The sequence below is a fragment of the Oncorhynchus mykiss genome, chromosome 25 (assembly GCF_013265735.2).
Source record: "Oncorhynchus mykiss isolate Arlee chromosome 25, USDA_OmykA_1.1, whole genome shotgun sequence".
Classification (NCBI taxonomy): Eukaryota; Metazoa; Chordata; class Actinopteri; order Salmoniformes; family Salmonidae; genus Oncorhynchus; species Oncorhynchus mykiss.
Genome location: NC_048589.1, coordinates 17,850,916 through 17,995,094, shown reverse-complemented (window position 1 = coordinate 17,995,094; position 144,179 = coordinate 17,850,916). Strand labels below are relative to the sequence as shown.

The 144,179-nt window shown below is 43.1% G+C and overlaps 6 protein-coding genes across 14 annotated transcripts; 5 read left to right on the top strand and 1 right to left on the bottom strand.

Moving 5' to 3' along the window:
- Positions 1-3,323: 3,323 nt before the first annotated feature.
- cyp1c3 (cytochrome P450 family 1 subfamily C polypeptide 3) lies at positions 3,324-12,356 on the top strand (the record flags this gene model as incomplete). The annotated part of the gene is given in 3 exon segments (NM_001185033.1): positions 3,324-4,973; positions 9,946-10,197; positions 12,164-12,356. A coding segment is annotated over 1 exon segment (1,581 nt).
- A 29,195-nt stretch (positions 12,357-41,551) lies between these two features.
- LOC110505495 (GTP cyclohydrolase 1 feedback regulatory protein) lies at positions 41,552-46,453 on the top strand. The gene is made up of 3 exons (XM_021584749.2): positions 41,552-41,730; positions 45,088-45,182; positions 45,620-46,453. The coding sequence occupies exons 1-3, from the start codon at positions 41,695-41,697 to the stop codon at positions 45,756-45,758; spliced, it is 270 nt and encodes an 89-aa protein (XP_021440424.1). The 5' UTR covers positions 41,552-41,694; the 3' UTR covers positions 45,759-46,453.
- Positions 46,454-48,740: 2,287 nt separating this feature from the next.
- Positions 48,741-94,565, bottom strand: LOC110505492 (dnaJ homolog subfamily C member 17). The gene is made up of 11 exons (XM_021584747.2): positions 94,340-94,565; positions 85,433-85,502; positions 83,757-83,815; positions 83,554-83,641; positions 83,367-83,443; positions 81,994-82,120; positions 79,278-79,327; positions 76,035-76,112; positions 73,783-73,863; positions 73,078-73,215; positions 48,741-49,174 (listed from the first exon to the last, which is right to left on the bottom strand). Exons 1-11 carry the CDS (start codon positions 94,541-94,543, stop codon positions 49,055-49,057), a joined length of 1,092 nt encoding a protein of 363 aa, XP_021440422.1. The 5' UTR covers positions 94,544-94,565; the 3' UTR covers positions 48,741-49,054.
- Positions 63,326-67,833, top strand: LOC110505493 (cdc42 effector protein 2). Its single transcript, XM_021584748.2, has 2 exons — positions 63,326-63,784; positions 65,836-67,833. The coding sequence occupies exon 2, from the start codon at positions 65,884-65,886 to the stop codon at positions 66,499-66,501; it is 618 nt and encodes a 205-aa protein (XP_021440423.1). The 5' UTR covers positions 63,326-63,784; positions 65,836-65,883; the 3' UTR covers positions 66,502-67,833.
- Positions 94,566-96,271: 1,706 nt separating the features above from the next.
- On the top strand, positions 96,272-123,064 carry LOC110505489 (inverted formin-2). Of its 9 annotated transcripts, XM_036962437.1 has the most exons (23): positions 96,302-96,556; positions 106,337-106,748; positions 107,912-108,027; positions 108,449-108,608; positions 112,909-112,942; positions 113,190-113,331; positions 113,464-113,596; positions 113,764-114,255; positions 114,430-114,572; positions 114,694-114,755; positions 114,847-114,949; positions 115,087-115,172; positions 115,373-115,473; positions 115,750-115,820; positions 115,922-116,029; positions 116,182-116,252; positions 116,363-116,483; positions 116,639-116,803; positions 116,934-117,036; positions 118,654-118,806; positions 119,135-119,875; positions 120,159-120,212; positions 121,053-123,064. In XM_036962437.1, the coding sequence occupies exons 2-22, from the start codon at positions 106,352-106,354 to the stop codon at positions 120,209-120,211; spliced, it is 3,555 nt and encodes a 1,184-aa protein (XP_036818332.1). In that variant the 5' UTR covers positions 96,302-96,556; positions 106,337-106,351; the 3' UTR covers position 120,212; positions 121,053-123,064. The 9 variants fall into 9 exon arrangements, 6 of the variants coding, with proteins under 6 accessions (XP_021440421.2, XP_036818334.1, XP_036818332.1 ...); XR_005039503.1 differs by having other exon boundaries at positions 119,135-120,212; XM_036962438.1 differs by lacking the exon at positions 120,159-120,212.
- Positions 123,065-123,175: 111 nt separating this feature from the next.
- Positions 123,176-132,133, top strand: LOC110505490 (adenylosuccinate synthetase isozyme 1 C). Its single transcript, XM_021584745.2, has 13 exons — positions 123,176-123,463; positions 125,242-125,344; positions 125,445-125,507; positions 125,603-125,653; positions 125,797-125,863; positions 126,275-126,382; positions 126,550-126,631; positions 126,719-126,845; positions 126,969-127,123; positions 128,534-128,658; positions 128,818-128,915; positions 129,075-129,224; positions 129,636-132,133. Exons 1-13 carry the CDS (start codon positions 123,266-123,268, stop codon positions 129,686-129,688), a joined length of 1,380 nt encoding a protein of 459 aa, XP_021440420.1. The 5' UTR covers positions 123,176-123,265; the 3' UTR covers positions 129,689-132,133.
- The last annotated feature ends 12,046 nt before the right edge of the window (positions 132,134-144,179 follow it).

Sequence of the window (144,179 nt, the reverse complement as noted above, 5' to 3'; positions counted from 1 at the left end):
GACATTGCTGTCTCTGGTTAACCTAGGAATCATGCTGGATGTTTTTGTGTTTTTAGGAACACCACATTTCTCCAGACAAAACAGGGAGAGGGAAGTGAACAGCTTTTAGACAGAGTAGGAAGTTGTGTAACTCTTTTAACAGAAAATACCAATTTCATTTTTAAGTATAAAGGGTCAGACAAAACTTGACTCATTGAAGGTACAATCTGCAGAATTAAAGATTGTGGCTTTAATTGTGGCCAAACTGTGGAATAGAGATACCATTTCACATTTGCTCTAAGAGCTGTGGGTATACTTCCTAGATGTATTTCACTTAACCAATTAGAAGAAACAACCAATTAAACCTAGTAGTAAAACATACAAAGCATGTTTAATGTACTATTTGACATTTAAGCTATGCTCCACATTGTGTGATTTTACCTGAATTCCATTTCAAGTCTCAGAGGAACAAGAAACTACAAAAATAAACATGATGTTTTTTTTCTCACCATTACAGAGTTTAAAATATTCCTGTAGACCTTTTCCCATCCTTTCTTCACATCTTCAACATTACTGTACCTCAGCATTGCTAATTATCCCTCAGTATGTGACGGGCTCCCGAGTGGCGCAGCTGTCTAAGGCACTGCATCTCAGTGCAAGAGGCGTCACCACAGTCCCTGGTTTGAATCCAGGCTGTCCAATAGGGCGGCACACAATTGGCCCAGTGTCGTCAGGGTTTGGCCGGGGTAGGCCGTCAATGTAAATGAGAATTTGTTCTTAACTGACTTGCCTAGTTAAATAAATGATAAATAAAATAAATACATAAATATAATGTGGACTCTACAGGGACCACAGGGCCTGCTAGACTTGCTACTACCTTCTCTTTGCAAGTCTCATGTTTAATAAAATCTCAGCTGAAATCATACTTTAATCAACTTAAGAAAGGCTTAGTCACATCAGATTGATCCCTTAAATACACATATAACCTCAGCTGTGAAAATATGGTATGCAATGATATAGGTTTTAAATAAGCTAGACCAAAACATAGAAAAAGTGTCTCACTTTAACACTCTTTCTTCAACACCCATAGTGAGAATTCCCACTCCCCCCTTTCCCATTTCCTCATGCACCAATAATGAGTGACTGTGCTGGAGCATTACTGAAGTCTCTGTCCCTCTAACTTACGGCCTCACTTCTGAAATGTTTTAGTGCCTTCAATTAGCGTCATTACCTCCCTGCAAAAATAAACTTTGCAGTTGGTGGGGAAACTAGAAACGCAAATGTATTCTTTGGCACTGAGTCGAAAAAAGTTTTGCCTCAGGAACTAAAATTAGTCTTTGAGCTGAAAGGTTAATAGAATCAATGGACCAGTGATTTCCATAAGGAATAAACTGCACTTTGTAATGAATGCCAAGGACAGGACTCCGGGTGACCATGATGTGTGTGTGCTACCAGGCATGAAAGCACGATACATTTCAGGTACCAAAACCTACATCTTGAGAGTGTCATCATTCCTCCTGCACCTTTTGAGGGGCCAGAACATCATTATAGCCTTCTGATCTCCTGAAAAGTTTCCTCCTAACTCTTTTGAGCTCAACAGTCTTGTTTTGGGGAAAGAAAACCATGTCAAAATGCACCTGAGGTGTATGGCGATAAAAGTAAGCTGCCATTGGATAGCACACAATTGAAACATGGCTCTCGTGTGCAAACCTACTGGCACTTTTATGCTTTGTACTGCAAATGCTTGAAGATATGCTGTAGTATGAGACCTGCTGAAGATGTGAATAAGAATTTTTCATGGATTTTTCTATGCTAAGATAATGTAAGTGTGTTGTATAAGCATATTTATGAAAGGCAAGTCAGTCTATACCTGCATTGCAAAATGCAACATTGGATTTAAACAAACATGTAAATCTTGAGGCCTTTACATGAGTGGTAGAATGGTAGTTCTTCATATTGGAAAAATAAACCTTCTATAAATAGTCTATAAACTATATTTCAATCCACACAGATAATTATTTGAGTTGTAGCCATGTACAGTCATTCACAGTGAGTCATTTTCAAACTACAGCGATATTCATACAGATACAAAGATCTAACAATATTATTATTACAAATATTATTTGTTTCATCTTTTGCTCAATATTATGGAAAGCAGTCAGACTCGGCTCCTGCACAACTTTTGCTGAACTTCAGAGTACCACATGGGGATTCGATTAGAAGCGCGACATAGTTGAGTGATTTAGTCAATTATATATGTACTGTTGACTGCCTTGAACGGATTACATGTAACATTATGTTTAAAATTATAAATTAAGAATAATACTATCACAATGGTATTACAACAGTCAATATGTAGCGTGCGCACAAAACTAATGGAAGACTAATGCAGGTACTGGCTTTGCACAGTACCTGAAAAGTTGCAAAACTCACTGTAAACCCATCATTTTTAAACACACATTTATTAGGCTACATGTCATCATGATTACATTCACTTTGTTATTTTATTGAGACACTAAACAGAGTTTACATTAGGCTATTTATGCAAAGTATAGAATTTCCATGCAGACGTGCACAAGAGCAACCCATACCTTATCGACTATTGCAACTAAATAGGATATTCCATGACTTATTAATACACGTAAAATTAAAAGTTATTGTAAACAGTTCTTACATTTTACGCAATTAGAAGGTAAAAAAATAAAAGAGAAACCAACCATATGCTTGCTATAAGATTTTCTTGAATCTTCAAATTATAACAACCAACGTAAGAAAGTATAACCATTTAACATGGGATACCGCTGTTACTATTCGAGTTAGTAAAATAATTGTTACTTTCCTCCTAAACGTATTTGCTGGAGTTCACCTCTGCAGAGAGAGGTCTTTGCGCGCTTTTGTTTCCAGTGCGTAGCGCGCGTCGAGGTCCAACATCAGAATGATAATATATATAGGGCTACCACAATGGGAGGAGTATGAAAATAATGCTCAGCCCTACCCACCGACTGCAAACATATAAGACACCTTGCTGAAGCAAAACTAGTCACTAAAGTCTTAAATCTTGCTGAAAAGAGTGACAAGAGGAAAAAAACTTCACCTTAACTCACCAAGCTTCATCTGAGATATTTTCCCAAGGAGTACTGAGACTGTCCCCATGGTCTCAGAAGGATACTTGGGACTCTAAGCTAATGGAACTTGTTTAATTGATTAACTAATTTCATTGTACATCACAAAATCACGTTTGAACATTATTTAATTTAATTATTATACTTTTTTATAACAAAATCAGTGAGTGCTGGACTAAAGTTGTCAAGAAAACTAAACTTTTTTGTAGCTTTTTTTTTTTCATTCACAATATCTGTCTCCAGGAATAGGTGTTCTGATAATCCATAGCCATGGCACTGCTGGACACAGAGTTTGGGGTGAAGGGCAGCAGCATCATCAGAGAGTGGAGTGGACAGGTCCAGCCAGCTCTGGTCGCCTCCTTTGTTTTCCTCTTCTGTCTAGAAGCCTGTCTATGGGTCAGGAATCTCAGACTCAAGAGAAGGCTGCCAGGACCCTTTGCCTGGCCGGTGGTGGGCAATGCCATGCAGCTGGGGCAGATGCCTCACATCACCTTCTCCAAGCTGGCAAAGAAGTACGGCAACGTGTATCAGATACGACTGGGCTGCAACAACATAGTGGTGCTCAATGGAGACACAGCAATACGAGAAGCCTTGGTTCAACACAGTACAGAGTTTGCAGGTAGACCCAACTTTGTGTCCTTTCAGATGATTTCAGGAGGCAGGAGCTTGACTTTCACTAACTACAGCAACCAGTGGAAAATGCACAGGAAAATTGCACAATCTACCATTAGAGCGTTCTCCTCTGCCAACAGCCAGACCAAGAAAGCATTTGAGCACCACGTTTTGGGAGAAAGTATGGATCTTGTGCAGGTATTTCTGAGAATGAGTGCAGATGGACGATATTTTAATCCCTCTCATGAATTTACAGTAGCTGCTGCAAATGTAATCTGTGCACTGTGCTTTGGAAAACGATATGGCCATGATGACATTGAGTTTAGAACTCTCCTAGGCAGAATGGACAGGTTTGGAGAGACGGTGGGGGCTGGCAGCTTGGTGGATGTCATGCCCTGGCTTCAGAATTTCCCAAATCCTGTCCGCAGCATCTACCAGAATTTCAAACATATAAACGAGGAGTTTTTTGCCTTTGTGAAAGATAAAGTGATGCAGCACAGAGAAACCTTCACGCCTGACGTGACGCGTGACATGAGTGATGCCATCATTAACGCGATTGAGCACAGAAAGGACAGTGGACTGGCCAAAGACTTTGTTGAAGGAACAGTCACAGACCTCATTGGAGCCGGCCAAGAAACAATGTCAACCATTTTCCAATGGATTCTCCTGCTTTTGGTTAAATACCCCAACATCCAAACCAGGCTGCAGGAGCAGATTGACAAAGTGGTAGGCCGTGACAGGCTGCCCTGTATTGAGGACAAAGCCAGCCTGGCTTACCTAGATGCTGTTATCTATGAGACCATGCGCTATACCAGTTTTGTACCCCTCACCATCCCACACTCCACCACCTCAGATGTCACCATCGAAGGCTTCCACATCCCCAAAGACACAGTGGTCTTCGTCAACCAGTGGTCCGTCAACCATAACCCTTTAAAGTGGAAGGACCCACATCTCTTCGACCCCTCACGGTTCCTCGATGAAAATGGTGCCCTTGACAAGGACCTGACCAACAGCGTCATGATCTTCTCCACTGGTAAGAGACGATGTATTGGCGACCAGATTGCCAAGGTGGAAACATTTTTATTTACAGCCGTCTTGCTTCACCAGTGTACCTTTGAGAGCAACCCATCAGAGGCCCTGACCCTTGACTGTTCCTATGGGCTCACACTGAAGCCTCTCCACTACACCATCACAACCAAGCTCAGGGGGAAGCTGCTCGGTCTGGTGTCCCCTGCATAAAAATCTCATCCCATTATTGTGGGCAACATTGCCAATCAATTACATTTTACAGTGAGTATAAGCAAACCTGAACTGAATGCTGTTGTTGAAGAGTGTAGTATTTCATATTTAATATTTAATTAATATCTGAACACAATTGAATATGTTTGCAATGTTGTTGATACAGAATTGAAAGTATGATTACAGTAATGGAAAGTTTGCTAGGTAGAGATGAATCTCCTTTGTTGGGGGCCAGGGGTCTGGTCGTGGGGTCAATGAAGTTGAACAGGCTCTCAAACTACGTACCTGATCATATTCTTTAAGGAAGTATACTTTTGTTTTATATACATTTTGAGTTTTGCGCTTCCTTCATAAACAGTATTCAGCATGTTAACGTATGAAAATATGTGCATGAAACTAGAATATCACTCAAAAGTCAATGGAAGGTTATATCACAGTGTAATATGCTTGTGAGTGTTTGTGAATGTTGTCGTCACACCCAAGGGACCACAATTTGTTGCGTTGAGGACTTTTCGGATTCCTCGCATCAAGATGGTGATGTATCAATGTAGTTAACCTTTTCACATTAAGCAGTCACAAAATATTTGTATAGATATATTTCAGGTATGAAAATGATTTGTATTATAATCCAATCCACTATCTACTGTACACCATGAATATGAGCACATTGAAATGCTGTCGGAAGATAACAAATGCTGACGAACTGCTAAAGGGAAATCAAGTTATCTATCTGCTATAGCCTACAGTGTGAAGACAATTCAGAGATAACAGCATTGTGTAACTTCAAGCTCAGTGTCCCCAACAAAGTTAGGAGGTGTTTCAATGTAGAGGTGGGTTTGGAATTGTGGGATTGATCATGCTGATGAATACATGGGAGATGACCAACTCCAGACACTGACTGCATTGATCTCCTTAGAAATCTACTGAACAGGCACTCCAGCTACACAACCCATCCCTTCATATCCAAACTAACTGTCACTAAATACAGTACTACTACACAAATCAATGGAATTTTCAGGTCTTTATGTATTTAAACAAATGCATGTCTGTTTACACCTCAAGGGTCTGAAATCTATATGGATGTCATTTCACCTTTGTCAAAGAGCACGTATTCAGGAATTTATGAAGTAATGTTCAGAATCTCTGCCTCTCTCAAACCAAGAAACTCAACTACAGCATGCGTTGAATGTCCAGGCAAAGATTCATCATAGAAAATACTGTGTTGAATTTTTTTTTTAAATAAACTAATTATATGCTTGAAAAATCAGATATCTGGAATGAATAAAGCAACGTTTTAAACAGTCAGGGGTTGATAGTGACGGATTCTGCTTCTCTCTTGTTTGTCATTGATTAACCCATTAAGCGTCTCATCATTGGAAGGAGTGCAATCTCCTGTCCATTGCAATGTGTTGTTTTTTTGTGGTGACACACTCCACGTACAGTGCAATGAAAATGAGCTGGTGCATAACATATTTCAAAATAAAGATTATTATGGAAATACACACTCTAAGGTACATTTTAAAATGCAATAAACATGTGATAACGTATAATGAAACTGCAATCTAGTCTTTACCACTGTTAACGCTCATTATGTTCTATAGCTAATCTCCATCAGTCTTGCATGTTCTCTCATCAAAACTGTCAGAAACACATCAGGTGTCAGGTAGCCTAGCGTTTAGAGCGCTGTGAAAAATCTGTCTCTCGGCCCTTGAGCAAGGCACTTAACCCTAATTGCTCCAGGGTCGCCATTGATAACGGCGAGTTGGGATATGCATAAAAAGACATGTACAATTCACACATGCGTGTAATACAAAAATTGTGCATGTGAGAAGTCGGACAAATATAAGCACCCACCTAACTATTTATTTATTATTATCAAATGTATTTGAATTGTGATCCTGTTCAGCAACAATACATGATACAAGTGAAGAATCGCTCCTTGCAGCATTACTATCACTGGTCCATTAGAGTACAGAATTCCATAGTAGTTCAATTCCTGCTGAATAGCTTTAAAACCCCAATAGGACAACTTTTATTTGTTTCTCTGAAAGCCTTACGACTAGTGTTATTGCCAGAGGTCCCAGTTTTGAACTCACTTTTATACTATTTTGATATAGCCACCAGCCTAAGACCTACATTATCTCATTTACTATGAATAAAAGGGCCATTATGCAACAACAAAAAAAAGCTCTGGTAAATACTGTATATACTTATATAGAACATATAAAAGTGTATTGTACAATGTGTATCTATTCTGTGACAAGATCCAAAACCCAGAGCTTTCATGGTCATATCTTGGATTCTATTCCTAGTAGTGTTTAGAGTTAGGCTGAAAATAACAGATCTTTTTTTTTTCATCATGTCATAAAAAACGCATACATTAGTTTTCAACAGACGTAAGAAAGCTCCTTCCAAAGTTACAAGTAGTCCTGCCTGAGCCTGGGTACTTCACTGAGACGTTTGCTTTACATACACTACATTTCAGTCTGGAATCGTTCCTATAGAGAGGCAATCAAGCAATTTTCAGAATATAACCGGACCAATTAGTGTCCCCTGAGTTTAACTATGGTGAGTTTAGCTATGGTGAGTTTAGCTATGGTGAGTTTAGCTATGGTGAGTTTAGCTATGGTGAGTTTAGCTATGGTGAGTTTAACTATGGTGAGTTTAGCTATGGTGAGTTTAGCTATGGTGAGTTTAACTATGGTGAGTTTAGCTATGGTGAGTTTAACTATGGTGGTCTGTGTGACTGAAAGTTTGAACCCTAACTACTACACCATGTTTTAAATTCTCCCCTGTGGTACCTGTATTGTGTTTAAAGGTAGTGCAGCCCAGTCTTTTAGAGCCTCTGGCCCGCTAAATCTAAACTCCTTCTGTTTTAGTCCTAGGTTCAGGCGGGCCTGACTGGTTGCTGCTTTCCTTTTTGTCTCACCGTGGCATTGAGTGTTAGGGAAAAGAAAGACTCCGCAGGAACAAGCACTTCGGCGCAAAAAAAAAAACACGAATAGGAGTTTTAAGTCCCTGAACCCTCCCACAGAGGAGATATAAGGGAGAGTGTCAAGACTGAAATCTGCATTCCTCTAATGTGGTCATCTGAAGACGGACAGCGACTGCACTACTACTAACCACTCAACCTGATCAAGCCTGTTCACAAGCCAGCACGGAGTAGGAGGAGACAGACACCGTAGTGTAAGAGGTGCTGAAAACCTTCTCATTGTCTCAAGTCATTTTCTACGTTTTTGGGATGATCATGTAGGACTGACCATACTTAAAAACAGACAGCATTATTATTTAGTTTATTAGGAATTTAGGTGGAGAAGAGGACCTATTTTAAAAATCCGGTTACCAGGAATAGCATTCAACAAAATAAAAGTGGGATCACTCTCAGAATTTGAAGGATTGAGCACCAGAATTAGAACATCTCAGCACCATGGCACTGCTGGACACAGAGTTTGGGGTGAAGAGCAGCAGCATCATCAGAGAGTGGAGTGGACAGGTCCAGCCAGCTCTGGTCGCCTCCTTTGTTTTCCTCTTCTGTCTAGAAGCCTGTCTATGGGTCAGGAATCTCAGACTCAAGAGAAGGCTGCCAGGACCCTTTGCCTGGCCGGTGGTGGGCAATGCCATGCAGCTGGGGCAGATGCCTCATATCACCTTCTCCAAGCTGGCAAAGAAGTACGGCAACGTGTATCAGATACGACTGGGCTGCAACAACATAGTGGTGCTCAATGGAGACACAGCAATACGAGAAGCCTTGGTTCAACACAGTACAGAGTTTGCAGGCAGACCCAACTTTGTGTCTTTTCAGTCAGTGTCTGGTGGTAACAGCATGACATTCTCGAACTACAGCAAACAGTGGAGGACCCACCGGAAGATCGCTCAGTCCACCATTAGAGCTTTCTACTCTGCCAACAGCCAGACCAAAAAAGCATTTGAACAGCACGTTGTTGCAGAGGCTACTGAGCTCATTGAAGCTTTCCTCAAACTCAGTGCTGATGGACAGTTTCTCAACCCTGCTCACGAACTGACAGTAGCTGCTGCTAATGTAATCTGTGCACTGTGCTTTGGAAAGCGTTATGGCCATGATGACATTGAGTTTAGAACCCTTCTGGGCAGTGTGGACAGGTTTGGAGAGACGGTGGGGGCTGGCAGCTTGGTCGATGTCATGCCCTGGCTTCAATATTTCCCAAATCCTGTCCGCAGTGTCTACCAGAGCTTCAAAGACCTCAATAAAGAGTTTTTCACCTTTGTGAGAGACAAGGTGGTGGAGCACAGGGAGACGTTTGACCCTGAAGTGACCCGGGACATGAGTGACGCCATTATTCAGGTAATTGACAAGGCAGGCCATGATACCGGGTTGACGGAGGCCCACACAGAAGGGACTGTGTCCGATCTGATTGGTGCGGGACTGGATACTGTGTCAACTTGCCTTCATTGGATGCTCCTTTTATTGGCAAAATACCCCAACATCCAAACCAGACTGCAGGAGCAGATTGACAAAGTGGTAGGCCGTGACAGGCTGCCCTGTATTGAGGACAAAGCCAGCCTGGCTTACCTAGATGCTGTTATCTATGAGACCATGCGCTATACCAGTTTTGTACCCCTCACCATCCCACACTCCACCACCTCAGATGTCACCATCGAAGGCTTCCACATCCCCAAAGACACAGTGGTCTTCATTAACCAGTGGTCTGTCAACCATAACCCTTTAAAGTGGAAGGACCCACATCTTTTTGACCCCTCACGGTTCCTCGATGAAAATGGTGCCCTTGACAAGGACCTGACCAACAGTGTGTTGATATTCTCAGCAGGGAAGAGGCGATGTATCGGTGACCAGATCGCCAAAGTGGAGGTTTTTTTATTTTCTGCTATTTTGATTCACCAATGCAGCTTTGAGAATAACCCAAGTCAGGACCTCTCCTTAGACTGCTCCTATGGGTTAACACTGAAGCCCCTAAACTACAAGATCTCTGCCAAGCTCAGAGGAGAATTACTTAATGGGGCATAAAATCTTGTGATTTGTGCTTTCAAACAGAGCACCCACTAATGGACTGCAGTAATCCAATGCACTATAAAAGGTATGTACACAACAGTGAATAGTTTTGCTTGGTAGGTACCAACCATAAGACTTATATTGATACTTATGTCGATACTTTACTATTATCATCATTAGCTAAACTGATTGTTGATTGTATAAATCACTTTTTGTGACAGATAACTGAATCGTGTTTGTTAATTGTATCATTTTATTGCACTGGCTATACAGTTGAAGTCGGAAGTTTACATACACCTTAGCCAAATACATTTAAACTCAGTTTTTCACAATTCCTGACATTTAATCATTGTAAAAATACCTTGTCTTAGGCCAGTTAGGATCACCACTTTATTTTAAGAATGTGAAATGTCAGAATAATAGTAGAGAGAATAAATTATTTCAGCTTTAATTTCTTTCATCACATTTTTTTATATATTTTTTTATTTCACCTTAATTTAACCAGGTAGGCTAGTTGAGAACAAGTTCCCAGTGGGTCAGAAGTTTACATGCACTCAATTAGTATTTGGGACATTTCCTTTAAATTGTTTAACTTGGGTCAAACGTTGTGGGTAGCCTTCCACAAGCTTCCCACAATAAGTCGGGTGAATTTTGTCCTATTCCTCCTGACAGAGCTGGTGTAACTGAGTCAGGTTTGTAGGCCTCCTTCCTCGCACACACGTTTCAGTTCTGCCCACACATTTTCTGTAGGATTCAGGTCCGGGCTTTGTGACCACTCCAATACCTTGACTTTGTTGTCCTTAAGCCATTTTGCCACAACTTTGGAAGTATGCTCAGGGTCATTGTCCATTTGGAAGACCCATTTGCGACCAAGCTTTAACTTCCTGACTGATGTCTTGAGATGTTGCTTCAATATATCCACATAATTTTCCAACCTCATGATGCCATCTATTTTGTGAAGTGCACCAGTCCCTCCTGCAGCAAAGCAACCCAACAGCATTATGCTGCCACCCCCGTGCTTCATGGTTGGAATGGTGTTCTTTGGCTTGCAAGCCTCCCCCTTTTTCCTCCAAACATAACGATGGTCATTATGGCCAAACAGTTCTATTTTTATTTTGTCAGACCAGAGGACACTTGTACAAAAAGTACGATATTTTATGGAGCAGTGGCTTCTTCCTTGCTGAGTGGCCTTTCAGGTTATGCCGATATAGGACTTGTTTTACTGTGGATACACATACTTTGGTACCTGTTTCCTCCAGCATCTTCACATGGTCCTTTGCTGTTGTTCTGGTATTGATATGCTCTTTTCACACCAAAGTACGTTCATCTCTAGGAGACAGACTACTCCTTCCTGAGCGGTATGACGGCTGCGTGGTCCCATGCTGTTTATACTTGCGTACTATTGTTTGTACAGATGAACGAGGTACCTTCAGGCATTTGGAAATTGCTCCCAAGGATGAACCAGACTTGTGTAGGTCTACAATTATTTTTCTGAGGTCTTGGCTGATTTCTTTTGATTTTCCCATGATGTCAAGCAAATAGGCACTGAATTTAAAGGTAGGCCTTGACATACATCCATGGGTACACCTCCCATTGACTCAAATGATGTCAATTAGCCTATCAGAAGCTTCTAAAGCCATGACATCATTTTCTGGAATTTTCCAAGCTGTTTAAAGGCACAATCAACTTAGTGTATGTTAACTTCTGACCCACTGGAATTGTGATACAGTGAATTATAAGTGAAATAATCTGTCTGTAAACAATTGTTGGAAAAATTACTGGTGTCATGCAAAAACTAGATGTCCTAACCGACTTGCCAAAACTATAGTTTGTAAATAAGACATTTGTGGAGTGGTTGAAAAACAAGTTTTAATGACTCCAACCTAAGTGTTTGTAAACTTCCGAGTTCAACTGTAGCACATTTCTTACATTTGAAAAAGAGAGACCTCATCCCTCCAGATTTATAAATATATAATGTAGCAATTCATGTTACATATATCCCTCCTAAGTGTTTATAGAAGTTGGGTGTAAACTCCATCAAAGTATTATGCCACAGTAGAATTCAATATATTAGATAAATTAATAAGAACATAACCTAGATATATGTGTGCAGATTTCTACATAAGTGTTACATAAGAATAAAACATATATATATTGCATGCAGACTAAGAATAGAATACATATATATATATATATATATATTGCATGCAGACTATGTGGACAAATTTTAAGTATCTATTGTTATACATACAAGGGTATTTAGGTTTGCCACCCTAAATTTGCTCATATAAACTGGTGGAATGAATTCATTTTACTGTAAGTGCTTTGTTGCTGCAGTGATGTGGACAAATCATGTGTTAGGCGGGTATCATGTTGCCCCTGTAGATATATTTTAAGAATTATACCTCCTCTGACCCATTCTGATATGTTTTCATGGTGTTTTTGTCTGCATAAGTACATACTGTAATAACAATTATAAATGTTCTGAAATGTCAGTACACTTACATAATTCCATTGTATTATGATGACTTATACATGTACTGTATGCGATCTATAGTGTCTGAGCTCCATGCAATAAATCCTATACGCCTTCTCAGCCGTGTCTGTGGCTTACGTCAGTCTGAGGAGAACACAAGTGCCAGGAACAAGACAATACAGGGAGGTCAAAGAGATGATAATAGATCATGATGTCGCGTCTGTGTGTTGCCATGAAAGATTGATGTGGGGCTGGGGTGTAGGCAGCACACATGCCCTTCCTCCAGACCCCCAACACCCTGGGTTTGGACAGGGCACATGCAGTCACAGCCCCAGCCACAGGCCCCACTCATCAATATTTCACCCAAGGCAGTCTGCACTCTTAGAATAAAGGCTTCCAAAAGGGTTCTTCGGCTGTCCCCATAGGATACCCATTTTTGGTTCCAGGTACAACCCTTTTGGGTTCCAGGTAGAAAGAGTTTATCTGGAAACAAAAAGGGTTCTACCTGGAACCAAGAAGGGTTGTACCTGGAACCAAAAAGGGTTCTAACATGAACCCCAAAAGGGTTCTACCTTGAACCAAAAAGGGTTATAATATTGAACTTGAATACCAGGATAGGAAAGCTGTACATTTGCTCTCATATAAGAGACAGATACTATCTCAGGTTCACAGAAAATTCTTAGACTATGTATGAGAATTAGACAACCCTTGGACGTCTTCTATTTCTTCTTCGTACTTCCGCAACTCTGTAGACCAGGGGTTCCCAAACTTTTTTGGCCCACGAACCCACGAATCTGAATAATCTTGCGACCCCAACCATGTGAAAATTGTGACCCCAACCAACCAAAATTATGTAATTAACACTCAATGTTAGATTTTTTGATTTGGGGCTATGGCAGTCATTTGAAAAACATTCTAACATTATTTCTGATTGTCTTCACGACTCATGATCACATCATTTTAGTGTGGGGCTACTAATGAGATGGGTTTGCTGGATGCACGTCACGTCTGACTTTCTCAAAGTCAGGGGGCGTGGTCAACAGAGCGCACCTCATCTCTGCTGTCACATCCAACCTGGATCAATATTTGGCTTTAATGCACACGAGAGCACTGAATCCAGCTACACACAGTTATGAGCTGGGGAAATGTAGGCCACCATAAGTCAACCAAGTTCCTCTCTCAGTTTGAAAAATCTTTCTAGCACTCCTCCTCGATAACCACCAAACTTTGGTATGAAATAGAACATTGTCATACTCTGATCCCATATCTACACATAGTTTTGCTACCAGGTGTGTGCACAGTGGATGTGGTTTGATGTAGTTTACATTCGAAGTTACCTGCTGCAGAATACACTGAGTGTACAAAACATTAAGGACACCTTCCTGAGTTGCACCCCTCCTCCCCATTCAAAGGCACTTAAATATCGTCTTGCCCATTCACCCTCTGAATGGCATACATACACAATGCATGTCTCAATTGTAACGAGGCTTAAAAATCATTCTTTAAAACTTCTTCGGGATTGGTGTCTCTTCCACAGGACGGTTGCGCTAACGTAGGCTAATGCGATTAGCATGAGATTGTAAGTAACAAGAACATTACCCAGGACATAGACACATCTGATATTGGCAGAAAGCTTAAATTCTTGTTAATCTAACTGCACCGTCTAATCTACAGTAGCTATTACAGTGAAAGAATGTCATGCTATTGTTTGAGGAGAGTGCACAATTTTGAACATGAAAAGTTATTAATAAACAAATTAGGCACATTTGGGCAGTCTTGATACAACATTTTGAACAGAAATGCAATGGTTCATTAGATCAGTCTAACACTTTTCATATACACTGATGCCATCTAGTGGCCGAAATATAAATTGTACCTGGGCTGGAATAATACATTATGGCCTTCTCTTGCATTTCAAAGATGATGGTACAAAAACCAAAAAAATACAAAATAATGTTTTTTTTTCTTTGTATTATCTTTTACCAGATCTATTGTGTTATATTCTACTATTCCTGTCACATTTCCACAAACTTCAACGTGTTTCCTTTCAAATGTTACCAAGAGTATGCATATCCTTGCTTCGGGGCCTGAGCTACAGGCAGTTAGATTTGGTTCTGTCATTTTAGGCGAAAATTGGAAAAAAAAGGGGGTAATCCTTAACCTGTCTCCTCCCCTTCATCTACACTGATTGAAGTGGATTTAACAAGTGATATCAATAAGGGATCATAGCTTTCACCTGGATTCCCCTGGTCAGTCTATGTCATCGAAAGAGCAGATATCCTTAATGTTTTGTACACTCAGTGTATCTCTGAGTTCTGTACTCAGCTCTTTTGCCCCCAGTTGCTCTCGGTGTCTCATAAATCAAATCAAATTTGATTGGTCACATACACGTGTTTAGCAGATGCTAAGTGAAATGCTTGTGCTTCTAGTTCCGACAGTGCAGCAACATCTAGCAAGTAATATCTAACAATTTCACAACAAATACCTAATACACACAAATCTAAATACACACAAATATAATGCATTCATATGGCAGAGGGAGACACACTCATAACTATACTGAACAAAAACATAAACGCAACATGTAAAGTAATGTTCCATACGCACAAAAAGCTTATTTCTCTCAAATGTTGAGTTTATATTTTTGTTCAGTATAGATTGCAGAGGTCTGCCCACCGTCCCGCCATAGATGTGCAAAGGTCCACCATTCGATCCAATATGGAATCGGTTTTTCGTCAATATAGCCACACAGCGCACTGAACATCCCCTGTGCTGTTTCAGAACAATAAGTCCTCCTGAATAGCATTCCCCGACATGTATAGCGAACAAAAGTCAATGAATGCATTGGCATCCTGGCCCTTACAGCTAATGTCCATTTGGAGAGCATGAACTGGGGAGTTTTTGAGTCCTTCAGTCAGAGCAAATATTCTTTGTTTAACAGTGTAATCTGACAAAGGTCAGATAACACTGCCTCCCCACAATGCCTCCCCACACATTGTTTTCACCATATCAATTGCGTCAAAGACTCTGCTATAGTGTGTGGATTCATAGTGTAGCAGACCTAGTCATTCACTGTGGGAATGATTCAAGTGCTTTTCCCATGATCTAAGGGCGTTCTCTGGTTGAATTATGTGTTTTAGATTTTAATCATTTTCATTTAGATTTTTAAAGTTAACCACATTACAGTGGTTTTGAGATACAAAGACGATATTATAATAAATAAAACAATTCTTCAGGATTATGGAGTCTCCCACGACCCTATTTTCATACCAGGCAACCCCCCTATTTCTCACCTCCGTCTACAAAATACTGATATATACTATACATCTACATTTCACATACATGTTTTTATAGAGAGTTGCGCCTCTCCACTGCTTCCCCTATCCCATTATCCCCATCCCCACAGCCAGTGGTGCATGTAGCCTCCACACGCTGAGCTCTGCTGTGCTGGGCTTCGGTCTGGAGCCTGCAGGAATGAGCACTGTGGGTGAACTCTGAGGGAGGCTTGTTTTGAAATGTGTTAATTCAGAGCAGGCTGGAGACGTTCTGTACCGCTTTAGTCCCTCTCTGCTCTGACAACATTGGGAGCTTGGAGGGGGTGGGGTGTGGGTGGGGGCCGCATGCGAGGAGACAGAGAGTAGCCAGAGAGTAGCCGCAGTATGTGCCTCCAGTTCAGCAAAGCTAGTCGCCTGCCCCCCCCCCCCACCCCCCACCCCCCCACTCCCCATACTCACCCCAGAAATCTCCCATTGAAAGAGTCCCTTTCACCCCATTCACTCGCTCCTCCCCCTAGCCCAAGGCCCCAGGACTGCTGAATTTGATTTCTGACAGGAAAACAAAACTTGTATGAGCAACCTTTTTTCAGCTCTAGTTCTTTGTATTTTGCACGAACACACATCCACAGAATGACCTCCCACACCGGCCTTCCCTCCCCTTGCTACCAGCTACCGCTCTGTGCTGTAAATAATCTCTCTCCCTCTGCCAGAGTCCTGACAGGCATGTTAAAAAGACTGTTTAGTAGATGAAGTAGTAACCATAGTGAGGTGACTGTACACAGAAGCCGTCAGAGAGATTGAGCAGAAAGAAGTAACGCATAAAGAATATGTTCTACTGTCCAGTGCCATCCCTAAAAATACAGTGGAACATTGAGTCTGGGACGTTTTCATTCAGTATTTTCAATGTAGACACTCCTGAATATCAGAAACTACCAAAGTTTCACTTTGACAAACATTAGAATGGAAGGAAATGTCAGAAAAATGTAATGAAAGGTGACATTTGAAAAAGTCATATTACTGTAACAAATGTAGTTATGAGGTTTAAAATACAAAACATACACTGTCAGTTTCCACAACAGTGTTCAATGGTCTTAGAATATCGCTGGAACTATTGGTTCAAATTCAAATAAACAGGGACTGTTTTTCCCCAAGATTATCTGGATGTCGCTTTCGGACCCAAAGCAGAAATCATCAGCTTCTGCCTGTCAGTTTAATAAGCATGATCCTTCCTTTAACAGATCCTCCATGTATTAAAGAATGTCAGTCTGTCATCAGAACACTTCACAGCACACAAAGAACTTAATTGTTTTCACTCGAAAGAGTCCTTCTTTGCATTCGAATTCAATCTAATGTATTCCAGAGTTGGTCTGTGATATTCCATTGGTTCCACTGGTTAACCCAAAAATATGTTTCCCCTCTTTTGAAACCCCCATTGGAATTATATCATAGCCATAAACATGTGGCAGAACTTACAATATTTTTCTATTTGACATTACAATGATACTTTTAATGCCTTGCTATGGACAGAATATAATAAAAACAAATTAATGCTTGAAGTAAATCCCACCAATCAGTGTAGGTTAACTTAGTGGTCCTGGAAACCGTCTCACATTAAGTCCATAGTGACGTGTGACCTGACCTTGGTCAGTAAACAAGCTAAACAAATGCTTTGCCCGCTGCGGGCCCCTGCTGCTCAGGATGATTGTGGGCTCTCAACCTCTGTAGCCGACCTAAGACTTTCAAGCGTGTTAACTTTTGCAAGGCTTTGCCCGGACCGGCATACCTAGCCATGTCCTCAGAGCACGAGCAGACCAGCTGGCTGGAATGTTTTTGGACATTCAATCTCTCCCAGTCTGTTGTCCCCACATGCTTCAAGACGTCCACCGTTGTTCCTGTACCCAAGCAAGCGAAGGTAACTGATGTAAATGACAAGCGCTCTGTACCACTTACTACTGTCATCATGAATTGCTTTGAGAGTCTAGTCAAGGACCATATCACCTTACCCGACACCCTAGACCCCCTACAATTTGCATATAGAGCCGGAATTCTTACTGGTTGGAAGGTGATCAAATACTTATGTCATGCAATAAAATGCAAATGAATTACTTAAAAATCATACAATGTGATTTTCTGGATTTTTGTTTTCGATTCCGTCTCTCACAGTTGAAGTGTACAGACCTCTACATGCTTTGTAAGTAGGAAAACCTGCAAAATCGGCAGTGTATCAAATACTTGTTCTCCCCACTGTATATATAACCATTGATTCTTGAAGAATATAACTTTAAAATGTCTCATGAGCTTAGTTCAACTGTATATATAATTTACAAGTCCAAAAGTGGATGTAGCAATGTCGGAGTGGCATAGACTAAAATACAGTAGAATAGAATACAGTATATACACATATGAGATGAGTAAAGCAAAAATATGTAAACATTTAAAGATATGTAAAGATATCATTTAATTGTATTATATGTAGTGGAAAACGTATGAGTTAGAAGAAGCCTACATAACCAACCCATAAAGTACAATTGAACATCCATATATGACCAGCTATGTATACTTTAACTGATTTATCCTGCAACAGATGTGGTTCAATTGGTAATATACATTTGTGTCTTCTAATGCTTCTTTAGGGGAAAGTAATCTAAAAGTTACTGAATTTAATCAGATGACGTTTCTGAGTTTGAGTAATTCAAAAGTTACGTAGCTGATTTTGGACAGGTAATAGTAACTGTAATGGATTACATTTAGAAAGTAACCTACCCTGCCGACAACAACAAGACAGTCTACAGGGAGGTGGTTAGCGCACTGGTGGTGTGGTGCCAGGACAATAACCTCTCCCTCAACATCAACAAAACCAAGGAGCTGATCGGGGACTAGAGGAGAGAACGCCCCCACCCACATCAACGGGGCCACAGTAGGAAGGGTGAAAAGCTTTAAGTTCCTCAGCATACACATCACTGAAGACCTGAAATGGTTCCATCACATCGACACCGGGGTGAAGAAGGCACAAGAGTGTCTTCAACAGAGCCTTCTTCTTGAAGAACTTCGGCATGGTCCATAAGACCCTCACGAACCAATGCACCATTGAGAGCATTCTGTCGGGCTGCATCACTGCCTGGTACAGCAACTGCAATGCCAGTCAGCCCAACGCATCATAGGGGGCACCTTGCCTGCTCTCCAGGACATTTACAGCACTCCGTGTCGAAGGAAGAAGATCATTAAGGACCTCAGCCACCCGGACCATGGACTGTTCACTCAGCTACCGTCTGGCAGACGGTACATGTTTGGAAACACCTTCTATCACTAGGCCATCAGACTGTTGAACAGCCATCACTAGCATTTTACCTGCCCTGTACTCTGTCCTATACCTTGAGACTTTTTTGCACGCATATTTACTCACACAAAACACACACACACACCTCATACAAACGCAGACTCCTGTACTCATATACTGTATACATGCACACTCACACACACACACACTAACATTTCCAAAAACATATTTTCACTTTGTCATTATGTGGTATTGTGTGTAGATGGGTGAGAGAAAAAAATATATTTTATCACTTTGAATAAGTCAAGGGGTATGAATTACTTTCTGAAGACATAACCGTACATTTTGAAATGGGGTAAGTAAATTGTATTATTGCTGTGTATTTGTTTTAAAGGGGAAAACAATGGCTTCTCCAGTATCAAATGCATAGATCTTTACATTTAATTAAAGGGCTGTCAGAAAAAAATTATTTTACTGCAAAAAACAACGAAAGGGAATACAGCCTAATGGAAGCCTATTGCTTACATTTTAGTAGCTATAGTTCAATCCGTCCATGGCTGATAGTGTCTTGTCAAAGGCGACGCAGTGACAGTCACATCTTCAGTGTATTACAGCAATCCTCAATAATAACACATGAAGGAAGATATTAATCTTCAGCACAGCTGCATGGGAATAATATGATGTAAAATGTAACATACTGTACACCAGGGGTAGGCAACTAGATCTTTGTCGGGGGGGGAGGAGGAATTATTATTTGTAGACTGCAAATTGACCACAACTTTTTTTAAACTAAAACATGAGGGGGGGGTGAATCACTTGCGGGGTGGTTTTGGCCCACAGACAGCTTGTTGCTGACTCCTGCTGTACCCTAATGTACCCATTATGTGTAGATTGAAAATAACTATCCTCAGCCTACTCCATAACATTGAACCCTCACTAAACTTCGATCCAAACCGCTGGTGCTATGGGTAGGGAGAAAAACAGAAAAGGAGATAGCACATGCAGTGGTCCACCTTGCCCAGCCATTCGATCTTGGCAAGAGCCACACTCTGTTTAGCATGGATACATGCATGGCAGCTAATCATAGCATTAGGGACCACTGAGCAAAGTTGTCTGTTACTATGGTAATGTAAAGCCTCTGCGTCTATGAGAAGCCTGGGTATAACTCCTTTGGATTGCATGGAAAAATCATAACAATATAAACACAGGTAGATTAAAGAGGCTCCTGGAATTAAAGGGAACATCTTAGCATTAGTTTCCCCAACTGAGTCTTAATAAACCAGGCTGAACAGCACTGGTCCACAGCTCTGCAGATTGACTGAGACTATCATGACACAAGGCGAGACCCATATGCAGACCCAGGAGGCAGATGGTTGGAGTCTTACAATATTTATTAATCCAATAGGAGTCTTACAATATGTATTAATCCAATAGGAGAAGGCAATAGAATGGTCGTGGACAGGCAAAAGGGTCAAAACCAGTTCAGACTGCAAAAGGTACTGAAGGGCAGGCAGAATCAAGGTCCGGGCAGGCAGGATGATCAGGCAGGATGATCAGGCAGAATCAAGGTCCGGGCAGGCAGGATGATCAGGCAGAATCAAGGTCCGGGCAGGCAGGATGATCAGGCAGAATCAAGGTCCGGGCAGGCAGGATGAGCAGGCAGGATGAGCAGGCAGGATGAGCAGGCAGGATGATCAGGCAGGATGATCAGGCAGAATCAAGGTCAGGGCAGGCAGGATGAGCAGGCAGGATGAGCAGGCAGGATGAGCAGGCAGGATGATCAGGCAGAATCAAGGTCAGGGCAGGCAGGATGAGCAGGCAGGATGAGCAGGCAGGATGAGCAGGCAGAATCAAGGTCCGGGCAGGCAGGATGAGCAGGCAGGTGGGAAAGTAATCCAGAGTCAGTCAGGGGTCAAAACCGGGAAAACTATCAAAAAGAGAAAGGAGTACGGGAAAAGGAGTACGGGAAAACCACACTGGTTGACTTGACCAACATACAAGTCAAACTGGCACAGAGAGACAGGAAACACAGGGATAAATACACTGGGGGGAAAACAAGCGACACCTGGAGGGGGTGGAGACAATAACAAGGACAAGTGAAACAGATCAGGGTGTGACAGAGACCTATAACGGAGTTTTAGGATTAGGAGATTCATCAGAAAGACTGCTGATGACCACAGTCTTCTGAAAGTGGGAATGAGGTGGTTTGATGTTTCTCTACACAGTAAAACACATTAAATAGTAGTAAATGACAATCACAGAAATGTTGTTCCGGTGAATAACCATAAACATAGAATAGAATGCATATTTGCCTTCCAGACATTCATCCATAGACTTTCTGTACTTGTGTGTGTGGTCAGTCCTCTGCTGAGGATAGCAGGACATTGTCTCAGTAACAATGACCTGTCACAAGTGGCTGATTCTGACAAGAGGCCAAAGGTTGCGTCTCTCCCCTGCACTGCACCATACACTCCCCATCCTCCCCTCACTCATCCCACCCTCCATCCAACTTCAAGCCATTTATATTCTTGGTAACGCTCATAGCCAGACTTAAATCATTTAGCAATAAGCTGTTTGTGTTCGAAGGGATTCATTTTCAGTTGTTTTTTATATTTACAATTTGGAGGGGGGACTGATTGTTTCTGTCAAGGACCGACTCCCAATTTAAACAGTCTTGGTCTCTGAAACAATCACTGAACACTAAAATACTCTCTATGGCAGTCCCTTTGGGGTTCTGCACATTTAAGTGTGTTGAGTGAGTGATATACATTGTGTTGTATATGTCATTTTTTTTTACAGACAATTACTTCATAGTCACTCCCTCCCTGTGTTGTTGTGCACATCGTCAAGCAGTGTGTTTCACAGAAGAACCCCTGCTGTAAACCTAATTTCTTCTTTAAGGTTCAGACTTAGGTTTGTTTTGCAAACACAAACTCCCTGGTGAACATTGGCTACAGATAAAAATTTCAGCAAGTCAACACTGTTAATTTGAGTGGGCAGGCGGCAGCAGATAAATATTTATGACACGTCAGCGGGAATCAGTGCAGCGTACAGTACCTGGTGATGAGCTCCTTTTCAGGCAGCTAGGTCCCCATTCAGGGACACAGTGTGTCCCATATTTAATTCAACACTCATTAGCTTCATGACAGCACATTGTGTGCCAGCAGGGCCCCCCGCTTAGCCTGACAACCAGGTGACACGGAACAGGTGGGGTCAATACCAACACGCAACGACGCAAGCTGTCTGTCTGTATAATTATGAGTGTGTAGTTTGTTTGCCTGTATGATTGTACTAGTATAGTGTCTCTCAATGAGGCTGAGCTACATCAGCAGGCTAGTTAGTGTAGAATAGTGTAGTATTGTGTAGTACAGTGCAGTATAGTACAGCATAGTGTAGTGCAGTGTAGTATAGTACAGCGTAGTTTAGTATAGTGTAGCATAGTGTAGTATAATGTAGTGAAGTATAGTGTGGTATGGCATAGTGTGGTACACTGTAGTGGAATGTAGGCAGTATAGTGTGGTGTAGTTTAGTACAGTGTAGTATAGGGTAGTACAGTGTAGAGTAGTATAGTTTAGTATGGTATTGTGTGGTACAGTGTAGTATATTGCAGTATAGTGTAATGTAGTATAGTGCTGTATAGTGTGGTGTAATGTAGATGGTGTCGTGTAGTAGTGTAGTGTAGTATAGTGCAACATAGTGCAGTATAGTGTAGTTCCGCATAGTATAGTACAGTGTAGCATAGTATAGTATAATGTGGTCTAGTGTAGTGTGGTACAGTGTAGTATAGTGTAGTGTAGTATAGTGCCGTGTAGTATGGTGCAGTGCAATGCAGTATGGTACAGTGTAGTATAGTGTAGCATGGTGTAGTACAGCATAGTGCAGTGTTGTGCAGTGCAGTATAGTATAGTGTAGTATAGTGTGGTATAGTGTAGTATAGTGTAGTAGGGTTTGGTATAGTGTAGTGTAGTGTAATATTGTATAGTGTAGTGTAATATAGTATAGTGTAGTATAGTGCAATGTAGTGTGGTGTAGTGTAGTGCAATACTGTGTAGTGTGCAGTAAGTAAAGTAAACCTATGTCTGACAGACCTCGTGTGGCGCTGCTGTAATAAAGGGTCTGAGGGAATCCAGGGGCCGCCTGGGGACAAAGAGGGGGCTCTGGAAGGTAGGCTGAGCCGTTGCGGAGGTGCAGATTGTAAAGAATAACAGCACGGGGATGAAGGGTGCTTACGGGAATGGCCCCGGCTAACAAAACAGGGTTCCGGAGACACCATTTACTCAGATTGTTAACATTAGGGGACTTGGACTGAAGTTCTGAAGTGGGAAGTGAACGCTGATCTGACTCAGTAACTTGTGATACATTGACAAAATGCCTTTTTCACGGGGAATAATTGAATCTGTTGTATAACATATTGTGTACGATAGACTCACAGAAAGCCATGCACTCAGGTTTGCAGATGGGGAAATGTCAGGATATTTTGGTAGGGCCCTCATGTGAGCCTTGTTATTTTAAGCACACTCAATGCAAAAACAATTCTGCAAAGCTATGCAATGCATCTGATGACAACAAACAGCTATTATAGCATTGTCTGTACCTGAGGGATCTCATAGCATTACATAAGACAGTTATACCCATACCAGACCTCAGGAAGAGTGCATGTGACACAGCCAGGTGCATGCAACTGATCACGCAGCTCTCCCTGCTATAGTGTGTGTGTGTGTGTGTGTGTGTGTGTGTGTGTGTGTGTGTGTGTGTGTGTGTGTGTGTGTGTGTGTGTGTGTGTGTGTGTGTGTGTGTGTGTGTGTGTGTGTGTGTGTGCGTGCGTGCGTGCGTGTGTGTGTGTGACGCAAAATCAAATCAACATTTTGTTGGCTGAAGAGCAGCAGCATTTCAAATCACGACATGAAAATCTAATGGAAAGAACGTTGATCATCTTCAGCACTTTTAGTATATTACGTAATCACTCAGGACAGACAGGCAGAAAACAGGTTAACAACATCTCTGCAGTTCAGTCTACTACTTCTGTCTAAACCTGACTGACCTTGGCCCCTTTCATATGGTGCTGCATCACAACGTTCATATACAATTACTAGTGTGAACAAATAACACCCAGTTCCCCCACGAAACCCCAGGCAAATCGTAAAGAGTGGAAACCCTATTTAACATATTTAAGGGGAATTTATGATAAAACTATTTGACCATGTTTCCGCTTCCAGAAATAGCATGAACAGTGTGGTTCTGTGCCGCTGTTCTTTCTCTAACCCGCCAAAGCACAACGGCACAAAGACCACAGTACTTTCCTCTGACTAAGTCCTGTTTCAGGATGTTTCTGGAACAGGTGCGTATCCAGCCTAAAGTGACTCACAGGCTAGTTTTCTCACTGAGAAGATGCTGCTCCAGTTATCAAGAAGCACTTCCTCCCTCCATGTACTGTGAGCATGTTACACTAAGTGTGCAACTCCAATCACACTGTAGAACCACAAGTGGCTGTGGTTTAGTCACCATTACCTTTCCTCATGTCAGAGGCATCAGAAGCCAAGGATGACTTCCACCCCCTCTCTCACACAGTCCAGCCCATTGCTACAGAGAGAGAGCAAGGAAGACAGGAGTCAGGGTGTCTGCTCCAATTCTCCGAGTTGGGATCACATAGCAGTGGAGAACCCATTAAGGGAGGCCTGCACTTTGGCTGACTCCCCAGCAGAGTAGGCCCCTCTTCCCTCGTCGTACCCCCCAGCCACCCCACCACAGCCCCCTCTACGGTCTCCCCCTACTCAGTGCTGCACCCCCCTCCCCCCCCTGCCAAATTGGCTGCCAGGAGGTAAGATGTATAGGCCTCCACAGCCCACCACCTCCAAGGTAACGCTTCTCCTCTACGCCAGTATAAATAAACCCAGCCAGCCCCCCTCCCTCTCGCTCTCTCCTCCACTACTGAAGCCAGCCTGAATCACAGTGGTCTGAGAACTACCAGGGGCTGCTGCCAACAGCTACACAGTTTTGTCCTATTTTTTTCTCTCAGGCAGAGATTTACTTTACCCAATAAAATGTATGTGGATAGTGGGCTGCCAGTTTTAGAGGAAATGTGTACACATCGAGATAGGTTACTATGTACACACTTGTTGCAGTTATTGTTCATTTGTTGGAAATTGGGAAATTGGAAATTACATAGGCTCTGGAGTATCCTTGCTCGGCCACAGGTTGAAAATAGTGAGGACCAGTTCGAGAGCTCTTGAAATCTACCAGCATAACACACACGCACACGCACACACATTTCACTGTACTTGTGCACGTGACAATAAAAACTTGAAACACACAGACCAACACACACTTGTGGCATGCTTTCATAATAAAGTATGGTGGTTTCGGAGGGATGACTGCCACTGTTTGGTATCTGGCATCCTGCTACCAGACCAGTTTATCAGCATTACCAAAACTCTAGTCTCATGTAGCCATACCTCCAAATCACGTTGTTATCACGCCTCCTTTACGATTAGAGAGGCCTGATTCTCAACCAGGCTACCAATACTCTAACCATGAGCTCTACCACTAATCCTGCTCTATCATAACTTGTTTGGCTTTTTAAAAGCTGTAAACTTTATAGGCTTTTATATCGACTGAGTAACTTTCCAATTAAAACGGGCAAAATCCACTTACAAATCTGGCAATTTAAGTTGTATCCTTGGAAAAGCTTAGAGCAGTTTACAGCTTCTGGGCATGACGTTTGGTTGTATACAGACAGTTCACCTCCGAGACTCTCAAAACCATGCTTCACCACTTCACTGTCTCTATGTGCCTGATTTCTGCAGGTCACTGCAAATAAGGATCGATCTGGTTTAGAGGATTCACTTGCATGTAAACTAGTGCGTGTGTGGATGTTCAAGGATGAGTGTAAGTGCATGCCAGCAGCACTGTCAGTTTAGATAGGCTTGGTGGCGTTCATGCAAAACCTGACCCATTAAAGAAGAATGTGCAGATCTCAGAGGGCAAAGAGCTCTAGCTGCGTCCCCCTCCTGACTGAAACAGCTGAGAAAACACTCTCGGCTCTCTGCTCCGCATCCCGATGCTCTCCGACAGAAGAGCAGCATTCCCAAACATGGATGGAGCCCAATAACTCATATCCCACAGCACTTGTTCGGTTTGCATGGCCTTAAGTTGACATCACACCTTCTTCCTGCAACCCTCTAAGGGTGTGTTAAGTATGTAATGTAACATTGGATGATACAGTGCATTCGTAAGTATTCATACTCCTTGACTTAATCCATATTTTGTTTTAGAGCCAGAATTCAAAATTGATTTTTTTTTCTGACCCATCTACACACAATAGGCCATAATCTAGAAAGAAACACACCTGTCTATAAGGTTGGCATTGTATTTCAGAGCAGAAACTAAACCATGAAGTCCAAGTAACTGTCCGTAGATCTCCAAGATAGAATTGTGATGAGGCTTACAGTGCCTTGCGAAAGTATTCGGCCCCCTTGAACTTTGCGACCTTTTGCCACATTTCAGGCTTCAAACATAAAGATATAAAACTGTATGTTTTTGTGAAGAATCAACAACAAGTGGGACACAATCATGAAGTGGAACGACATTTATTGGATATTTCAAACTTTTTTAACAAATCAAAAACTGAAAAATTGGGCGTGCAAAATTATTCAGCCCCCTTAAGTTAATACTTTGTAGTGCCACCTTTTGCTGCGATTACAGCTGTAAGTCGCTTGGGGTATGTCTCTATCAGTTTTGCACATCAAGAGACTGACATTTTTTCCCATTCCTACTTGCAAAACAGCTCGAGCTCAGTGAGGTTGGATGGAGAGCATTTGTGAACAGCAGTTTTCAGTTCTTTCCACAGATTCTCGATTGGATTCAGGTCTGGACATTGACTTGGCCATTCTAACACCTGGATATGTTTATTTTTGAACCATTCCATTGTAGATTTTGAAGACAAATCTCCGTCCCAGTCTCAGGTCTTTTGCAGACTCCATCAGGTTTTCTTCCAGAATGGTCCTGTATTTGGCTCCATCCATCTTCCCATCAATTTTAACCATCTTCCCTGTCCCTGCTGAAGAAAAGCAGGCCCAAACCATGATGCTGCCACCACCATGTTTGACAGTGGGGATGGTGTGTTCAGCTGTGTTGCTTTTACGCCAAACATAACGTTTTGCATTGTTGCCAAAAAGTTCAATTTTGGTTTCATCTGACCAGAGCACCTTCTTCCACATGTTTGGTGTGTCTCCCAGGTGGCTTGTGGCAAACTTTAAACAACACTTTTTATGGATATCTTTAAGAAATGGCTTTCTTCTTGCCACTCTTCCATAAAGGCCAGATTTGTGCAATATACAACTGATTGTTGTCCTATGGACAGAGTCTCCCACCTCAGCTGTAGATCTCTGCAGTTCATCCAGAGTGATCATGGGCCTCTTGGCTGCATCTCTGATCAGTCTTCTCCTTGTATGAGCTGAAAGTTAAGAGGGACGGCCAGGTCTTGGTAGATTTGCAGTGGTCTGATACTCCTTCCATTTCAATATTATCGCTTGCACAGTGCTCCTTGGGATGTTTAAAGCTTGGGAAATCTATATGTATCCAAATCCGGCTTTAAACTTCTTCACAACAGTATCTCGGACCTGCCTGGTGTGTAATTTGTTCTTCATGATGCTCTCTGCGCTTTTAACGGACCTCTGAGACTATCACAGTGCAGGTGCATTTATACGGAGTCTTGATTACACACAGGTGGATTGTATTTATCATCATTAGTCATTTAGGTCAACATTGGATCATTCAGAGATCCTCACTGAACTTCTGGAGAGAGTTTGCTGCACTGAAAGTAAAGGGGCTGAATAATTTTGCACGCCCAATTTTTCAGTTTTTGATTTGTTAAAAAAGTTTGAAATATCCAATAAATGTCGTTCCACTTCATGATTGTGTCCCACTTGTTGTTGATTCTTCACAAAAAAATACAGTTTTATATCTTTATGTTTGAAGCCTGAAATGTGGCAAAAGGTCGCAAAGTTCAAGGGGGCCGAATACTTTCGCAAGGCACTGTATATCTGGGAAAGGATATAAAACAATTTCTAGAGTGTTGAAAGTTTCCAAGAGCACAGTGGTCTCCATCATTGGGAAATGTAAAAAATATTGAGCTACCCAGACTCTGCCTAGAGCTGGCCGTCCAACCAAACTGAGCAATCAGGCAAGAAGGACCTTGGTCAGGGAGGTGACCAAGAACCCAATGACCACTTTGACAGAACAGAGTTCCTTGGTTGAGATGGGAGAACCCAAGACGACTTAAAGCTGTAATCGCTGCCAAAGGTGCTTCTACAATGTATTGGCTTAGGGGTGTGAATACTTACTGTATGTAAATGAGACATTTTATATTTCATTTTCAATAAACGTGCCAAAATGTCTAAAAACATGTTTTCACTTTCTCATTATGGGGTATTGTGTGTTATGTGCAAAAATAAAAAAGTACATTCAAGTCAACTCAGATAGTCCGTGTAGCCATTCTGTTAGCTATTTAGCAGTCTTGGGGACAGAAGCTGTTCAAGAGCCTGTTGGTGTCAGACTTGATGCACCAGTATCACTTGCCGTGCGGAAGCAGAGAGAACAGTCTATGGCTTGGGTGGCTGGAGTCTTTAACGATGATGTAGCCAGTCAAGATGCTCTCAATGGTGCAGCTGTAGAACTTTTTGAGAATTTGATGGCCCATGCCAAACCTTTTCAACTTCCTGAGGGGGGAGAGGCGCTGTAGCGCCTTCTTCGTGACTGTGCGCATGTGAGTGGACCATTTGAAGTCCTTAGTGATTTAGACAGCTCTCAACCCGCTCCACTTCAGCCCTGTTGATGTGGATGGAGGCGTGCCCCCTTCCCCATTTCCTGTAGTACACGATCAGCTCCTTGGCCTTACTGTCATTGAGGGAGAGGTTGTTGTCCCTGCACCACACTGCCAGATCGCTGACTTTCTCCCTGTAGGCTGTCTCATCGTTGCTGGTGATCAGGCCTACCACCGTCGTGAGGTCAGCAAACTTGGTGGAGTCGTGCGTGGCCATGCAGTCGTGGGTGAATAGGGAGTACATGAGGGGAGCATTCCTATCCCAATCTTTGTCAATTAGAAGTGAAGTTTCTCAATGTAAACAAACTGAGGGGAAAACATGCCAATGGAAAACATCCTAATGGCTCTGAGTCAAAGTTAATAAAGATTAGACTCATTTAGAGAGTAAAAGTTGCATTGGAGCCGTGCACCAACCTATTCACACACATTAACGAAGCGTACACGGACTTCAGTTTGCATACACACACGCACACACACACGCACACACATAGAAAAAGTCACCCAACACCTTCTGATTGTTGCTCCATGTCCAGAATTGCGGTAGAACTCCAAGGTATGGGCTGCAGGGAACATGGTGAGGGGGATTAGATAATAACTGAGGATAATGGAAAATAAGAGGTAGATAAAAGAGCCAAAAGGCCTCTGAGTGACCCTGATTGCATCATGATCCCATGTCCATGGTAATGAGGGCATTAAGCCCGTAATGTTTTGCCTGTAGATCTTGTTCAAAGATATCTCCCCCCAGTGATGTCACCCGTCCACACTCACCGTCGCTTAACAAAGTGCAGCCAGCTGCTGTCCCTGGCCACAGAGAGAGGAGAGAGATAGAGAGGGAGATAGAGGGAGAGAGAATAGCGAGAAACAAGAGAAAGAGAGGTTGGAACAAGGGAAGATATTTGAAGTATAATTGGGCGCCAATATTGAATTTTAAAAGCCTGTTATATTAAATGAAGTGACGAATTAAAAATATCCGATTTTTTTCAGCATTTTGACATTTTGACATGTCCCTCCCTGCACCCTCTGACCTCTGGGAAGATTTTAACCCACTCAACCCCTAGTTATTTTGTTGCTTTGACAAAGTCATTTCTGAAGATTATTATTTATTTACTGTGATTAGTGATTCATTTACATCTTTCCTTCATTTTAAGGTCAACCCTGTTACGTGAACTAAACTCTTTTCTATGTGGTGAAAGTATTCCTTCTTAAATATTTTTTTTTCAAGAGAAACATTTAACGTCTTATAGTCAAATCATAGTGTGAAAGCAGGTGAGCTGGTTCTACTCTTTTTGGCCTTTTTTTTGTGTTTTGAGGTGAAAAACTGAACGGGTCGAGCATAACACCTCAAACCTATTACCCAAAAGATAGACAGACTCCTCACAAGGGGATTTATGTTTGATTTATGATGAAATCATCAACCCTGTTACCGTCAACCCTGTTACTTTATTTGTAACTTAATCGTTTTTTTAAATATTTAACCTCGAGACATTTTTTATGAAGCTGAAACTATGCTCTTAATGACACGTTTTTTTTATTAGGTGAAATCAAATGTTTTTTGGACCCAAGTTACACTTGTAGGGGCCCAAAATACAGTTTTGGGCCCCTACAAGAGAGAGAAGAGGAGGAGATAAAGAGGAGAAGAGACATGAGTAGATGGCAGTTTAGGGCTCAGTTTAGGGAACATGGGAGACAGTTCTTGTCATGTACTGTCATGTTGTCTTGTCTCTGTCCTTTCCCTTCACCCTGTCTCCCTCTGCTGGTCGTTGTTATGTTACCTTTTCTCCCCCTCTTTTCCCCAGCTGTGCCCTGTCTCCTCCTAACTACCTCGTCACCCCGTTCCCCACCTGTTCCCTTTTTCCCTCTGATTAGGTCCCTATATCTGTCTCTGTTTCTGCTCCTGTCCTTGTCGGATTCTTGTTTGTTTGTGTCATTCATGCCTGAACCAGACTGTCGTCATGTTTGCTGTAACCTTGTCCTGTCCTGTCGGAATCTGCCGGTCCATCTGAGCCTACCTGTGTGTGGTAATTAAAGAAGCTCTGTTTAAGTTGATTCGCTTTTGGGTCCTCATTCACGCACCGTAACAGAAGGTCGGAAAAAGGGAACAGGTGGGGAACGGGGTGACGAGGTAGTTAGGAGGAGACAGGGCACAGCTGGGGAAAAGAGGGGGAGAAAAGGTAACATAACAACGACCAGCAGAGGGAGACAGGGTGAAGGGAAAGGACAGAGACAAGACAACATGACAGTACATGACAGTTCTATAATCCATAACAGTGACCAATCCAAATATCCTTGCAACAAAGGCTCCTTCAAAGTGGAAGGTGCTCAGTCATCTCATTATCTAGACTGATGGCCTCCTCTCTGTTATTTCTGGAGACGTTTCCAACTGAATGACATGAGAAACGCTCTTCACGAGGACTGATTCCCGGATAAAGAGAGATCTTAGAGTGAAAAGTGGTGGAATATGGGCAAGAGGACAGTCAATCAAAGAAAAACACAGAGATTTAGGATAGCTGCATGTGTCTTGGCCAGAGAATGAGCTGGGTTCAACATGTCAGAGAGAACGAGAGAGAGAGAGAGAGAGTGAGAGAGAGAGAAAGAGAGAGAAAGTCAGCACAATCCTCAGCTGTGTCTGCATCCAGAAATGATACGCCCTAGGTACTAGGCAGGCCTGGGATTGGGCAACATGCAGACCCTCGTTTATAACAAAGTTGGAGTAAGGAAAGCTATCTGTCAGCTGTGCCAGCCCCCATGGTAACTGGTACACACAGATTGAGGAAATGGCCCTGTTATTGACGGGATTCCATGTGTGCTGAGGACATGTATTATTGGAGGTGGCCAGACTGAATACAAGGAAGGTTCGCTGCCAAAACCACTAATTGACTAGGCAAGTTACTGAGGCATAGTGCATTGGAAGAAAACTCGCATGCAGGGGGGAAATAAAAGAAACTTAAAGCACACTGAACGTTGGCAGATCTTCATATTGGTAATGTAAGAATGCTCAAAAAGCTGAAGAATTGTGCAGTGCTCTTGAGTAGCTGGCAGTTAAGCGAACAATTGCACGGCAAATTCCAGGAGAGATTGCGCTGGTCTGCTCTTGTGTTTGGATTTAAATCCAAAAAGCTTTGAATACAACCCTATACTTGCTTTCAAGCTTTTAGTCAAAACACTATTATTTTGATAGAGTCAAACAAATGTAGAGGAAAATATTGTATTTTTTTCTACTGAAACAGATACATGAATCTGTGTTTGTGACTTGAGAGGGTTATCTGGTTGTTTTTTTTCGTTCATGTTGGGAGAAGAGCGATAACTGCAGGCCCATTACAGGCCCATTTTCCTGGTGGACCATGACACTGACTCTCCGATTGGAGCAGTGGGGTCCAGGTCCAGGTCCAGGTCCAGGTCCAGGTACAGGTCCAGGTCCAGGTCCAGGTCCAGGTCCAGGTACAGGTCCAGGTCCAGGTCCAGGTCCAGGTCCAGGTCCAGGTCCAGGCTGCGGAAAGCAACAGGACATCAGGGTTAAGCAAAGCTCTTGTTGTGGGATTCAGTTTCACTATTGCCTCATCCTTGGGCCCAGCTGCCTGCCATGGACCACAATGACACTGAGTTAGAAGAGTGGGCTGGGGATTGTAAATGAGGGGTTCCAAGGCATCAACATACAACATGCAAGAAAATAGTCCTAAAACTGTACCGTGACGACTGGGACATGAGTCTGGACAGATGAGGGCAGGCTGCCAAACCACACAGCCCAGATGGGCAGAGGACAAGGCCCCTATGAGGGACTGTGTGTGGGGAAGCCATACATAGCTGTGGAAGGGAGTTAACATGGACAGCAGGGGAACAGGGACCATTACAGCATCAATGAGAATCTGAGGAGGGAATCAGTGTTCAGGAATATTTCCCCAGTGTGGGGAGTTTGAGTCTAGTTACACAGTAATGTACAGTATACCTGTATCATGGAGCTGTGCTATAGCATGTAACCCCACCATATCTCTCTCTTTTTCTTTCTTTCTCTCTCTCTCTCTCTCTCTCTCTCTCTCTCTCACACACACACATGCACACGCACATGCACACGCACACACACACACACACACACACACACACACACACACACACACACACACACACACACGGTGACCTCCCGGGTGCTGTGTACTGTGCTGTGGAGAGAGAGCTGCCAAGTCACACAGCTTGAGAAGCAGGGAGGTCCAGGAACCCAGGGGGAGATGGTACGTGACAGAGAGCAGGCTGCCGCCGTATGTGTGTGTGAGGGGGGGGCATGTGTGTTTGTAGGGGGGGTAAGGAGGGTGACCTGGGCCGCGTGATCCTCTGTAGCCCCCAGGGGTGGAGAGGGGGGGCACACCATTAGAGAGGACCAAGCGTAAACATTTTAATTCACATCTGATTTCCACACTCACATGCTTATTTTGTTCTTGAGTATTGTATTTAACAAGTTTGCGGCATCAAAGAAACAACACAGCACAAGAAAATACATTATACAACCTTCTCTGCTTTACTGGCTCTGTACTGCAATTCACCACATGATTGGTTGATTGGCTCATTCCCACAGAAGGAGAGGAGAGGAGAGGAGAGGAGAGGAGAGGAGAGGAGAGGAGAGGAGAGGAGAGGAGAAGAAGAGAGAACGCTCCACACTGAATTAGTCCCCTACCCCAAAACTCTGAAAGTGATTTTCTCACAGTATGTGGGAGGAAGTGATTCATTAGGCTGTGGCCCAGTTTGGATGGCCATTACCCAGAATCAGAAGCAGCCGCTCACCCCAGGCTGGTGCATGTGTTCTGTGATGAGTGGATGGAGGAAGCGAGGGATGAGGACAGAAGGAATGGAGAAGAGGAGCGGGGGCCCGCTATGGTGCTGAGTCAACTACATAACAGCTCTCTCCAAACTCAGGGACACACTCCTCTTTCCTGGAAAGCCACAGAAATACTCTGCATGCTTCAGGGACAGGAGTCTTACTTCACCAGAACAACAGAACTTCAGGTCCTAAAGTCTTAAAACGTGGGCCCGCTGTTATTGCTGGTCAGGATAGCAGATAGACCAGACCACACCACATGGGCAGAAAAATAATCTCTGGCTCTATGCTTGGTGGAGGCATGGCAAAGTTATTTTATCACCCTTTGGTTCCTGTTATAAAGGTTGTGGGGGGGGTGTGAATACTTTAAATGGAGCAAGGACAAGATGCAGCATTTGAATGATGAAACAATGGAATGCATTGCTGTCTGACGTAACAAGGGGAGTTTTATGCATGTGGTACCTCTCCCATGAGTGAGAGATGGAGAAAAGAGGAGGGAAGGTCGAGAAAATAAATGGAGCCTATGTACTGTGGCCCTCGTTACTCAACCTCCCCAGTCCCTCTACACGCTTATTACAATACGTGTGTGTGTGCGTATGTGTGTTTTCCATGACCTTGCACCTCAGAGCTTGTAAAATGGGAGCAAATTATGAACTAGATAAGTGTCAGTGAGGTATTGGTCTTGGACCAGTTGGGACAGTGCAGCCCTCCCAACACAGTGAAGAATGTGACTCTTACCTCAACAGCATGAATCATGTTGTGAAACCACATAGAAAATACACATTTTCCTGGAAGTTAAATGAGTTACAGTACTAACTCATGAGTTACGTACTTCCCAAGTATTCCAATGTGTTAATGGTGAGTTCGCGGAAGTATTTTTGCAACAATACAATTGCAACAATAAATCATATCTACCTACCACAAAAACGTAATGAAACTGAATTGTTGACAGATTGTCAGTAATCCCAGCCTATACTGTATACATGTAGTGCATAGCAGAATGGAACCTCTATTCTACACACTGTAGCTGTGCAATCTAAACATCTCATGTCTCTGAAACTCTACAATAAATCCCATTCAGGAGTTATAACTATTACAGTACCTCCTGCACATTCTATCCTAATCTCATAAAGACATGTATAATGCTGAGAGGTCAGAGGTCTTGGTAATGGTCAGTTCTCTCCAGCGTTGCTGTGGTCACGTTCTCTGGGTTTTCTTTCTAGGGGGGGTATAACGTATGGTTCCTCATTTGAAAGGCACCAGAGAGAACTTGTTCCATTTGAACCCCCCAGACATATGGACTTCATCAAAGCCAGTAGTCCAATGACATCATTGTCACATAATTTACTCATTTTATCCTCTACGCCTCTAAATCGAGAGCTGAAGCTACAGTAAGGCTGCAACCCTTCAAGCCGTTTTTCACCTCATAATACAGTATGCTGTTGTGAGCCTCTCTCTCTCTCTCTAGCCCTGTTTACACCCGGTGCTAACATGGGTCCTTTGTCCTGATCTTGTCCACATTCTGATTGTGCCCACATTTTCAGCAATGTGTCTACACATGGTATTAAAACGTGTCTCTTATCCACCCACTGTGTCCGCATTATGACCAGATTTTCATGTCCCTCCCTTTAAGTAAATTATTTCACTGCTATTTTTCCAAATAATATTTACTTATTTATTTTAAGACACATATTGATGGCATAAGTGAATGGTGACATTTGTCAACGGGCGGGATAATGAGGATTTAAATGGTTTCACTGCCAAGATCTGTCTACACTTGTAAGTCATCCAGACACAATGCGTGTCTGACTACCTCCAGAGGTGGTCAGGAAGATCGGATCACAATCAGATCACAATGCATCTTTTCATTGTCAGTAAAAATGTGGGCACAATCAGAAAGTGGACAGGAACAGGACAAAGGATGCATGTTAGAACCAGGTATAAACAGGTCTTCTCTCTCTGTGGTCTGATATGTCTTACAGTGCAGGGCCACAGCTATCTGGGTTCACCAACCACCACTGTTTTCCCACTTGGTCACTCTTAGACTGAGTGGTGTCTTGTTAAGTGGAGCTGAACCAGAGGCCATTTGTTATAATGGGCTCCAGAACACAATGATTTATCAAAGGAAAATAAAGGCAGGCTATGTTGAGAAGAACCATTTTATGTCAGCCTCTGTAGCTGGCAAATCAGTTATTGGTTTATCAGTCTTAATAAATCACAAACACTTACATGGCTTTCACAAGGGGAAGCAAGACTTTATCACAGACATTAGTATCTGGAGTATGACAATATTTGGTCAGGTGACGTCACCAGACCAGACCTGAAGAGGTTTCCCACAAAGATAGAATGCGTTTTCATCTCAATTTGCCTGTATCCCCTCTTTATTCTGTCCTCTGTTCAAACTACTGTTCCTCTTCTCACGCTCTGTTTGGAGCGAAGCTGCTCCAGCTGTTGTCCAAAATGGCGTCATGCAAAAACACCACCTAAGTGTGGAACATGGTGGCCAGCCAGACATATTTTCACTGTAAACCAGGGGACCTCTCCCTGCTTCCTGTAATGTGGAAGGCCAGGTGTCTGGACAACTATTTTGCCGTCCTGTTGTTATACGTTTAACAAAATCAATCTGTCCCTTTGGGTTTTTCTGCAGATTGTTGTTGCTGTTTTTTTAAGAGCGTCCATGTTGTATCCAGAGACGATCCACGGAACAGATGAACTCTGCAGGCTGGTTAATAAACAACAACCACATGCTGCACCATAATAAAAACCATGATGTCAACGCCAGCGCTTTATGGGAATCAGCACTCATGGCATTATGCATGGGTCCAGGTTGTCCTGCTTCATCCTCTGTCCCTCGGTCTCATCTGCTCCTTGATGGAGGAGAAGCTAAACTAGATCGCTACGGGGTCAAAACTTCACAAAGGGGCTGAGAGACCTGGATGTTTCCCACTATCAACACACACTTGTCAAACGGTCATGTGCTCCCTGGTATTTCCTTGAATCAAAGGCTTCCTCTGAGATGCTCTTTTTCCTCTTCAACAAACTGAAGTCTAATGCCAATATCCTGTGGTGGTTAAATAACTTGGAATAAAGGCTTCAACCACTTGTGGCACTTGTTTTTTATCTAGTTTTGGGCATGCTGAGGTGTTGAAGATACAATATAGTCTAATCAGCTTGTTAAATGTATCATAGGGCAATTCCACAGTGAGGGAATTACTCAAATGTTTCATTTTTAAAGGTATGCCAAACAAAAACATTAATTTCAAAGTTTAACAAACTATACAACTCCGTGCATAATGAGCACTTTGAACAATTTACATAATACATTTTAAAAATTCCTGGAAAAATCTCCTGGTAAAATCTCCCTCAGTTAAATTCTGTTACCAAACTTTGTATCTGCATAGTTCTTCCTGTAAATGTGTTTTTGTAAAATGTTCAGCGGAAATTGTTAAAAGTAGTCATTGTGCATAGAGTTTGTTAAACTTTGAAATGAATGTTTTTTGTTTGGTATACATTTTAAGAGTCTCAACGTAATTCCTTGATCATGGAATTGCCCTATACTAAAACCCACTCACAATCATCAGTTGGCAGATGTGGAGGACATGCTATATAGTCCACTTCCTAGCCTTCAATGAAACCAACTGCTCCCAATAAAGCCTTTAACTGGACTTTTCCTGCATTTTTAAGGCATTAAAGCAAAAGGAAATGTTTACTTGTACATAATTACTTGACCTAGTTTTTGTTTCATTTCCCCCTTTTTCATACTATCATGTCAAAATATGTATTTTTTTAAAATATGTTCTTTCTGTTTTATGATTGCCTTCAGCGAAACAACTCCCTCATTCTGTATTTTTGAGGGGAGATTTTTTTTTAAATGAATTACTAGCAAGTGGCTGCCAGGACTGTTGTGTTGAAATAACACAGAGGATCAGAAGAGTGTTCTGTGCTCTCAGAAGCATCCAGAACCACCTCAGGCCAGCAGACTGTTGATAATTAATCCTGCTGAATGCAGACCAGACCCGAGGTCAGACAGGCCCAGAATACTGAGGGAACAGATACTGAAGGAGGAGAATGATACTATAAATTGCCCGTTCTCCAAAAAGCTATATGCCAGCCATTATTCCCAATACCATAACAGTATAGCAATGGAGGAGGATAGATCTTGTAAAAAAAAAAAGACATTATTTTGTCGTCCAGTGCAAAAAAAATCACAGTCTATGGATAGTACACAAAAAAACAGGTATGATACATTGAACAGCCACAGGAGAGAGAGCACAGTGGTCTGTAGGAGACAGGAGTCCCCAAGAGTGTTACTAGACTGCTGGGTAATATTTATGGCAGAGGGCTACTTTATGTAAGCTGTTGAGCATAATTAGGAAAGTTACTGAGCGGAAATTAGGTCAAGGATAAATCTCCTCTCAGAGCCGCTCCACATGTCAGGTAGGAGGAAACACCGGGCAGCACAGGGATGGTGGCGCAGGCCTTAGGGGAACCACACACACTTATACACACACGCATTGGTTATTGGTCTGCTTTTATTAAAGACCCAACGCAACAATGTCACTGTAAAGTATAAAGTTCACCACACCTTTCTCTTTCTTATATCTCCACTTCAGTCTGGTTCGATTTTAAAGCTGTTGGACACTCACTGGCGGAGGCTTTGCGAAGCAAGCAGGCGCATGTCTCAATAAAGAGATTTTCCCATGCCATTTAGTAACTGTTCATTTCTATTCCAGCTACAATAAAAGTGCTTTTAGATATGAATTATGACAAACACTGAATCGAGCTGACGCTAATGTCATGTGGGGTTTAAGGAGAGACTGTAGCTTTGTCTACACCATGATCTCTCACTGTACAAGTGGAGGTTCGCCTGCTTATGTTGTCTCATAATTGAATCTCTTATCTTGCAGCTGGATGCTTATTGCTGACTATTTGATTTCTCTTTCAGTAAGCACTTAGTGTACATCTTTCATGTTCTTAGCTGTCTCGTATAATTCTTCCCAGCCCACAAAAAAACGGCCATGATTTAAACAGATCACTTTAGCATCTAGGTCTAGTATGATAGCTTCGTCTCTGGTCCCCACCCACTGATCCTCACAGCAAATAAATCCCTCAGCCATTGGCTTCCTGCATTGCTCCATGGGAAGCTGGGGCCTCATAAGTATCATGTGAAATGTTCTCCCTCTGTCCAAAGGTACATCTTGTGAGATGTCAGGGTGAAGCCAATCTATTAAAGAGAATTGTTAAACTCATCCAAAAGAGGACTACTCCTCCATGTCTCATTGACTTGTGAACAATGAACAGTGAAAGCTACTGAAAGAAACAACAAATCAAATCAAATATATTTAAAAGTCCATTTTGACATGAGCAGATGTCACAAAGTGTTATATAGAAACCCAGCCTATGCAGATGTAGAATCATTCATTTGGGTTTGGTCCATTATAAGGGTAGGTTATTAACAAAACTATATAGAAAGTGCTTCCTATATCCAACCTTTGTGACTTTTCATTTGGAGACGTCATATGGTTCAAGGCAAAGCATTCTAATACTCATGTATTGCAATCGATTTACATATCAATAACAATGTCATGATAAATACAATGCCATTATCAAAAACAAGTAACAACCGCACACTAGAAACGGCAGGCGACCGACTATCGACCGATTATCAGTGCAATGCCTTGTGTACAAATCATACTTCTGCAAAAGACAAGCACATGTATTTTAGATTTTTTTGTGGCAGGAAACATAAATGTGTCTTTTGCAACCATAGAGGAAGCAAACATCTAGACATTGGCATTGTAGGTGGCAGGACGTAGCAAGCCAAAAAGTTGTGAAATATGGGCTTCCTCTGCATTCAGCAAAGAAACATGATTGAGTGTGTGAGAGTGAGAATGTGTGTGTGAGTTTGTGGTATTCGTAAAGACGGACTGAGCTACTGCTGTTTTGGGGCCAAGGGGAGCCTCACATTTCCTCATCATGTGGCAGTATTCTCTTCTTACTGCCATCTGTGGGGAAATACTCCTCAGGCAGTAATTCATATCTCTCCCCTCATCACTGCTTCTCAGTGGTGAGAAGGTGAAGAAGAGATCCTTGTCAAATAAGTAGACTGCTCCCTACGGCTGGGTAGGTTGTTCGTAGGATGAGCCCTGCTGTCCCTCCAGGTCACAGTAAAGGTGACCCTGGGCTCTAACAACGCACAACAGAAGAGCTAGATCAGGAAGTCCCTCAGAGAACCACAGGATGTTCAGAGGGCCCCAGGAACACATTCTAAGATAGTTTTTTTTGGCAGGAGTCGTCGTTCATTTGTTTTTGGACTACAGCAGCGACATCCCCACTGGTTTCCTGTTTTCCTTCGTGAATCAAGTCTCCTCTGCTCTTCAGGGGGCAATAAAAAGACAAAAAAGACATTCTGGGAAACCACCTTTCTCTTTTAACACTACTACTAATACTATAATAAGCCTATTGATGGCATTGGTCTACAAAGCCAGCAGGTGGCAATCTTCTCAACAAACCTCCCACCTGTGTGAATGGGAATGCATAGCCTGTATTCATCAGCCTGGGTTAGGGTTAGTATGCACTGTGTAATGCAGTGTAGAAAACACTCTTTGATAAAGACATCAACTACATTTGAGACAGCATGGTTCTAATTTGTCAGTGATATATCATATCATTCAAATTGAGTTCCAGGAAATGTATAAAATCGCAAATCAACATGTTACGGCTTTTTAATAACGTGTTTTTCACAATAACAATAAAAGCCAAAATCACATTTAAGCCTGGTTCACTGCCATTCATCTCTTCCCATCAGAGCAATACCAAGCTGTGATCACACTATAAATTACCAGCCCTACTGAGCATGACATGCAAAGCCAAACTGATTGTCAAGTTCTCTTGTCATCAAAAGGACAATACATTCATATTGCTGATTTTATCAATGTCCCCATCCATTGTTCTTTGGCTATTAGGTTGTCTTTCATTTCCCCCACAGCCTTAGAAGACTAATCCAAATTAGTTTTTGCTGCTCTTAAAGAGAAATGAATACATCTCAGAACAGGAAATTAGAGTTCTAGACAGTAAAAATATGGTTGAGTACTGCACGCAGACAAAATCACAGTGCGGCTGTGTACTAACACGTTGATTAGGACTGTGTAGTAGCAGCACCTTGATGTATATTGGATCAAAATGTATTTCGTAACAAAACTAAAAAGACAATATAATAGCCTAATATTTAGGACCTGTAAATACTGTCACCATTCATCATTACAGTGAGGATATTGAAAGGAGCTAAATATATATTTGGAGTAGGCTATAGATAAAAATAATTAGTGTTTGACTATGGAAAGTCGAAAGTTCATATTTCACAATTTTAAAAAACCAGGAGACACGTCACAAAAACAGAATAACTCGGTCAACCTCTTAGAACTTTGACAGACAGGGTTTATATTTTAGTTATGAGAGCCAATGTATTTGTTGCCTAAAGAAGCTCTTCACATACGAAACCACTACGATTGCTACACATGCATGTCTTGGCTGAAGCAACAGTGGGTAATGATGCACCGTTTCAAAGCCACATAATTAAAATAAACCACTTTAGTCGAACTGATAAAAAAAACATGAACATGGCATTATGTTCAGAGTCAGACGGAGAGCCTTGCTACTCTGATTGCAACATGACCAGAGTTCACTTCCCAGATAACATCTCCATGAAATGTAAACAAACCTATATCTGTAAACAAATAGTCGTGCTACAATTTATGATTGTCTAACAAAAATCGTTAAATATGACATCAGAAATTATTTTAATGTATAGCATGTTCACATTAAGTCCAGTTTGTCATGTAAATAGGTTTCATTGCGTGTCAAATTTAATAGCTTTTACACTTTATTTTGCTCTTATATTGGACACGCGAGCACACTGTGCATACACCAGCGTTGTTGACAGCTGTTGAGAGTGAGAGTTGTGATTTGTCGATTGCGATGGGTGTTTCCGCATTCGCTGTCAGTGCGAGCGCAACTTGGAAAGGGGACTGTCGTGTCTCTGAAGTAACCGTCTAAAAATCATCCTTTCCCGGGGGACTACCCGTTAAACGGTTGAGATCCACGATGCCCTATGTACTCGTTAGTACTCAGATCCGTCTGGTTAGTATTCCTCTTCTCGTCATGTCATACAGTATGCATGCTTGTAGTTGACGCACGCAATATTAGACTCAAAATATTTTGTAAAGGCAGGCAATGGCTCTGCAACAATGTAGCCGATTTGACATTTTTCGCTTAGTATATTGCAACCTATGATCTGTTATGCAACATTGTAACATTTGCAAACGTGGAAGCAAAACAAATAAGTCTAACTACAGGACAATGTTGTGCCCCAAATTAAAAACACATGTTCGCTGTTCAGTCAAATATTTTGGCCAATTTGTGTGCATATTGGGTCAATTGATTTTGAGATTGTGGATGGCCTGCCATGCAATCCGCGATGCGGACATAATCTCAATCACAGAATCCAGACATTAAAACTGAATTCAACAATATTCAAAAATGTATTGAAATGTAATTAATCTGCACAAGTTTATTATAAGAAAGAGGTCAACAGAACGCATCAGTGATTCGTATTTCTTGCAACTTTTTGAAGAGACAATGGCATGAAAATGCCCTGTCTGTGGGCGCGTTCGAGTGGATCACTCTTATTATTTAGTCACGCCTTTCAACGTGTATTGCAGGTTTTCAAAATTGTCCGAATTGTGACTGATGGTCATCGACTGCATGAACACGTGATAAAAATCATGTGATCAAAGGTCATGTAGTTTTTGATGAAGTCACTGCACTTTCTTTATTTGACATCATTTATCGGATGCTCTTATCCAGAGTGACACAGTAGTGAGTGCATACATTTTCATACTTGTCGCCCTTGCGAGCCAGACCTGTATAGCCGTAACAGAAATGTTGATGCGCACAACCCTGGCGTTGCAAGCGCCATGCTCTACCAACTGAGCTACACGGGACTCCTTCTCACCAACTGCACCTTGCAGCCATCACCTGCATTGTGGGAGGCACTATATGTCAACACACTTTGCACATTCTAAAGCTACAGGGGGATACAAATGAAAGTGATAACCAACTAACCAATTAATTGTGTTCAGTTTGTGAGTGTGTGGTATAGAAAAGTCTAGTTCTTGCTTTTTGATTGCATGTTACTGTTGGCCTATAGGGAAGATAGGCCATGGAGATGTTAAAACATATTTTATTAAAGTTCTCTTTCATAAGATTAGCACAGATTTTCTCAGGGGACCCCACATGGGGCCCTGACACCAAGTTTGGGAGCCACATACTAACCTCTCTGTCTCCTCTGCCTTCTCCTGAATGCATTGCAGCCTGCCTCAGCACTGAACGCCACATCATTGTTAGAATATAATAGCACACTGTATCCCATTTAGCATACACTTTTATCCAAATGCCTACTCTCTGTAAAGCAAAGTTGAGAACTTAGTAGCGTATTTCTTGCTCCTGCTGAGGTAGACCCCGTTTAACGTTAGCTTCTTACTTTATCCTTCTAGCTGGCCGGAGTCTTTCAACTTTACAATTAAAGTCTCTGCCGACAGATAGCCACCTGACTGACTCATTCTCCGAGGATCGTTTTTTGTTTTGTTTGGGGGATGTCTGTAGGCACGGCAGTCGGCAGGAGTCGCAGGACGGTTTTAAAATGGCCTTTTGTCCAGCACCTCGCAAACACTGCCAGTGATCCGCCTCCGAGTTGGGGTAGTTCGTTTCATGTCTCCGGCCCTCGGCCTGTACCGCGAGTCCGGAGGACGAGCTACCCACTGTTAATGATTCCAGTCGTTCGAAGAGGCTGGCACAATTAGAAGTCAGTCAGATCAAGAATATAAGCGTTCTGAGCTTGGGAGCAATATTTAAAATGTTGACCCGTAATTGATTTTCTTTATTGTGTACAAAATCTATTTGTATTCTTTTTTGGGGGACGAGGTTTCAAAAAATTACCCAGGTCCGAACCTCGGTGTCCTCATATGTAGTTACGGCCATGGTCATAAATATCTAATTAATTTACGAAATTGCATGAAAATGTATCGAGTCTATTGCAGATGAGCTGGGGTACAAAGGAATCCTCAGGCCAACAAGGACATCTCTCTTTAGTATGTCTGCCACACTGAATGCTGTAAAAAAAAAAGAGACAGTGGCAATAATGTACAGTTGAAGTCAGAAGTTTACATACACCGTAGCCAAATACATTTAAACTCCGTTTTTCACAATTCCTGACATATAATCAAAGTAAAAATTCACTGTTTTATGTCAGTTAGGATCACCACTTTATTTTAAGAATGTGAAATGTCAGAATAATAGTAAAGACAATTATTTATTTCAGCTTTTATTTCTTTCATCACATTCCCAGTGGGTCAGAAGTTTACATACACTCAATTAGTATTTGGTAGCACTGCTTTTATATTGTTTAACTTGGGTCAAACGTTTCAGGTAACCTTCCACAAGCTTCCCACAATAAGTTGGGTGAGTGGCCCATTCCTCCTGACAGAGCTGGTGTAATAGAGTCAGGTTTGTAGGCCTCCTTGCTCACACACACTTTTTCAGTTCTGCCCACAATTTTCTATAGGATTGAGATCAGGGCTTTGTGATGGCCACTCCAATACCTTGACTTTGTTGTCCTTAAGCCATTTTGCCACAACTTTGGAAGTATGCTTGGGGTCATTGTCCATTTGGAAGACCCAGTTGCGACCAAGCTTTAACTTCCTGAATGATGTGTTGAGATGTTGCTTCAATATATCCACATAATTTTCCTGCCTCATGATTCTATTTATTTTGTGAAGTGCACCAGTCCTTCCTGCAGCAAAGTAAAGCACCCCGACAACATGATGCTGTCCCCATGTGCAGTTGCAAATCGTAGTCTGGCTTTATGGCTGTTTTGGAGCAGTGGTTTCTTCCTTGCTGAACAGCCTTTCAGGTTATGTCGATATAGGACTCGTTTTACTCTGGATATAGATACTTTTGTACCTGTTTCCTCCAGCATCGTCACAAGGTCCTTTGCTGTTGTTCTGGGATTGATTTGCACTTTTCACACCAAAGTACGTTCATCTCTAGGAGCCAGAACGCTTCTCCTTCCTGAGCGGTATGACGGCTGCATGGTCCCATGTGTATATACTTGCGTACTATTGTTTGTACAGATGAACGTGGTACCTCCAGGCGTTTGGAAATTGCTCCCAAGGATGAACCAGACTTTTGGAGGTCTACAATACAAAAAATACAAAAACAGACCCATTGGAATTGTGATATAATTCATTGTAAGTGAAAACAATTCTGTAAACAATTGTTGGAAAAATTACTTGTCATGCACAAAGTAGATGTCCTAACCGACTTGCCAAAACTATAGTTTGTTAACAAGAAATGTGGAATAGTTGAAAAATGAGTTTTAATGACTCCAACCTAAGTGTATGTAAACTTCCAACTTCAACTGTAGGTGTTGTTTTTCAGGAGACTGGGCCAACCATGGTAGGAGATGAATACTCTGACCCAGCCATAATGAACTACCTGGGAGCCAGGAAAACCACCATGCTGGGGAACAATTTGTGAGTGTTCAGCATGTCACAAGTGACATCAAATCAAATCTTATTGGTCACATACACTTATTTAGCAGATGTTATTGCGGGTGTAGCGAAATCCATCCCTACTGTGTCAGGAAGTGGTTCTTACTTTCATAGTCACAGAGCCATGGAACAATGGTGTAGCAGTGAAAGATAAGTTGTACCAGTGCAGAAAGGAGACTGCTGTTCTTTAGTTTGGGAACAGACCAGCAGAGCTGATGGAACGCAGAACAGGGAAGTGTTGTCGTTGCGGATCTGCCATGGGTTGCTTTTGTGAAATTAACCAAAAGGTGTTGAGGGACTAATCACAAAAGCAAAATCCTGGCTCATTGAGTCCTCCTGCGTGTGTTAGCACTCCAGACGACAGAGTTTACAATGGGTTTTACAGGTCGCGAAAAAACAACGCTTTGTGCCTCTTGCAGCTCGGAGTACCACGTGGACGACTCTCCGCGGTTGGTGTTGGACAAGCTGGAGAAGATTGGCTTCCGTGTGGTGACCATGACTGGCGTGGGACAGACGCTGGTGTGGTGCATGTACAAGGAGACAGACTACATAACCTGACCGGGGGTCGAGGTTGTGATTGTAGTGTCCTCCGTCCAATGAGGGGCCACAGAGAAAACCTATACTATACATTTAACATTACAAATCAAGGCAGATAATTCTATACATTCATCCTGCTACTGTTCTCTCAGTGATGTAATGGTTCTTTCTACCTTCTAGTCATTTTTGAGCAAGGGGAGCAAAGTACAGAATTTGACATAAAGGACCTTAAATGAGTGAATTTGTATAATGACGCTACTTGTCAAACATTTGTACTCCCGTTCAGACGCACTCCAATGTTTTGGAGCAGCTACCAAATAGATATGCGAGTAGTGGCTTGTTCATAATCTATCATACCAATTGGTAAACAGACTTCAGGGAAATAGATGACAATGTACATTCCAGAAAGAATTACAGCTCAAATGACCAAGATTAATTTGACCAGAGTAGAGAGTACAGTTCATGTCATTCCAACTATCTGTAACTGAACGTCAAGTGTGAGATGAATCAGTTTCAAAGTTTATTTTACTTTGTCTTTAGGCCAAACAAATATTTACCTTTTAATTTTACCAGTCGACAAACATTCCTTTATCCTGACTCCATCATGGCACAACAATCTATTCCATTAGATTAGAGCTATTGATGTAGTTCTTGTAATTGGTGATATAAATTAATGAGAAGCACGTGAGGCAATTATAATAAAAAGGTGACTATTATTTGATGTCATTTGTATCCGATTTGTTCCAAGGCACGTCTCAACTCTCAAGGAGGTAGAGTATAGTAAAAGAACAGGTTGGAAGTCTGATCTCCCCATCTGCCATCTGTCAGTAGAATATGGTTAGCATTACATTTGTTGGATAAATCAGATACTGTTTTCTCAGGAAAGAGAGTAAGAACAGTGCCTTCTCGCCTCAGGCCCAGGAGAAATATGGTGTCTGCAGCGTTTGGGTGGTTTCTGAGACTCAAAGTGGGCCGGTCACAGCTCAGTACACAGGGCGAGGTCAGAGTCAGGTTGTGTCCTGTGAGTGTGACGAGTGCTGCAGGAGGCCGGCGGAGAGAGACCGTGTGAGGCAGCCCTTTTGCTGCTGGGTGGTTTCATTAGAGGCTCATTTGCAGCTCCTGGGCTGCCAGCGCGTGTCTGAGGCTAACCCCAGATCACTGAGCCTTCACCAGGCCTGCCCCCTCTTCCGTGACTTCGCCACCATTTAGCTATCAAAAGGGTCCCTAATTTCTCCATGCGGGTGTAACTGTGACAGTTCCAGGTTCCGCTGGTGTCTGAGGAGCTGCCAGTTTCCACACGGACAGAAAATCCTAGGAAGAGGAGGAGAGAATGCTGTGAAGATGCCGCCGGGGGCTTCTCCTGTTGATTGGATGGACTTTGTTGGGACGCTGTGTCTTCCCGTTTAATTTGCATGCAGCACAGTCTGCTGGCACAGGGCACTGTCAGGATGTGTTTCTGGAAGGGGAATTGTAATTGTATTTCCTCTGCTGTAATTTGGACAATGAATGTTTGGGCTTTTTTTCTCTCTGGGATATGAAAAGGCGGGATATGAAAGGCAGACCGTCAAATGCATAAACAGAACCATCTGATGAGCGTATATTGCAGTAGGAGAGGAGGGGGAAAAAGAGCAGCGTAGGGACCAGATGGCTCACACCACACCGTGCCACACCACAGCTGGTTGTTGTGTAAGAGTTGCGGCAGGCCGGGAGTGCCGGGAAGATAGATCACTGGGATGGACCGCCTGGCTCCTAAATAACACGATGACAGGAGGAAACGCCACAACCCCACAAATTGAGACACCATTACACCATAGTTCCCCGAAGGACAAAAAAAAAATATATATTTTGTATTTGGGATGTTCCACGGAGAGAGGAGACTGTTACAAAAGCCTGTTTCCCCATCAGAGTGACCACAGTCTGGCTCAGTGTGACAGGTCCTGACCAGAGCTCCCAGCAGTAGCCTGTCAAATCAGGAGACCTCTTCCTCCATGAGCAACTCCTTTAGTAGCCTCTATTGGGAAACCGCAACAAACCGGAAGAGAGCAACTGGTCATGACACTGTATGAGCATATGGTTCATGAATGCCATTGATGTATAGAAATTACATATTATTGATTTTAGGGACTGAAGTTGGTTTCACTGCCTTCGGTGGGCCAACCAGTCATCCAATGACCTCTTCAGTGTTCAGGTACTTTCGAGGGAACTTATGTATTTACTATAACACAACCTCTAAACATGTGACAAAGGAGACATAAGGGTGAATCAAACTTAAGAGTAAGCATTTTTTAAATCCTAAATACAACAGTACAGTTTACAGCCTTGAAGTTGTACAGCACTGCCTCTGTAAATTGGTGCAAAGCCTTAGATATAGAAAATCCCAGGAACAATCATCATAACCAGCGCTGCGATTAGGGCCTCCATACTATATTCCCTTTATCACGTGAGCTCACAAGCATTCCCTTAAAACCTGCCTACAGTACTACCACTCCAGACTAATTGCCGATTAAACATGGAATAGCCATGACTTTCCCATCTTCTGATCACATGGTCGTGGTTTGGACTGTTGGAAGACTCGACTAGTTTCTCTCACACACACACACCAAAAATTGCATTCAAGGGAAACAACTCAGTCTCTTGGCTGCAAAGATATGGTAATGAAAGAATGTTTCACAGTTAGAGCGAGGGTGACAGACGCAAATCACATGGTTTCAGAATTTAGATCTGGTGTAGTTGTGTTGGATGGCCCAACGCTTTGGGTTCTTTTGAAATACGTTACGATAACAGTATAAATCTTGTTCCCCTGTTTGTCTTAGAAGAGGTTTGGATGAAAAAGTACATTGGTTGAGATTACATTACAGTAGTAGCTGGAAACATATAAACTATGCCATTTAGCAGATGCTTTTAATCGAACCCCCCCCCCAACAATGGCAGTGCAAGCACCACGCTCTACCAACGGAGCCGTCCCGGTAGTAATTCAATGAATGGCAAACAAGAAGAAACACATTCTGTAAAGGAGATGTTTATTCAACAGATAATTCATAATAAAACTACGAGATGTGCTTTATGAAACTAAAGCATCGGGTGTGTAGTAGAGTTGGGTTGTGGCTGGGCAGAGCTGGACTGGGGCCAGGATTCATTGAACGGCTTGTTAAAGCGCTGTGCCCTGCACTACCGACAACGTGTCTTTTAAAAGGCAATTTCCCAGACGTTCGTGGAGGTCGCAGATGTCGGCTCAAATGGAAATGACCTTTAAAATGTCAAACACTGTGCGCTTATAGACAACACAACTTGGATTGAATCCCGGCCTGGGCCTGGTACTAAGCTGCATTCTCCTCGTCCTCTCTCTGCATCTCCTCTATAAGTCTCTGTCTCTCTGCTGCCTGTCTCATCTTCATCAGCACCACACTCTCGTAGTCCCGCTCGCTGCTCAGGGCGCCCTGCAGGGGAAGACAGACACAGGCAGGTAGATGAAGGACAGGTACAGGGATATAACAACCAGTGATCCTTACCGTGGTCTTTTAAAAAGGCTTTACTTCAGTTACCAGTGTAAAACATTCAGAAGGAAGAACAAACCATCTGCTAAGCCGTTGCATTAATAATGGGATAACACGGCTAAAGAGTGCAAATGCAAAAATACAATGTTACATAGGTGGAACAAATGATAACACTGTCTGTCACTGCTGCTGTCTGTGTATCTGTCTGACCAGAGAGAGGAGAGAACCGCTTCAGATGCACACAGAGTGCAAAACATTAAGAACGCCTTCCTAATATTAATGTCCCCTTTTGCCCTCAGAACAGCCTCAATTTGTCGGGGCATGGACTCTACAAGGTGTCGAAAGTGTTCAACAGGGATGCTGGCCCATGTTGACTCCAATGCCTCCTACATTTGTGTCAAGTTGGCTGGATGTCCTTTGGGTGGTGGACCATTCTTGATACACATGGGAAACTGTTGAGCGTGAGAAACCCAGCAGGGTTTCAGTTCTTGACACAAACTGGTGCACCTGGCACCTACTACCATACCCCTTTCAAAAGGCACTTAAATATTTTGTCTTGCCCATACGCCTTGTGAACAGCGCACAGATACACAATCCATGTCTCAATAATCTCAAGGCTTAAAAACCTTCTTTAACCTGTCTCCTCCCCTTCATCTACACTGATTGAAGTGGATTTAACAAGTGACATCAATAAGGGATCATAGTTTACACCTGGTCAGTCAATGTCATGGAAAGAGCAGGCGTTCCTAATCTTTTGTACACTCAGTTTACATCCGAGTCTCAGTTACAAATAGGATGACAGCGGGTTAGCATGCATTAGACGGGCCGGAGGAACTATGACAAAATAATTCCCTGCCTGAGGTCAGTAAGCCCAAAAATGAGGGCTGGGATGCTGCCTGCCTGCGTGGTCATCCTTGTGTGATTGCTTTGAAAGGCTGGGGTGGGAGAGCTGTACAGGGATTCCCTTACTGAGGGAAATTAGAGAGGCCAGAGTGAGCCAGCCACCGGCTAATGGCTAATCAGCCGGGCTGGAACAGACGCAGGCTAGCCTCTGCTCAGCCTGTACTCCAGCCCTCTACAGTCACACACACAGAGAGAAAGAGAGACACACACAGGGTACTGGTATTCCTTGTATACAGTCTCATTGTTGTTTTATTGTGTTACTATTTACTTTTTTGTTGTTAATTTTGTCAATTTTTAAAGGGCTTGTAAGTAAGCATTTCATGGTCAAGTCTACCTACACCTGTTGTATTCGGCACGTGACAAATACCATTTGATTTGATTTTTGGATTTGACACACACACACACACACACACACACACACACACACAGAGATAAGCTTAGGCTGCACAGTCAGCACTAGGTGCCGATACACTTTAAAAACACAAAAGCATGCAAAGACACATTCTTATGCATGTATACACACACACACAGTCAGTCACACACACTGCCCGTAATCCTGACATGGAGGGGGAAGGAGGCTCAGTGTCCACAGAATAAACCTTTTGTTTTATAGGATTAGATCGAGGAAGTCTGCTGTGCCAAGGAAGTATCTCCTTAAGACCGTGAGGGGAGAGAAGAGAGGGAGTGTGTGTGGATGTGTGAGAGAGTGAGACAGAAGAGAAAGTGGGAGACAGAAGAGAAAGGGGGAGAGAGACAAAGTGAAATGAGAAGAAGAGAATGAGGGAGGTTCAGAGAGTGGCTCGGTGAGGTAAACCATCTGGAAGAGATCACTGGGACTCCAGCATCCACCCATGTGTGCGAGAGAGAGGAAAGAAGATAGGAGAGAAGGAGGGATGGTGTGCGGATGCAGGCTCCCTCGCCCTGCTGTTGGATAGAGGGCTGTGATTATCATTCCAGTAATGTGAGCTCAAGTCCTTGACTAACATGTAACTATGAAATACCACGCAAGCTCAATTAAGTGTTGCATCTTCAATTAAACAAAACAAATGGTGTAACTGTGGGCCGGAGGAAATGCAGTCCCCCTTTTCCACCTCTACTCCACACTGACCTCTACTGGCCACTCTCTGAAATGCCCATATAAAAAAAACAGCCTATATGACAGAGTGGTCTCCATTGATTTCCCATGTATGGTCAATAGAGAATCTAGTGGTTCACTTCCCATGTAGAGGTGGGCTCAGAACACAAACAGGTGTCTATGAGTGGTGTGGTGCACTTCTCTGGCTGAGAGCTGTTTCCTTTCTTGGGGACTTGGGCACTCAACGTACATGTTTAGCCTGTGCATCACACTAACCAAATACTTGGGGAGATGTGTTTGTATGTACAAGTGTGTGTGTGTGTGGGCCGGAGGGAGTCTAGGGAAACCGCAGAAGACAAACAATAGGACCCACAACAAAGCCAGGAGAAGACAGGGCCAGCACAGAGACAGGATGACAAACACACACACACTGCCCCGGTCCTCGCTCGCTTGCTTAGGCCGGACTTACAGCACTGATATCACTCACGGGCCAGGCCTCCCAACAGCACCCAACAACCTGACCCCAGGCCAGCCGGTACATCACAATACACCAGGAAAAGCTGTGAGTTAGGGTGCTCCCCTGGAAGAGGCAGGCCATGTTGCAGGTGGCCAGGCAGTGTGTTCCCCACACAGACAGATGGGATCAAGAGATCGGCTCTACATTAGACCCACCGGTCTCTCTCTGTGTGTGTGTGTGTGTGTTCACATCTTGAGTTACACATATTACACACTTTTGTTGATGAGAAAGGAGAACAAAAAGTGGTATCTGATCTAGCAGACGATCACAGAAGGACTGATCTGAAAACATAGCAGTATCGTCTAAGGGTATTCATTCCTTCAACCTACTGCAGGGTAGAAATTAGGGTTATCAAGAGAAAGAGACTCATTTTCTCCCCCTCCTAAATCTCTCTCTCTCCAGCTCATGACAGATGTGTGCCTCTCGGGCTGTGATGGCCTGATGATGTCATTAAAAGGCCCAATGCAGCCTTTTCTATACCAAATCATTTCTAGGTATCAATTAAATACCTTATTGTAATAGATTTCCATTAAAATGGGGAAGAAAATTGCTTTTTAGCAAACAATTCTCAAGCAAGAACTTTCCTAGGACTGTCTTGGGAGTAGTCTGAGTGGGGTGGGTAAAACTGAAAACTACTATAGCTGGAGCTAAATGCATATCAGCCAATGAAAAGTGTCAAATTTACTTGCATGTGACATAATGCTAAATTATAGCTGGCCCCATCAGATAACATGGCACACATTATGCTAACTTCATCAGGTGGTACTGATTATATGCTTGCACGAGAGGGATATTTTGAACCTACAAATTCAAGGTTTAGTTGTTCCATTGATCTGTAATAAAATGGTGTGTGCCAATATTGCGCCGATGCATTCTTGACTAGGCTACTTACTACGTTAGACAACATTTTCTCATATATGACAAAATCCCATGTTTTTGTTTATGAGTTTCACACACATCCATGTGCTTTTATTGAAAAATATAAATGAGGTCCTTACAACATGCAAGTTTATCATACATAAAATATATATATATATATATATTTTTTTTTAAAGAGCCTCATGGATTTGTCAAATAGCAGTCATATAGGCTATCATTGTCATCATCGCTTCTTGGTGGCACCAATGCTAAAGCGGTTAACTCACAATTGATAGTGCACTTTAACCCCTCGTGGCTTTCTTGTTGAGGAACAAACCTTCACTGCCGCTCCTTGACACTCAATTAAAAACATGTGCGACGTGGATGATTATAATAATGCATAGCCTATAAACCGTTGTAGCCCTACATTTCGGTGTACACGTCCATGTATTATAGCCTGTGCATTATGATTATTAGGAAATAGCAGTGCGTTTGTGTGAATATCAAAAGGTGGGGAAAAAAACTAAAAACTAACATCTGTGGCAATTACGTGGACTAGGCACTTTACACAGAGAGCAATTTGACCAGTCACTCAAATATACTTTGATGATAGTTGCTTTGATGATCAGAACATGCTGTTGGACATCATGAAAAAGTGTTGGAACACATCCAACTATTTGAATTGGTTGATGCACTTGTGCCAGGATATAATTTGTGCCACCTGTTGAAGTTAGCATAGGGCTAACTTGTACCATGTTATCTGATGGGAACAGCTACAATTTAGCGTTCAGTCACATGCAAGTAAATCAACGCTTTTCATTGGATGATATGCATTTTGTGCGGGAGAACCCATTTGACTTTAAATGTTTGCTTATGTTCACAAGTACAGCCCCGCTGTCACTGGCAGAGGTTTGGAACTCATTGTTATTGGTCTATTCATCAATTTACCACATATTGGATGTCCCCATGGAAAGCTGAAACTCCCAGGTATGCAAACCTTCTGATTAGGTCATTTGTAGATTGTATTTTCAAAATTAGCAACTAACTGATACAATTATTATTTGAAAAAAATTAATCACACTTTTACAGTGTTAGTTTCATCAGCTGTTGTACGATATGATATAAAACACAGGGAAATTGAATTTTGACAGCACTGCGTCATGGACATGAGACGGAGCTTGTCTGCCTCCTTAACTGGCAGTCCAGAAACAGACTGGAAGCCATCAGCCCTCATTAGCCTAAAGAGAGAGATCACGAGGAGAGATGTGTGTTTGTGTACAGCGTTGATAAACATAGAAGTCTTTGAATGATTTGGACAAGACTGAAAAGACTTGAAGCCATCACCTCCTTTCAGAACATTCTGATCAACATCGCCTCAGTTTGCTTTGATTTCCTGCTCTCCAAGATCGACTGTAAACAATGACACACATCCCGCTCCAAGGTGTCTGAGACAAATAGGTCAAACAGACAGCTCCTCCTAAAGACTACGGTACTTCTACCACAGAACTACCACACCATAGTGGTTGTACAGGTAAATTACTGCTAGGTCTAGATGTGGATTTCATCCTTAAAAATAAAAACAGTACAGTACATATGGTATTTCAAAAAATGTCATTAAATGAACACAAGGGGTTAAGATTTGTTGAATATCTGCCAAGTTGGTCTCTTTCTGGCCATGCTGTGGTTCAAGATAAAATGTTCTACTTGCACTGCAGTCTGGTGAAACTAATCAAGGGGCCATTTCTCTGCAGGTCATGTGTGTGCGTGAGTAAATGCATGTGTGTCAGTGGGCTATGGACCCGGTGATTTATGAGAGCCAAATACTTATGTAGAGATCATTAGGGGTGTGTGTGATATGTGCGAGTGTGCCCAGGCGCTCCCGCATAGTCAAACAAACACACACTGGGCAGGAGGATCGCATATGCCACAGTCAAACTGTGATTCCTCATAAGCGTAAATTCACACTTTATAAATGGGAGAAGATCAATCATCATCATCATTATTTTTTGAGAACAGACATAACACAAAAGGAATCCAGGTCTATAGACAGACTTTGTAATGAAGGAGCAAATACTAGATCATATTACTGCAGTAAGCGCTACAGAAATGGGCCCCAAGTCTACTTCCTGTGTTATTCAGTTAAGGCCACAATCAGAATTGAACACCTAGTTTCTTAATGCCATTCAGAGTTTGGGGAAAGGCACGTTTCCCTCTAAAGAAAAGCTAAGCTATAGAAATAAAAACATACTGTATTTATGTACGCTGAAGCAAAATATTAAACACAACATGTAACAATTTCAAAGATTTTACTGAGTTACAGTTCATATAAGAAAATCTGAAATGAAATACATTTCATTAGGCCCTAATCTATGGAAAACTGGAAACCGCATATCCTGAGACCATATTTATTGTAGCTGGGGACTTTAACAAAGCAAATCTGAGGAAAACCCTATTGAGGTTTTACCAACACACGCTACTCACACATAGAAAATTCTCGACCATTGCTACTCTCCCTTCCGGGCTGGCTACAAGGGCTTCACCCGCCCTCCCTTCGACAAATCAGATCACGCCTCCATTCTGCTCCTCCCTTCCTATAGGCTGAAACTCAAACATGAAATACCCGTGATAAGGACTGTTCAACCCTGGTCTGACCAATCGGAATCAATGCTTCAAGATTGCATGATCAAAACAGACTGGGATATGTTCCGGGTTGCCTCTAGAAATAGCCGCTTCCGAGGACTGTGAGCTCGCGTTCTCAGTGGCCAACATGAGTAAGACATTTAAGCGTGTTAAACCTCACAAGGCTGCCAGCCCAGACGGCATCCCTAGCCATGTCTTCAGAGCATGCGCAGACCAGCTGGCTGGAGTGTTAACAGACATTCAATCTCTCCCAATCCCAGTTTGCTGTCTCCACTTGCTTCAAGATGTCCACCATCGTTCCTGCACACAAGAAAGCGGCGGTAACTGAACTAAATGACTATTGTCCGTTCGTAGCACTCAAATATGTCATCATGAAGTGATTTGAGAGGCTAGCTAAGGATCGTATCACCTCCACATTACCCAATACCCTAGACTCACTGCAATTTGCATACCGCCCCATCGCACTGCCCCATCGCATTTGATCAAGAGAAATACCTACACTACATGACCAGAAGTATGTGGACACCTGCTTGTCAAACATCTCATTCCAAAATCATCATCAATAATATGGAGATGGAGTTGGTCCCCCCCTTTGCTGCTATAACAGCCACCACTCTTTTGGGAAGGCTTTCCACAAGATGTTGGAACATTGCTGCCACAAAAGCATTAGTGAGGTCGGGCACGGATGTTGGGCAAATAGACCTGACTCGCAGTCAGCATTCCAATTCATCCCAAAGGTGTTCGATGGGGTTGAGGTCAGGGCTCTGTGCAGGCCAGTGAAGTTCTTCCACACCGATCTCGACAAGCCATTTCTGTATGGACCTTGCTTTGTGCATGGGGGCATTGTCATGCTTAAACAGGAAAGGGCCTTCCCCAAACTGTTGCCACAAAGTTGGAAGCACAGAATATTCTAGAATGTCATTGTATGCTGTAGCATTAATATTTCCCTTCACTGGAACTATGTGGCCTAGCTCGAACAATGAAAAACAGCACCAGACTATTATTCCTACTCAACCAAACCTTACAGTTGACACTATGCATTCGGGCAGGTAGCGTTCTCCTGGCATCCGCCAAACCCAGATTTGTCCGTCAGACTGCCAGATGGTGAAGTGTGATTCATCACTCCAGAGAACCCGTTTCCACTGCTCCAGAGTCCAATGGCGGCAAGCTTTACACCACTCCAGCAGTCGCTTGGCATTGGCATGGTGATCTTAGGCTTCTGTACGACTGCTTGTCCATGGAAATTAAGTTCCCGCCAAACAGTTATTGTGCTGATGTTGCGTCGGTAGTGAGTGTTGCAACCGAGAACAGACATTTTTTTTTAGCGCTTCAGCACTCGGCGGCCCCATTCTGCGAGCTTGTGTGGCCTGCCACTTCGCGGCTGAGCCGTTCCCACTTCACAACAACAGCACTTACAGTTGCCTGGGGCAGCTCTAGCAGGGCAGAAATTTGAGGAACTGACTAGTTGGAAAAGGTGGCATCCTATGACGGTGCCACGTTGAAACTCACTGAGCGCTTCAATAAGGCCATTCTATTGCCAATGTTAGTCTTTGGAGATTGCATGGCTGTGTGCTCAATTTCATACACTTGTCAGCAACGTGTGTGGCTGAAATAGCCAAATCCACTCATTTAAAAAGGGCCCACATACTTTTGAATATATAATGTAAAAATGCTGTTCATTGACTACAGCTCAGCCTTCAACACAATAGTACCCTCCAAATTCTTCATTAAGCTTGGGGCCCTGGGCTGGAACCCCGCCCTGTGCAACTAGGTCTGGACTTCCTGATGGGCCGACCAAAGGTGGTGAAGGTAGACAACAAAAACTCCACTACGCTGATCCTCAACACAAAGGTCCCACAAGAGTTAGTGCTCAGCCCCCTCCTGTACTCCCTGTTCAACAATGACTGCATGGCCACACACGTCTCCAACTCAATCATCAAGTTTGCAGATGACACAACAGCGGTAGGCCTGATTACCAACAATGACGAGACAGCCTACAGGGAGGAGGTGAGGACCCTGGCAGAGTGGTGCCAGGAAAATAACCTCTTCCTCAACAAAATGAAAGAGCCAATCATGGACTTCAGGAGACAGAGGGAGCACACCCCATCCACATCAAAAAGCTTCAAATTCCTCGGCGTACACATCACTGAATCTGAAATGGTCCACCCAACAGACAGTGTGGTGAAGGCGCAATGGCGCCTCTTCATGCTCAGGAGGTTGAAGAAATTAGTCTTGGCCCCACAAGACCCCACAAACTTTTACAGATGGACCATTGAGAGCATACTGTTGGGCTATATCACCGCCTGGTACAGTAACTGCACCATACGCAACCGCAGGGCACTCTAGAGGGTGGTGTGGTCTGCTCAGCTCATCACCTGCAGCACATTGTCTGCCCTCCAGGACATCTACAGCACCCGGTGTCACAGGAAAGCCAAAAAGATCATCAAGGACCTCAGCCACCAAGCCACGGCCTGTTAACCCTGTTACCATCCACAAGGCGAGATCAGAACAGGTGCATCAAAGCTGGAACCGAGCCACTGAAAAACAGCTTCTATCTCGGCCATCGGACTGTTAAATAGTCACCACAAGCCAGCCTCCGCCCAGTACCCTGCCCTGAACTTTAGTCACTGCCGCTAGCTGGCTACCACCTGATTACTCAACCCTGCACCTTAGAGGCTGCTGACTATGTACATAGAACACTGGTCACTTTAATAAGGTTTACATACTTTTTTACCCACTTCATATGTATATGCTGTATTCTAGTCACAAAAAAAAGTGTACCTATACTATTGTATCCTACATATTTTTGAGATGAACTACATATTCTATCCATCTACTGTCAATATACAGTACCAGTCAACAGTTGACACCCACTCATTCAAGGGTTTTCTTTATTGTAACTATTTTCTACATTGTAGCATAATAGTGAAGCCATCAACACTATGAAATAACACATATGGAATCATGTAGTAACCAAAAAAAGTGTTAAACAAAATTTTATGAGATTCTTCAAATAGCCACCCTTTGCCTTGATGACAGCTTTGCACACTAAATAGGGATATAGACACACACACACAAAGCATTCATAAAATATACAGACCCCTTTACTTCTCTCACATTATAGCCTTATTCTAAAATGTCATCAATCTAAACACAATACCCCATAATGGCAAAGTTTAGACATTTTTGCACATTTAAAAACAAAACTACCTTATTTACAGAAGTATTCAGACCCTTTGCTATGAGACTTGAAATTGAGCTCAGATGCATCCTGTTTCCATTGATCATCCTTGAGATGTTTCTACAACTTCATTGGAGTCCACCTGTGGTAAATTCAATTGATTGGATAGGATTTGGAAAGGCACACACCTGTCTATATAACATCCCACAGTTGACAGTGCATGTAAGAGCAAAAATCAAGATGTGAGGTCCAAGTAACTGTCCGTAGAGCGTCGAGACAGGATTGTATCAAGGCACAGATCTGGGGAACTTGACCAAAAGAAATGTCTGCATCAATTTAGGTCCCCAAGAACACAGTGGCCTCCATTATTCTTAAATGGAAGAAGTTTGGAACCACCAAGACTCTTCCTAGAGCTGGCCGCCCGGCTAAACTGAGCAATCGAGGGAGACGGGCCTTGGTAAGAGAAGTGGTCACTGACAGAGCTCCAGAGTTCCTCAGTGGAGATGGGAGAACCTTCCAGAAGGACAACCATCTCTGCAGCACTCCACCAAATCAGGCCTTTTATTGTAGAGTGGCCAGACAGAAACCACTCCTCCATAAGAAGCACATGACAGCCCGCTTGGAGTTTGCCAAAAGGTATCTAAAGGACTCTCAGACCATGAGAAACAAGATTATCTGGTCTCTTTAGCTTTAATGCCAAGCGTCATATCTGGAAGAAACCTGGCACCATCCCTACAGTGAAGCATGGTGGTGGCAGCATCATGCTGTGGGGATGTTTTTCAGCGGCAGTGAATGGGAGACTAGTCAGGATCGAGGGAAAGATGAACGGAGCAAAGTACAAAAGAGATCCTTGATGAAAACCTGCAGCACTCAGGACCTCAGACCCAGGTGGCGGTTCACCTTCCAACAGGACAACGACCCTAAGCACGCACACAGCCAAGACAACGCCCTTGTGTAGACATCTAGAGCCAGAGACCTGAAAATAGCTGTGCAGCGACACTCCCCATTCAACGTGACAGGGCTTGAGAGGATCTGCAGAGAAGAATGGGAGAAACTCCCAAAATACAGGTGTGCCAAGCTTTAAGCGTCATACCCAAGACGACTTGAGGATGTATTACTGTGTGTGTACGCACACACACACACACACACACACACACACACACACACGGCTTGTCCTAATATTTCTATACTGAACAAAAATAAAAACGCAACTATTTCAACAATTTAACTGAGTTAGAGTTCATATAAAGGAAAAAAGTCAACTGAAATAAATTCATTAGGCCATAATCTTTAGATTTCACATGACTGGGCAGGGGCGCAGCCATGGGTGGGCCTGGTAGTGCATAGGCCCACCGACTGGGGAGCCAAGCCAAGCAAATCAGAAGGAGCTTTTCCCCCACAAAAGGGCTTTATCAGCTGTCCAGGTGGCTGGTCTCACACGATCCCGCAGGTGAAGAAGCTGGATGTGGTCACACGTGGTCTATGGTTGTGAAGCCGGTTTGACGTACTGCCAAATTCTCTAAAATGACATTGGAGGCGGCATATGGTAGAGAAATAACATAAAATTCTCTGGCAACAGTTCTGGTGGACATTCCTGCAGTCAGCATGGCAATTGCAAGCTCCCTCGACTTGAGACATCTGTGGCATCGTGTTGTGTGACAAAACTACACATTTTAGAGTGGCCTTTTATTGTCCCAAGCACAAGGTACAGCTGTGTAATGATCATGCCGTTTAATCAGCTTCTTGATATGCCACACCTGTCAAGTGAATGGATAATCTTGGCAAAGGAGAAATGCTCACTATCAGGGATGCAAACAAATTTGTGCACAAAATTTGAGAGAAATAAGCTATTTGTGCATATGTAACATTTTTGGGATCTTTTATTTCAGCTCATGAAACATGGAACCAAAACTTTACATGTTGCGTTAATATTTTTGTTCAGTGTAATAACGGCTGGAATGTAGCGAGCAGAATTAAAAAAAAAACATTTTTACAGTTTTGACAGGGCCAAACCACACAATCACAAACATGATTGACGATGAATGTAAAAATAGCAACTAAAACTTACAGGAGCAGCAGGTGACAACTGACTGAGTAAGCTGTGTGCAGGTGTTTGTAGGCTACATGTAGAGGTCTTGGTGTCTGGTTGAAAGCTCTGGTCAGTGAGTTAGATTAGTGTAAAGGAAAAGCCAGTCAGCACTGGGTTCAGGGGGCGAGGGGAGGGGCTGTAAAAGGCTGGATTTGAGCCTGCTGGATCGAGAGAGTGCCTTTGGAAACCCTTAAAGGAAATAAACAAAATGAAAGAGAAATGGAAGTTGAGACGTGAACTCCCTGTGTTCTGGCATTTCTCTGTATGATGGATGAGTTGGGGGTTCATATAATAGATAGATGGGGAAGACGGCTGTTCAACTATATAATAATATTCAACAATACATCTTTGTAATACTAGAATTATGTATTTCACATCAGGGCCTTCTGGGAAAAGCCCTCTGATTGCAACACATTTTCTATTAAAACACTGGGGCCACAGAACCAGGAATAATGTAGTTTAAATCCTCAATATTCCCAAAAAAGAAAGTGAACCGAAGGTTAAAGTTCAAATACACAAATGAAACAATGTGCTAATTTCTACTGTGCGTGCATACGTCTGAACAAGCTGGTGTTTTGTGTGTGTGTCTGGTGTAGGGCCTGAGGAGAAGTCTGTACTGCTGCTTCTAACATGTGTAACAGTTCTTTATCTACCTAATGTGCTGCACAAACAGCAACTGGAATGCAGCCCTCCACACACTGTTTATTTCAGAGCCCAAACGTTCAAAGAAACCAAAATATCAAACCCTTAATTTAATAATTACAAATAATTCAGTGCCAGGAGACACAAGGAAGTAAACATTCTCAGACTTCCCTGACCTCCCACGTCCAGCGAGAACACCACACACAAATACCCACACCTCTGGTCTGCTAGTCTACAAACACAGCAATTAAACATTACTTCTACAAATCACACAGTGGGGAAGAAGTTTGTGTGTTCCTTCCAATCAAAACAATATACAAGGACTTGAAATGAAACAAACGGTGTGTTTCAGAGGGCCTGACACCAGTTACCTCTCTTATCTGTTAAGATCCACCAGGCAAAAGGTCTGGGGGGAGGGGAAGGGGGTAGAAGGCCACACTATAACATCAAGACAACAAGAGCACTTTGTCATGTCACGCAATGAAATGTCTCCAGAGACAGAGGTATTACGATTCAGACAGGTGATTCAGACAAGGCTCATCACTGTCTGTCTGACTGACTCATCATTGTAGAGAGACAGTGACGACACGGGCTCTCTCACCATCGAATGACGGATTTCACTTGTTGATGGACATCCACAACACTGGTTTGCATCCAATGTTTCAGTCCTGTACAGATCATCATACACCATCAGGGTCACGACCGAACCTCTGTGTTTCCTTCCATGTGAGTGGAAATATCTTACAACAGCTAAAATCTACTCTGTCTGTTGTCCACAAGACAAGAGAACACAACAAAAGGCCAAATTAATATTCTACAAAAACCTCCATTTGGGTTTCTAGAGCCAGTCAAGGAAATCAGTATCTGGAAGCACTTTTTCATGCAAAAAAAAAAACAAGCAGCATCCTAGGATTGAAGGAGAACGTAGTTGACCCAGACAGACCACAGTACCAGCACTGCCCTGAGACGGGAGAGGGAGGAGGAGAGAGGGGAAGGCAATCAGACACCTACTCTTCCCCTACGGTCAGGGTCCAGGGCCAACGTAATAACCTCAGATTCTGGACAACATACTGTACAAACACAAACATGGGAGTAAGCCACCTCGAACCCCTGGTCAAATAGGCCATATGTGACCACATCACCACAAATAACACACGCTATCCCCTCCCCTGACTGTCTGCCAGCATGAACAGATTTCTTCCCAACAAAACAAAATAGTGTGGATGGGGTGAGGTGGATAGTCTGACTTACACCAGCTCTCGAAAGCTTTTCCTTGGTGTGTAGTCATGTGGGTCGAGGTGGAGGCTATGAAGTGGAGCGGTGGGGGGAGAAAACAATTATCGAATTGGAGTTGTTCAAAAGCTCAGTTCCAGTCTTGGATACATGTTATGACAAGGCAATTATTACATTTGTAATTGCATCTGTTAAAAGCAGAAAGGCCTGTTCTGGTGTTGGGGAGTGAATGAGGAATGAATGGCGGCAGGCCTTTGGTTTTTGGAGCCATTTGAAAGGATCTGATCAGTAATCCTAGAGAATGAATCCAGCCAATCCCGTAGATGTTTCAGTTCAGAGACCCCGGAGCAGAGTGATATGTTGTCTGGAGCCAGACAGACGACCACTAACGTTCTCTCAAGGTCAAAGCCATTGCTAGGAGGCACCAAAATGTTTCAGAGGATGCTGGTGTGCAGAGCGGACTGTGACTCTGCTGCGGAGACCAGCTAATGTTAGGAGATGTGTACGCTAGGCGTTGAGCAGAGTGGGGTGGCCACTGCTAAAGCTTTAGCTCTCAAGGGAAAAGTAGGTCTGTGGGCATCATCACACAGCATATACAAACACTGATTATCGATTAGCCTAATGGTTACTACAGTAGGCCAATAAGCGTCATCCTAAAATCCATGACTGTCACAGCCCTAACGCCGAAGGCGTGAGAATTGGAACTGAAACAGGTTATCTTGTGCAACTTAGCCTGCCTGTACATACATGTCTGTGTGTGAGTCAGTGGCTTTATCCGATACCACAGTCTATTGGCCTCTACTCTGCCAGAACGGCCTGCGTTGGGCCCAGTGCTTTACACAAGTTAACAAAGCACAGGAAATCAGCAGAGTAGAGACAATGAAACTAAGATGACTAGCACACAGACAAGTCACTGTGGCCCTGTTTGTGTGTTGTGTGTGTGTGTGTGTGTGTGTGTGTGTGTGTGAGGAATATGCTGTGCTCTTTCACCAGCTCAGCTTTATCTTGTTCCGTGTTTCAAGCAGTAAATCAGTGGGGACTATAACAGCTCCTGCTCTGTCCTTTCACTCAGGTAGTGGGTGCAGCAAGCAGGATTCACGCCCATGATTCAGACTCCCACGACAGGGAGAGTGACATCATCCGAGGGTAAACACACTCTCTGCCGTTAGGTAGGGAGAGGTGGAGGAAACAAAGAAGGAAACAAAACTCCACCTGGTCGTCTCTATACGCTGACCTCACCTGGGTTACTTCGTCAGAGGAGACTTTCTCAAACAACACACCTGCTGGGTCCTAGAAGGAATATACTTGTACTATTGAACTGAACTTTGAGAAGATAGAGGGAAGCACGGGATCAAATTGGCAAGGTCTACAGGACATGATAGAATCCTTCTCAGTAAAGGATACCTAAGACTCGGGTAAGAGACAGTTATTTTTAGTGCTATATTTGATATTACTGCATTGTTGGGTTTGGAGCTTGCAAGAAAGGCATTTCACTGTACTTGTGCACATGACATTAACACTTGAAACTGAGTGTTTGGGCTGTTAAATCTACGATTTAGAGAACTTGGGGGGTGAAGTAGCTCCAGTTCTCTCTCAGGGATGTTCACTGTGCTTCTCCCGCTGCAGTTGAACAAGCCCAATCATGTCGGGAGAAACAGTGTCAGTCTCCAGGTACCAGCCCCAGCCTGGCTTCCTGATAGAGACAGACACGTGGGTGTGGGATACAGACACCCTGTGTACACAGCAGTACAGAAAAGAACTAACAGATATCACACTACATTCTGTTATTACAAACCGTATCCATCAACTTACTCAAAATATTGGTTATAAAACACGCATATGCCAACTCTTAAATCATAACCAACACCTGCTCTTGAGAATATATTTTAGGCATCTCCCTCAAAAAGGTGCTCAGCTAGAGGAGGTTTGGAGGAGGAAGATTATTTAGTAACTGTAAATTGTCTTGGCAAAGCGGTTTTTACTAGGCTTATTTCATTTGGACTTGGAAGAGAAGTGTTTCCTTAATGTGATCCTCACCGCTGCAATTCTAACACTCCTCCTTCGTCCAACTGACATGTTTGGAAAGGAATGCTGGTGTGTCCACACTCTCCCCATCTCCCGCTGCTACTAAAGTACCGATAAAACCTTTACGGGCCAACAAAACCCGTTTGCCGTAGTGCCTTACAAATTTACAAAGTGAGTGTTTCAAGTCACGAACGCAAATCTAATATGGGCAAAGCTGTTAGGAGCCTGTAAAATCACAGAGACCACTGAGATCGTCCATTTGACCTGCCAGAGATGAACTGCATTCTGTGTTACTCAATAAAATGATTACAACTCACAAAACACTAAATTACTGGAACCATGCTCAACTAGATTAGAATAAGGTGCATTTTATTTTGCGCTTTGGGCCTAGCTCTTATACAAACTATAATGGATTTAAACTATCTTTTCAGAGCCACACGTTCTCAGTTTGTACAGTTGTTTTACGTAATATATTGTATGCCTTTGCTTTTTAAAATGGTGGTAGCTGTTCAAGGCCCATTGATAATGTACAGATGAACTTCTAAAATTACCATTGTACAAAGTGCGCTGTCTGAGAAGAAAAAAAAGACAGTTTGACGCCATTTATAGCAGGTGAAAGGCATATTCCAGTTCAATTCTACATAAATGACAATCATAACAATGGCAGGTATTGCCACACATCTCTCTAATCAAGAGTTGTAGAATCTGATCTGGATCCAGCATAACAGGAAAGGCTGACTGTCTGTGACCAGTAAACCAGATCAACAGATCTAAAAGGTGAGGAGAAATAAATAAAGACGAATACACATACTGCGTCTCTGAGCTTTGTCTCTCAACACGTAACAAATTACACCCCATTCATAAAATAACTACTGTTTAAGAAGTGAAAGCAAAGCCTGGAGTTGCCTGACAAAATGACAGGAAAGGGGGCCAGAGGATATGGTGACATGGCTTATATAGATATAGAGGATGCTGTGTCTGCTTAGAATGTGCATATTTGGAGCATGGTTGCTGGAAGTCAGAATCAGGCTTAGCCATTCCTTTGGTGCATTCAGCAGACCAGACCTGCATTTATGGGAATAAACTGGATTTGAAAAGTAAACATTTAAAATCAAAACCGTTCTAAGTATGTATTGGACCCTCTCCCAGGAGACAAATGACGCCGAATCATATTAACATAAAACCAAGCAGAGCTGCTGCCTTGTCACATTAAACTTGACATAATCCAAGGGTTACATCTGGTGTTGGAAAGCAGAGGGAAACAAATAATGCCCATCCAGTAGGCTGCAGCATGATGAAAGTAAGCCTGGATAATCATATCAGAGATGTATGATGTGTTGTTGATGGGAAACCACATGATCTGACATTAACCTAACCTCGAAGTGAAACGATTTTAATATTTCTTCTATATTTTTCTTTTTTATTGTAAACTGCCTTTAAGCTTCGTCTCAGAAGTGAACCAAAGGACATCTCAACAGGACCTGGTAAGATGCCGCTGACGACGTCTCTGTACCGTAAGCCAGCCTCGGCCCGCTGGTCCAGAAGGACACAGAAGCGCAGGGAGGTGCTCTCTGTCAACATGATCAGCCTCCCATTGGCCGACTTCCGCCATGTTTCCCACATCGGGAACAACGACCACAGCGACAGCTTCGGGGACCTGTCCTTTCTGAAGGGGGGCAACAGCCTGGTGCTGCAAAGCTCTCAGAGTGAGCAGAACCTCTTGCTGGCCTGCTACCCTCCACCCAAACCCTTACGCCTTAACCTGGACGAGGCCACGGAGAGCCCCGAGTGGACCAGGGCCCACATGAGCCACAGTGCCTCAGAGAGGAGGAAGAAGTGCAGCTCCTTGCCCCTGCTGGACAGCGAGGAGGGTGAGGGGAATGGGGAGATGGAGGGCAGGGTTAGCCCCAGCCACAGGGTCATGGTCAGCAGCCCCAGTCCTGCCCGTGGCAGCCTGAGTTCTGGCCGGGATGGAGACTCCACTCAGACCTGCTCTGAGGACACGCAGCAGCTGGATGAGGTGGACAATAGCTTCTCCTTCAGCCTGGACCTGGGCCCCTCCATCCTGGACGACGTGCTGCAGGTCATGGACAGGCTCCACTATTAGAGGAACAGCCAGACAGAGACCTTACTAACGTCATCATTGTGACTGGCATTAGAACACTCCAAACTGCCATAAGACGATGAACGGCTGACATAAAAGAGTACGGTTACATGCACACAATAATATGATTATTGTGAATAGTCAGATTAATATAATAGTTCAAATAAACAGTTACATGCTTTGCAAGAAGAAAAATTTCCCTAATAATCCTGTTGACATAGACCCATCTGAAATCAGGCTATTTGATGGGCCTTTAATAAACGCAGAAAATCATCAATCAAAATACACGTTCTACCACAGCGACCATGTAATATTTGTGAAGCATATTAGATTCTGAGTTTACACGTGAAAACTATTTCTAATATGAATGCTTTCAGTTTTTCCGAAGTCACTTCACTCAAAAGAAGGAAGCTTGCACTGCTCGTGCTGGCACAGATCAAATACACCGCTAGGACTCAGATTAAGGCATTGCATGTCCTAATATTTTGAAAGATTGCTCAGAAAACAAGGTGTTTTAATCGTCGTACGTTTACTTCAATTATGACCTTGCACCAATTAAGATAGTCATGTAAAACACCTTACTCTGCTTAATCTGCCCACTGCCAATTAGTTTAATATTGAGTTATTAGTGCATGTAAACATACTCCAGTGTCAGAGCATTTGAAACACCATGGGGATATAACCTACAAAGGGATCTCTTCCATTTCATACGAGGTCATCGACAAGAGTAAGAGTACACATGGACTTCCACTTTAACTTACTCCTTCTCTCATTTTACTTAGAAAAATGTTTGCTATCTATAGTAGATTATTATGACAGAACGCTTCTCATGGAGTTGTATGCTAATTTGAACATTTCTTGACTGTATCTGTTGTTTCTATGATACCAGTAATAGAATCAGAATGAGTGTCCATTGATGTTTAAGGGTTAACGTTGGAATTCTCCTCGCTCCTTTCAACCACTCTATGGGGCAAAGTTCATGTTCTTCTAGCATTACCTGTTGCAGCGTTAAATAAAATGTTACATAGTCTAGTTAATCATTTAGCACCTTATTTATCTTAAAGGCCCAGTGCATTCAAAAACCAAATTTCCTTGTGTTTTATATATATATTCACACTATGGAGGTTGGAATAATACCTGTGAAATGCCCTTTGGGTGTAAGAGCCGTTTAAAAAGAGTGCCTGAAATGTCAGCCTGTTTTGGTTGGATGGAGTTTGGGCCTGCCTGGGGACATCACCAAGTGGTAAATTAGTTAATAGACCAATAAGAAAGAGTTCCAAACCTTTCTGCCAATAACAGCTAGTTTTCCCCTTCCCACTCAGACCACTCCCAGACAGTCCAAGCAAAATTCTTGCTTGAGAAATTGCTCTTTGCTAAGAAGCTATTTTTGTTTATTTTTGACCATTTTAATTTAAAACAAATAACAGTAAGGTACTTAAGTGTTACCAAGAAATTATTTGATATTGAGATAAAAACAGCTGCATTGGACCTTTAATCTGTTAAAAAGGAAAGTAGGCATCTTCAGATGGCTGCTTTTTGTCCTTTCTCAGTTTAAAACCCAGTTCCTTTCTACAGATCTCTTGATGAGACCAATGTTAGACTTTAGAGTGTAATGTTAAAGAAATAAATAAGAATGAAGGCTTAGTTTTCAAGGTCCTGAAGCTGTGACGTATTGGCATCCTTGCCATTATGTTGTGTGAGGAGGGCAATCTCTCCTCCGCACGCATCTTAGAGGCCCCACTCGAAGGTGCACGAAGGTACCCCCGTCTCTATTTCCCAACAACACAGTGAAAACAAACACTTAGCTCTGCTTCTAATAAAGCCGGCGGTTGGCGGGCTGCAACCTCAGCCAGGCCGCAGGTCCGAGCCACAAAACCCCAGCACTGTTTTCTTAGCTGTAAATCGGAGTCCCTCGCTCTGATGAGTGGCACGAGAGGGGAAAGTGGCGAGAGGTAATGTGATACTTCCACATGTGCTGCTAGGACCAAGGAGGCTGGGGACCAGAGCCATCCATTACCAGCAAGGCTCCTGATGAGAGTTTAAACTATACCTGCTGAACCAACAGGGCTTGACGCACCCCTCACCACCCCCAGTCCTGGGCCCACTCACCCACCTGCCAGGGGAGCTGGGAGAGAGCCACATCCAGCACCACAGCAGGGGGTTGTCAGGAAAGGAAAGCAGTGGGGCAAAGCCAAAAGCAGTCACATTCCAGGGGTCCCTGAGGCGCTACAGAGAACTTCACTAGCCATGAGTGTCCTGCTGCTGGCAGGCAGTTAAACAGTGTTTGCACGTTAACAATCCACTGATTTTTGTGGGTACATCTGTACTTTATATCCGTTCCATGCATCTTTCAGGAAAACCAATTGTTATGGCTTTCAGTGTATTGTATGTTTTATGAGAATAATAACACATTGGGTAAGACTGGTAGACCAGTGTGTACTGTAACTTTTTTTAACTGTGTGGAAGACCAGTGGTTTGGAATTGCTCGCATCAACATTTTAGATGGCTTGTATAATACTGTTTAGACACTTTGATGGACTGACAGAGATGTTTAGTTTTCTAACAGTGATGAGCTGCCATAGAGGCCATATTGAAGCCTTGTCTGTCACACTTTACACTTACTGTTTGAAGAGGAATTACACCTTACATTACACGAGACAACTAGAGGTAGCTAGTTCATGTCAAACACAAATTAGACAGACATTCCAAGCCAAATGAACCATCCATTCATTCAGACGGGTTTACTTTGAAAGTTACAGCTATTATATAAAACTGGAACTTGAGGGAAGCACTGAATTGCTATGATGAACAGCGCGGATCACACCTACATCACAGAGAGGTTACTGAATAGCTTAAGGTGTGGCTTGACGAAGTCAACCTTTATTCTGCTTATCCTGCATCGACAGAAAACATTCATTATGAATGGATTGCTTTAACTTGACTGTTTACCTGGGCCTTATTAGGCTAAATGTCACATCTTGGCTTTCTAGGTTAAGGACTTTGATATAATTTGCTCAGGAGAAGAATGAGCAAACCTGGTGCCCAGATCTACATGGCCGCTTACCCAGACTCTCCGCCATGGCATAACACGCCTCTGGGACAGTGGGCCTACTGTCTTCTTCCTCCTCCTCCATCATACCATAGTAATCAGACACAAACAGAACTCCCACACAGACACACAGACTGTCTAAAGACCGTACGACAACCCCATCGTCTGCAATGGGCTTCTCCGCACGAGGAGTCACAAAGGTATTCTCAACAAAACGCCCAAACTCACACGGCTGATGTGAGAAGAGTCTGTAATTGGAAGACACATTACGTTGGCGCTGTGCATCACTGACCAAACAGTTTAAACTGAGGTACCCCATCCCATCTGGAACCACTTTTCCCCCCAAATTCCAAACTTGCCATCATACAGAATACAACGAAAGCCTGCCATCTTCCAAAAGACGGTGGATTTTATTTATTTTTATGCTGCACATTTTTTGAGGGGGAAATATTGTTTTTGCCAACTGATACATTCCTACTCCTGTTGAAATTGCATCTGGCAGTGCAACCTAATGCTACTGAAAATATGCAACATGCTTCACTGGGGTACGCAGCGTGGAGGACCGTTTCTGAAACTGCATAGTGTCAGGACACACAACAGAGCTACCGAGTCACACATTTTTCCCCCATTTAAAAGATCAATTAGGTCCAAGGCAGCACAATACCACTGCGTCACATGATATCCATGATACACTTGGGCATCGTAAGACCTTGAGAAGAAGACAAAACTATCAAAGATCTCAAAAGTTCAACATCCAGTGATTAAAACAAGCAAGCGATTTAATCAAGTTCACATGCAATGTGCTACAGTACGTAATGTGCAACTTTAGTCCAGAGGAAAAGCACTGAGTCAGCAACGTAGAAACATGCCCCTCTCCCATGCCTCTTTGCTCTTTTTAACTGTCCCATGAAGAACAATGCAGGCAGGGGTTTACAGTGCTCCCAGATCTCATTGAGATCGTTCTCTCGCCACCTCCTTCTCTATTCCCTGTCCAAGCTAAAGCTCAGTTAAATGAATTCATGATAATAACAGCTGGCAACAGATGTAAATTAACCAATCTGTTACACTAGTCCTTTTGATCTCTAAACGGCCTCTTCCAGGAAGTCAGAACACTAGAAGTTGTTATCTCCGTCCGGAAAGAGCCCAGCACTACAGCCAGCTGCAGCAAGACTACACTCAGCATACCAGGGCCCAGACAGATGCAGGGCTATTTTAGGTGAGCCTGCACTTTATTCAGCAGAAGGAAGCTAGCCGTTCTAATATGATGGAAAAACCATTCCAGAAAAGATGACACGCTAGATCTGATTCATGTCGTGACAGGCTCCAAGTCGAAGATTCCTCGAAAATTAAATAAACAGAGTTGTATCAAGCACTGAAGATGATGCTTTATCAGAATAAACACAACAAATACAATGCTAAACTATTGTTCTAAATTGGGGACACAATGACTTCAAAAACACATGACGATGCTACATGTCCTTCTGATAGGGAATAGGATACAGATGGTTGAATGTGGACAGCAAACTCCAGAGATTCTTGGAGGTAAGGGCTGAACTATGAATCATATTGACACTGTGTGAATCCCTGTAGTCTGACAGCAGATGTGAGGAGTTCTGGAGGACAGCTCTAACACTTAATGTACCGTAATTTAACGCTGTGTACTTTCCATTGTCATGTAAACCACCATTAACACACATCCCACAGTTGTCCCTGCCATTACATCCATGTAGCTACAGTATAGTAATCCACGTAGCTGTGTACATCACACTGCCATTCAGTAAAAACTTCACATCAAAACGTCAGAGACCGAGAGAAGACATCTGACAGTTTAAAAAAACAGCACTATACCACAGAATGATTTACTGTACATATATTTCATAAACCTACTCATTTCATAACCTCTCACTATGAGAATGTATTATCCTGAGTGGCGCAGCGGTCTAAGTACTAGAGGCGTCACTACGCTTCCCGGGTTTGATCCCGGGCTGTATCACAACCGGAAGTGATCGGGAGTCCCATAGGGCGGCGCACAATTGGCCCAGCATCATCCGTGCTAGGGTAGGGTTTGGCCGGGGGGACTTTACAAGTAGGCCGTCATTGTAAATAAGAAATTGTTCTTAACAGACTTGCCTAGTTAAATAACAGGTTAAATAAATAAATAAATAAATAAATACAAATGTAATTATGGCACAGGGCAGTGATACAAAACATAGCACACCCAGCAGGTGAAACTAAATCCTATCCCAATACAAGGGATTTGAACTAGTCAGGAGCATGGGGAGCAATCTCTGCACCATGGCCTGGCAGGGACAGGGCCTCTGTTCCTTACCGTGCTTGATCATTTATGTTAAGAAGAACATACTGAATGGACCACCGGCCCTACAGTATTGTCTCTGCATGATGTCCCCTCCTGGTGAAACGCCTGACCCAACACACCCATGTCTTACAGAGAGCCTGTATCCTTCACAGGCTTAGAGAATCACTCAGCACAGCAGTACAACAGGGTACATCACTTCAGGCTCTGTCTGTAAAACTTTGCTACGGTCCAGTGTGTGATACTAGGGGCCCCCAGGGGCCTCTGGGGACCTGGGGGGCCCAGGTGCAGCAGCAGGTCCCAAACCAGTGTAAGCAGATTCTCTTATTAAACAGAGTGGAGCAGAGTGTGAAATCATGCGTGATTGTCCCTGGGCTCCCTGCTCTGCTGGGGCTGGACTGCTAAGGTTAAAAAGCAGGTATCAGCACAGCTGCTCCTCTGTGATCGCAACTATCACCGTGAAGGAGAGGGAACGAGGAAGGGAGAAAGAGGGAAAAGAAGAGGGCAAGTGAGGGGGGATTGATAGGAAGAGAGGGGAGAAAAGGGAGACAGAGAAAGAGAGGATGAGAAATAAAGAGAGGAGGCAGAGGAAGAGCGAGAGATGTAGTGTTCTGGAACCCAGACAGACTCCTCAGGACCTCCATGGTTCTCCCCAGTCTCCAGTGACCAGGGCCAGATGGGACAACATTACTAATATTCACTGGATCCCATTATGTCATGTTGGCCTCTTTAGTGAGGAGCGTTCTCACTGAGGGCTAATGGGGAAATTACACTACCATAATCATGTTTTCCTTCTCTGCCCTGAAAAGCTCTGCGAGAGATGAAGCTATCTGCGTCGGATATGCGTAAGGCGAAACCGGTTACCATAATAACATACTACTCTGACAAATCCAAGTGCGCGGGTCAGGCTGTGAACCCTGCGCGCCGTGCTAACCCTGACGAGGGGCCTGACGAGGGGCCTGAGTCGCTGAGCTGTGGTGGGTTGAGAGGTGAAACACAGTTTATCAGCAGCTCTGGGGAGGTATAGTCTACTGGTCCCAAACCATGCAGACCCAAACACAAATACAGCACAACTTAAAGGAAATGTATGGAAAATGTGGGGTTTTTGGTAACATACGACTTACATTATCGTTGATGTGAGAGAAGGAGAATTAGGACTAAGCACATTGGAGAGAGGTTTCCCTGCTCGTGGTGAAGGTTGCCCCTGGTTACATACCTGTATAGGTGGGAAGTACTGTCCAGTTGTTTGCTGAACCTGCGACACCACTGGGGTGATGACTTCAGGTCGTCCCTCAAGCCACGAGATCTTCAGTGGGTTTGCTGTAAGGCCACTCTCGTTCTTATATGCCAGTTCCTGGAGAGCAACAACGGAGTAACGTTAGACCCAGTGTGACATGACCTGCCCCAGCACCACTTATCAACCTCTCTACTCCTTTCAGTTCCATCAAGTTTGTGTGGGGGTTTGTATTTGAAACACACATGTGAACTTTGGATACCCCAAACAGCGCAGGGACCGTGAGATCTCCAGACAGAGAGACGGAGACCACAGGCCCCGAGTCTGGCTCCCCAGGGGACAGCAGATATGTTCTGTTGAGGGGAACCACACGGCACACCAGAGCCCACAACAAAACAGCACACAACAACAAAGGGGCAGAGGACTCAGACGGTCTGAACAATAAGGCGGCTCAGCCATCCTGTTCTCCTGGTTCCCATCAGAACACTCCTCTGTTCCGGCAACTCACAAAGAGACTCTTCAAAATGTCATCATCTGGGGCCTTGGGCTGGGAAGTTGGTGAGACGCATAGTGCTCAGTACAAACCAAATAGTAAAAAAATAAGCTGGTGGGTATTGATTGATTTCAGTGACCTTTCAATATAAGATTAAATTAAATGTGTGTATCATTTCTGAACCAAATACTTACAGCTGCTTTGACGGTTTCAAATTCTACCACAGCACTTCCTCGCTTCTTACTTGATATGAGAACATTTAAAACGTCGCCATACTGAAAGAAACAGAGACAGAGAGAGTTGGTACACAATATTTTCTGAAAGTAGATCACATAAAATTTGAATAATTCAAAAAAAATCAGCAATAAAAACAATAGATGACTGGACGGGACTGTAAAACCTTTAATTCTAGTGTATCGTATCAGAATGCCACCTCCAATGGCAATATTAGATTATGCATTTTTAATTGCTGAGTTTAAGTTACAAATTAACTATCAAATCAAAAGTTATTTGTCACATGCGCTGAATACAACAGGTGTAGGTAGACCTTACCGTGAAATGCTTACTGACAAGCCCTTAACCAAGTGCAGTTAAGAAAATAGAGATAAGAAAATATTTACTAAATAAACTAAAGCAACAATAAAATAACAATAATGAGGCTATATACAGGGGGTAACGGTACCGGGTCAATGTGCGGGGGTACAGGTTAGTCGAGGTAATTTGTACATGTAGGTAGGGGTAAAGTGACTGACTATGCATAGATAAAACAGCAAGAAGCAGCAGTGGAAAAACAAAGGTGGGACATACTGTGATTTGGCTCTTGAGAGAGAGTGGATGGGACACATTTTGTTCGAGAGAATGAAAAACATCACATTATCCCGGAATGTGGCTCTAAAATTACATGAACCCTACCCTAATGTATCGGTTTTATTATTAATTTACAGAAAAACATTCACCTCAATAACATTTTGAATACAATCAACTGGGACACTTCATCATCAACTGCTACTTTTACTTCTTCAGTTAGCCTGCTCTATATGTGGTGAGAGAACTCAATAAAACATCATGTTCTGGTATGAGCTGAAATTAGCTGTGGCCTTTGTCCAGCTGCCTGCCAGAACAAGTCAGACAGGAGAGTACAGGGTAGGAGGAGTCCAGCCTGGGTCAACCACTGACACACACACACAGAGAGAGAGGAGCTGGAGAGTGGAGACAGGACTTGGACTGGGTCTCTGACTGCAGTAAAAGCTGATCCTTCTCAGCTGCACTGATAATTACAGAGAGGCTCTTGGCTGATGGAGGCTGGGCTCCTCTGGGTAAAGGCATGCAGCAGAGAGAAGGCCCGATGGCTGATACAGTATGTCACCTGAAATACAGGGCTTCTCTCACTAAGCCCACTCCTAAAGAGCAGAGTCCCAGCAAGGAAGCCTCTAAGAATCCCATTCCCAGGAATCTCTGGGAAAAGGACAGGCCTGGAATGCTAATGGACACTGAGGACACTCCACAGCATGCCAAGTGACAAACAGTCTCTGTAGACCCCTATTTCATAACTCGAAATGTGTTTCCCTCCAGAGCAGACGTACGGTTGCGTGAGTCCAAAACACACACACAGACCCCATTCCCACACATGGGTGGCTACTCCTACTCAAGCATTACCTGCCACTCATGAGAGCAGCTCGCCATTTCAAATAGCATCAAGTTGTTTTTTAAATTTCACTCCCTTTATTTAAGAAAAAAGCAACATTTGTCTTCCCACAATCCTTTGACCCAGCCTCCCACGCCTGACTGATTGCGTGCGGAGGACAAATTGAAAGTTCAACCTTTTTTCGATCTTTTGACGTCAGTGACACTTTCCCTATCCTCATTCCTGCCCAACCTAAGCCCCACCAAAATGCTCCTTAGCTGGGTGCAGTTCGAGGTGGTACACGGTTGCATGAGAAAAGCACATTTCTTAGCAACTCCCCTGGCACTGCTAAACCTGCCCGGTAACAGGGGCACGAACAATGGCGTGCACCACTTTAAGAGGGCACTGCATTGCCCCCAGCACTTTCACTGCTACTAAACTTAAATGGGGCTTGTATAAAGTGGAAAATAAACCATCTATAACACTGATGTCATGCAGAGCTCAAACGTGAGCTGGGCACCAGGCAGGTCTCATTACAGGAGAGTTGGGGTGAGACACAGGTCTGTGATACAGCAGGGGACAAGCCTTCAGATAAAATATTCTACAAGTATGATTATATAACCAGTGTCTCTTCTGCTACATTACACATTCAAATAGGAACATCTGACATGAGACATACGGTATGAGTCATCGCTCCTTCCAAACGATGCAGGTGTGAGAAACTGTTGCTCTTTGTAATAACTGTGTGCCAACTTAAAGCCGGTGGCCTTTGGAATCTCAGCCATGCGGTGGTATCTGGTGATTCACGTTCAGGGCACCCACCTTTGATAGAAGGCTAAAAATGAAGTCTTGAGAGTAGCCCCCGTTGGTGTCATCCTCTTTACTACACTTCCACTTTAACTGAAGAGAAAAATAAAAAGAGTTAGGAGAGAAAAACAGAGAGACAAATAACCCATCTTTGGTTATAGAAGTAACTTACTTAATCCTCTTGGGTCCTGGAGGAACATAGGGCCTGAACTAAAGTTTTTCAACCCTGCCAGTCTTGGGTTATGGATCACCGGATAGAATTCATGAATGTCATAAAACTTGTTGAACCCATGTGAACACATCAGCACTGAAGTTTAATTTCTTCACTATCAAAAACTGTCTAACCAGCGGATATTGGAGTAATGGGATAATGAAGTTCCAGCCTAGCTGAGAGATGAGTGTGGCAAGAACACACTGGCACTGTCACGTTCTAATGACATGCGTAGATTTAAGCAGGAAATAGCCTCTGCACCAGGCCAAGGAGCAGAGTGGTGCTCCAGGGGGACATTGTTCAGGTCTTGGAGCATACCCACCACCACCTGGGAGACCTGCAGTCAATTTCCATTCAGCTTTACGTGCATTCGAGAGGGCTGAAATTAACACAGGGCTGACTGGGCCCTGGACCGGAGACAGCACATTGACTCACCTGCTGCTAGCCACAACGCAACACACATCACCAGGCCTTTTAATGAGCACCTAATGCAAAACAGATGGATCCAGAGAAGTATATATGTGTGGCATGTATCTAACGTGAGGGTCACTCATTCACTCAGAAATATGTGAGATTTATTCTGAGAACCCCTTGTTAGCTCTGGACATTATTAGCAAATACAATGTAATGAAGCCATGATCTCTATAATGTTTGATTTTATTAGGATCTCTTTTAGTCCCCATTTGGACTAATCTTCCAAGAGTCCTTAAACATTCAAATACAATTTATAATACGAACACATTTTCACATATAACACACTATTACAAACATACATAATATAGTAACATAATGACCCAATAAATACTCCAATCTAAAAAATACTGAATGTATGTTTACATTGTTGCTCAGTAATTTCATTTTTCTTTGTAAAACAAAACCTGCAATATCAACTGATTTTGTTATTATTCTCCCGTCCAACTCCACACTAGATGGGCATGATGAGATAGATGTACCAAGTAAGCCCTTAACTGTGTTCCAGACCTTTTTACAATCATTTTTACAATCAATAAACGCATTGTTGTAAAATAACTTTTTTTCTCTCTTTTGATTCAATTTAACTGCATAATTACGTAATGTTCTATAATTCTGTTCATCAATTTCTAATTTTGACTTGGCTGCTAAGACTTTTGCCATATTTCTTTGAGAAAAAGCCTCACCAGTTCATCAATCCATGGAGATGGACAAGCACCAACTGTACTCTTTCTTATAGGGGCATGATGGTCCATTGCCTCAGTGAGCAAATCAATAAAACATTCTGTAGTGTGATTTAAATCATCCTCTAGATAAATCAGCTCCCAGGGTACAGCAGCCAAATCATTTAGAAATAGCTCATGATTAAGTGTTTTAAAATGTATTTTGACCACAATCCTTGGGGGTTTCTTTGGAACCTTGGTGTTCATGGTTATGGTCACAATATTATGGTCTGTCCAGCCCACTGGCATTGATCTGGCTTTTAAGCATTGCAATGGTATATTACAGAAAATCAGATCAATGCATGTGTCTGTTGGCTGACATGTTGGCTGACAGCTAAAAGTTGACTCAGGTTTACGTACAGTAAATTAGCTGAACTGTACATAATTTCAGTTGCAAATGCTTCTTCTTCCCAGTGCTTAGCTCTCTGAGTAAGATGTTATGTAACAAGCTAATTCCATTCATAACCCTGCAGGGTCAAGACTTTATCTCGCTAACTATCTGGAGCAGAATTATCAAAGGCAAGCAGCCAGACTAGGTCCAGACCAACACTCTGTTCACTGTCAGAGGGAGCCTTTCTGGGAATTCACCATTCTACACACCATTCTTTTTCCAAAAATTATTTTGAAAATGTGCTTTCTCCTTCCAAGGCAGTTCTCCCCTACCCAACGATAACCTTGTATCCCATTAATCTTCTAACAAGGCAGAGCCGATCTTGGATGATACCCAAATTTCAGACTGCTCCAGCACATTGCTGCTGTATATGTTGCTGGTAGTCTAAACAACTCTAAAGAGATTGGAGTTCCCTGGCAGTTCCCAACTGCTCTGGTACATTTGATACGCACGCTTGGAAGCCGCAAATAACAAAAACAAATACCCTCACACGAAAAATAACAGTCTTGTCAAGGAATCTGCCACAGTGGGGAGGACAACAATGGTTTATGATGAACTTCCAAATAGCACTGTTGAAATCAATGAGGAGTATTAGAAATGTAAGGGTCAATGTCCCCCAGTAGTTTTGGAATATATTCTACACCAAAATAACATCAACAAAATGATTCCATTTCTGTCAGATTGAAAGATGAAAAGACTGATAAGACTGATTGAGCCTGTTGTATTAGAATACTGAAGGAAAGAACAACGCTATAGGGCCAGGAACAATACGGCTTGAACGTTGTAATATAAAAATGATACAGATGTAATTTACATCTATCAATACTGCAAAATCTGACTGACTTTGACTTCTTGCGTGTGCCCAACTATCAGATACAACTGCCCCTTAGAGCAATGTATGGAACAATATTCACATGTACAGTACGTGAATATGATATGTTTAATACCGTAGCAAGACTCAGCCCTCAACCCTGATGTTTGTTTTCCTAACACAAGCGGATTCTTTAGGGGATACACCGCTCTTGATGGGTATCAGACATTTTAACAAGATGAAATATATAAAGACATTAGCTAACATCCCCCGTGTCCTTTACTAGATGTGGATTGAGTGGTTTCCAAAGGAAATATAATAACCCTCTATTTACGTAGTTACAGCTCTCCTGACGATGGACTACAGTACACTGGAGGAGAGGAACAGACAGGAACAGGGCACATACGCACTTGGGGAGGAGTGTATGTGCTCTCTACTATATCCCAAATGTCTTGGTTTCCATCATAAACCCCTTACTAATGAAATACTTTGGAGGTTCTGGCCATGGTTTAACTCCCGTCAAAGATTCCTCAGGAGGACACCAGTACGGAGACTCTTCTCCCTCTCTTCCCATGTTCCTTCTCCAAGAATCTCAACCCTAAAAACACTGACCCCTCTTCCAATCCCGACTAAAAGCAATATTATAACTTACTTTTAATTTGGGGGTCACGTTGCTCTTGGAATGCCTTCCAACAGCTGAGTCTGCAAGAGAGCGAGGGAAAGGGAGAGACAGAGAAAGACAAAGAAACTATTATTTATTCAGGCAGACAAAAAACATTTTCAAAAAGACAAATGAGAAGTGCGGTTGGTCGGGGAGGGCTCCGTCACAGTAGTCAAGAAATTGTTGTCCCGTCGTTGGGAGACGGACAGGACCGCTTGCCTGGCGTGTATGACCACAGGTCATACATGATCAGCCTTTGGTTGTTCATCCCCCCCCCCCACCGTACTGGTCCCAAGCCGGCTGACCCGCCGGGCGCCTCTGGAGCCATAACAGGGCATTGTTCCAGGAAGGCCTCACCGCAGAGGCCCAATAGCATGCGAGCAGAGAGGGTCTCGGTGAAGACGTGCTGACCCTGCATGACTTAGTGAATAGCCGCAAAGGGGGGCCAGGCCAAGACCTCATCTCCCACAACCTTGACTTCCGTCACATCCCTTTATTAGACATTTATTCAACGGTTTATCATGGCTACAGCCCAGAACCAGCGTATTTTCCCCCCAAATGCAAATATGATAATAAGAGGTAGAATACTAGTCAACCAGATGATGAAGCTGTATATGTTTCTGTTAGGTCTGTATTATGTAGTTAGGTCATTTCTTTGCCAAAGAACAAAAATAGGTATTTCATACTAATATTCCAAACAGTTTTGTGTTCCTAAGCAACATACTGTAACAAATTCTAAGTCAAAGACAAGCCATGTTGTTCTGTCCAGGCGGGGTGTGTACTGTATAATATATGTCCGACTGGCTGCTCATTGCCCTGTTGACTGGCCTGGTTCAGTAGACAGGATTGGCAGTGGGTCTGACAGACAGCACCAGAGGCAAAAAAAAGCATAGAATTAGAGAAGGTAGAATGAACTGTCAGAGGCGCTCTCGTATCGTTGCATCACCAACATTTCAAGAATAAAGTTCTATATGGGCACTGGAGTACCACATTGGCCTGAGCCGCTCAGACTGTATATATATACATATATATACACATATATATGTGTGTTATGGACAGATTAATCTAAGTTTGAGGTGTTCGGATCACAAGGAAGAACATTCGTGAGACGCAGAAAAAAATAAAAATATGCTCGAGGAGTGCTTGACATCATCTGTCAAGCATGGTGGAGGCAATGTGATGGTTTGGGGGTGCTTTGGTGGTAAAGTGGGAGATTTGTACAGGGTAAAACGGACCTTGAAGAAGGAACGCTGTCACTCCATTTTGCAATGCCATACCATGTGGACGGCGCTTAATTGGAGCCAATTTCCTCATACAAGAGGACAATGACCCAAAGCACAGCTCCAAACTATGCAAGAACTATTTAGGGAAGAAGCCGTCAGTTGGTATTCTGTCTATAATGGAGTGGCCAGCACAGACACCAGATCTCAACCCTATTGAGCTGTTGTGGGAACAGCTAGACCATATGGTATGTAAGAAGTGCCCATTAAGATAATCCAACTTGTGAGATATATATAGATAGATAGATAGATAGATAGATGAAGTTGGAAGTTTACATACACCTTAGCAAATACATTTAAACTCAGTTTCACAATTCCTGACATTTAATCCTAGTAAAACTTCCCTGTCTTCAGTCAGTTAGGATCACCACTTTATTTTAAGAATGTGAAATGTCAGAATAATAGTAGCAAGATTTATTTCAGCTTTTATTTCTTTCATCACATTCCCAGTGGGTCAGAAGTTTACATGCAGTCAATTAGTATTTGGTAGCATTGCCTTTAAATTGTTTAACTTGGGTCAAACATTTTGGGTAGCCTTCCACAAGCTTCCCACAATAAGTTGGGTGAATTTTGGCCCATTCCTCCTGACAGAGCTGGTGTAACTGAGTCAGGTTTGTAGGCCTTGCTCACACACACTTTTTCAGTTCTGCCCACAAACTGTCTATAGGATTGATATCAGGGCTTTGTGATGGCCACTCCAATACCTTGACTTTGTTGTCCTTAAGCCATTTTGCCATAACTTTGGAAGTATGCTTGGGGTCATTGTCCATTTGGAAGACCCATTTGCGACCAAGCTTTAACTTCCTGACTGATGTCTTGAGATGTTGCCATCTTTGTCCCCATGTGCAGTCTCAAACCGTAGTCTGGCTTTTTTATGGTGGTTTTGGAGCAGTGGCTTCTTCCTTGCTGAGCAGCCTTTCAGGTTATGATGATATAGGACTTGTTTTACTATGGATATATATACTTTTGTACCGGCTTCCTCCAGCATCTTCACAAGGTCCTTTGCTGTTGTTCTGGGATTGATTTTCACTTCTCGCACCAAAGTACGTTCATCTCTAGGAGACAAAATGCGTCTCCTTCCTGAGCGGTATGGCGGCTGCGTGGTCCCATGGTGTTTATACTTGTGTACTATTGTTTGTACAGATGAACGTGGTACCTTCAGGCGTTTGGAAATTGCTCCCAAGGATGAACCAGACTTGTGGAGGTCTAAAAAAAAAATCTGAGGTCTTGGCTGATTTCTTTTGACTTGATGTCAAGCAAAGAGGCACTGAGTTTGAAGGTAGGCCTTGAAATACATCCACAGGTACACCTCCATTTGACTCAAATTATGTCAATTAGCCTATCAGAAGCTTCTAAAGCCATGACATCATTTTCAGGAATTTTCCAAGCTGTTTAACTTAGTGTAATAATCTGTCTGAGTGCAGTACCTGTAGATGTGTAGTCTGATGTGCCTGTGTGGTGGAGCTGTGTCTCTCTCTCCCTCTGGATCTGTTCCTTGATCAGCCTCTGTTCCTCCTGCAGCTGCCTGGAGCCCTCCTCCCTCAGACGGGCAATCTGACAGAACAATAACCCCAGGGTTAACAAGGAACATCATTCTCCCAAGGATGGTTTCTGGGCCGATATTCACAAAACGTCTTAAGAGTACCAGTGATAAACTAGGATAAGTTTTTTTTTTTTGAAAGACCAGCTACGGTGCAGTACCACCAGCTCAATAGAATACTACCACCTACTGGTGATCACTCCCAGTCAGTCAGTCACAACACACACAGCCCATAACTACATGCATTTAACAGGCTGAGTGCAAGTCATCATGACTCACATGAAAAGCATCCCAAACCTTTTATTTACCATTGACTTTATGAGCAAAGTGTATCAAGTCATGCAATGTTGCCTAATGGAAATAATAATGATATGGCAAGGAATGAAAACGCTTCTATGGCCTCCTGAGTGGTGCAGCGGTCTAAGGCCTTGCATAGCAGTGCTAGAGGCGTCTCTACAGACCCGGGTTCGATCCCGGGCGGTATCACAACCGGCCGTGATTGGGTGTCCCATAGGGCAGCGCACAATTGGCCCAGCATCGTCCGGGCTGGAGGAGGGTTTGGCCGGTGGGGCTTTACTTGGCTCATCGCGCTATAGCGACTACTTGTGGCGGGCCGGGACCCTGCAGGCTGACCTCGGTCATCAGGTGAACAATGTTTCCCTCCAACATATTGGTACAGCTGGCTTCCGGGTTAAGCAGGGGGTTGTTAAGAAGCTCGGTTTGGCGGGTCATGTTTCAGAGGACGCGTGACTCGACCTTCGCCTTCTGAGGCCGAGTTGCAGCGGTGAGACAAGATCGAAATTGGGGAGAGGGAAAAAATATATAATAAATAATAATAGTAAACAGGTTTCGTGAGATATGGCTGCAGCTTTGTTGTTTGCCCACATCTTTAGTGAATTTCAAGGTCAATCAAGGGAAACGTGAAAGTGTGCGTTATAATAACAGTGGTAGGCTCAACTGTTTGAGAGGGTGTGGGGGCCGAGAATAGAGAGATGGCTGTGTGTGTTACCTTCACTAAGCCAGTGATTGGAACAGCTGTACTCTGGGGCTGACTGTGTGCGGTGCAGCATTCAGGAGGTTGAGCAGGTGAGCTGAGCATGTGTTGTATATTCTGATTCATCCACCCTCCAGGATGCCGATTGTTTTAGCCACCTGATTGTGCGTAGATGAGGGATTGGCATTCAAGTGAAACGTGCCTGTATGATCTGTTCTACGGTCAGAGTAGGAAACTAGGATGCTGTGGAGTTGTAGCTCTCTTACCTCCTCCTCTAGAGTTCTGGTGTTTTGGAACTGTTCTGCACTATGGGCCTCAGCCTGGCGTTCTCTGGCCTCCAAGTCTGTGAAAATCACACACACACACACACACACACACACAATCATCCTAAATCGCCAGTTTTGTGAAACTGAGGGAAGTGCTTGTTGAGATGGCACAGGTTTGAGGGCTCACCTAGCTTGATCTTCCTCCTCTTAGCATCTAGCTTGTTATTCCTCTCCTCCGCATGTTTCTTGGCAGCGCAGATCTTATCGTAAGCAGCCTGACACAGAAGAGAGGAGGACAGTCTGATGTGATGAACAGTTGGAGAGAAGAGAGAAAAAGGGCCTGGGGGGGTATGGATGATGGGTGAGTATCAGACAGACAGAGAGTCTTACCCTGGCAGCAGCATCAGTCAGCACCTCTAGGGCCTGGGACAGCTGGTGGAAGAGATCAGCTGGGGAGGAAACACCAAGGACACTCATGTTCTAGAGATAATAAATACTGTACAGTACATCGAAACATACACTCTTTCATAGTCCTGCTCAGTGGGGACTTAAGACGTGGTTAAGGGGACCATAGTGCATGTGTAGAATGTTAGCTTTAAAAAACAGCAACCAAATGGGACAAAGGTTAACAACGCAAGGTAATGATACCTTAGTGAGCTGCTAACACGCGAGGGGAGGTGAGAGGGGAGGAGGAGAGAGGGAGAGACCAGGGGGGCTGTGCGTTGCGTGTGGAGGAGAGGACCGAAATGAGGCAAGGTTCAAAAAACGAGCAGGCGTGTGCTCTGTGATGTCTCCTTGCCAACGCAGGACCCGGGGCTGACATAAACGGAGACATTTCCTGCGTTAAAATGTGCCTGGAGTCTCACGAAACCTGGTTCCCCAATGATCCACTCGCACTTTTCCCACATAAATCCACCCAGACCTCTCAATCCATCTCCCATTTGCGAGCCCTACGGGGCCACAGGGGCAATCACAAGTACCACACAAATCCCTGGCGCTCGCCTCTATCCACCCCCCCAGCACCGCAAACCCCCAGCTCATAACAGCCCCACTACTGCACGCTTAAATCACTCACTTATGGGAGTTTTTTTCTTCTATCTAACGGACCTCTACTGTTACTCCCTGTGAGAAAAGCAGCACACAAACAGAAGGCTAGAGACTGTGGTGGAAGCGGACGGGTCAAGTTACCTATGCACATGGAGCAGAGCTGGCTGAATGAAAGCCTGCTGGAGTGCAACATTGGCCTGAGCAGCTCAGACTATTACAGCACAGGGGGTGCAATATGGGGGGGTGGAACTTGACCCCCCCCCCCCATCCCTTGGGGCTACAGTCTCGGGGCTCTTAACCTCTCGTGCGAGTGGGTAAATCAGTGCATGTGATGTGAAAGAGAACATTCTTCAACCTCTCCTTTTCATTTCTGGTAAATTTCATCATTTTATTCCACTCAGCCCCCCCATTACCCCCTTGTTTCCCATTTTTGACTTAATCAGGGATAGTAAGAGGAGTCCAGCAACCGCACAAACCTCACTTTTAAACATGCCTTACGACGGGCCTTTGCCACAGTGATTTTTTTCCCCTGGCGCAGAATTATACTGAAACTTCCGAAACTGGTTGTTGACGTTTGTTGGCGACAAGCCGCGTAGTGCCAAAGGAGCTGACTGGAGAAATGCTAGTCATGCTGTCTGGCTGGGGCTGGCCCGCATGGCTGGAAGGCTGGAGGGCTTGTGGGAAGCCTTTGCTCTGGTTAGCCATGGAGGTCCATCTGGCAGCAAGGTCGGACTCTAGAGGGTTTCGTGGAGGAGATGTCAGCATGTAATGTTGTAGGTTAGGAGAGGAGATGCAAGCATGGTGCCTGTTGACAGGGCCACACTGCACATGAATACCCATGTTAACCTCCCAGTCATACAAGACACCAAACACACTATATTCTCTCAGCGTGTGTCAGGTCACAATGATGGACGTAGCTAGTGTCGATGGAGTTCAGGTTTTACAATCTGCTACAGATGCAGAAGGCCGATATACGAGGTGAGGAGAAACGGACATCGTGCAATGTCATTTTCATTCACCTGCTTTTGGGTTGTCTGGGTTCTTGTCTGGATGGCATGTCAAGGCCTTCTGTCGGTAGGCTTTCTTGATCTACAGAAAAAAAGGGGAGAATGAAATCAGAGTCAGAGTGTTTCCTCTTTTAGTATGCATGGACTTAGGTCAGCACATTGTTATTCACATTATGCCCCAGTTCACTATGTTCAGTTGTCTATTGAAACCAATAACCTAGAAGGGCCAGAGCCTTCATCACTGTGTTGTTATTAACTGCCCCCAGAGTGGATTCATATTTTTGTAGATGCATGCAGCTAGTCCTTCATTTTGTGTACCTTGGTTGGACTTTGTGGTAGAGAATGTACTATGTTGTTGTTTCGAAAGAATGCCTTCAGGGTTGTTTTTCCTGAATATGCCAAACCGCTGTATGCATCTTGCCAATCTAGAATCTCTGAAATATATTTCCAACACGATTATTGTTTTTCATGCCATCACTGGCCCGAAAAGTGAAATGTGTATAAAAAATGATGGTCTCCTAGAAACATAACGAAAATATGAGTAGAAGTTTGATATGACGGTACAGGGGGTGAAAATGGGTTTAGTAGTTGATAGGGAGTTTAGGCTCTGTTTCACTGGGGCCACATCTTGACTGCTGTCACCTTAATGCTGACAAAATTTTTCAAGAAAGATAAATATGGATTGGCAGCAGAGGAAAGAAATTACAATAACACACAAACAGTGTACCATTGTCAGTCACTAAATTGGGATGGCAGCCATTAATATCTTGTGTCTCAAGCCAAAACATTTTAAAATATCAGTAACAAACTTTGGAGCATTGTAATCTTAAAAATCAGGTTTTAGTCTGTTTCTTTTTTTTTTACTCAGTTGTTCTCTGGAATGTTAACCGCATTTCTTGGGTCCTTCTGGGCGAGTTAATGACAACGTGTTTTTCATTAGGCGATGTCTACTCCTCCAGAGAGGAAGCAGGACCCATTGAGAGAGAAAGCAGCTTTTCAAACCGCTCCTCTATGCCCAATGAAGACCTCACGTCCTAATCAGCCCTGCCAGCATTCTGCATGCTTTCACCTCCCCCTTTCTAGTGATGCGGGAAAAATCAATAGTTACATTTCGCAAATTATATTGATACTTTGACTGCAAATATTTTTTTGGTTGCTAGGTAGCGTTAGTTAGTGCTAGTCAGCAGTATCTGTGCCAAAACTCTGGTATTTTTCATCTTATAGCTTGTTCTACATCTTCTTCACGTGAGCCAACATGTTTTCAGCACTTATTTCCTTGACTGATCAAAACAAATTTTCTCATGCTCTCTCGTCTCTCTGCAGCAGACATATGGGGGGCAATATGTTTGGAACATCAAATCGCAATATAATTGCAGTATCGAATCGCAATAAATCGTGAGAATCTCAATATACATTGTATCAGCAGCTAAGTATCAGGCGGCAGGTAGCCTAGTGGTTAGAGCGTTGGGCTAGATCGAATCCCCGAGCTGACAAGGTAGAAATCTGTCATTCTGCCCCTGAACAAGGCAGTTAACCCACTGTTCCTAGGCCGTCATTGTAAATAAGAATTTGTTCATAGCCGACTTGCCTAGTTAAATAAAAGTTAGATTTAAAAAAAAAAAAAAATCATGATAAGGTCGTATTGTGAGGTCCCTGGATATTCCCAGCCCCCCCCCCCTCTTTCACCACAACCTCATATCTTCCGTGCTGCCAATCAATCAGAACCGGTCCATTACAACTGGATAGATCTGTTCTGTTTTGCATTGGACACCATCAACTCCGGGCAACGTTTGCATTTTTTTTTGCACTATTGGATCTGAGGAATGTGCCAAAACAGACAGCGCAGACTGACTGACTGACTGGCTGTTAGTGAACTGAAGAGGATGTGGTAATGCATCAGCAGTCAGAGAAGACATTTTAACTATCTGGGGATGAGCCTATCCTGGTCTAAAGTAGTCTGGTCTGGACCTGGTGTGCTGTACAGAGAGGGATAGACAGGGTGGGATCGCTCTGTGAGGCTACACATTATTACAGCCCTTCACTCAGAGAGCTTCCTACATAGAGTAACATTCAGGTCAGTAGAACTATTTCAAGCAGCAACGCTTCCCCCTCAGCCTCCTACCACCTCTCATCTCTACTATCCAGTCACTTTCTGCTCTGCTGCATTTCTTGTCTCACCTCTCCTGGACCACCTAATCCTACTCAGTCTCTTCTCATAGTCCCTCCCCCCGATCAGGTGGACCACTTCTTGACCAGCGACCCCTCTCATCTCTCACGTCATGAGAAGCTCCTGAGTTACGCAGCACTGCCACTGCCCAAGAGAAACACATCAGCCGGTTGAGAGGTCAGGTCGTGACCTCAACTCACATAGTGGCTTACCAGACCAATTTGATAAGTTTACATGTCTCTGTCATTTTGTAAGGTCAAAGTAGGTTTCTCCAGCTGCCCGGACACCTACCGAGCTCTTGAACAAGAGCAACCTGTCATCAAGCAAGCTGTGCTGAAAAACATCCACGCTAGTAATTGTAACACCATCAGTAAATCAAATCTCTCAGAGTGGTTACCTCACCTCCCTTTAACAAGCTCCACAGAGGCCCTTATTCTCATCGCCTTGAGAAGAACTGGGCTCAGGGGCTGGAGGATGGGGTGGGGGAGCGATCCCCTCTGTGTTAATAACAGCCTATTTGGTAAATGCGTGCAAGCACTCCAACAGCAGAAGGACACCCCCTTGGGGATTACTGACTGTGGGTTTCATAGTGCTGTGCTCGGCACTGGGGCTCCATAAGACAAGCCAGTCCAGTGCCAGGTGCCCCCCCCCCCCACTCTGCCCCATCTCCCTCATCTACTGCTGGCAAGTGAATACTGCTCCCGTAGCCCTGAATTTAGTTAAATACATCATTGGTCCCATCACTGATGTAACACGCAAGCCCCAATTGAGGTAGACCCAGGGTCATCTGTACATGCCAATGTGGCAACTTTAGAGTGAGCTAATTCAGTGATAAGGGAAAGTAGAAATCTCAGGTCGGGACAGGTCCTCTTGAGGGAGGAGAATCAATAACAGTGGCAACTACAGGTCTACTACTCATTACTGTTTTTCCAGTGCTGGATATCTTAAATAAATTATGAGAATGAGACTTCTTAAAGGAGCAATTAACCATAAGACTAACAGGGCACGGTGAGGACAGCCCAGTACATCACTGGGTCCAAGCTCCCTGCCATCCAGGACCTCTATATAAGATGGTATCAGAGCAAGGCCTGAGAAAATTGCCAAAGACTCCAACCACCTAACCCATAGACCGTTCACTGCTACCGTCCAGCTCAGAGACGGCTTCTACCCCCAAGCCATACGACTGCTAAATAGCCATAAGACTGCTAAATTGTTAAGGGTAATTGCACCATGACGGATTTTTCACTTAAAATGTAGGCCAAACAAAAAACATTGATTTCATTTTACAAAAACACATTTAGTGGAAGAACTGCGCAGATGCAAATTTTGATAACAGAATTTCAGTAAAATCTCCCTCCGTTTTTATAGAAAATATATATATATATATATATATATATTATTTTTTTTCACCTTTATTTAACTAGGCAAGTCAGTTAAGAACGCATTCTTATTTTCAATGACGGCCTAGGAACGGTGGGTTAACTGCCTCGTTCAGGGGCAGAACGACAGATGTTTACCTTGTCAGCTTGGGGATTCAATCTTGCAACCGTACAGTTAACTAGTCCAATGCTCTAACCACCTGATTACATTGAATGAATCCCCGAGCTGACAAGGTAAAAATCTGTCGTTCTGCCCCTGAACGAGGCAGTTAACCCACCGTTCCTAGGCCGTCATTGAAAATAAGAATGTGTTCTTAACTGACTTGCCAAGGTAAATAAAGATTAAATAAAGGTGTAAAAAGTGGGAAATAGTCCTATAATTCCTATAATAACTACAACCTAAAACTTCTTACCTGGGAATATTGAAGACTCACGTGAAAAGGAACCACCAGCTTTCATATGTTCTCATGCAAGGAACTTAAATGTTAGCTTTCTTACATGGCATATATTGCACTTTTACTTTCTTCTTTCTTTGCATTATTTAAACCAAATTGAACATTTTCATTATTTATTTGAGGCTAAATTGATTTTATTGATGTAATATATTAAGTTAAAATAAGTGTTCATTCAGTATTGTTGTAATTGTCATTATTACAAATATATATATATTTTTTTATTATTATAAATCGGACGATTAATCGGTATCGGCTTTTTTGGTCCTCCAATAATCGGTATCAGTGTTGAAAAATCATAATCGGTTGACTTCTAATCTAAACCACTGTGAAATATATACCAAAATATTGTATTTTGAACTTAAAAACAGGAAGCAAAGAAATAGCACACATAGAACAGATCTACCGCTTCTTAGACTTGCTTTCAATAACTTACATTTCTATATGAATTTGATCAGGTCGCCCAAAAAAGAACATATTGCAGCTTTAAGATACTTGAATAATGCAACACGGCATGTAGAAATGTTGAAACTTAATTACTGTTTTGCCAAAATGTCCATTACAGGCTAGAACACTTTACAAAGCAAGAGGATAAAGCTAGCTTCCAACTTTGCACGCTAACTTTCCAAGCTAACTTACAGCTGAAGCTAAGATCAATTTACTACACTAGTACCTTGTTTGTGATAATATGCTAACTATAACGCAAAATATTGATGATTACAAAGCTGATTGTGACCAAAAACGTCTCCCGCCTCACGTCACTCCCAGTCAAGATCATCTTTGCTCGAGCCTCAAACTGTGAGTGAGATAGCGCGCACATTTATAAAATAAGAGATTGCTTCTTCTATGCAAATGTTGTTGATCAGTACAATAAAATAAGTCCCAAATGGAGGGGACACAGATTGTTTTTCATCTGTAGCCCCGTGAAATCAGCCAAAACAATCTCAATAACTCAGTGCACGCACACACTCCTATTGAATATTAATTCACCTGTATTGTGAATAGGCCTAGGCGACATCTTGATTTGTCCAGTTTATCAATAGAGACCGACCATTCAAATCAATTATTACCATTATGTTATGTCGATAGAAACATTAATGCATACATACAAAAATCCAACATTTAAAATGTGATGATATGGAACTCAAAAGATCTGTCTGGATAAAGTGCCATTCTGGGAGTTAGGCTTATTGGCCTTTTTTTGCCGTGGTACCGTTTTGGTATCGAGTATCATGATGGTATCATGATACTAAACCTACTGTAGTATCGGTATCAAAGTCAAAATTCAGGTATTGTGACTATACTACTGACTAAACTTGTGAACCCAATTGTGGTTTGTGACTACAATGATTTCCCATTGTAGCAAATTCAATTGCAGAAATTACATTACTGATTTAGAAATTAAGAATTTAGAGTTTTAATCATTTAATATATATATATATATATATTAGTAAAAACAATAACTATGATAAGTCTACTTTTACTTTGTTACTTCTGTGAACTTTAATTAACCTCCCTCGTGAGGGAGAGAAATTAGAAAATATCTTTAAAATGTGGGTTTTTGGTAACTGAATTGTTGTTTTCTAAGACCCCTTTTCCATCTGTTTGACCAGAAATCAAATCCTTTGTCTATTCCTTATTTTTAGGATGGATAATGGTTCTCTCTTATCTTTCATTTGACACTCAATTTAACAGGCTCCTATGAACTTCATGTTGGTGCTCATGGGTCATTTTACGTGGAAATTTGTTTAATTAAATGGTTACCCGGACTATCTGCACTTACCCTATCTTGAGTCCATGCACACTCACAAGACTATACATGACTATAAAAACACTCACTACACTGACACTCTCACACAGAACCCACACACATTCACAAACACTGCATACGCACACACACACACACTTTTAAACTCATATACTGCTGCCTAGTTACTTTACCTTGCCTTCATGCACATATCTACCTCAAATACCTCGTACCTCTGTACATTGATCTGGTACTGGTATTCCCTGTATATAACGCCATTTTTGTGTGACTATTTTTCGACTCTGCATCGTTAGGAAGGGCTCGTAACCATCACTTCACAGTAACATCTACACCTGTCGTATTCGGGCATGTGACATAAAATGTAATTTGATAATCAAGCCCATCCCTCCCTCCTTAGCAGTGGGCTACTTACTTACTTACAATATCAGCAGGCAAACAGTAGCCTAATGGTTGGTGCCTGGTGAAATCAGGCTCTCTCTGCCACCCGCTGCCTGCCACAGTCTTTACTGCATGCCCACATCTTGTACTCATTACCCGTCTGTAGTACCTATTACAGCTGACAACTGGCCCCAACACAGCCACAGCAGGACCCCAACAGGACCCACATGGGTGGCTGATTAACTACCTGCTCTGCAACTGGGCCATCCTCCTAAATTACACTCATCTGGCATTATTAGAAAATTATCCACTGGAGAAAACACATGCAAGGAAGAAAGAGAGAGAGAAAAGGAGAGAGGGAATGAAAGAAGGAGAAGGGAGTGGTGCAGGGGGAGAAAGAAAAGGAAATTATAAAATATGTACAGAGGTCGGGGGTATAAAGCGGAACGTGTGTGTGTGTGTCTACTAAGATGTAATTGCGGTTCAGCTTCCAAAATGTGCCCTGAGCTGAGCATAACTCGCCTGACAGGAACATTTGTTTGGGACAGTGATACAATTATCATGAGTGGGGCCTGCCAAGGGCCAGCTGAGTTACTCACCTGCCCGAGGAAAGTGTCTTCTGAATGGATGCAGGCAGGCAGCAGAGTGCAACGGTAGGATGCACAGTGAAACGCAGCCAGCCTGGCAGGGGGTCACTCTATTCAGTCCCACAGCTAGCTAAGCTACAGTACCATGAGCTGTTTTAGCCACTGAGGCCTAACATTACTACAGTCAGGGAGCCAGAAACGAAGAGCAATGAGAAGGAGAGGAAGGAGCTCCACATGTAAACGCTGCGCTGTCATGATAAAGTCCATAAAGACATCTGCGGGTGAATAATGTCTGCACATAACTCAGATATATGTAGACACAATCTATCCGTCTTAAACAGTCACACTATAGGTAGGCTATATAGTGCTTTATTAGCCAAAAGAAATAGCACCAGGCAGCCACATTGCTGAAACTTATTGAATTTTTTGGTGCCTAAACTGTGTTCGGTCTATTCCCTTCCTCTGTAAAACAGCCACTTCTTTATCCCTGCTGATATGCAGGAGAATGTGGCTGAAAAGTGATAACTGGCCTGTTTAACTGTCAGCTACAGGAGAACTCCGTGGCAAAAATAACTCCAGATAATGATTCACTCAGTGATGTGCATAAACCACAGGTTCCAAGCCACCAGCTCCCTAACTAAAATATCTGCAATCCAAAATGAGAAGAATTTCAAAACCAGAGATAACGACAGAGGTAATTCAAACCAGGAGGAGTAACAGGAAGCCGAGATTCATCAGGGAATGGTTTACAAGCTGTTGCTAAGTCCACATTAACATGATCTTGAAAGAGTATTTCCTCTCTCAATGATAAACAGCAGTCCTCCTGGTGTAACAGTGGGAGAAAACAACTGTGACATCTGACTTGGTTTCACAAATTCTACCAGTCCCCACACACACTGGTGTATGCACTACTGCTCACTATCTTTCCTGACCATCAGCAAACCTCACAAAACTCAGCTCCCCATTTCAGGGACTCTTTCTTGCCAAGCCACAATCACTAACTTCCCTAAAATGCTCATCTGAGGTGGATGAGACTTTGAAATCCAATTAAGAAATTGAATTCTTCCCACAATTTGACAGCAATGTTAATTTTCTCCTGGCCTGCAGATTTTAGGAGCTGGAAATTTAGCACGGAGGTGGTCGTGAAAATGACTGGATTTGGGGACACACATGTAGCAGGCCTATCACCCATGGAGCATGGGCAGGGAAAATAGGACAAGGGAAGGGGAATCTTCCCAGAGCAAACCAAATACCCATGTCTGCACATAATGTCATTCAGACTAACCCATCACATTTTGTTTCAATTAGGTGGAGCAGCCTTTTGTTTGAGCGAGCAACCAATCAAACATGATACTTGTTTAACATGCAGACTGCAGTAAACTTTCTGATTGGCAAACAATAAGAGATATTGAGGAAGACAATTAGTTTCTTGAACTTATCCAAATGCTGGCTCAACCGGTACTTGTTGGTATCCCTTGGGAGAATCAAACAGGACCTTCTTATAGTGCTAGACAAGGAAGCCAGTCTAATTTTGGCAACATGATGCATTGGCTTATGAGTCCTATTTATAATTTCAGAAGACATCTGCTCCAGGAGGTGTTGCACTTCATCTGCATGCTTCCTTCAGATACAACCCACATCTACAGAAATGGCTAAATGGATGGCTCTGTATTATCTTAATAAAAACTGTCATTGGACCACGAGACACATTGAATTTTGAACAGTACTATGCCGCCACTTAGTGGCCATTTGAAGATACTTTACTTAGAACACACAAGACCTACAGGCTTGGTAAAAAAATATTGCTAATGACATTATCCATGATGTACAAATTCTGACGTTAGCTTGCTTTGTTCATAACCAACCTAGCTAGTAGCTCTGGTCCAGGGCTAAGTGCTCGTCCCTCTACTAACACAGCAGAGGCAACTCGTTGTCGTCGGGTGACTGGATCAGAGCTAGCTGGCTTAAGTATAACAACCCACTTCCGTCTGTGCTAGCACCTTTTGGAAGAGCAGAGATAGGAGGTCTTTAGCTATGTTATTATGTACCAACTTCAAAGCAACTAGCTAACTAACCTACTGCTAAGTTACACAAGGCGTCAAAGTTTGTAAGCTAGCTAGTTAACGTTAGTTATCTAAAGTAGCTAGTTAGCAAGCTAGCTCCTTATTGCTAACTAGCCATCACTCACCTCTTTCGCTGTCGCTGTGTCTTTAATACCCAGTAGACCATATAGGTCCATCTGTAAAAGGTCTTTCGCTGTCTTTCCTGTCATGTTATCTTTCTTTCGTACAATATAATAGCTACCAAAACCAACGTTAAATCTACGTCCTAAATATGTTTGTTGTTGTAGCACGTATGGGTTGAACGTTTCGAACTTCCAATTCGGACTCATTCACTTCCTGAAAACATATCATTCTGGGAGGTGTAGTTTAAGTGCACTACACGTAATTTATTATCGAACTTGCACGATATTTTGGATTTAAAATGATACGTATTGAATTACAGTGATATGCAAGCATGTTGATCTATTTGGTCAAGTGTGGTATATTCAAATACTTTTTGCTGACTTTAAAGTGATCCATTTGGGATATGAAAATGTTGTAAATAATTAACAAATATTATTTTTTTGGTGTCAAAGTGTAATATTTATTTACCTATGCAAATTGTACCAGACTGGCCATTATAATATGGTAATTGTTATGTATGGAACGACGTGCTGTAAGTCGTACTGTATGTTGTTATGGTTTATGACTGTGTGCTGCTTTACGGATTAATGGGTTGTGAGAATGAGCGCACATGTCATTAAACGAGAGTGATGTAAAATGTGAAACCGTGCAGATGTGTGTTCGTCTACAGCTACGCTAGATATAACAGTAATATTAGGACATCATTTAAAAAAAATGTAAATAACAAATGTTTGAAACAAAGGTAAGAGAGGGTACATTCATGAACATTTCATATGGGTTATTATGGCATAATACACTCTGGTTTCACTTCTGGATGTCTGGATGTGGCTTACAGAGGAAGGTAATGCAGCCAGTTTCATGGAAAGCCCGTTATTGCAGCATTTCCTGAGAGGCTGGTAGGACCCCTGGAGGTAGGTGCCCTGGGGCCCCAAATGAGTTAGTCCGGCCCTGTAAACAATGCCAGTCTGTTCAGTTCCTCGAATGATTTAGAGCTTTCTGAGAAGAGAACAACAATCACACACCCACACAAAGACAGGGGCAGACTGGCCATCTAACATTTCGGTCAAATGCAAGATGGACTGGTCCGTTTTTGGCTTATTTGTACTGTCTACATTTATTTGCATATGTTTTATTATTTTATGATCATTATCTGGCTAATAATGGGGGCCCTCAAGGAAAGAAATGGGTTTGAAATGCCAAAGCCGATTTCTGGTCCCAGTCCGCAAAGCATACACATGTGTGTGTAATTAACTCTACGATTGATCATTTACCAGTTCTAAATGATGAAGTAGTCAATCAAAGAGTTACTCTATAAACGAGAAATGCATTTACTCAAACCAATTAATAGATGTATTAGTTATGAATGAATTAACACTCAAAAAAGTAACAGCATACATGGAAGACATGATACTGTCACGTCCTGACCATAGAAAGCCTATATTTTCTATGGTAGAGTAGGTCAGGGTGTGACTAGGGGTTTTAGTCTAGGTTATTATTTCTATGTGGGGTTCTAGGTTTTATTTTCTATGTTAGGGTTTGTGTATGAACTAGTTATCCTTGTGTTTTGGAGCAATGATGGATAGACTAATTAAGCCTGGTTTGGCCCTTGGTTTAAGATAATTATTATCTTTAATCTTCAAACTAAGTTAGGCCTGGCCTTGGGTTTACCACGTGGTCAGGGTAATCAGGCTAAAAGACTGTAATCCTGAGGCAGATAACGTTTTTGTAAGCATAGCTAAGTGACATTCCAATAAGAAACCGTAGGCCTGCCTTTTCCCATGGAGACTTTTGAAAGACAAGATTCCTATGCAAATAGAATACAACAGAATAGAATACAACAGAATAGTAGGCTACAAAATAGAATATGATATATTGGCTACTTTATTGCAACCTGTTGGGACATTTGTCTTCTACCTATCTCAACCCCATGCCACAATAAAGCATGCTGTCCAGCTGGGCCAGCTGAGTTCAGGGCGTGGGAGGGGCCATCCAGCTGTGCCTGCAACATCGTCACACTCATGTGTAAACTGCCGGGAGTCCAGGTCCAAACTGAAATCTTCCTAACCATCCCCATCCATTTTCCACTACATACATTGCAGAGGGGTATCCTGGTAAAGTACGAAAGAAAAAGGCGCTTGGAGGCTGGAAAGGGACGTTCGTTATCTGGCCACAATCGGAGGACGCGATTCTTCAAGTGGTTATTTCTGGCATAATCTCAGGTAAAGCAGCGCAACTGGAAACGGTTTAAATTGAAATGTATTTTAGCGCATCGGTAGGCTATTTATGAGAACTTCAGACAACGACCTGTTTAGATGTCTTAAATGGGAAATTAGTGTTCTGAAGGCAATCATTCCATTAGGCAATCTAAACGAGTTATCGGAATTCGCCATTATAAAACGCGGACAGGAGCGCAAAATAAAGACGGTCCTAAAACATTGGAATCCTCCGGACTAGGGCAGGCTACTTCACATGATTATCAACCAGAAACATATTTTCACATCTGTTCCAAAGAATAATCTAAGGCTACTGACAAAACATTAACTACCTGTAGGCCTATTGAACATTTATCCAACAGATGGCAGTTCATCCTTATTGGCATCACATCCCCCATTATCTCCTATTTATCATAACATATTGTTACAACAGGAGTGAATATCCTGACATAATGCATATTCATCTTTTTGGAAATGGTCAAACATTCTCAGTATTTCCCATAGAATGGAGGACTGCTTGTGTGTGATGCAGGACAGGTTACGTCAGTGGAGTCAGCTGATCCCTGTTAACAGAAACACAGACAGATGTGGTCCAATAGAATATAAATGAAAGTTATTACAAATGTAATACATTTGTTACATATTCACATCCAGCTAATAACATCTCTGTTGGGGCGGCAGGGTAGCGTTAGAGCGTTGGACTAGTACCCGGAAGGTTTCAAGTTCAAATCCCCGAGCTTGTCAGGTTCATTGAAATTAAGAATTTGTTCTTAACTGACTTGCCAAGTTAAAAAATGTGTGTTGCATTGAACTGTTTAACAGTAACAAGGTTGGGATACACTGCCCAAATTCTGTTGGAGACCTCAGCCCCGCTCTGCTTATTATATATATATTTTTAAACATTTTAGTAAATTAGTAGTGAGTGCAGACATTTACATACTTTCTTCATACTTTACATCAGTCTCTGTGGGCCCGTTCATGCAAGCAGGAGTGCAGGAGCATCGCATGGTACCTATATGGATTTATTGTTCAAGGCAAGGCACGCTCAAAGTCATCATTAGAACCAGGATGAGAGGGCTCTGAAATATCACTCTGTATAATTGCCACTAAGAAAAAGCAACCCACTCAGGGCTTTGTGACTCACAGCATACCCTCATAGCTGTGAACTTATAGGTCTTAAAACATTGTCAGTCAATAACATCAACAGGATTTAAATTCAACCACTTCAAAGAAGAAACATCAATGAAGATAGCAAGTGAAGCGAGGAATTCATAACAGGCTACTAGTTCTAGAAAATGAATACCAGATGTGAAGAGAGGGACATGGCCAACACATTGGCTGTTTTGGGCAAATATGTTACAGATACAATTATGCTGAATTGAATGTTTAGAAATGAAAGTGAGATGTTATCCATGACAATTCAAGATTTTTACACGAGTTCCAGGGAGCTCTGTTTTTAAATAAGCTTTTCTTATGGCTTAAGTCTGCATTATAAAAACACGACAGTCAGCTAAACTGCAGGCAACAATGTTTGTTCAGAGACAGTTCTGAGGCATCATGGGTCTCTCTCTCTCAAGTCTGGCATTCCAGTTAAAGGACAACAAATAAGATAGATTCCATAAACACTGGTTTTCATCTGGTTCAATTCTTATCCCAGCCCCGGTACATGTTGCTGTTTATTTACTCTCTTCTGTTTGGCTTACACAAAATCCCCCTGCTCTCAAGGTGGTAAGAATAAACTAATAGATTGTGAGACTCTTTCCATGGCAAATGCAGACATATCTACACTGTATATGTTGGCTGAGTTCTTACAAGGAAATAAATGCGGATCATCTTTCTTATATAATAGCACTCTATTTTTACAGTAGAACAGTGGGTTGGTGGGTTGGTTTGTTTGAATGTAGGCAGCTTCCCTTGAGTACAGGAGGAGTGTATTCCTGACATGCAGTAAGTAAGCCAATGTGAGTTGTGGTATGTGGGAGCTGTCACTGAGCTCATGGTAATATTGGTTAAAGTAGAAAAATGTGCAGAAGCAACAAGCTAATAAAGAATGTAATTGTCATCCTTTTTATTCAGATGATCCACGGTTGGTCCTGCATTGAGAGCCAGCTGTTTGTTTCTTAACAGATGCTCTTTCTCTCTCTATAACCGAGGTCAGGTCAGAATTGTGTGAGAAATTACATTTTAAAAATGAATATTGTTGTGGCACCATGTTTGTCTTGTGTTTCCTGTCTCAGGAAAGTCGTTCCCTTGTTAGTTCCTACTGAAAAGCGCCTGACCCATGTTGGAAAGTCCTGCTGACTGTCCTGCTAACTAATGTTAATGTCAATGCATTTCAAATGTACTTCCCCTGTGTCCATGACTGTGTCCATGACTAATGTGGTGGAATTCACCTGGACTAAAATGTTCTATTCCTCAGTGACCCTACAGTACATCACTCTGTGCAGATGAATAGATTGTAAATCCTTGTTAGAATGTGTTCAGATGCTTGTTGAGTATAAAACCCATTAGTCGTCAGAAAGCAACCAGTGAAGCAGGAGATATTCCTCCCATTCTGTAGCTATTGAACAGAGCTCTTTTATGGGGGATGAGAAAGCCTATTGTGAAAGGAAATTGTCTTCCTGGCTTGCACGGTAACACTGTCGCACTGGCAGTCCAAGTACGAGAGAATCAGCCCCGCCAAAGTTGAAGCCGACAAATGATTTGCCAAATGTGTCTGGAACAGAGAAGCTCCTTTTTCGGCCTGTTGAATTATCGGGAACTTGAGAACTGAATGGAAAGTTGTAGGAGTTTACAGTTTGTTACATTTTAGAGTTGACTTTAGTTCCATGTAAATTCCCACTGTGGTGGAGTCTTGTCATCAGTACCCAGTTTTGACTCACTTGACATTCTGCTCAGTGAGTTTCATGAGAGACTTTTACATAAAACACCACACAGAAACATCACTGAAATAGCCCGGATTCCTGAGCTAAGCCATGTGTTGTGTAGATATAGAGAGGCAGACGGGGGCTTAGAACCATCCATAGGACTGCAGTGCATGCAGAGCTGCAGTTTTGCTGTTTATATGTATTTGCCTTTCCAATGCCATCTGTATAGGTTAGTCTTGCCAAGTGTGAAATAACTAATGTTATTGAAATAAGTAACTCATTTTGGGAGGAGAATTATACCCCTTCAGTTATTCATTAGATCAGATGTCTGCGATTATAGATGAATTATTTATAGATTTTTTTCCCCCTTTCTTAGGCTCATTCCCTACCCTGTTATTTCTGAGTGAGTGTGGGAGCTTGCAAGGGATGTTGTGCGTAGGTGAGGGTGGGACAGGTTGATAGAAAGAGCAGTATTCTGAGCTAAGGTTATGCCAGAAAAGGTCACTTGTCATGTACTGTCATGTTGTGTCTTGTCTCTGTCCTTTCCCTTCACCCTGTCTCCCTCTGCTGGTCGTTGTTAGGTTACCTTTCCACCCCCTCTTTCCCCCAGCTGTGCCTTGTCTCCTCCTAACCACCTCGTCACCCCTTTTCCCACCTGTTCCCTTTTTCCCTCTGATTAGTCCCCTATATCTCTCTCTGTTTTTGTTCCTGTCCTTGTCGGATTCTTGTTTGTTGTGTTTCATGCCTGAACCAGACTGTCGTCATGTTTGCTGTAACCTTGTCTTGTCCTGTCGGAATCTGCCGGTCCGTCTGAGCCTACCTATGTTTGGTAATTAAAGAAGCTCTGTTTAAGTTAATTCGCTTTTGGGTCCTCATTCACGCACCGTAACAGAAGAATCCGACCAAGAATGGACCCAGCGACTTCGGATCCTCTCCACTCAGCCGTCGGGATCCAGGGAGCGATGCTAGGCAGACACGAGCAGGAAGTGTCTGCTGCTCGACATGCCGTTGAGACCCTGGCCACCCAAGTCTCCAACCTCACAGAACAGGTTCACCATCTCCGCCTCGATCCACCGGCCACTTCCAGGGCTTTCGAATCTCCGGAGCCCAGAATCAATAACCCGCCGTGTTACTCTGGGGAGCCCACTGAATGCCGCTCGTTCCTCACCCAGTGTGATATTGTGTTTTCTCTCCAGCCCAACACTTACTCCAGGAGCACTGCTCGTGTCGCCTACGTCATATCTCTCCTTATTGGACGGGCTCGTGAGTGGGGCACGGCAATCTGGGAGGCAAGGGCTGAGTGTACTAACCAGTATCAGGACTTTAAGGAGGAGATGATACGGGTTTTTGATCGATCTGTTTTTGGGGAGGAGGCTTCCAGGGCCCTGTCTTCCCTATGTCAAGGCAATCGATCCATAACAGACTACTCTATTGAGTTTCGCACTCTTGCTGTCTCCAGTGGCTGGAACGAGCCGGCCTTGCTCGCTCGTCTTCTGGAGGGTCTCCGCGCAGAGGTAAAGGATGAGATTCTCTCCCGGGAGGTTCCTTCCAGCGTGGATTCCTTGATTGAACTCGCTATTCGCATTGAGCGACGGGTTGATCTTCGTCACCGAGCTCGTGGAAAGGAGCTCGCGCTCTCCGTCGCCCCCCTCTCCGCATCACTACCATCTTCCTCTGCCGGCTCGGGTGCTGAGCCCATGCAGCTGGGAGGTATCCGCATCTCGACTAAGGAGAGGGAACGGAGAATCACCAACCGCCTCTGTCTCTATTGCGGTTCCGCTGGTCATTTTGTCACTTCATGTCCAGTAAAAGGCCAGAGCTCGTCAGTAAGCGGAGGGCTACTGGTGAGCGCTACTACTCCTGTCTCTCCTTCAAGATCCTGCACTACCTTGTCGGTCCATCTACGCTGGACCGGTTCGTCAGCTTCCTGCAGTGCCTTAATAGACTCTGGGGCGGAGGGCTGTTTTATGGACGAGACCTGGGCTCGGGAACATGACATTCCTCTCAGACAGTTAAAGGAGCCCACGGCCTTGTTCGCCCTGGATGGTAGTCCTCTCCCCAGGATTCAGCGTGAGACGCTACCTTTAACCCTCACTGTTTCTGGTAATCATAGCGAAACCATTTCTTTTTTGATTTTTCGTTCACCTTTTACACCTGTTGTTTTGGGCCATCCCTGGCTAGTTTGTCATAATCCTTCCATTAATTGGTCTAGTAATTCTATCCTCTCCTGGAACGTCTCTTGTCATGTGAAATGTTTAATGTCTGCTATCCCTCCTGTTTCCTCTGTCTCTTCTTCACAGGAGGAGCCTGGTGATTTGACAGGGGTGCCGGAGGAATATCACGATCTGCGCACGGTGTTCAGTCGGTCCAGGGCCACCTCTCTTCCTCCACACCGGTCGTATGATTGTAGTATTGATCTCCTTCCGGGAACCACTCCCCCCCGGGGTAGACTATACTCTCTGTCGGCTCCCGAACGTAAGGCTCTCGAGGATTATTTGTCTGTAGCTCTTGACGCCGGTACCATAGTCCCCTCCTCCTCTCCCGCCGGAGCGGGGTTTTTTTTTGTCAAGAAGAAGGACGGGTCTCTGCGCCCCTGCATAGATTATCGAGGGCTGAATGACATAACAGTTAAGAATCGTTATCCGCTTCCTCTTATGTCCTCAGCCTTCGAGATCCTGCAGGGAGCCAGGTTTTTCACTAAGTTGGACCTTCGTAACGCTTACCATCTCGTGCGCATCAGGGAGGGGGACGAGTGGAAGACGGCGTTTAACACTCCGTTAGGGCACTTTGAATACCGGGTTCTTCCTTTCGGCCTCGCTAACGCTCCAGCTGTCTTTCAGGCATTAGTCAATGATGTCCTGAGAGACATGCTGAACATCTTTGTTTTCGTTTACCTTGACGATATCCTGATTTTTTTCACCGTCACTCCAGATTCATCTTCAGCACGTTCGACGTGTCCTCCAGCGCCTTTTAGAGAATTGTCTTTTTGTGAAGGCTGAGAAGTGCACTTTTCATGCCTCCTCCGTCACATTTCTCGGTTCTGTTATTTCCGCTGAAGGCATTAAGATGGATCCCGCTAAGGTCCAAGCTGTCATTGATTGGCCCGCCCCTAAGTCACGCGTCGAGCTGCAGCGCTTTCTCGGCTTCGCGAACTTCTATCGTCGTTTCATCCGTAATTTCGGTCAGGTGGCAGCTCCTCTCACAGCCCTTACTTCTGTCAAGACGTGCTTTAAGTGGTCCGTTTCCGCCCAGGGAGCTTTTGATCTCCTCAAGAATCGTTTTACATCCGCTCCTATCCTTGTTACACCTGACGTCTCTAGACAGTTCGTTGTCGAGGTTGACGCGTCAGAGGTGGGCGTGGGAGCCATTCTTTCTCAGCGCTCCCTCTCTGACGACAAGGTCCACCCATGCGCGTATTTTTCTCATCGCCTGTCGCCGTCGGAACGTAACTATGATGTGGGTAACCGCGAACTGCTCGCCATCCGGTTAGCCCTAGGCGAATGGCGACAGTGGTTGGAGGGGGCGACCGTTCCTTTTGTCGTTTGGACTGACCATAGGAACCTTGAGTACATCCGTTCTGCCAAACGACTTAATGCGCGTCAGGCGCGTTGGGCGCTGTTTTTCGCTCGTTTCGAGTTCGTGATTTCTTATCGTCCGGGCTCTAAGAACACCAAGCCTGATGCTTTGTCTCGTCTCTTCAGTTCTTCAGTAGCCTCCACTGACCCCGAGGGGATTCTCCCTGAGGGGCGTGTTGTCGGGTTGACTGTCTGGGGAATTGAGAGGCAGGTAAAACAAGCGCTCACTCACACTCCGTCGCCGCGCGCTTGTCCTAGGAACCTTCTTTTCGTTCCCGTTCCTACTCGTCTGGCCGTTCTTCAGTGGGCTCACTCTGCCAAGTTAGCCGGCCACCCTGGCGTTCGGGGTACGCTTGCTTCCATTCGCCAGCGTTTTTGGTGGCCCACCCGGGAGCATGACACGCGTCGTTTCGTGGCTGCTTGTTCGGTCTGCGCGCAGACTAAGTCCGGTAACTCTCCTCCTGCCGGCCGTCTCAGGCCGCTTCCTATTCCTTCTCGACCGTGGTCTCACATCGCCTTAGATTTTGTCACCGGACTGCCTTCGTCAGCGGGGAAGACTGTTATTCTTACGGTTGTCGATAGGTTCTCTAAGGCGGCTCATTTCATTCCCCTTGCTAAGCTTCCTTCTGCTAAAGAGACGGCACAAATCATCATCGAGAATGTTTTCAGAATTCATGGCCTTCCGTCAGACGTCGTTTCGGACAGAGGTCCGCAATTCACGTCTCAATTTTGGAGGGAGTTTTGCCGTTTGATTGGGGCTTCCGTCAGTCTCTCTTCCGGCTTTCACCCCCAGTCTAACGGTCAAGCAGAACGGGCCAATCAGACTATTGGTCGCATCTTACGCAGTCTTTCTTTTCGTAACCCTGCGTCTTGGTCAGAACAGCTCCCCTGGGCAGAATACACCCACAACTCGCTTCCTTCGTCTGCGACCGGGCTATCTCCTTTTCAGAGTAGCCTCGGGTACCAGCCTCCGCTGTTCTCATCTCAGTTCGCCGAGTCCAGCGTCCCCTCCGCTCAGGCTTTTGTCCAACGTTGCGAGCGCACCTGGAAGAGGGTCAGGTCTGCACTTTGCCGTTATAGGACGCAGACTGTGAGGGCTGCTAATAAGCGTAGAACTAAGAGTCCTAGATATTGTCGCGGTCAGAGAGTTTGGCTCTCCACTCAGAACCTTCCCCTTAAGACGGCTTCTCGCAAGTTGACCCCGCGGTTCATTGGTCCGTTCCGTATTTCTCGGGTCATTAATCCTGTCGCAGTTCGACTTCTTCTTCCGCGATACCTTCGTCGCGTCCACCCGGTCTTCCATGTCTCCTGCATCAAGCCCGTCCTTCGCGCCCCCGCTCGTCTTCCCCCCCCCCCCCCCCCCCATCCTTGTCGAGGGCGCACCCATCTACAGGGTCCGTAGAATTTTGGACATGCGTCCTCGGGGCCGTGGTCACCAGTACCTCGTAGATTGGGAGGGGTACGGTCCTGAGGAGAGGAGTTGGGTTCCCTCTCGGGACGTGCTGGACCGTGCGCTGATCGAGGATTTCCTCCGTTGCCGCCAGGTTTCCTCCTCGAGTGCGCCAGGAGGCGCTCGGTGAGTGGGGGGGTACTGTCATGTACTGTCATGTTGTGTCTTGTCTCTGTCCTTTCCCTTCACCCTGTCTCCCTCTGCTGGTCGTTGTTAGGTTACCTTTCCACCCCCTCTTTCCCCCAGCTGTGCCTTGTCTCCTCCTAACCACCTCGTCACCCCTTTTCCCACCTGTTCCCTTTTTCCCTCTGATTAGTCCCCTATATCTCTCTCTGTTTTTGTTCCTGTCCTTGTCGGATTCTTGTTTGTTGTGTTTCATGCCTGAACCAGACTGTCGTCATGTTTGCTGTAACCTTGTCTTGTCCTGTCGGAATCTGCCGGTCCGTCTGAGCCTACCTATGTTTGGTAATTAAAGAAGCTCTGTTTAAGTTAATTCGCTTTTGGGTCCTCATTCACGCACCGTAACAGCACTTGTGTGATCAATGTGTGCATTTGCGCCAATTCAGACAGTTATGCTAAAAGACCAGATGAGCTAAGGGATATCCTGGGTGATATTTTTCGCTTCACAATTATACTTTTGTTTTGCAGCATATTACTCAAAACTAGGTTTGCAAAGCTACTGGTAATTTGCTAAAGCTAAATCTATCGTAACTTTGGTCATTTATACTTGAAACCCTTTTAATATGCTATTCATTTTTTATATCTGTGTCCATATTGTCCACGAGTGTCTAGTAGATAGACCATATGGTTCAAGAGAAAATAGCCTAATTAACGATCAAAGCTTCTAATCAACAATGGTATAATTTTCAATGAACTCGGCAACTCTTCCAACTATTGACTTTTTTTCTCAGCTCCCACCAGTTTGATGCCAAAACATTTGCAACAAATACATATTGACATAGTAAAATTCTGAAACCTTCATATTAAACACCAATGGTATTCACTAAGGTGATGGTTTATATTTGGGATAATGTTTTACAGCTTTGTCATTCAATTATTTATTTTAATTTCATATATTTTACACGTGATGAGTCCCAACAAAGGGCCAGAGATAATTACAGACACCTGTAAAATCCCAATAGGGCCGCCAGATGTCTTGTGATAGATTACATACAAAGATACCAAAAATGCTGGTGGTTTAATGGTACATTTCTCAAGTCTCCAGCAATATACCCTCCCTTTGCAACTCTACTCGAAATCTTGTTCACCGTTGGATGTAATTGAAAATAAAGTATATACACAGAATATAATATATTTCCCATAAAGATACACTGAGCGTCATGTGCCTGTCTTTGTGTTTGCTGTTGATTAGCTGACAGCGAGTCCCTCCCCTTTTACTACAGGATTATGTTTGAATGTTTGGCAGGACTAGTAATGACAGGACTGCTGATATATCTTTTACTACAGGATTATGTTTGAATGTTTGGCAGGACTAGTAATGACAGGACTGCTGATATATCTTTCACTTGTCCCCCAATGTGCAGAGCTGTCATTTCCTATGAATGTGCTATGTTGTGATAAAGGCATGAATCCTTTAGCCAGGATATATTTATGCAAAGGCCCATCTGCAGGTCAAATAGTAAATGGTTTGTTTGCAAAAAAAACATCCCAATAACATTTTGACCATCAAAATATAATTAACTCTCCACCACTTTCAGCACTTTATAGAAAACAGATGTATGTTTACATTAGACTCTATCAAACAAAACTGCAGTCCAGCAAACCAAAAGTCTCACCCCGACACTGAATTGAACCTCGTTCCCTTCCCTCCACAAACCCTCTGCCCATCACCATGTCAATTCATTAATTAAACTACCTTAACTTCCCTCCACAGACCCTTTCCATCGCCATGTCAGTGAAGTCGGACGGGAAGAGGAAGTGGGCGACAGTGAGGGGCCATCTGGGCTCCTCCCAGGACTCAGACACCCAGCTGGAGGCCAACCTGGAGAGTGCAGACCCAGAGCTGTGCATCCTCATGCTCCAGGTGCCCAATGTGGTCAACTACTCTGGGCTGAAGCGTCGTCTGGAGGGCAGCGAGGAGTCCTGGATGGTCCAGTTCCTGGAGCTGAGTGGGCTGGACCTGCTGCTGGAGGCCCTGGACAGTCTGTCTGGGAGGGGCTGCTCCCGCATCGCAGACGCCCTCCTGCAGCTCACCTGTGTCAGCTGTGTCCGGGCCATCATGAACTCCTCGTCTGGGATCAACTTTATCGTGGAGAATGAGGGCTACATCCGCAAACTCTCCCAAGGTTCGACAGCACCTAGGACTGAGGAGATATACAGTGTTTTAAAGCTATGGCATCACACACACACACCTTCCACGAGAGGTTCCACGAATGAGCCTTTTATATATATACACAGTATATATAGACACTCAGTGGCCAGTTTATTAGGTACTTTGAGGCATGGAAACGTTGCTTAATTTGTATCAAGGGACCTAACATGTGCAAGGAAAACATTCCCCACGCCGCTTCTTCTTGTTTTTAGCTAATAGGAGTGGAACCTGGTGTGGTCGTCTGCTGCAATAGCCCATCTATAACAAGGACAAAAGAATACTGTTTTCCGAGATGCCGTTCTGCACACCACTGTTGTACTGCGTCGTTATTTGCCTGTTTGTGGCCCACCTGTTAGCTTGCACGATTCTTGCCATTCTCCTTCGACCTATCATCAACGAGTTGTTTTTGCCTACAGGACTGATGCTGACTGGATGTTTTTTGGTGGTCGCACCATTCTCTGTAAACCCTAGACACTGTCGTGCGTGAAAAGCCCAGGATCTGGCCATTTCTAAGATACTGGAAATGGGGAGCCTGGCATTGGCAATCATACCACGCTCAAGGTTGCTTAGGTCACTTGTTTTGCCAATTCTAACGTTCAATCTGTAAGTAAATGTTGCAATGCCTGTCTGCCTGCTTTATATAGCAAGCCACGGCCACGTCACTCATTGTCTGGAGCGAAACATTTTCGTGAACAGGTGGTGTACCTAATAAAATGGCCACTGTGTGTGGTGTGTGTGTGAGAGAGAGAATAATACTTAAGAATTAGTATTCAGTTGTACATAATTGTAATCCAATATAAAATCAACCCCACAAAATACCTAAGTAGATTTAGGAATTTCAAAGAAGTACCGTGGCAACAGAATTCAGGTCAGATATAGGCCATTGTGTCAGACAAAGTGTATGGAGGGGGACACTGTGTGGAGGTTACAGTGCATTGCAACATCTTCCCACACACTGACAAACTTATCACAAACAAAACACTTTTTTGCAAAGGTAAGTTCACGTTACGTTGTCTTAAGATGAGCCATAACATCCTAGAGGACACCAGACAAGGGAGAAGGAGAAAGGTAGGAGGGAATATGAGGACAATGACCATGTGTACACTGACTGATGTCTGTGACTTTGTCTTATCACAGCCTTGGACACGTCCAATACCATGGTGAAGAAGCAGGTGTTTGAGCTGCTTGCTGCCCTGAGCATGTTCTCCTCTGATGGGTACCGTCTGGCCATGGATGCCTTGGACCACTACAAGGCAAGTGTCATACAGCCAGACAAGCTGTCACTGATTGACAGAGGCTATATACCATACACCTACAGAATAAGTGGCCAAGTTCTGATTTAGGAAGGATCATGAGAGAAAATTAACAATGCTCGAGGAAAATTATAAATAACAATCTGTGTGCTTTTGATGAAAATGTACTGAAATCAGATATGACGAGTTGTTTGTAACATTGCTATTTCAGCTCAAAGGAATCTCATTAAATAGGCAAATTAAAGTCATTTTTAATCAACCCAGACATTACTGAACTGGTGTTCTAGCAATGTCCGTAGTTGTCAATACTTTGATAAATGTTACTCACTGATCAATATTAGAGCATTATGGGGATAGAAGCTGTCCTCACACAGCAGGAGTGAATGACATACAGAATGACTCGTGTTACTTTGGCTCCCAGGGTGTGAAGACCCAGCAGTATCGCTTCAGTGTGATCATGAACGAGCTGCAGGCCACAGACAACGTGCCCTACATGGTCACCCTCCTCAGTGTCATCAACGCCATCATCTTTGGGACAGATGACCTGCAACAGAGAGATAAGATGCGCAAGGAGTTTATTGGTACAGCGCATTGTTTATCTTCACTACTCAGCCACTCAGTTCATCTGCAAGGTCACACAGTGGCATATTGTTAATAACAAAAGGTAGTTTCCCTATTGAGAAACACCAGACAAATGGGAATGAAAATAGGCCATTTGGCAACACTTCCATTACTAATGTATGTCACTGTGTCATTTTAGCTAAATGCCTGCTTGCAATCTGTCCCCTCCCAGTGAGCGTTGGGTGAAATGACGGTGAAAATTAGGTTAATTTACGGTTCTGATTGAAAGTTGAAAATATGTATTTTCCGGACGTTGAAAATACATATTTTACAGACTTTGAAAAGACGTCCTTAACATATGTTAAAAATACTTATTTTACGGACGTTGAAAATACATATTTTACAGACTTTGAAAAGACGTCCTTAAAATATGTTAAAAATACTTATTTTACGGACGTTGAGAATACTTATTTTTCTGGTCATTGTTTCTATGGCCAAATTTCAACCGTACATAAATTCACATACAGTACCAGTCAAAAGTTTGGACACACCTTCTCATTCAAGGGTTTTTCTTTATTTTTTGTATTTTCTACATTGTAGAATAATAGTGAAGACATCAAAACTATGAAAGAACACATATGGAATCATGTAGTAACCATAAAAGTGTTAAACAAATATTGTTTATATTATATTTGAGATTATTCAAAGTAGCTACCTTGATGACAGCTTTGCACACTTTTGGCATTCTCTCAACCAGCTTCATGAGGTAGTGAAAGACCATATTATGGCAAGAACAGTTCAAATAAGCAAAGAGAAACAACAGTCCATCATTACTTTAACCTCTACGGGATCGGTGTCCCCCCCTCAGGACGGTTGAGCAAATGTAGGCTAATGTGATTAGCATGAGGTTGTAAGTAACAAGAAAATTTCCCAGGACATTGACACATCTGATATGGGCAGAAAGCTTAAATTCTTGTTAATCTAACAGCACTGTCCAATTTACAGTAGCTATTAAGGTGAAATAATGTCATGCTATTGTTTGAGGAGAGTGCACAGTTATGAACTTGAAAATGTATTAATAAACCAATTAGGCACATTTGGGCAGTCTTGATACAACATTTTGAACAGAAATGCAATGGTTAATTGAATCAGTCTAAAACTTTGCACATACACTGCTGCCATCAAGTGGCCAAAATCGAAATTGTGCCTAACCTGGAAAAGTTCATTATGGCCTTTCTCTTGCTTTTAAAATAACACATTTTTTTTTGTCTTTGTATAATATTTTACCAGATCTAATGTCTTAAATTCTCCTACATTAATTTCCCATTTCCACAAACGTTAAAGTTTTTCCTTTCAAATGGTATCAAGAATATGCATATCCTTGCTTCAGGTCCTGAGCTACAGGCAGTTAGATTTGGGTATGTCATTTTCGGCGAAAATTGAAAAAAAGGGTACGATCCTTAAGAGGACATGAAGGTCAGTCAAGCCTGAAAATGCCAAGAACTTTGAAAGTGTATTCAAGTGCATTCGCAAAAACCATCAAGCTCTATGATGAAACTGGCTCTCATGAGGACCGCTTAAGGAAAGTAAGACCCAGAGTTACCTCTGCTGCAGAGGATAAGTTCATTAGAGTTACCAGCCTCAGAAATTGCAGCCTAAATAAAAGCTTCACGGAGTTCAAGTAACAGACACATCTTAACATCAACTGTTTAGAGGATACTGCGTGAATCAGGCCTTTGTGGTCAAATTGCTGCAAAGAAACCACTAGTAAAGGACACCGATAAGAAGAAGAGACTTGGTTGGGCCAGGAGACACGAGCAATGGACATTAGACAGCTGGAAATCTGTCCTTGGGTCTGATGAGTCCAAATTTTAGATTTTTGGTTTGAAGCGCCATGTCTTTCTGAGACGCAGAGTTGGCAAATGGATGATCTCCGCATGTATGGTTCCCACGGTGAAGCATGGAGGAGGAGGTGTGATGGTGTGGGGGTGCTTTGCTGGTGACCCTGTCAGTGATTTATTTAGAATTCAAGGCACACTTAACTAGCATGTCTACCACAGCATTCTGCAGCGATACGCCATCCGATCTGGTTTGCGCTTAGTGGGACTATCATTTGTTTATCAACAGGACAATGACCCAACACACCTCCAGGCTGTGTATGGGCTATTTGACTAAGAAGGAGAGTGATGGAGTGCTGCATCAGATGACCTGGCCTCCACAATCACCCGACCTCAATCCAATTGAGATGGTTTGGGATAAGTTAGACCACAGCGTGAAGGAAAAGCAGCCAACAAGTGCTCAGCATATGTGGGAACTTCTTCAAAACTGTTGGAAAAGAATTCCAGGTGAATCTGGTTGAGAGAATACCAAAAGTGTGCAAAGCTGTCATCAAGGCAAAGGGTGGCTACTTTGAAGAACCTCAAATATAAAATATATTTTGATCTGTTTAACACGTTTTTGGTTACTACATGATTCCATATGTGTTATTTCATAGTTTTGATGTCTTCACTATTATTCTACAATGTAAAAAAAAAAATATTTAACCTTGAATGAGTAGGTGTGTCCAAACTTTTGACTGGTACTGTGTATCTACATGTCAATGAAGAAAGCATTCTATCACATTCAACATTTTGAACTACAATTAAAATAGGAAACTGAAGCAAACCAAAGAGTGCAGAATGGAATGTTTATTTTTCCTCCCATCTATCACGTTAGCTTTTTCTATTTTAGCTGTTTCAAAAGCTTTAGAACTGGCAGTGATCATGTTCAGAGATTTCAGACACAATAAGTAAAAAAAAAACAACAACAGAACACTTCAACTACAATAATATTCTCAATAACGGTTACAGACACGTTTTCCTTGCTATGACTGTGAATAGGGGTTGTTTATTTACCTTAGTTTAATTCACTGACTGTAAGTTGCTCTGGATAAGAGTGTCTGCTAATGGCCCAATATGTAAATTTGAAAAGGAACACTTTCAAAGCATGCTGGGTATTATTCTAATGAACCCCGCCCCGAAGAAGACCACATTTGGTCAGTCTGGACCAAACCTCTATGTCTTACAGGTTGAGACAGCACAGTACAGTGCAGCACAATACAGTAGAGCACAGCAGAGTTTAGTTCACTATAGTAGAGCATATTGCAGTACATTAGAGTTCAGTACAGTAGAACACAGAATGCTGTACTTTACTCTAATGTGCTCTAGTATTCTGTACTCTACTGTATTGTACTGGACCATACTCTACTGTACATTACTGTATTCTACTGTACTGAATAAATACTCTACTTTACTGTACTGTACTTGTGAATCATAGACGTCTATGATTGGTTCAGATTTGGTCTGGACGGGACCAGACCATATCTGACCCAATCATAGACGTCTATGTTCGAGCCAAATCAAGGTCGGTTCGGGCCGGGCATCTATGGAGGTTGAAATCAATTCCGGTCCAAACCGGGCCAAATCTGAATAAGTTATTGACATCTATGTCCGTCCCCGCCCTGGCCCTGATTTTTAACATCCACAGACCAAAAAAACGACATCTGTCTGGCCAGGACGGACGACATCTGTCTGGCCAGGACGGACGACATCTGTCTGGCCAGGACGGACAACATCTGTCTGGCCAGGATGGACAGACCAAATTTCAAGATCTTTTCAACTGCACAGACTTCGGTGTCGGAATGGTGCTCACTGGGCTATCTCGTCCCTAAACACTTGAATATTGAGCAAACCTCAAATATTTAGGTTTGAAAGTAGGCCTATTCATTTGTATTTGACATAGATGGTGGTACTGGAATCATTTTTTGTTTTGGGAAAATCTGTGTTTTATCTGGGAAATCAAGATTAGGTCTATAGAGATGTGTGCTGAATTTGTTGAAGAAATATGGGCATAGTAGTCCTATCAACATTGTATGTACAATATTATGGTTCTTGACAGGTTACAGTATTGTCCAGGAACTGGCTTCGATGTAGGCCTACCTTTTTATGATGGCAAATTAGCTGCAATCAGAAGCCAACAACAGAAGCTCATCTGAAGTCTGCCAAGTTGCCATTCACATCCTTTTGTGAATTTGGCATTCACGGAAAATGTGTAATTTGTTAGAAGTCGTTCCACATCCCCGCTCCACTGCGGATTGATGAATTATATCCTAAATCACTCACCTGTGATCAAAATCACACGCTGATTCCCATCACACAAATTCATGTTTACATTCCGTGGTGTTCCAACTTTTTAATAGTACAAAGTACGAAACTGATCAATTTGAAAGTGGATCGTTGTTTTTATCACTGCCTTATTAAGTGCACTGTTTCTTTTTTCCAGGATTACAGTTACTTGATATACTGCCCAAATTGAGGTGAGTGCCTTGACTGACTTCCTCAATTTCATTGTGACTTTTTTGTTGTGTGCAGATAAATTAAATGCCCATGCATTGGTCAATCACAATAACATGAGTGAAATGTTCAACAAAACTTGTATTTTTTTTAACATTTGTTAATTTACTTGATTTGATGTGCAAGTGGGAAGTACACATGTAAACGTAGCCTACTTGCTCATTAGGCCCTTTTTGAATAAATTACTTGGTGTGTGTGTGTGACCTCCAGAGATGAGGAGGATGAGGACTTGATCATTCAGTGTGAAGCGTTTGAAGAGGCTATGGTTGAGGATGAGGAGGAGCTGTTGAGGGTCTATGGAGGCATCGACATGAGCAGTCACCAGGAGGTGTTCACCACCCTCTTCAACAAAGTGAGCACAGCCGTCAGCTACACGACCATAACACTGCAGGCCACCTTCTCTTAACATCAAGGCAAGTCTAGTAAACAATTGAATTACAAATGCACTTTAATAAGGTTTGGTTGTGTGTTGGTCCCCCTCCAGGTGAGCAGGTCTCCGTCATCCCTCCAGCTGCTGTCCATCCTACAGGCCCTGCTGCTGCTGGGGCCCGACAGGGCTGACATCTGGCAGACCCTGGAGGCCCTCACTAACAGGGCCATACTGCTGGATCAAGACTGTGAGTCCTCTGAGGCAATTATTTGTCTCCTAAGAGAGTTTTGGGCAAAGGACTGGAGTCTGGGTGAATGTAGACGAAGAGCAAAAGTGCATAGAATATTTTGTGGGGGGTTACATGTAGGCAAAATTCTGTAGATTTCAGTGTTTGTGTATGATTCTGTGCTCCAGCTCCAATGGACTCCTGTGAGACGATTACGCAACGCCTGGTGTTCTCCAAGCGCAAGACTGCTGGTGTCCATGCTGTGGATGGTCTGCCACCCAAGAAGATTGATAAGGCTGTTCAGACTGATAAGGTGGAAAGTGACCAAGAAAGACTGACCAAATGCCCCACAACCTCCCAAGTGTCTTCTGTTCCACCACCCTCACACCCTTCCCTTCCTCCACCCTCCGCTCCGACACTACCACACATAGGAGGTGGAGTACCCCCACCACCTCCACCTTTACCAGGGATGGGGGTGCCCCCAGGGTGCCCACCCCCACCCTTGCCCGCTATGTCAGGCATGCCTCCACCACCACCACCTCCTCCTGGCATGGGTGAGATGGGGGTGGCCCAAAGAAGCCAATCCCTGGGGTGTGCCTGTTCTGCCTCCTCCAAGGCAGGCCGCTGCCCCACCCTGAGGATGAAGAAGCTCAACTGGCAGAAGCTCAGAGCTGTCACTGGTGAGTGAATAACCTTGGCATCTCTCTTTAATGAACCTCCCCTTTGTTTACAGAGGCAGTCTTCTCTATTTCAGAGGGGAAAATATTGTCTGATAGCACAGCATAGAGAATACTTGTATTAGATCATTCCAGATGTGTTGTGGTTATTCTCTCCCTCCTTTCACAAACACACAGATGGTCATTCCATGTGGACCTCTGCTCAGAAAGACGCTCCTCGGGAGCCCAACTACTCCAGCATTGAGCAGCTGTTCTGTCTCCCGGTGACCGAACACAAAGACAAGGGGGCAGCTGCTCCTGTCAAGAAGGAGCCTAAAGAGGTGCACTGGTCAACACTCACTGCAGCTCTCATATCTGGAGCACACCAAAAACATGGCTCATTATGAATCCTAAAACAACAACCTCCCTAACAAAATATTTGTTCCCCTCTTCTCTCTACAGATTTCCTTTATTGACGTAAAGAAGAACTTGAACTTGAACATATTTCTCAAGCAATTCAAATGGTAATGTAATTGATCATTTAAGTTGGTATTGATTTCAATGTTGTTTTTACCCCATTGAGCTGATGTTTTTTCTCCATGCTCCTCTATCTAGCTCACATGATGAGTTTGTGTCCTTGATTCAGAATGGGGATCGGACTAAGTTTGATGTGGAGGTGTTGAAGCAACTTGTTAAACTCTTACCTGAGAAACATGAGGTTGGTATAAGGAGTACTTTCCTAATTTATCTTCATATGTAAAACAGGGTAATGTTTTATTTTTTGTATAAGTTAAGCATTGAACAATATGAGGGTAATGACTGAGCTGAAGTACTCTATTTCCTTTCTCTATCTAGATAGAAAACCTGAAATCCTTCCAGGGTGAAAAAGACAAGTTGGCCAATGTTGACCGATTCTACATCTCTATCCTGGCTGTACCATGGTAACTGCAATTCCTCTCCTCGCTTTAAATATTTCTGGCACCTCACAGGATACTTTATGTGGAGATGATTCTGGTATATGTTTTCGTTTGGCACTTCCTTGAATTGTCTTGCTTAATTCCCTATGGCATCTCTCTCCCCTCCCTGTACCATCCCTACTTCGTATCTCCTCTCCCTCCCTTTCTCTCGTGTCTCCCCACAGTTACCAGCTGAGGATAGACTGCATGTTGCTGTGTGAGGAGACGGCCTCAGTACTGGACATGCTCAAGCCCAAAGCAGAGGTGGTTGAATCAGCATGCCAGTGTAAGACAACACCAACTTCCATGTATAAACACTCATGTTACATTGACTGCCCTATACATCAATTAAATATTTGTGAAAACTATCAGAGAACACTGTAAGGCTCATTATGAAAATATCAACAGAGCGAGACTAACTATGCAGTTTTGTGTAGACCAAATTGTTGCTTGTGCTGGAAAGGTTGTAGCTATTCCAGTTGGAGATGCAGGTCCATTGAATCATTGTTTTGTCAAACATTTTGCGTCAAACATTTCAACATTAAAAAAATATCCCCCCCAGGTCTCAGAGTGAGCACTCTCATGCCCAGTTTCTGCAGGCTCATCCTTGATGTGGGAAACTTCCTCAACTACGTAAGTAAGGACTCTCCAAAGGATGACATTCTACTCACCCAAAAACATGCAGCACTTACGCAGTCTGAAGAGCTCTAACTCCTGATTCTGTTTGTTCACAGGGATGTCACACAGGAAACGCTGAGGGCTTTAAGATCAGCTCCCTGCTGATGCTAACTGAGACTAAGGCCAACAAGAGCCGCATTACCCTGCTCCATCACATTCTGGAGGTAACACTAATCTAAATAAGGATGTGCTTTTCTGAGAAGAAAAACAACTGTGTGGTCAGTGCTCCTCACAGAAACCAAACAGACTTCACATGGACAATCAAATCAAAGTTGGAAATCATAAATAAAGTCATGACTGACCATTCTGTTTACAGGAAGTAGAGCTGAACCACCCAGAGCTGTTGTACCTCCCTGACGACATTGAGATTTGTGAAAAAGCGGCTGGGTATAACACCCTTTTTATTAAAAAAATACATGTATTATAAGCCTTGAAATTGATACATAAATGATACAATTACATACCAAAACATTTGTATATTTATGTTTATCCTTCAGAATCAACCTGGACTCCATTCAGGCAGAGGCCAGTGCCTTACTCAATCGACTGAAAGAAGCATCAAAGAAAGTCTCTAACTCTGTGGACGATGTAAAGCAGCAGTTCACAGAGGTGTTTGAGGTATGAAACCAGTGAATTAGATTCTATTGTGGTTCAATGCATCACAATATTGACAAGTTTGTGGTTGTTTTAAAACTCTTTGGAGGAGGTCAATCAACTATACAAATGTGTTCTTTAATAAGGCAATGGTTCAACTGTTTGTTTCCCTCCCCAAGAAAAACCTGGAGGCCTGCCGAGATTTGGAGGACAGTTTTTTGGAGATTGTGAGGAAGAAGGGTGACCTGGCCCTCTACCTGTGTGAGGATGTCAACAATCTTTCCCTGGAGGAGCTTTTTGGCACCATCAAGACCTTTAGGGGACTTTTCATCAAAGCCTTAAAAGTCAGAGGAGCAAGTTTAGATGACTGCAAATAATGAATACTGATTTCCATCACTAGAAAACTGAAGATAAACGTTTTCTAAGGAGTAGCTTGGTGTAATCTCTTTCTCAATTTTCTATTTATACCCACAGGAAAACAAAACCAGAAAAGAGCAGGCTGTGAAGGTGGAGAAAAGGAAGAAGCAGCTTGAGGAGGAGGAATCCAAAAGACAGAAGGGGGAGAATGGAAAAATAAGTGAGTTCTTCTGATATACAGTGGCTTGCGAAAGTGTTCACCCCCCTTGGCATTTTTCTTATTTTGTTGCCTTACAACCTGGAATTAAAATATACATTTAAAATTTGGTTGGGGTTGTATCATTTGATTTACACAACATGCCTACCACTTTGAAGATGATTTTTTAAAATGTGAAACAAACAAGAAATATGATTTTAAAAACCAGAAAACTGCTCCAGCTCCTTCACGTTGGATGGGTTCCGCTGGTGTACAGCAATCTTTAAGTCATACCACAGATTCTTAATTGGATTGAGGTCTGGGCTTTGACTAGGCCATTCCAATATATTTAAATGTTAAATAAAACCACTTAAACCACTTGAGTGTTTATTTAGCAGTATTCTTAGGGTCACTGTCCTGCTGGAAGGTGAACCTCCATCCCAGTCTCAAATCTCTGGAAGACTGAAACAAGTTTCCCTCAAGAATTTCCCCATATTTAGTGCCATCAACCATCCCTTAAATTCTGACCAGTTTTCCAGTACCTGACGATGAAAAACATCCCCACAGCATGATGCTGCCACCAGCATCATGCTGGTGTTCTCGGGGTCATGGGTGGTGTTGGGTTTGCGCCAGACATAGCGTTTTCCCTGATGGCCAAAAAGTTCCATTTCAGTCTCATCTGACCAGAGTACCTTCTTCCATATATTTGGGGAGTCTCCCACATGCCTTTTGGTGAACACCAGATGTGTTCGCTTATTTTTTTCTTTAAGCAATGGCTTTTTTCTGGACACTCTTCCATAAAGCCCAGCTCTGTGGAGTGTACGGCTTAAAGTGGTCCTATGGACAGATACTCCTATCTCCGCTGTGGAGCTTTGCACCTCCTTCAGGGTTATCTTTGGTCTCTTTGTTGCCTCTCTGATTAATGCCCTCCTTGCCTGGTCTGTGAGTTTTGGTGGGCAGCCCTCTTGGCAGGTTTGTTGTGGTGCCATATTCTTTAAAAATCATGTATTTAATGGTGCTCCGTAGGATGTTCAAAGTTTTGGATATTTTTTTATAACCCAACCGTGATCTGTTCTCCACAACTTTGTCCTTGACCTGTTTGGAGAGCTCCTTGTTCTTCTTAGTGCCACTTGCTTGGTGGTGCCCCTTGCTTAGTGGTGTTGCAGACTTTGGGGCCTTTCAGAACAGGTGTGTATATTCTGAGATCATGTGACAGATCATGTGACACTTAGATTGCACACAGGTGGACTTTATTTAACTAATTATGTGACTTCTGAAGGTAATTGGTTGCACCAGATATTATTTAGGGGCTTCATAGCAAAGGGGCTGAATACACACCCACCACTTTTCAGTTTTTTTTATAGATTTTTTTTTTTTTAAACAAGTTATTTTTTAAATTTCACTTCACCAATTTGGACTATTTTGTGTATGTCCATTAAATGAAATCCAAATAAAAATCAATTTAAATTACAGGTTGTAATGCAAAAAAAATAGGAAAAACGGAGGGTGAATACTTTTGCAAGGCACTGTATCTCCTCTGTCATATGAGTCCAACTATGTTTTGTATTCACACTAAGATGATATAGCATAACGAGCCATGTGGTATCTTGATATGTCTCTTTCTCTATCCTCAATCACCAGTCCGGAAAGGACCCTCGCCACAGGACGATGGCTGTATTATCGACCACCTTCTTGCTGACATCCGGAAAGGCTTCCATCTCAGGAAGATGCGGCCCAGGTGCGAAATGGAAAGCCCCCCCTCTAGTGAAATGAATAGGAAAATGGGCCAGCCTGGTAAGGACAAGATGCCTCTGACCCCGTCCCGTCTCCAACTCTACTCCTACTCTCCTGCACTGAACCATAAACAGGCTTTGCCGCTCCATCTTTGTGCTTCCGTTTGTGATTTTGTGCAGCCACTACAACTACCAATTACACTTGCTTAATTTCATCAAGAATGTGTGCTTGGTCATGCTTCTTTGTGTCTTTTCTTAAGAAACACCACTTGCTAGATTCAAACATTGCCTGCTTTTAAGAATTATGACATGTTTGGAATGCCTGGTACAGTAGACGTGCTCTTCCTATCTGTCTTCATGCATTAACAGAACCGCCTTCTCCACTGCAGGATCAAGTGTCATGCCTGTAATAGAAGAAGCCAAAGCCTCTGTCTCAGAAGCCTCCAGCACTCCCAGTCAAACTCAACCCCAGGCAGAGGAGAGGGCCCCAAGAGAAGGAATGAACGAATGCCCCAGCAAACCCCAAGAAAAAACAGCTTTTTCCAGCCTTCCCACAACCAATTCACCAACACAGGAGATCCCGGGAATGGGTGTCCTAAATAACACTCCAAGCATCTCTACCTTCACAGATGCAGACCTGCCTGAAATCAACCTGATGGTAACAGAGGACTTGATGCCTGAAAATCCACAGAGCAATGGAGAGAGTCACCTTAATGGAGCCTGCACACTTCCTGTCACTGATATGGACATGATGATAGAGAGTAATGGTGAAAGCAACCTGATAGGAAAAACCATTGGCCAAGATGAAGTTGGAGGTAAGAGCAGCATTATGATGGTAAAGACTTTAGGACAAGATGAGGCTGGGGATGACATGATGGTGAAGATGGTGGCACAGGATGAGGGTATAACTAACGGACACCCAGACACCAATGGCAGCACAGACACCAATGGCAACACAGACACCAACGGCAACGTACCTATGGTCAGTGCTGCAGAAAGTGGACCGGCGTACGATGTGCCCGATGGGGTGGACTCTGAAGATCTGCCTGCCTCTGCATCTGAAACCCTAAAACCAGAGGATAAAAAACAGCAGAAGCTCTTTAGAAGAAACAAAAAGAAGAGTAATGAAGGTAATGTATTCATTCGTTCTAATAAAGATCATGTTTGGAACTGTGGTCTCCTGAAGTGTCTGAGAGTCCAGTTTTTTTGGTATATGGTTTTATTGCATTTTACATTACATGTTCATTTTGTACTGTTGTTTTAGCTGTGAACTTTAACATTTTAGCATGAATGTACAATTTTTGGAAAACCGATCTTAAAAGCCTCCCATTTACAACACCTTGAGTCCTGTCATGATCATCAAGTAGTTTGTTTTTGGTGTTGTCTTTTTTCTTTGACTCTCTAAAACACCAGGTAACACTGGAAATGGACACCCTAAATGTAAAAAGGGGTGTGTGTTGCAGTGAGGTAGGTCAAACAACTGGTTTGAAAACTAACTGGTGCAAGCTTGAACATTTTAATCAACCCATCAGCACCAAGCCATGATTTTAATTAACAGACGTGTGTTGGCCTAAACAGGGTCTGGTTTGACCTGATTTGTGTCTTGTCCTGCTTTTAACACTCTCTTATTCAGTAAAAATCTATCAAATCCCTGCTAATCAAATTGTAAGCCTGTCATCATGACCCAAGATGAATCACTTTGTGTGAGACCTCTCTTGGCCACTACTTTATGCACTCTTTATCAGCCTGAATCATAGAGTTTTATCTTATAAAGACATACAGTACTTAGCCTCAAATTGACACCTCTTAAGTGCCACAATTGAAAAATCATTATCATATCCAAGTTAACTTCACTGTCATACTGAGCTTTTCAACTTGTGACGGCCTCACCAGGAAGACCTTGCTCAGCACAATATTTTTTTTTTTGTGGAGTTTTGCTGTCATGTTTTCTGTGCCTCCATACCCCTATGTTACTAAACTGTCCACCCTCACAACAACCGAGTTAAACTACTAATGCAATGCCTTTTTTGTGCTTCCTGTAAACTGTGTCCTTTGTAAGTTTGACTTTGCTGAACGCTTTAATGATCTTGAAATTGATGGAACCAACAGCACTGAATTTAATTTAATTTCCAAAATAATTGTATTCATCAGAAACATTATAAAACTGTCCATTCTCTTCAATGCCAAGATCCACCAAATGCAGTCTTTGGTCTCCCACTTTGTTCATATTATCTGCATACTATTTTAGGTAATTGGTATGTCATTTGATTTGTTCAATCAATTAATTTTACTATTTAATCTCCCTAGGCAATTCCCGGAAAAGGAAGTCAAGAGGGAAAAGAAAATGTTGTTGATTTTTTTCAATACATGGTTTCTGCACATTGTAATGGACTACATCAGGGGTAGGCAACCCTGTTCCTGGAGTGCCGCAGGTACTGCAGGATTTTGTTCCAACTAGGCACCATACCAGGGGTGCATTCAGTTCGCTCAAACGTTTGCTACATTGTGAACGGTTTGTATTGAACTACACGTTTTCCCAAAATGTTAAATGTTCTTGTACTTTCTTGAACAGACTTTGAGATACGTTTGCTCCGTTCGGTGAGTGTGCTGGGGTGAGGCTTGAAGCAACGAGTGATGTCTTTAAAGGGACGCTGTGTGTTTGAACCCACAACCCAACTCCTCCCCGTTTGTCAACTGGTTGTTCAGTACAGCATCGTTTCCATTCAATTTAATTTTCTGTTACATTTTTATGTACTGAACACAGCCCTGACCAACTGAGCTAATTGATCAATTTAGTGATTGCCCCCAATTTATCACACCTGGTCTTCCAGGTCAGTTAGATTTGTGGCACTCCAGGACCAGGATTTCCTACCCCTGAATTCTATTATATTGAACTAAATTGATTCATCCAAGAAGATATCAGCGTGGTCTTCCTTCCTTTGATAATTTTGAGTTCTTGAAACATTTATGAAATAAACAGGAAAAACTGCTATGGTTCCCTGGCCAGGTTGATTTGTATTCTACCAAGAGGCTGTTGTGTTCCACAAGGCTGCTGTTTTTAGTCTCTGCACAGCCTCAATCCCAGCAAATTTACTCTGTTGCTGCAACCTGGTCTCAGAGCATTTCGTATTTTTCTGTACGTAAATCCGAGGCACCATTTATTATTGTATGTTTCGTATGGTATGTATTCATTTGTGGATGTCCATTACCCATTTTGTATGATATTTTACAAATTACAATTTGTATTATATGTTACAAATTAACAAAATGTACAATATGTTACGAATCTGCGAAAGGTATGATGTGTTACAAATTCTGTCTAGGTGGCTAATGTTAGCTAGCTGGCTTACATTAGCTAGGCTAGGTGTTAAGGTTAGGGTAAAGTTGAGGTTTAGGAGTTAGGTTAAAGGGATAAGGTAAGGGTTAGAGGAAGGGTTAGCTAAAATGGTTAGGGGGAGGGCTAGCTAACATGTAAAGTAGCTAAAATGTAGTTGAAAAGTTGCTAAAATGCTAAAGTTGTCCGTGATGGGATTAGAACTCAAAACCTCTTGGGTTTCTAGACATTTGCGTTATACCACCCTGTTTTTGACCAAAGTAATCTTATGTAACCATACCTAACATATCATACTAATTTGACTGTCCTGGATTTAAATGTACGTTGTACATTAAATGTATGTTACGTCTAGTCTATGAGACCAGGCTGGGTCAACATTCTGTCACTTTAGGTGTTCTATGTTGAAGAATAAAAAGTGTATGTACTTTTTGTTATTGTTTTGTATTTGTTTGAATATAAAAACACAGGCTTCATTTCCAAAGCTATAAATAACCTCCAGCACAGTTGGAACCAAATTCGTGTCTATTTCACAATAAACTTTGATAGTGTGTTGGTTGGAACAGTTGTGCTGAAAATAGTATTCCAGTCTTTTGTGAATGTCGTGAACATTTTTTAAACGTTTTGATTCCACACTTGGCATATAGGAAAAAAATATCAGCTTTCTTCCTGCTGTTATCAATAACTAACTTATTTCTACAATTATCATTTACAATACAATACAATACACGTTTATTAAACCCCGAGGGGCAATTCGTTCAGGACTGACAGGGTTCTTCAGTAGGACAAACACACAGACAGCATAAAATATGAACACTTAAGGCACCAATTAAAAATGTATGGTGCAATTTTAAGTAAGTTAATTGAGCCCTGGAAGTTTACTATCTCTAGAAATGTGATAGCTTAGACGGTGCCATGTTAGCAAATAGACTAACAGAATTTGTATCGAATGTTGATTCTGGAGTATAATAAAAAAAATGAATTCACATTATGAGATTGCCTTTCTCTTTATTGACATCAAACAAGTATTAATGGAAACGTGGACTTGGGCGACAGTGCTGCCAGGCGCGGTTCAAGATCTGCCTACTGCGTTCGTGCGTCCTGCTCTGACATCATGGAGACACTGATATGGCAATGCTACTGTTAGAAACATTCTAGTCTGTTTCAGACAGACAGCCTAAGCAACATCATGTCGTTGAGCTGGTCAGCAAAAGACCACAAGAGTTCTACAAATTCCCCCTCCAACCCTACCCAAGGGCTGAAGCGGCCACGGAATGACACAGGGAACAAAGTGACTGTGGTGCTCGGTGCGCAATGGGGAGATGAAGGCAAAGGAAAAGTCGTCGATTTACTGGCGACTCAGTCTGACCTTGTTTGCAGATGTCAGGTAATATCGTGTGCATATAATGCGATATTAATGTAACCTTGACATGCTTGAACTGAGAAAAGTTATAACGCATTTTGATTGTGTGAAATTCATGACGTGTCTTTAGAAAAGTAATGTCTCAACATACCTGAATCGGTGACTGTCAGTGTACTTTACAACCGTATGACAGGTGTGTGGCAGGCATTGGAAAAACCTTGAAATAGCTTACTGTTGTTATTATTTTGTTCAGTAGAGTGATGTTTCAGAATTTTTTTTGGCACGTAAATGTTTAATGTGATGTCCTCAGTAGGCTATAATGGAATTTAGGATAAATCTTGTTTTCTATTTTATCAATACAGGATATTAGTTTAAATAATTAAAATAATTAAAACATGTATTTAGAAAACAGGGTGATATTACCAGTTCTTCAACACCACTTTGAATTGTTGACTTGACTGGAGTTGAAATGAAACGTTTTACCTTGGAATACTATTAAATGGTTAACTGTCCCTTTTTGAGACTTGTAACATGATCATTAAGAACTTGGAAGCATATTCTCTCAATGAGGAATCCATTCCTCACACATCACCTACTGTAGCTGGACCTTTTCTCTATCTGACCTATAGTAAACTGCTCAAATAGACCAAAGTACCAACAATATGGAAAAACTATAACTATTTCTTACAAATTAAAGTCTAAAATCACACAGTAATGACAGGGAAAGGTAGCATAAGATCACAATTGGATCAATACTCATATTATTACAAAGGTGTATTAACATAAAGAGGGTGTTATAACTAGGTCACTCTACACTCTTAGTAAAAGGGTTACAAAAGGGTTCTGCGGCTGTCCCCATAGAATAACCTTTTTTTGGTTCCAGGTAGAACCCTTTTTGGTTTCAGGTAGAACTATTTTGGGTTCCATGTAGAACCTTCTGTGGAAAGGGTTCTACCTGGAACCAAAATTGGTTCTTCAAAGGGTTCTCCTATATTGGGACAGCCGAAGAACCCTTTTTGGTTCTAGATAGCACCTTTTCTTCTATGAGACTAACCTGAATGAAAATGATGTCAATAATCAATCAAATGTATTTTATAAAGCAGTTTTTACCTCAGCAGTTGTCACAAAGTGCTTATACATATAGCCAGCCTAAAACCCCAAAGAGTATGCAATGCAGATGTAGAAGCAGAGTGGCTAGGAAAAACTCCATAGAAAGGCAGGAACCTAAGAAGAAACCTTGAGGAGCCAGGTTTCGAGGGGTGGTGTGAGAGAGAGAGAGAGACTCATAGACAAAATTTCTCATTGGCCAGCAAGGAAAAACTAAACTTGCTCAGAAGTAATATTTTGGGCCACTTGCAGTGTAAAGGCCATTACACAGTTGTGTTGTACTCTCCATTGACAGCAAGTCCCATCACTGAGCACTCTGTGTACTCTTTCAGCCAGCCCCACCCACTGCTGGTGAAGGGTCACATTCCCAGGGTGACTTGACATGTGAGAAGGCCAGGTCTTAGCCAGGGGGCAAGGAGTGGAGGGTCTGGCAGCCAAGTATGTTAAAATAGTTGGTAGGGGGGTAGCTTGGTGACAGGGGAGGGGGCTTAGACTCTATTATCCACTGATTCAGATAGGATTATGAATTTGCTCTGGATGTATGGCCAGTGGATGTCCTGGCTGTTTTATGTCCAAATGTTGCTATCCCATTACAACATTAATCAACTCAATAACTGTCCTTTTGTGATATCATGCCACTAGACTTTGTTGAAAGTGCCTGGATTGCCAAACACAATGTTGTTTTGATCTTCCAGGGTGGTAACAATGCAGGCCACACAGTGGTAGTGGAAGGCACAGAGTATGACTTCCACCTTCTCCCCAGTGGCATTATCAACCCCAAAAGCATATGTGTCATTGGTGAGTGTTTCTATCTTTATTACCATTTCCACTGGGAATGGTGACCCCAATGGGAAACTGTCTATATGTGCTCATTTATCCAGCATATGGTCCATTGTAGGTAATGGCGTAGTCATACACCTACCAGGCTTGTTTGAGGAGGCGGAGAAGAATGAGAAGAAAGGTAAATCAAGTATTTTTAGAAAAATAGTCAATACTGTAATTGTCAAGTTCGAGGAAACCATTACAGTCATTTTTTATTCTCCATTCTCTGACCAGGTCTCAAAGGTTGGGAGAAGAGACTAATTGTCTCTGACAGAGCTCACCTCGGTATGTTTGTATTTTTCTGGTTTCACAAATGAAGCAAAGATTATATGTGCTATTTTAGTAGTGTGTGTTTATCTGCATAATGTATATCTTTGTATTGTGCTTAGAGAAAGGATGACATTTATTATGCTTTGATTTTTCGACAGTGTTTGATTTCCACCAGGTTGTGGATGGAATTCAGGAGACCCAGCGACAAGCGACAGAGGGAAAGATGTAAGGGTAGGGAAGGCAATGGTTGCTTACATAGGGGACGGGAATACAATGGGTCACTGTCAATAGAGACTTCAGTCAAGTGGAAGGTAATCTAGCGGTTAGAGTGTTGGGCCAGTAACCGAAAGATCGCTAGTTGAATCTCGAGCCGTCAAGGTGAACAATCTGTCGATGTGCCCTTGACCATTGATAATGGCTGACTCTGGCCTTGACCCCGATTTCAGGGGAATATGGGATATGCAAAAATACATTTCCAATTCACTCGTGCATATTAATACACACTTGTACATGTGTGAAATAGGACAAATAAGCACCCACCAAATTATTATTACAATCACTTCCACAGCTGATGAAAAATTGCAGATTCTATTTTGTAATCCCCTCAGCTAAAACAGGTGTTTTTCCTCATGACAGTATTGGAACGACCAAGAAAGGCATTGGACCCACCTATACCAGCAAAGCATCTCGCATTGGACTGCGTGTCTGTGACCTTCTGGGAGACTTTAAAGAGTTCTCTACCAAGTATGCTTACTGACAGACAGGACACAAAATAAACATCTAAACCTCACATACAACAAACATTTTGAGAGTCCAACATTGTGTCTCTCTTGAGACTTTGCTCTTGAACTAAATTGACCCACTGAAGTGAGCAGTAATAGACATTGAGATGATTTGGGGATTTCTTTCAGATTCAAGAACCTTGTCGCACAGTACCAGTCCATGTACTCGTCCCTGACAGTTGATACTGATACTCAGCTGAAAAAACTGAAGGTATGTGGTAAATCCCCTCTGAATGAATAGTCATGGGCTACAGATATATTAGATCTATGAGACTGTTGTTTGTCTTGTACTGTGCAGGAGTATGGAGAGAGGTTGCGGCCGATGGTGCGGGATGGAGTCTACTACATGTATGAGGCTCTTCATGGACCCCCAAAGAAAATTCTGGTGGAAGGGGCCAATGCTGCCCTCCTCGACATTGACTTTGGTAAGATATGTCATAGTCCCATTGAGGATCGTGCCAATGATGAGATGGACAGGGAAGTTTGATGGTTAAATGGACAACTCATCTCTATGTAAGTTTAAGTCCCACTTTCTCTCTTCCCTTTAGGCACATATCCTTTTGTGACCTCATCAAACTGCACTGTTGGTGGGGCATGCACTGGTCTTGGCATCCCTCCCCTGAATATTGGTGAAGTGTATGGTGTATCAAAGGCCTACACCACCAGGGTAGGAATTGGTGCCTTCCCCACAGAACAGCTCAATGTAAGATCTCTTTCATCTACCTGGACGTTTCTGACTCTTGCCTTACAGTAGCATCTCCTTACTGAGAGTAACGATTAAAGGGGAACAGCCAGAGCAAGACTTGAACCAGTGACCTTGAGTGAGAGTGTCCACTGTCACCTGTGCCATAAAGGTGAAGGCCTTTTAGCAGAGGTTATACTGCATTTTGCAGTTTGATATTTACCGTGACTAAGTCACTCTCTTGCAGTTTCTTTAGACATGATGTTTTCTTTTGAGGTACAAGTAGAGTTGGATATGTATAGTAAGCCTAGTGTTTAAGGTCACATGACCCTCACAAGCCTGGTCTCAAAATGCGCTGCCTATGTGGCCAGCTCTCAGATTGTGTGAGAGGTCTGTTAAAACACTATTTAGCTCTAATGCTGATCACATGTTCAAGGCCTAAATTTAGGCCAGAGTCAGGGTTCAAGATAGATTTACTGTCTGGTCTGGGGTTATGTTACCTAACATGAGAACTGCCCATGGAGCTGCTGTTCAACATGTTGCAGCTTGATCCCTCACTCCAACTGTAAATCTATTGGTTTACTAAGCATTTTATAACATTTTATTAGTAAAACCATTAGGATTAGTACCCAAAAATGACTATTGATTAACCAAGTGATCTCGACACAGTGGAGCGGGTCGAGAGTTTCAAGTTCCTTAGTGTCCACATCACCAACGAATTATCATGGTCCAAACACACCAAGACAGTCGTGAAGAGGGCATGACAAAACCTTTTCCCCCTCGGGAGACTGAAAAGATTTGTCATGGGTCCCCGGATCCTCAAAAGGTTCTTCAGCTGCACCATCGAGAGTGTCCTGACCGATTGCATCACCGCATGGTATGACAACTGCTTGGCATCTGACCGCAAGACACTACAGAGGGTAGTGCGTACAGCCCAGTACATTACTGGGGCCAAGCTTCCTGCCATCCAGGACCTATATGTTAGGCAGTGTCAGAGGAAAGCCCATAAAATTGTCAGAGACTCCAGTCACCCAAGTCATAGACTGTTTTCTCTGCTACCACACGGCAAGCGCTACCGGAGCGCTAAGTCTATGACCAAAAGGCTCCTTAACAGCTTCTACCCCCAAGCCATAAGACTGCTTAACAATTAATCAAATGGCCACCAGACTATTACACTTCACCCCTACCTACATGTACAAATTACCTCAACTAACCTGTACCCCCGCACAATGACTCGGTACCGGTACCCCCTGTATATGGCCTCATTATTTATTTATTTGGTAAATATTTTATTAACTCTTCTTGGAACTGCACTGTTGGTTAAGGGCTTGTAAGTAAGCATTTCCCGGTACGCTCTACACTTGTTGTATTGGGCACATGTGACAAATAAAGTTTGATTTGATTCTAGATAACTGAGTCTGTTTTGTGCAGGCAACAGGTGAGCTGCTGCAGACGAGAGGTCATGAGGTGGGCGTGACAACGGGCAGGAAACGTCGCTGTGGCTGGCTGGACCTGGTCATCCTGAGATACGCCCACATGATCAATGGCTTCACTGCGTGAGTGGATAGGACTAAAATATCACCCTCTATGAAGTCTTTATCTGACTGGTTCAATGTACTGTCGCTGCCTGTGAATGCTAGTCTGAATGTAATTCATGTAGTAGTTTTCCTCTCTTTTCTCAAATGTGTTAAACAAATAACATTGTTTCCTAACAGCATTGCTTTGACAAAACTTGACATCCTTGATGTGCTGGATGAGATCAAAGTAGGAGTGGCCTACAAAATCAATGGCAAAAGAATTCCCCATTTCCCAGGTATGCTCTCTACATTAAACTGTAGTGATTGATTAAGAAGTAGGCCTACTTGTACCAGACTAGGCCAACACTGTAAAAGAGACATTCATTATGTATTATCTCGACAAACATTTGATTTCTCTTCGGATTATTAATTATCGTCTACCTTCATTCACATAGCTAACATGGAGCTGTTGCACAAAGTGGAGGTAGAGTATGAGACCTTCCCAGGCTGGAAGAGTGACACGTCTGCAGCCAGGAAGTGGAATGATCTCCCCCAGAAGGCTCAGAACTACATCCGCTTTGTGGAGAACCACATTGGAGTACCTAGTAAGTTACATGCAGGATACAGGGAGTTCCTGCTGACAGCAGGCTAGTTAGTCTTCAGTAGGGCACAAACTGAAAACAAAAATAAACCTTCTTATTGAACAAATAGGCATATAGGCCATAGTAGTATCTCCTCCATTTCACCACATTTCAAAATATTTTCTTCAGTGGAATGCCTACTGAAGGTGACCCAGTTTTACCAGCTACAACCATACCACAGTCCAGCATACTGACCACTGAATTGGAAACTGAAGAGCCTTGGTACAGGGACATGGCTTCAATGTGCCAGTGGGGGGCAGTAGTGGCTATATTATAACATGTACCCAATTCTGAAAGAATGATACTAGTCTAGTGTAAAGGTTTTTGGGATTTGTGAGTGTTTTTTGACATGTCCTTTGTAATTTCTCTCTACAGTTAAGTGGGTCGGCGTCGGGAAGTCCAGAGAGTGCATGATCCAGATGTTCTAGAGACTTTTCCTTTTCTCTCCCCAAGATGGATGCACATGGATGGACGAGATGTGGCTTGATGTGACATATGCTTACAACCCTCAAACTATCTAATATTCTGTAGAACCTGTTGCCAACAGATACGTGTAGCCTTGAAACAATGTTGAGTGGAAACGTTGGTAACTTTACATCTATCTGTGTTGCATCAGTAAATTGCCTTGTCATGATGTCTGCCAGAAAGTCCTACAGTATGACTGAGCCATGTGTAAATCTTACCTTGTGCCACACAACAACCCTGAAAGAAAAAAACACACCCAATAACTTTTCCTCCTGAGTAATGTTAACTGCCTTATGTTTTTGGTCTTCTTTAGGGATGGATCAAAATCTATATAATGTGTACCTGGAGAAAATGGGGGAGAGTAATGCTTTTTCAATTTCAGTCAAGGGGAGGGTTTTGTATTTTTTTTTTTTATCTAGTCCAGGGGAGGGTCATGTAATTTGTAATTGATGAAATGTCTATATTTCTCAGTGTTTTAGAATGAGTTGCTTGTTAGGTTATATATATCGATGTGTGCCCGATGCCGCCCCTCAACCCTGATTCTCCGCTGGGGGCGCAATATCAAGTGCGTCTATAGGCTATTTAGTGTGGTCTCAATTAAAAGATCCATAGCTTATTGGCTATAGGCTATGAATTTTATGCTCGGAGAAGCACAGAGCAAAATTATATTTTTAAGAAAGCTGCTGGGATGGTGTAAATGAAACTAGGCTGCATTACACACTGCAATGGGTTTTTCCACCCTGAGCCCCGGCCTGCTCTGCTCTTGCTGATCAAAAACGTGTTTGTGTGCTGCCTAACCAATGGCTGTGCAGTGTAGGACTATGGTGGCAGTTTAAAAGGAGAGTCAAAGGTCTCTTGCAAACATAATATATACATATTTTTTATATTAGGCCTAGTCCAAACAATGCACTATCTTGCGTGCAGACTAGCCTATAACCTATGTTCTGTTCAGCTTGAGAAGGAGAGCTTGACGATGAGGAGGAGGACCGGAGGTCAACTTTGATAGCTTGCTACTACTATATATGGGGATATCATTGGTAGTCGTTTAGTTTCTTTGACTTTCAGACCCTGAGCTGCAACCTTCTATAGTCAAGGAGACAAAAACATGACTTTGCTTGGGAAGAAATGTAATTCTGTCACTATCAATTAAGCTTCACTTTCTGTACAATAGAAGATATTTAATACCAGACCGTTTTTGGGGAAGAGTAGGCAGCAGTAAATATGACATTTTTCTGTGTCTGTAGGCTTACTCTCTCTTGGGTGGAAAGTTAGGCCTAACGTTTGAAAGTACAATGCTCTGATTTCTGCTGACCTGGTCTCGGAGCATTTCCTATTATTCTGTACGTAAATCTGAGACACTCCATTTCGTATGATATGTTATGTATTAATTTGCTAGGCTTGGGGTTAGGCTTACGGTCTGGGTTAACTTTAGGAGTTAGGTCAAATGGTTAGGGTTAGGGGAAAGGTTAGCTAAAGGGTCAAGGGACAGGTTGGTTAACATGCTGAGTAGTTGCAAAGTTGCTAATTAGGTAAAATTGTTCGTGTTGAGATTCAAACTTACAACCTTTGGATTGCTAGACGTTCGGGTTATAAGCCTACCCAACCACCCTAATTTCATTTTTGCCGTAACTAACCATCTGTTTTATGTAACCATACCGAACATAAAATATCATACTAATTTGTGTGTCTCGGGTTTACGTTTACTATGTTATGTTTAGTCTACAAGACCAGGCTAACTGGTTTTATTATTTGCCAACAGGGACAGTTTTGTTGTAAACATTATAAAATGATCACATAGGCTTAGCTCTCGGTCCATTCTTAGCCTGTAATTTTGGTCATTTGTGTGTATTAAAAAAAGATTCTGCTAATGTGTAAAATGATGTAAAATTGCATGACATTTTTTATAAAAGGCCATTTTTATTCTCGGACTTGCAAGTAAGATGACAGATTCATGCAATGTGTTCACTATGAAGGGGATCTTTCCACCCCTACTCTTGTCCACGGTGGTCTGCGAACCCACAACCTTCTGGCCCTCAGCCCTGTACGCTATCAAATTTCCTGCGTTGCCATGTAAGACTTGCAGGAGGAAGAACGTTTTCTAATAATGGATATCTAAGGTGCTGGTCTGTCCAAGCGTGAGGGTAAATGGTAGACAAGTTTTCAGCCATCCACTTTATGTTTGAATTATTATTTGGGGTTTAGGGGAGGGTCACTTTTTTTTCAAGTGTTCAGGTAGAGTAAGGGAGGGCCATCGATTGTCATGTCAGAGCGGTTCGATTTTTTCCCATGTAACCCTTATTAAAAATAAAGTTCACTCCCTTACACATTTATTACACCCGCAAGCAAACACCATATATTTTGTATCACCAAGTTGTCTGTTTGCATAATAAACAAGTTCAGGAGTGAAAGAGTGCGATAAATAGTTGGAATCCTTATTAAAGTTGCAGTCCGGGATCTTAAGCACTGACAAATTTGGAACATACTGTATTGTATGATCTTAAGAATTGCACACAAAAAAAGGACGCAACATATCATGAGAAATGGACGACATATGCTGTGTTCTTAACCAAGTGGGAAGTGGGAATTTACCGCTATACAGTAGAGTAAAGACTAAATCAAATCTAATTTTATTGGTTGGGTACACATACACTACATGACCAAAGGTATGTGGACACCTGCTCTTCGAACATCTCATTCCAAAATCATGGGCGTTAATTCTGGGAAGGCTTTCCACTAGATTTTGGAACATTGCTGCGGGGACTTGCTTCCATTCAGCCACAAAAGTATTAGTGAGGTCGGCACTGATGTTGGGCGATTAGGCCTAGCTCGCAGTTGGAGTTACAATTCATCCCAAAGGTGTTTGATGGGGTTGAGGTCAAGGATCTGTGCAGGCCAGTCAAATTCTTCCACAACAATATCGGCAAACCATTTCTGTATGGACCTTGCTTTGAGCACGGAGCATTATCATTCTGAAACAGGAAAGGGCCTTCTCAAAACTGTTGCCACAAAGTTGGAAGCACAGAATCATCTAGCATGTCATTGTATGCTGTAGCGTTAAGTTTTCCCTTCACTGGAACTAAGGGGCCTAGACCGAACCATGAAATACAGCCTCAGACCATTATTTCTCCTCCACCAAACTTTACAGTTGGCACTATGCATTCAGGCAAATTAGCGTTCTCCTGGAATCCGTCAAACCCAGATTCTGCAAGATGGTGAAGCATGATTCATCACTCCAGAGAAGCGTTTCCACTGCTCCAGAGTCCAATGGCGGCAAACTTTACACAAAATGCCATTGCGCATGGTGACCTTAGGCTTGTGTCCAGCTGCCCGTGCATGGAGCTCCCGACGAAGTTGCTTCCAGAGGCAGTTTGGAACTTGGTAGGGAGTGTTGCAACCGAGGACAGATGATTTTTATGCACTATGTGTTTCTGCACTCAATCCCATTCTGAGAGCTTATGCGGCCTACCACTTCGCGGCTGAGCCGTTGTTGCTCCTAGATGTTTCCACTTCACAATGACAGCACTTAAAGTTGAACAGGGAAGCTCTAGCAGGGCAGAAATTGGACGAACTGACTTGTTGGAAAGGTGGCATCAAATGATGGTGCCACATTGAAAGTCACTGAGCTCTTCAGTAAGGCAATTCTACTGCCAATCTTTGTCTATGGAGATTACACGGCTGTGTGCTCAATTTATGCACCTGTCAGCAATGGGTGTGTCTGACATAGCCGAATCAACTAATTTGAAGGAGTACCCAATAAACACAAATCTAAGTAAAGAATATATAAATATATGGACGAGCAATGTCAAAGCGGCATAGACTAAGATGCAGTAGATAGTTAAGAATACAGCATATACATATGAGATGAGTAATGCAAGATATGTAAACATTATTAAAGTGACATTATTAAGGTGACACAATCATGAGTGAACAGGGAGTACAGGCGGGGCTTAACACGCACCCTTGTGGGGCCCCAGTGTTGAGGATCAGGGAAGTGGAGGTGTTGTTTTCTACCTTTACCACCTGGGAGCGGCCCATCAGGAAGTCCAGGACCCAATTGCACAGGGTGGGATCCAGATCCTTGAAATATGTCCTATTATTGCGTCTGTGAGCATACTGAGACCATGTACATTTTCAGGTAGTCCATTTTCTTATTTTACTACTTCTATGAGTTTGTAAACAAACTGAAAGGGTGCATACTGCCAGGGTGTGTTGTTTGAAGAGGTGTGTAGCCAAGCATGGTCGATTTACTGCCACCTACAGTTATGGAATGTTTGCTCATGAGTATAATTCATTGGCTGAACCCTTCTTGATAACCCGGATTGAATGATTTGATCCTTCCTTCAACAATAGGATGTCCCACCCAGTTGACTTCTTTAAAATGGTGAAACCCTTAATGGCAACATCCATACCAAAACAGGTTTTATCCAACTACAGTCCTCTAACTCTATGGTGGTAAATTCCCACGTCTCTTGATTATGAACACGGCATTAGTACACCATTGTGCACAATTTCCGGGGATTCACTTTGGCTTGTGAGCAGTACTTTCAAAACTATTGGTTGAAATTATCCAAAACCTCTGGGGCATCTTTTAACTAGACAACCAGTTCTTATATTCTTTAGCCATACCCTTATCCTACTTCTCCTCTGTTTCTCTGGTGATGTAGAGGTTAACCCAGGCCCTGTAGCCCCCAGTTCCACTCCTATTCCAAAGGCGCTATCATTTGTTGACTTCTGTAACTGTAAAAGCCTTGGTTTCATGCATGTTAACATCAGAAGCCACCTCCCTAAGTTTGTTTTTTTCACTCCTTTAGCACACACCGCCAACCCTGATGTCCTAGCCGTGTTTGTATCCTGGCATAAGTAGACCACCAAAAATTCTGACATTTCCATCCCCAACTACAACCTTTTCTGCCAAGATAGAACTGCCAAAGGGGGTGGAGTTGCAATCTACTGCAGCTATAGCCTACAAAGTTTTGTCATGCTATCCAGGTCTGTGCCCAAACAGTTGTAGCTTCTATTTTTAAAAATCCACGTTTCCAGAAATAAGTCTCACACTGTTGCCGCTTGTTATAGACCCCCCTCAGCCCCCAGCGGTATCCTGGACACCATATGTGAATTAATCACCCCCCATTTATCTTCAGAGTTTGTACTGTTAGGTGACCTAAACTGGGATATGCTTAACACCCTGGCTGTCCTACAATCAAAGCTAGATGCCCTCAATCTCACACAAATTATCATGGAACCTACCAGGTACAACCCTAAATCCATAAACACGAGCACCCTCATAGATACAGTATCATCCTGACCAACCTGCCCTCTAAGTACACCTCTGCTGTCTTCAACCAGGATCTCAGCAATCACTGCCTCATTGCCTGCGTCCGTAATGGGTCCGCGGTCAAACAACCACCCCCATCACTGTCAAACGCTTCCTAAAACACTTCAGCAAGCAGGCCTTTCTAATCGACCTGGTCCGGGTATCCTGGAAGGATATTGACCTCTTTTCGTCAGTAGAGGATGCCTGGTTATTCTTTAAAAGTGCTTTCCTCACCATCTAAAATAAGCATGCCCCATTCAAAAAATGTTGAACTAACAACAGATATAGCCCTTGGTACACTCCAGACCTGACTGCCCTTGACCAGCAAAAAAATATCCGTTGACGTAATGCATTAGCATCGTATAGCTCCACAATATGCAACTTTTCACAACTTTTCAGGGAAGTTAGGAACCAATATATACAGGCAGTTAGGAAAGCGAAGGCTAGTTTTTTTCAAACAGAAATTTGCATCCTATAGCACAAACTTCAAAAAGGTCTGGGACACTGTAAAGTCCATGGAGAATAAGAGCACCTCCTCCCAACTGCCCACTGCACTGAGGCTAGGATAAATCTTTCGAATCTCACCGTACCTTCGCTATGCAATCTGGTTTCCGAGCTGGTCATGGGTGCACCTCAGCCACGCTCAAGGTCCTAAACGATATCATAACCGGCATCGATAAAAGACAATACCGTGCAGCCGTATTCATCGACCTGGCCAAGGCTTTCGACTCTGTCAATCACCGCATTCTTATCAGCAGACTCATCAGCCTTGGTTTCTCAAATGACTGCCTCGCCTGATTCACCAACTTCTTCTCAGATAGAGATCAGTGTGTCAAATTGGAGGGCCTGTTGTCTGGACCTTTGGCAGTCTCTATGGGGGTGCCATAGGGTTCAATTCTCGGGCAGACTCTTTTCTCTGTATACATCAATGATGTCAGACAAATCAAATCAAATTTTATTTGTCACATACACATGGTTAGCAGATGTTAATGCGAGTGTAGCGAAATGCTTGTGCTTCTAGTTCCGACAATGCAGTAATAACAAGTAATCTAACTAACAATTCCAAAACTACTGTCTTGTACACAGTGTAAGGGGATAAAGAATATGTACATAAGGATATATGAATGAGTGATGGTACCGAGCAGCATAGGCAAGATACAGTAGATGGTATCGGGTACAGTATGTACAAATGAGATGAGTATGTAAACAAAGTGGCATAGTATAGTATAAAGTGGCTAGTGATACATGTATTACATAAGGATACCGTCGATGATATAGAGTACAGTATATACGTATGCATATGAGATGAATAATGTAGGGTAAGTAACATTTATATAAGGTAGCATTGTTTAAAGTGGCTAGTGATATATTTACATAATTTCCCATCAATTCCCATTATTAAAGTGGCTGGAGTTGAGTCAGTGTCAGTGTGTTGGCAGCAGCCACTCAGTGTTAGTGGTGGCTGTTTAACAGTCTGATGGCCTTGAGATAGAAGCTGTTTTTCAGTCTCTCGGTCCCAGCTTTGATGCACCTGTACTGACCTCGCCTTCTGGATGATAGCGGGGTGAACAGGCAGTGGCTCGGGTGGTTGATGTCCTTGATGATCTTTATGGCCTTCCTGTGACATCGGGTGGTGTAGGTGTCCTGGAGGGCAGGTAGTTTGCCCCCGGTGATGCGTTGTGCAGACCTCACTACCCTCTGGAGAGCCTTACGGTTGAGGGCGGTGCAGTTGCCATACCAGGCGGTGATACAGCCCGCCAGGATGCTCTCGATTGTGCATCTGTAGAAGTTTGTGAGTGCTTTTGGTGACAAGCCGAATTTCTTCAGCCTCCTGAGGTTGAAGAGGCGCTGCTGCGCCTTCTTCACGATGCTGTCTGTGTGAGTGGACCAATTCAGTTTGTCTGTGATGTGTATGCCGAGGAACTTAAAACTTGCTACCCTCTCCACTACTGTTCCATCGATGTGGATAGGGGGGTGTTCCCTCTGCTGTTTCCTGAAGTCCACAATCATCTCCTTAGTTTTGTTGACGTTGAGTGTGAGGTTGTTTTCCTGACACCACACTCCGAGGGCCCTCACCTCCTCCCTGTAGGCCGTCTCATCGTTGTTGGTAATCAAGCCTACCACTGTTGTGTCGTCCGCAAACTTGATGATTGAGTTGGAGGCGTGCGTGGCCACGCAGTCGTGGGTGAACAGGGAGTACAGGAGAGGGCTCAGAACGCAACCTTGTGGGGCCCCAGTGTTGAGGATCAGCGGGGAGGAGATGTTGTTGCCTACCCTCACCACCTGGGGGCGGCCCGTCAGGAAGTCCAGTACCCAGTTGCACAGGGCGGGGTCGAGACCCAGGGTCTCGAGCTTGATGACGAGCTTGGAGGGTACTATGGTGTTGAATGCCGAGCTGTAGTCGATGAACAGCATTCTCACATAGGTATTCCTCTTGTCCAGATGGGTTAGGGCAGTGTGCAGTGTGGTTGAGATTGCATCGTCTGTGGACCTATTTGGGCGGTAAGCAAATTGGAGTGGGTCTAGGGTGTCAGGTAGGGTGGAGGTGATATGGTCCTTGACTAGTCTCTCAAAGCACTTCATGATGACGGATGTGAGTGCTACGGGGCGGTAGTCATTTAGCTCAGTTACCTTAGCTTTCTTGGGAACAGGAACAATGGTGGCCCTCTTGAAGCATGTGGGAACAGCAGACTGGTATAGGGATTGATTGAATATGTCCGTAAACACACCGGCCAGCTGGTCTGCGCATGCTCTGAGGGCGCGGCTGGGGATGCCATCTGGGCCTGCAGCCTTGCGAGGGTTAACACGTTTAAATGTCTTACTCACCTCGGCTGCAGTGAAGGAGAGACCGCATGTTTTCGTTGCAGGCCGTGTCAGTGGCACTGTATTGTCCTCAAAGCGGGCAAAAAAGTTATTTAGTCTGCCTGGGAGCAAGACATCCTGGTCCGTGACTGGGCTGGGTTTCTTCCTGTAGTCCGTGATTGACTGTAGACCCTGCCACATGCCTCTTGTGTCTGAGCTGTTGAATTGAGATTCTACTTTGTCTCTGTACTGGCGCTTAGCTTGTTTGATAGCCTTGCGGAGGGAATAGTTGCACTGTTTGTATTCGGTCATGTTATCAGACACCTTGCCCTGATTAAAAGCAGTGGTTCGCGCTTTCAGTTTCACACGAATGCTGCCATCAATCCACGGTTTCTGGTTAGGGAATGTTTTAATCGTTGCTATGGGAACGACATCTTCAACGCACGTTCTAATGAACTCGCACACCGAATCAGCGTATTCGTCAATGTTGTTATCTGACGCAATACGAAACATCCCCCAGTCCACGTGATGGAAGCAGTCTTGGAGTGTGGAGTCAGCTTGGTCGGACCAGCGTTGGACAGACCTCAGCGTGGGAGCCTCTTGTTTTAGTTTCTGTCTGTAGGCAGGGATCAACAAAATGGAGTCGTGGTCAGCTTTTCCGAAAGGGGGGCGGGGCAGGGCCTTATATGCGTCGCGGAAGTTAGAGTAACAATGGTCCAAGGTCTTTCCTCCCCTGGTTGCGCAATCGATATGCTGATAAAATTTGGGGAGTCTTGTTTTCAGATTAGCCTTGTTAAAATCCCCAGCTACAATGAATGCAGCCTCCGGATAAATTGTTTCCAGTTTGCAGAGAGTTAAATAAAGTTCGTTCAGAGCCATCGATGTGTCTGCTTGGGGGGGGATATATACGGCTGTGATTATAATCGAAGAGAATTCTCTTGGTAGATAATGCGGTCTACATTTGATTGTGAGGAATTCTAAATCAGGTGAACAGAAGGATTTGAGTTCCTGTATGTTTCTTTCATCGCACCATGTCACGTTAGTCATAAGGCATACGCCCCCGCCCCTCTTTTTACCAGAAATATGTTTTTTCCTGTCTGCGCGATGCGTGGAGAAACCTGTTGGCTGCACCGCTTCGGATAGCGTCTCTCCAGTAAGCCACGTTTCCGTGAAGCAAAGAACGTTACAGTCTCTGATGTCCCTCTGGAATGCTACCCTTGCTCGGATTTCATCAACCTTGTTGTCAAGAGACTGGACATTGGCAAGAAGAATGCTAGGGAGTGGTGCGCGCTGTGCCCGTCTCCGGAGTCTGACCAGAAGACCGCCTCGTTTCCCTCTCTTTCGGAGTCGTTTTTTTGGGTCGCTGCATAGGATCCACTCCGTTGTCCTGTTTGTAAGGCAGAACACAGGATCCGCGTCGCGAAAAACATATTCTTGGTCGTACTGATGGTGTTGATGCTGATCTTATATTCAGTAGTTCTTCTCGACTGTATGTAATGAAACCTAAGATGACCTGGGGTACTAATGTAAGAAATAACACGTAAAAAAACAAAAAACTGCATAGTTTCCTAGGAACGCGAAGCGAGGCGGCCATCTCTGTCGGCGCCGGAAGTAGAAAAAGACAAGACAACACCATTCTGTATGCTTCTGGCCCTTCTTTGGACACTGTGTTAACAAACCTCCAGACGAGTTTCAATGCTATATAACACTTCCATGGCCTCCAACTGCTCTTAAATGCAAGTAAAACTAAATGCATGATCTTCAACTGATCGCTGCCCGCACCCGCCCACCCGTCTAGCATCACTACTCTGGACGGTTCTGACTTAGAATATGTGAATGTATGTTACTGTAATTTAATTATGCCAATGTGTTTTCATTCATTGAAAACCCTTAATCTATTTTATGAGAATTTGTAAGATTCTTGTTTGCATAAAATAGACGGAGACCAGTCTTTTCAATAATAGGTAACAGAATTTATTCTCGGAGCGCGCTGCCACGTTCCCACGAGCAACAGTTTATATACAAAACATTACGTAATTTCATTGCTTAACAGAAACCCCTCCTCTCAACAGGGACAAAGTGAGGTGAAAAGTTCATTCTAACTTACTAACACACTCCCAGGTAACTTTTGACCCCTCAACATTATCGATCACCACTTAGCTGACAGTTCTAATTAACAGAAAACCTAGGAATGCACTCACTGTCTTATCTAAAAACCACAGAGCTCAGTATCGTCGGTTCAACCATAGGTTAACGACCTTATCTGTTTACACAGTCCACTTCTTTCTTCCTAGTTGGAATGGTGTTCATCAACTTTAATTACTCCTCGGCTGTGTCACACAATCGCATCTTATGAACCCAGATATTTAATCAGATATAATAAAACAGAGTATAAGTTTTACTTAGTTACAGTTCCATTTAAAATTATTTGTTGAGTCATTTATTCATAATTTTCCCAACAGTGAACAACTACAAATACCTAGGTGTCTGGTTAGACTGTAAACTCTTCTTCCAGGCTCACATTAAGCATCTCCAATCAAAAATTAAATCTAGAATCGGCTACCTATTTCGCAACAAAGCATCCTTCACTCATGCTGCCAAACATACCCTCGTAAAGCTGACTATCCTACCGATCCTTGACTTTGGCGATGTCATTTACAAAATAGCCTCCAACACTCTACTCAACAAATTGGATGCAGTCTATCACAGTGCCATCTGTTTTGTCACAAAAGCCCCATATACTACCCACCACTACGACCTGTATGCTCTCGTTGGCTGGCCCTCGCTTCATATTCATCGCCAAACCCACTGGCTCCTGGTCATCTATAAGTCTTTGCTAGGTAAAGCCGCCCCTTATCTCAGCTCACTGGTCACCATAGCAGCACCCACCCGTAGCAAGCGCTCCAGCGGGTATATTTCACTAGTCACCCCCAATGCCAACTCCTCCTTTGGCTGCCTTTCCTTCCAGTTCTCAGCTGCCAAAGACTGGAACTACTTGCAAAAATCACTGAGGCTGGAGACTCATATCTCCCTCACTAACTTTAAGCATCAGTTGTCAGAGCAGCTTACTGATCATTGCACCTGTACATAGCCCATCTGTAAATAGCCCACCCAACCTCCTCAACCCGATACTGTTATTTCTTATTTTTTGCTCCTTTGCACCCCAGTATCTCTACTTGCACATTCATCTCCTGCACATCTATCACGCCAGTGTTTAATTTCTAAATTGTAATAATTTCGCCACTATGGCCTATTCATTGCCTTACCTCCCTAATCTTACTACATTTGCACACACTGTATATAGACTTTTCTATTGTGTTATTGACTGTACATTTGTTTATCCCATGTGTAACTCTGTGTTGTTTGTGTCGCATTGCTTTGCTCTTGGCCAGGTCGCAGTTGTAAATTAGAACTTGTTCTCAACTGGCCTACCTGGTTAAATAAAGGTGAAATTAAAACAAATGTAAAAAATGCAAGTAATTGTATTGTAGGCTAATGTGGGATATGATTTGTTTTTACAACAATTTCATAAACAACACCTGACAAAGCATAAATTGATGAGAAGCTACCTGTCAGAATCTCCCTAGGAGAGGTGGGTGTGAAGTCAGGCGCAGGAGAGCAAGAATTCCAAGAAGGGCGTTTTATTACTGGTCCACCAACACAACAAGTACAGGACCACAAAAGCAGCTACAAGAAAAAAGGAACGCAGTCTAGTAAAAACTAAAGAACACGCTCCTCTACTAAACTAACGTGCGGGAAAAACAGTCCCGTGAAAATAGACCTGCTTAACAGTAACATACCGCAAGCCAACAACATTAACACAAACAATCCCGCACAAAATCTAGCGGATAGGGCGAGATTAAATACCCCACTGATTCATTTAAACAGGTGAACACAAGACAGACAAAACCAAACGAAAAAGAAAAGGGATCGGTGGCAGCTAGTAGGCCGGCGACGACGCCAGCCGAGCACCGCCCGAACAGGGAGAGGAGTCACCTTCGGTGGAAGTCGTGACACTACCTCACTGGAACCTATAAAATAAAACTTCTATGATAGCTACATACCCCGGTTTTCAATACAAATGTAGTGCATTGATGAATGATATTTTGGATATTATGTAGCTACAAATATATGTATATTTGAAACAATGAGTAGTCTACATTTACATGCACACAAATAATTAGATATTAAACTGATGATGGCAGTAGGCAGAGTATGGAAATACTAATGTAAACCGTTCCGTGGACTTCAGGAAACAGCAGAGGGAGCAGCCCCCTACCCACATCGACGGGACAGTAGTGGAGAAGGTGGAAAGTTTTAAGTTCCTCGGCGTACACATCACGGACAAACTGAAATGGTCCACCCACATAGTGGGTGTGGTGAAGAAAGTGCAGCAGCGCCTCTTCAACCTCAGGAGGCTGAAGAAATTTGGCTTGTCACCAAAAACATTCACAAACTTTTACAGATGCACAATCGAGAGCATCCTGTCGGGCTGTATCACCGCCTGGTACGGCAACTGCTCCACCCACAACCGTAAGGCTCTCCAGAGGGTAGTGAGGTTGCACAACGCATCACCGGGGGCAAACTACCTGCCCTCCAGGACACCTACACCACCCGATGTCACAGGAAGGCCAAAAAAGATCATCAAGGACAACAACCACCCGAGCCACTGCCTGTTCAACCCTCTATCATCCAGAAGGTGAGGTCAGTACAGGTGCATCAAAGTGGGGACCGACAGACTGAAAAACAGCTTCTATCTCAAGGCCATCAGACTGTTAAACAGCCATCACTAACATTGAGTGGCTGACTCATCTCTAGCCACTATAATAATGAAAAATGTATGCAATAAATGTATTCCTAGCCACTTTAAACAATACCAGTTTATATAATGTTTACATACCCTACATTACTCATCTCATATGTATATACTGTACTCTTTACCATCTACTGCATCTTGCCTATGCTTTTCGGGCCATCGCTCATTCATATATTTTTATGTACATATTCTTATTCATTCCTTTACACTTGTGTGTATAAGGTAGTTGTGAAATTGTTAGGTTAGATTACTTGTTAGATATTACTGCATGGTCGGAACTAGAAGCACAAGCATTTCGCTACACTCGCATTAACATCTGCTAACCATGTGTGTGACAAATACATTTGATTTGATTTGATTTAAACACCTTACTCTGCTAATCTTAACTGGTGAAAGGTCAAAATCTTAGTAAGCATATGCCGATTAAAACACCTGGTTTTCTGAGCAATGTTTTGAATTATTAGGACATGTAAACAGCTTAAATCGGTGTTCCAGCAGTGTATTATTATTATTATAATATATTTTTATTTTAAACATACAATCTACCTGTGAAGCCAGTCAACATTTACATTATGTTCATCTAGCAGACACTCCCATCCAGAGTGACCCACAGAAACAATCATGCTCAAGCGCCCTACCCAAATATCCCAGACATCGACAGATCCCGCACCCAGTCGATTCGGGGACCTAAACCAGCGACCTCTCGTCCACCGGCCCAACCGCCAGACCACCAACCATCCAAGATCCGCAACCACAGTTCCTCCATGAGCTACCCCCCAACCAACCAAGAGCCCCCGAAAAACATGCCCCTCAATTCCCCATCCCCAAACCCTCCCCATCTCCACCCCTCCAACCAAAACAAACACACCCGATGTGCCAACAACCAACAAAAAGAACAAAATAGAAAAAAAGACTTGAATAAAGGAAAACAACAACAGAAAAGAACAATGCAAAAACAAAAGACATCAAGGACAGCTGTGTATTTGATCTGCGCGTGTGCTAGCCGAGCGAGCCTCCCTCTTATTATCAGTGGAGTGAATTCGTGAAAAACGGAAAGTATTTGTAACGACCCTGGGTTTATAAGCGCGGAAATCAACTTTGCCGCACGACCATGCTTTTGCGGCACAGTCGATAGCGCGCCGGACCTCGGGCTAGAAGGTCGAGGGTTCGAGACATGCTCCCTGCTGTTTAATTACAGTATGCATCTTAGAAATAGTTTTTACATACATTTTCACAAAAAGGTTGCGCAAAAATAACATGGTCACTGCGGTAGAACGTTTATTTTGCGATTTTCTGCATTTATCAAAAGACGCATCAGTAGCCTGATTTCAGATGTGTCCATGTGAACAGGACTATAAGAGAAAACGTTCTTCTTGCAAAGCATGTAAACGTTTTAAACATACTTTTATATGAATCTGACTATCCACAATAATCGTGCTGCAACATAAATATTCAAACACTGGCACATGACTTGCCTAGTTAAATAAAATAAAGGTTAAATAAAATAATAAAAACACTTGGT

Bases quoted from the DNA above. Each gene is read 5' to 3' on its own strand.
- LOC110505495 (XM_021584749.2), top strand. From the start codon at position 41,695: ATGCCCTATGTACTCGTTAGTACTCAGATCCGTCTG. The intron at 41,731-45,087 runs GTTAGTATTCCT...GTTGTTTTTCAG, and splicing joins TTAGTACTCAGATCCGTCTG to GAGACTGGGCCAACCATGGT. The intron at 45,183-45,619 runs GTGAGTGTTCAG...TGCCTCTTGCAG, and splicing joins ACCATGCTGGGGAACAATTT to CTCGGAGTACCACGTGGACG.
- LOC110505493 (XM_021584748.2), top strand. From the start codon at position 65,884: ATGCCGCTGACGACGTCTCTGTACCGTAAGCCAGCCTCGGCCCGCTGG.
- LOC110505492 (XM_021584747.2), bottom strand. From the start codon at position 94,543: ATGAGTCCGAATTGGAAGTTCGAAACGTTCAACCCATACGTGCTACAA. The intron at 83,444-83,553 runs GTGAGCCCTCAA...TGATTTTCACAG, and splicing joins GAGGAGGAAGATCAAGCTAG to ACTTGGAGGCCAGAGAACGC. The intron at 73,216-73,782 runs GTAAGTATTTGG...GTTGCTCTCCAG, and splicing joins TTGAAACCGTCAAAGCAGCT to GAACTGGCATATAAGAACGA.
- LOC110505489 (XM_036962436.1), top strand. From the start codon at position 106,352: ATGTCAGTGAAGTCGGACGGGAAGAGGAAGTGGGCGACAGTGAGGGGC. The intron at 116,253-116,362 runs GTATAACACCCT...TTTATCCTTCAG, and splicing joins ATTTGTGAAAAAGCGGCTGG to AATCAACCTGGACTCCATTC. The intron at 118,807-119,134 runs GTAAGGACAAGA...TCTCCACTGCAG, and splicing joins TAGGAAAATGGGCCAGCCTG to GATCAAGTGTCATGCCTGTA.
- LOC110505490 (XM_021584745.2), top strand. From the start codon at position 123,266: ATGTCGTTGAGCTGGTCAGCAAAAGACCACAAGAGTTCTACAAATTCC. The intron at 125,345-125,444 runs GTGAGTGTTTCT...GGTCCATTGTAG, and splicing joins CAAAAGCATATGTGTCATTG to GTAATGGCGTAGTCATACAC. The intron at 125,654-125,796 runs GTATGTTTGTAT...ATTTTTCGACAG, and splicing joins CTCTGACAGAGCTCACCTCG to TGTTTGATTTCCACCAGGTT.